Genomic DNA, 144,179 nt, shown 5'->3' on the forward strand with positions numbered 1-144,179 from the left:
CAAAACAAAATCCTTCTGTCTTACTGTATTGTTTACTAATAACTACACAGACAGTATGAACATAATGGCCTTGAACGTTAAATCAGCTATTTCCTTGTGTAGTAGAGAGAAAGCCACGCTCTCTATACGATAAATAATCATTGCAACAAAGCTAATTTGCATGTTGCAGAGCATCCTGTCTCCCCTATATCATCTCCTTGTCCTGTGCTAGTCTAAACTTCCTGTGTCCTTCGTCGTTCTCCACTCATTTTGTAGATCCTACATAATGAACATGTTTATTTGTTCAGCCTGAATATGCATCAAATATTTGCAATAAGCAAACAACAAATAAATCCTTTATAAAATTAGCATTTTTTACATGTTTAACTTTGATTGGTTACAAGAGAAAGAGCTAGATTATGAAGCAAACTTTCTTCTGTCCGTAAAAACCTTAATGTTAAGTTAAAAGAGAATGTGACATGCAAGTCAATATCTTTAAGAGTGTAATTATTGAATTTAGAGACATCCTTAATCTATATGAAACTTACATTATAATAGTGTTTTGCAAATGTGTTTTTTCTTCTTCTTGTCTTCAAGGTACAATGTTTAATTGTGTACTTTTGAGTAAAATATATTGTTGGGTTTTTTTTTCAACGAAGAGGTTCATGATATTATACTTTCTGGATTTGATGTAAAATATACTCTCTTTTGTATGATGTTATCCTTTTTGACCAGTGGGATATTCGGTACGGATTGTATTTATTCAAGATAAATTCACCTAATTTTGTAAACTTTTCAATATTGTTTTTTTAATTATCTTTTACTTCTAGTGAGCAATTTTAAAAAAAAAATCCTTTATTTTTCAAATATCATAACTGATTTTATTTAGACATTGTTAAATTGAACTTTTAAGAGTGGCTTATGGTGTTTTGGTGTAAATTTGTACCATATGCGTGCAGTAGTCCCCATGTCCTGAATATCACATCCCGTTATAAAAGTTTTTTTTATTAAATGATTTTGATACGTGTTGGATTTTTTTTATATTTTACATACTTACATATATAAGAAACATCAAATAAATTACCTTTTAAAAGTAATTAATTACCAAAAAGGACATTAGCATTGTCCTTTCAAGCAGACATATGCAGAGAATGCGTCATTGTGTGGCATTGATTGTCCTTTCCAGCAGACATATGCAGAGAATATGCATCATTTTGTGGCATTGCTAAATACCTCTCCTACCCATTTCTGATTTTGGATAACTAGGCGCATACATCTTGATAGTTTTTTTAAAATCAAACTTAAAAACTATAATAAGATAAAACAGAAACTTAAAACAAGACTTTAATGATGAAAAGAAGATAGTGCAAGTAGTCTGTGAGCAGATGGGCGATTATTCTGTATCTATTCTCATATAGATGATAGTAAGAATTTGATTGTTGGTTAAACTATAGCAAACAATTAGTCCATATCAAGTATACATTTGTGTAGTTTCATGTTAACAGTGAGGAATGTCACAGTAATCCCATCTAACGTTAGAATCGGTTGTATAACACCAAGGCCTATTCTCGCCAGCTCCTGGATTTCTACAGTAGTCTTCTTGGTCGCTAATAAAACTATATGAATGAGTGTGTGGTGCTTGATCAGCCCATTTCTGACACGGTACCCCATCTTCTGTTTGACGAACATTCCCATAGTATTCGATGCCATTATCTGATTGCAGACACTGTTTGGCAGGAGTTGCTGGAAAACAAATATCTTTATTTTTTTTTTTTTTTTAAATTGGCCTGCTGTAATAAGCCTTTTTCATGAAGGAGCAAATCTAATTCTTATTCTAATGAAATAACAGAGTTCTAATGTCCCCCGCGTTGCACATATTTCATCTATCCAAGGGCAATAACCAAAACAAAAATCTTTTTTTTTTTGTTCTATAAAACTTTTTACAAATATTTTAAAGAAACGAAGGACTGAGAGCAAATACAATGAAATTTCCAATATAATTATTTTTTCCAAATGGCATAACTCTTATAAAAACATTTGATCGGTACTGATTTTCGAACTTGTCCGAGACATTGTTTATACAAACCTTTGACATCAATTTGATACAAATCTGGCAAAAATTGTACACATGAGAGCGCTAATAATAAAATTTTCCATATAATTAGTATTTTTACCAATGGGCATAACTCTTTGAAAAAAATTGATCGGCACTGATTTTCAAACTTGTCCGAGACATTGATAAAATAAACCTATGATTTAAGTTTTATAAAAATCTGGTACGAATTGTTCACGGAAGAGCGCTAACAAGACCGGACTGACAGACGGACGGACGGACGGACGGGCGGGCGAACGGGCGGACGCCCGGTATTTCTTTGTCCCCCACAACGACAGGTTCTAAATCGCTCCAAGTCTAGGAGTGAACCCAGACTATCAAAGTCGTAAATAGTACAGAAGGAGACGATATTGAAAAATATAAAGAGTAAATCTGTTTAGAAAGAGAAACAATTAGTCCTGTTTCAGAATTTGAGTTGATGAATTGGTGTAAATCACCAAAACTAAATAAACGCAATGATTATGCGAAAAAGTATACTCATAACCTTTATAAATAAACCTTATACACCAAAACGAAATATTTTTTGACAAATTATTATAAACTTTTTTTCTTTCCTTATTAAATAATATTACAGTAAAAACTTAGTGTTACAATTCTGTGTATATTAAATTCTTACCGATAGAATCATACTTCCATTATAAATCTATTGATTTAATAAAAGTAAGTAAAAGTTGTAACCAAATTATGAATGCATAGAATGTTATTGATATTTTTTATACGACTTTGAGACGTAACTCACTTCCTAAATAGAAGGACCAAACTCATTATCCAAACACGATATCTATCTGTGCAAACAACTGAAAATGTAACTAGTAATCTTGTGATCACGTATACACCAGCCTTCAGGTAAGATTAACATTTGTACTAATAAGTTCGTTAGTCTGTTTTCTGTTTTGAATTTTGAGTATTTCCAAAAGTCAAATGAAATAAATTTGCTCACACAGATGAAATTTGAAATTTAGAAGCCCCTGACAGCAACTCATTTTGTACTAAATATTATAAATCATGATTTTATTTGTTGATGCTATTTAAAAAACGAAATCATATCTGTGTTGCAGTGATCTATTTGCGATCCGGTAACAACAAACTTTTCTCTTTCACCTTAGTTTTCCAGTCCCCTTTCAAATCTTTATACATTTGGTATTATAGTGATTCTCGTTTATAATTCGGAAACAACTTAATCTTGAAATTTTCCTAAAGTTAAGGAACATATGCATGACTCTAAATTGAATAAAAGGAAAGATTAAAATCGAATTTCTATTTATAATTGTGAAACCTAATTGTAAAAAACGAAAGAACACTCGAGACGGAAGTAAAGAAAATTAAATCTTTTAAATACTGGTTATATTAGTACTTACTACAGAATGGAATATCACAGAAGTCATATCGTATTTGGGGATCATTCGTGTAGCACCATGGTTTTTCATCTTTGTCCGGATTACGACAGAAATTTTCAGGTAAATCGTGTTTGCTATGAGAATGAGGGTTATCTGAAGCCCACATCTGACAAGTATATCCTCCAATAGTTGTATTTATTTGTCCTTGGTATTCATATCCAGCTATTGACCTCTTGCAATCGTTTAATGATGGAACTTAGATAAAAAAAACATTTCTTCATGTGTCGGTTTTTTAAATACATAATATTTCTAATATACCGAAAAGCTTTATTAAGACAGTAAAACATTTGGTTCCTTCTGCTACTTTACTATTACTTATTCATAACGACTGTAGTAATAATGCAAACACTGTTATCGAACTTATTGTGTTAGAAGTGCCTTTTTGTATTCACTTCCACCTTCGACGTTGACAGCAAACCGTTTGGAAAGTCAAAGAAAATAAAACATTAGAAATTTCGTAAACAGGACAAATACAGTGTCTTAATACAACATTGCGTAGGAGAGAAGAAATCGTTTTTATTATTAAAAAGTAGAAATAAACAAAAAAGATTTGTAAAATAAACCTACATTTTATCGATTACTAAAAAAGCTGATAGCAGCGCAACTAACAGTCCACCAGTGATAATAATTATGATGAATTAAAAAAAGAATTTCGTATCCGTGATTTCAATGATACATTTTCATTTGAAGAAATCGGTCACGTGTTTATATTATTGTCACAAACTTTTGGCTATGAACGTACCCAATGAATTTATTATAGAAAACAAACGTCATTTTTGTGTGTGTAAATCATAAAGATATTTTACATACATTAAATCTTTTGATCTTGAGCTTGTCTTATGAAGGGTATTGTAGTATGCACTGGAATCGGTACCAGACGTGTATATTATCGCTGTCGGTTTGTTTGTTTGTTTGTTATGGTCTAACTTATAAGACCACATGCTGCAAACCATAATGATAGCTAGATTGTATCATACGTTCTGTATGGAACAAAACAACTTTCATAGAACCATTTCCATAATGTGCTTAGAAAGACTTTTTATACTAAAAAGGCCATAGTTTATGTTAACCTCTTATGTTTAGTTTTAGTACATTCCTTACAGTGGCATGATAAAGATTGATAGTTCTTAATTAGAATTATTCATTTATCAGTTTTATGCAATGCATTAGAAATTCGTTTATTGTTTTTAGCATGAATTAGGCCGATGGTTTTCTCATTCGTCACATTGTGTAATGACAGGTCTTTTCATAGCTTACAATATACGGTATAGGTTTTGCTCATTGTTGAAGGCTGTACAATGACCACCTAAAGTTGTTTATATCCTCGTCATTGGGTCTCTGTTTGATAGTTGTCTCATTGACAATCATACCACATTTCCTTATGATTTCGATATGGTAAAAATCGTGAAAATATTTGACAAAAAAATCAGTAAAGCCCAATGAACATTTTGCTTTTGTAATTCATATTGACATAACATTGAATTAAAAGAAACCCGAGAATTAACAATATGAGATTATCCTCACTTTAAGGAATTGACGTTGTGTCTCGTCTATGTAATTTACTTTTACCTTTTAGTTCACAACGATCACCTTCATATCCATTTAGACACTGACATGAATATCCATCGTTTTCTGTAGTCTGACAGGTTCCCCCATGTGAACACGGGTTTGTTGTACATCCTTGATTATCTGAAAAGTAATAAAAGCATTACAGTGATCAACAAAAACAAAATAAAGCCAACATTCACTTACACTAACTGTACTGTATAATTAAGAGTACATATATGTAGAAATTTCAGTTTCCTATCAGTGTAGCATTTGTAGTAAATAAATATAATTTTACCACAAAAAGGAATGTCACAGTATTCTTTTCCACCAGTTGGATCTGTTGATAAGCACCAAGGACTTGTTGAGCCATCTGGGTTCCGGCAAAAGTTTTCCTGATCCTCAAGGTACCAGTAATCATGTTGATGCGGTTGTTGGCTGTCCCAACGTTGACATTCAGAACCAGTTTTTGTAACTGCTATACTTCCAAAGTAATCAGTGCCCTTACCAGTTTGCAAGCACTCTTTAGGCTTATCAGCTGTAAAATCATCAGTTAGAAATATCATTGTTCATCGATTAAATTCAATCAAGTACCTTAAATTCTGTTTTATGTATAGGGATCACACATATTTTTTCTTAAAGCAAGACATATAAATAATATTGTTTTTCTTCTCATTTTTCTGAATTGAAGTATATTTGAGTAAATCAACTCTTAGTAAAGGTGTTTATCTTTTCAATAACCTGATATTATTTTTAGGTTTTTTAAAAAGAATTCGTACTGTTTAGAGATTTAATTTAAACAGTTTGCACTTGGTATCTGTATAATTCTCTATGTCAGTTTACTATCTCGTTGTTTGTATTATTACATTGGTTGAATGAAGTACTGTAATTTACCATTAGAAAAACCCCAGATAATTTCACAGGGTAATAAAGCCGAAAATGCTCTCTGACGTCATACAAACAACGGTTGTTGTCAAGATGTTGTCGAGGACGATGCATCAAAACGAATTAAGAACGCGTAAAAACATATTATAGTTACTTGCATTTTCTACTTAATATCCATTAAATGTCAATGTAATGGATAAAAAATCCAAGAATTAACCCATGGAAAAATATTCAACTTGTGAGCACACAACATTGACAATAAACCAAGGCGTTAAACGCATCATTTGATCAATGTGTTGCTCGGTTGCTCGTTGAATATGTTTGTAATTTGAATTGTTGGATAAGCTATTCAATCTATAACTAGCTATGACTATGTTCATGTTGTTTATACCTTGTTCTCAATACATTGATTTTCTATTTTCCTCTTTATATAACTGGTTCGGTATCTTCATCCTGATTTGCATATTTCAAGAATACACTATTTGTATTGTAGACAAGCATTGTCATGGTTCTTGAATATATATGTATGAAAGGTAAAATGGCTTCTGTACATGTATTAGATACATTATCGAACGACACTGATATCATAAGAAACACGTTGTGTTATTATTTCAGGAGATAAAAAATGGCCATAAATATGTCGAAAGTCTAAGAAAAACACTTTACTTACTACAAGTCGCAATGTCACACGTATCCCATCTTATGATCTGATCGTCCACGTAACACCATGGGGAAGGATCGCTTCCACTACCTCTACAAACCGCATTATCTTCGCAAGCTTTATCCTGTGTTGTTGTAGCTTTACTTCCCAAGTAATCGTATCCATTTATAGACCGGACACATTCTTGTATATCTAATCAATGGACAAAAATCACACAATGTTATGCATGTTGACCATTAAGAAAACCATTTTAGAATCTTTTGAGAACTTTGTTTCTTGTGGTCAAGATGTGTTCATTTAGGGTTTATAAAAGTCGAAAATTAACTTTTACATAAGACTCAGCAGTATATTTAATTTACCAAGCCTACAACCATACTCTTCTCTTCAAATGTCTATAAACAATTACAATGCAAATATCACGTCAAAAATTTGGTGCGTCCGAAGAGCTTTCCTGGAATAACCGTTATAAAAGACGCTCAAAACCAACAATTTGAAAGCCAAGGATGTATAAACTATTGAATACTTAGTACTCGTGGAACTTTATGACCGAAATGGCCATAAAAGAACTGCCAAATTCAGTTTTTCAATTGAGAGTGTTTGAACCTTAGTTTCCTAATAATTTTAAGTTAACAATATAACCATGAAAACAAACACCAATATCAGAACCAATCTGATTTTCCAATATGTAATATGACTACATTGTACGTAAATATAATACTAATATGATGTTTTGAAACATTATATTAATATGAATATAAAAAAAGAAGTAAGAAGATTTGATATGATTGCCCATTAGACAACTGAATACGAAAAACCAAAGAATATGGATGTAACCAGTAGTCACTATAAACCCTTCAGCAATGAACAATGCCAATATCGTAGATTAAATATAACAGGCATGACACAATTTGAAATACATCCAAACAAGAAAACCAACGGCCTGATTTATGCTAAAACAATGAACAAAAACTAAATATGACAGATAGCAATCAACGACAACTACTAAATTACAGGCTCATGGACAGAACATGCAGAATATAGTAGGATCAAAAGTTAAAACCTGGCATAGGTGAAAAATTCTAATCTCATCAGAACGGAACCCGACACAAAAAACAAATTGCAAAATGTCGAAAGACACAAAGAGTACTTGTCATTTTTTAAGGCTAGTTCAAAGCCATCTAAAACTAATAAATAAATCAAGGTTTCCCATAATAAAATATCAATCAGAACACAACCAAAGTCTCAAGTGTAAAGATGCCTTACACAGTCTTGGAAAAACATGACTTTGTGTAATGTCAAAATACAGGTATCGACAGTATGATCGACATATGATTTCTAAATTGTATAGCACTACATTCTTAGTTAAGTTTTAATATTTAAAAAAACAAAATTAACGTATATAATTATAAGAACCGATAAAGACAATATTCAATATTCATTACAGTGTTACAGTAACTACTAATGATTTATAAATAGCACCACCTTACACTTTTGAATGCGAAAATAATTGAATGTTTTTTCAATATGTATGTCTCATTTAATCTATAAAACATTGAAAGGATGGAGATAGGGTTGATATGTATAAACATAATCGTATGATACAGTGGTTCTTGAATTACTATAGTCAGGTACGCTCGAGTTACCAAAGTCTGAAATCTTATTCATTTAAAAAAAGACAGTCTCAATTAGGTAGTTCATACACTAAACAGATTCCCGGAACACCTTTGTACAGTATGTATATGAAACAGAGACGCCAATAAATGTATGCTTACGACAGTATGGAATTTCGCAAAATTCCCATCGATCGTCGGGATCTGTGGTGTAACACCATGGCATAGGTTCATCACCGAGAGTATTTCGGCAATAATTGTCGTCATTGTCATATGCATGATAAGAATGTGAGTGAGGAGAATTAGAATCCCAACGTTGACATGTTTTCCCGTCTTTTGTTACACTTAGGGTTCCGATGTAATCTTTTCCCAGGGCAGATAAAAGACAGTCAGACTTCACAGGCATATCTGAAAATTTGTAGTAATCGCATAAGAATTATTTCAATCAAAATAGGTTAAACTTTATTAAATAATCGTTATCTCATCTACATTACGATTAAATGATATATGTATTGTGTATACTTTTGATGGTTTTTTGTAATGACTGTTTTTGCAACAAATCATTTATTATATGGTAAGTCGTTCATAAATATTAACACTAAAAAGTTATTATTTAAAACTACTTTCTTTAAACGAAAGTATTTCAAAGACTTCGACTTTGTGTGTCTTTTTTAAAAGCCATTAGTTTAGAAAGAAAATAAACAGTTTAACACAAAGTACGTTTATAAACGGTATAAGAGACTCAAAGAGCAAGGAGAGTCAGCAACTAAAAAAAAAGATTATTGTAGCAGTCCAGTCTAAAATTAACTTGTATTTACTAAAAATATAAAACGATATTGTGCATCTTACTTATGATAATGTGGTTATATGATATGTCATAAACAGTTCAACTAATGTATTTTTAACAGTTTCGAATGCATTTAAAATCTATGATATTGCCTTATAACTAAATTGAAAAAAATTAAATTAATAACCGAAGTAAGGAAGCACAGAATGCACTAATAAAATGGTTGAAAGTCTTGTAACAGTTTCTTTCTTGTTTTATGTCATGATTGTGTGCTTTTTCACAATTTTATCTTTTCTCAAAAAATACTTATGAAAAAGATATAGAACAGAGATATTCAAACGTATTGTTATGTTACATGAATTTGTTACGTTCACATTTTCTTCTTTAATTTTCCCATCTTTTGTATTTCGTTGTTCAGTAAAATAAACCAGCAACGTGATTTGTATATATTTATTTATTTTTTTTTTTTATTTGGATATGTTTAATATCGCCAATGTTTAGCTCATTGCAGTCCTGTCAAATTCCTGGTACCGAAACCCAGATCCGCGGCCATGACTTTAGAATTAAATGACCGGTAAAGCATGCACAGTAGGAGATGTTTATCCTGTATATGCAATGAGAAGTCTCGATCCGTGTGAAAATCATGAAATTGTCTTTGCAGAGTTCACTTCATATTGAAGAATAAGTCGATTTATTCTATTTATACTGTAATTAAAAATCAAAATATGTAGCTTGAATTATATAATTAAGATAGACTTACCACAAATCCCTGGAATTAATTTGATGTCATCGATAGCTATATCACCTTCCCAGTCACTTCCACGTGTTGCTTCAATTACAATCTTAAACGATAAGTATAGAAAAATAGAAAGAAATAGCCATAAGCCATAGTTTTTCCTGAAAACAAAAAGGTTTAGACAGTCAGGATAAAACACTGAAAATATAACGACACAATCAAAACTCAACAATCGGCTAAAATACGTCAAAGGACATTGGTGTCTTTAAGTAGATAGGTATGAACTTTTTATTTAAACACATTCATGTTTCATTATATATAAACTTGTGTCACTGTCAGAGATCGCTTTTAAATCACACAATGAGTTTTTCCTACTGAATTCAGTTGTATTTGTAAAATATATCACAGCTGTATATTTGGATCAAATGTTTAATTTTATATTTCTTAGAATAGGTTGAAAAAAAAGTGGAATTATCGACTACGATTTCAGATTATTTTAGAATTAATACATCACTCGAACGTTAATAAGCAAGTTTGAAAATCAAAACCTGTGGTTAATACTGATTTCAGGAATCAAGAATCCCTCGGGGTCTCATTGAAGTTATTGGTATAAACGAGTGGTCTTAATGAAAACGTTTCAATCGAATAAAGAGGAAACTAATAAAAAACGAAGGAGTTCCACTTTAAGTATTATAACTTTAACATTGCAACAACGCCTGCATTCCTAGTTAATACGATATTCCAGAGCTTGCATTTCCTATTATTATTTCCTTGATAGAGGGTTGCTGCTTTCAAGGAGGAAATTAAACCAAAATTTTCGATTGTTGAAGTTGAAATCATCCCTTCGAAAATTTTACGGACGCAAACTTCATTACGAGATGTTTGAAGGTTAAAGAATATCTGTTTCGCGGATGACGACAGAAAAGTTTCAATCATCGTAACCACAATCCCGTACTCTTTTCCTTGAAAGCGACATACCAAATTAGAATTATCATCGGGTTTTTCTATAAAGAGCACAACGGGTGCCACATGTGGACCTGGATATGCTTACCCTCCAGGGCACCTAAGATCAACCCAGGTTTGGGTTGGGGTCGTGTTGCTCAGTCTATAGTTTAATATGTTGTGTTTTTATAATGGTGTTTATCGTTTGATCGTTTTTCTTTGTTTTTTTTTTTTTGTTTTTTTTGCCATAGTATTTCATCTTCTAACTTCATCTTTAAAACCAAGAGGAAAGATAATTCTACTTATATCATTTCTTGTTAGAAATGTGTTTTCATTAGATGTAAATACCTGTAAATTGACTGTTGAAGGTATGTTTATAGCAGCAACAAGCCAACTAAATCCTTGGTTTCCACTTTTTGACCACAAGACATTTGAGGTTGATTTGACAGTTAAAGATCCGATTCCGGCACCAAACATATTGTAATAGAATTTTAAACAACGGTCTTCCGCTATGAGAAAAACATTTTGACATTAATTTATATAATTTATATTCACTTTCAGAGTAAGGTTGAAGATTACGTAAAAAATAAAATTAAGAATGAAAATAGGGAGTATGACAAAGAGACAACCATCCGACCAAAGAGCAGATAACAGCCGAAGGCCACCAATAGGTCTTCAACGAAGCAAGAAAATCCCCTAAATAAAATTGTGTACTGGTTCAGTGAAAATGAACGTCACGCCAAGCTCCAAAACATATAAAGAAACTTAAATTAAAAAACATACAAGACTAACAAAGGCCAGAGGCTCCTGACTTTGGACAGGCGCAAAATGCGGCGGGGTTAAACATTTTTTGTGAGATCTCAACCCTCCCCCTATACCTCTAGCCAATGTAGAATAAAGAAACACACAGCAATACGCACAGTAAAACTCAGTTTAAAAGAAGTCCGAGTCCGATGTCAGAGTAGGTAACAAAAGAAACTAAGCAAAATGACAATGATACATAAATTAACAAAGGACTACTAGCAGTTACTAACATGCCAGCTCCAGATCTCAATTAAACTGATTGAAAGATTATGTCTTCATCATATGAAAATCAGGTACAATTCCTCCCGTTAGGGGTTAAGTGTCATATCATCATAAAATATATGAGAAGAACATAACCCGTATCATGCCAACAACTGGTTTTAGAATAAATGTGTTTATTTCCGATGCAAAGACCCTATGAGTGAATCAATATTAATACCAAAATAGTGTATAAATTGTGTATGTTCTTTTTTTTAAGAAGGAGCGATATCCGATTATCTTGAGGAGACGAATATCATTCTTTCAATGTAACACCCTTTACATTATCATATGGTCAAAGAAGGCACTTTATACATCAGGTTCAATGATGGAAAAACATCGACACAAGAAGTAAGTCAACAACCTATGAAAATTTACTTTCTTTTGTAGACAGCACAAATCAAAAATAATAGACCAATTGCTACAGGAATAAGTACGACCTTTACGCTGATGATTTCAATTAAGCATTTTAGGCTGAATATAACACTATCTATCAGCATAAAAGACTCATGTCATTGTACTTTCACCTCCGTTGACCGAGGATAAATAGAGACGGGAACTACAGTCTTGCCAGCGAAAAGGCGAGATTGTTGAGCTGTAGATTGATTACTTTAAAATATTGACGAAGGATCATGTCTAAGGAAGATCTTGTTGTGTCAACCGATGAGTGGGATATTCTTTTTCTACTGCATGTGTGCTTCTCCATTCAGGATAGTTAAATTTTATATTTTCAAAATGAGAACTATGGCTTGAACTATCGAGAGGGGTGAAAATATTCTAACCAATCAGTATGTTTTTCTTTAGTATGTTTGTCCGTTTTCTTCTGGACTTCCATGTGCTATGTTAAAACAATAATGGCGATGTTGCCAAAGAGCTACAAATTACTGGACGTTCTCATATGTAGGATAATAATCATAGCACTTGAAAAACTGACCCCACATGTGCTTTCGATTATTTTTATCACCGGTCTGACTGTTTCATAAGAGCACTCTTTAATACAGAAAGGTAGACAACATATTTAAATGTTTAAACATTTTACCAGGTAAAGTTATATCAGACTGTAAAACAGCTTTATCATTGGGTAACCTTGGGGATGATGATTCAGCGTACATGTAATTATATCCCTCAACTGCACTTTCCGGTCCAGTCAGATCGGAAACTGTAGGGCCCTGCAATACATTAAAATACATGTAATGATATTTAATGTAAGAACAATTTCAAGGACTTGTACTCAAGGTACTGTCCGCCGGTAAAATTTGTGATATGATCATCAAGCTGTACATAATAAGAGACTATCAATGTAAGTTTCGTATGCATGCAAATCAAATGATAAAGTAGTATAACGGAATTCGCAAACTTGAACACCTGCTCCAACCCATATTGTAAATCGTCTTCGACATTACTATTGACAATTAATTACAATTTCATTATGTCAATTACTTTAAAAGAGCACACAATTACGATGATTTTAATTAACAAATTTGATTTACTAAAAATAAAACTTTTGGGAGCGTTTTTATTAAATAAACATGATTCCTGCTCATTCATGTGCCATGAATACCACTACGAGTTCAATTAGTAGAGCAGGGACTACCTACTCTCGGCTACTTAATAGTGTAAAGGGATTTGGGCTGCCTTAATCTAGTTTTCATTACTATATTATCAACATAGCCGGTATCACCAGAGGAGCAAAAACTGTTGACCATTCCGGAACACCTCAATTTCATTCTCGTTTTTCGGATAGGATTGTGTTGATCAATCTTAAGGTACTGTAAAGTGTTTTGTTGACTGCATGTTGTCGTCTTTTCGTTGGTTATTTTTTGTCATGTTGTTGTCTGTATTGTTCGACTTACTTTTGTTATTGCCTGCGTGGTTTATTCTCACTTTTTATGGGCGAATTATCGAGAATGGGGAAAACACATACAAAGTTATAAACAATGCTTGTACAAATATCATGTGTATAAAGAGCACATGTTGTTATGAGTTCAGCTTCACTCAGTACAGCGCCTTAATTGTCATTATTTATAAGAATAAGGCGTATTAAATTGACTTACGGCGTATTAAATTGACTTACGGCGTATTAAATTGACTTACGGCGTATTAAATTGACTTACGGCGTATTAAATTGACTTACGGCGTATTAAATTGACTTACGGCGTATTAAATTGACTTACGGCGTATTAAATTGACTTACGGCGTACATATTCCAGTCAAACTCGTCGTTGTCTACATTCTTCATAAAACATTTACTTCCCTTTTCAAATGTACATGCCAACGTTTCTGAAGCTATAGAAATAATAAATGTTTTAGTTGTGATCTTACAAGTTATGATCAAATATTTGAGAATGGATTGGGCTTCTCTGTTCAATTTATTCCCTCTTTTTTATTTAGATATTCTTTGATTTTTTTGTGAATTTAAGCTAACTGAAATTGTGTTTTATTGTTTGTATTATGTTATTTGTTTTCGAAAAGTCCCTTGAATAAAGGAGAGGATACCGCTTAGTATACTGTTAATAAGTACTTGCCCATAGTCATATTTAAGACGTTCTGATGTGTATTTCATTGTACATGCTTAGTACTGTCAAGTTGTTGTTACCCTATTATTGAATAGGTATGTGACTTTAATACAGTGATGTCATATCTAGATCTAAAAAAGTATTATGTGTATATATTCCCGTATCGTTATTTGGAATATTATCACTTATACCTCTGTCTTTCCTTTATTATAATTTTAGTAGATTACCAACGCTTCGAAAAGACATAAATCGATGCCTATTCAAAATAAATAATTTTATGTTATTTAAGGAATGACTGTAATATTTTTTCTGTCTATGAAGAAATAACATCACAAATGTGGTGCACACTGAATAACCCGCGTATCGGGTTATTTAAAAGTGTGCACCACATTTTTTTTAGGTTATTTCGAATAGACAGAAAATATATTACAGTCATTCCTTATAATTTAATTCTAAATTCCATTTTTAAGGAGTAAATTTTGAAAAAAAATCGTTGGTGACGTCACGGTCACATGACAAAATTATGTCTATGAGCTGATAGACAAAACACTTTCAACCAATCAGAAGACGTGTTACTTCCAAAATTAAATTTTAAAAAATTAAATAAATAAAAAATAAGCTTCAGTCATTTGATTGAAAGTAAATATTTTAATAACATTAATGGAAGGTCTTCTTCTTGCCATTCAGAGACCAACATACATTTAAAAAAGAAACGATCTATTATAATATGTTTGTTTTTAAAATACCTTTGGCTTGATCACAGTTCTGTCCTTCGAATCCTGGATCACATTCACAACGATATGCCTGATTTTCACAATCCTTACAAACTCCATATATGCATGGATCTGGAATGCATCCTGGAAAACATATGTATATTCCTTGCATAATATAAAGCAAAATTTTTAAAATAAATGACGGTAGATGATGTAAGACCGTATCCTTCACATAGATATAAGTAGTTTATCGATGTTCAGATCTCATAACTCGACGAAAAAAACAAATCGAGATAAGAACCATAATAGAGAATGTCCATCATGAATATAATTGACAATCCGCAACACGATGCGTTTGCTTATGAATATCAGTAGATCAAACACAAATCCATGTTGCTAAACATCCGGGTTTTATAGGATTGGATTTGCTTAGACTTTAGTATTTTATGTATCGTTTTTTTTAGTTTTGTTTGTCTCTTCGTCATTTTTCTTTTTTGCCATGGTTTGTCGGTTTATCTTATTTACTTTGATTGTCTCTTTTTGGTATTTTCCTCCTCATTTTAGAAAAGATGAAATACACAATGGAGTTATAAATAATCACAAGTTGGGAAATGACGGAAACACCACGGCTAAAAATAAAATGACTACAAAATAAACAAAGTTTAAGGAATGATTACACAGAAAAATATTTGTAAACATAGGTCCAAACAAATCACTAGGGGTGAACTTTTTTCTGCAGGAGTAAGCGATTCCTGTCCTTCTATTATCAGATGCTTTTTTTCTGATGCCAATAAAGAAAAATATGTAAAAAGTATAATATTGTATCGAATCAAGCTAGCGAGCACTTTAGAAAAAGAAACATAAGAACTACAATCATTTAATAGAAAAATGCATACAAATTTAATATTTTGAAATAAATTTGTGATGCCTTTAATTTCAAAGCACCCAACTAATGTTTAAAAGCTTCCACATCTCTGACTAGCTACGCTATTGTATAAGCAATGTAGTTGAAAACATAAACTAAAATTGAGCAAAACAACAAGAACATTTTTCAAGATGAGTTATTTTGTATTTGGCCATATTTTTCCTTCTTATTATCATTACACTTTACTATCAAACATTATGAATGAATACTTCGATTTATCTATAGTTGAAGGCCAGTATGAGTCACAAGAATAGTGTCTGTATACACAGCCTATCATACAGTAAACATAATACCATCGGTCCATTTAGTCGAAATTATTATCACAACATACACATTCACATATGATATGTAAATTTAAAGAAGACAATATGTGAATCTATAGATAATTTTGTTTGTGTTTGATAGTATTGTTGGGTTGCTTTTTAATTGTACCGCACATTCCGTTTATTTCGAAGTAATATTATACCATCATTAGTTGTTGTAGCTAGAAGAGAAAATCCTTTCTCTGGTGATTGTAGTTTTCCAAATTCACTGTCGAAAATTAGCAACATGAGATTCTTTTGACCCCAAGGAGAGGTAACCCACGAATCACCACTAGAATCACCGCAAACTCTGTCAAAATACAATATTATAGAAATCCTCATTTACCATTATTATTTAACATTAAATATTTTATCAACTTATATTGAAAATATTCATATATCTAATAATTCTGAACAACTACTGACAGTCATACGTATTAGTGCTTATATTAGTCTTTTGCACTTAGGAGCAGTAATAAAAACGGAAATCCAGATAACTACTTAATTGCCTATATATGTTTAACAAACAGCCCAATGCCTTATCTTCAATTCACTCAATCTTTCTGTGTAGTATTTAGTTGACTCATTTTGTTTTTTTCTCATGTTGTTTTTAAACTTATGTTTCTAATTTCCCCCTAGGTATCTGATCCCCCTTTTTTCTTATTCATTTAAATGTTATTCAAGTGGAAAATGATTTAATTAAATTATCAGCGGCTCGATTTTTTAAGAAAAAAAAACAGTTTTAACACCTCCCTTTGCAGATTGAGAACAAATGTCATAGATAGGTAAACCAAATCAATATTTTGCTTCTAGCTATAGGATTTTCTCGAGGAAATTTTGACCGTTTTTTTTTTGGCAAAATTCCTGCGTGAATGTAAAGCAAAATTATTTTGTTTTCTAACTATATGAACCTAAACCTTATTTTGAGTTACATACCTTATCCCTGTCTGCCCAACTAGATTGTATCTTACTTGTAACCAATGATAACATCTGTCATCTTCTGCGTCATATGGAAGATGGAATACGTCTGCCTCAAGTCGCACATGAAAACTAGATGGTGCCTATGTGATTTTACAATAAGATTGTAGTCAGAAAAAGTAATAGTTAATGTATAAAAGTCAAAGTTGCTTACCTAGATTTATTTAAAACTCTAGTGCAAAGTCGAGAAAATAAAAACAAAAAATGTACAATCGAAAGAAGAATGTGTCTGACAAAACAATTAAATTAAAAATATCGAGAAGCAAACATTTTATTTGGTTTTAATTGCAAGAAGCTCTTTTTTAAAACTATCTGCAAAATTGTTGTGCAATACCTCTGACATTTAATCGTAAAAGTAATAATTATTAAATAGTGTTATATAAATAATATGTTGAGAGATTCTATTTAGCAACTTATATAAAATATTCTTTCCTACTTCTATAACATACCCTTAAAAGCCACGCACACTCCATACCAACGTCATACGTATTTGGAAAATTTGGTGACCTTATAACTGCCTTTTCCCCTGGGATAAGATCGATGATTCCACCACAAACTGAAATTAAAATAAGGACATATCAGCGGGAAATTAGCTCTCGATTTCTACCTGGATTTCTGTGCAAATGGAATATTCATTTTCACATGTTATTAGTATGGCTTATTTATTTCGAGAACATTTATTTTCAATCTTGTACGAGCATCACTGATGAGTCTTGTGTACACAAAACAAGCGCCTGTCGCACAAAATTTTAATCCTGGTATTTATAATGAGTTTTTTGTACACAAGTATTTTATGCATTGTCCTACAGTGCATTGGGAAGAATATTATACATTTATTTCCCGTGCCTGAGGGAGATATGAAGATTTGTTTACCCAAGTAAATTCATATTTCCCGAGTGCATCGCCCGAAGGAAATATGATTTTTCGAGGGTTAAAAGTTTTCATATTTCCATAAGCCAAGAGAAATGAATGTCTTTTTCCACTGCCTATACTTTGTTTACTACTAAATACCTAAACATAAAACATTTATTTACATACACTTTTTCTTTAACGCTTGTTTTCATAACTAAACAAACTTTAACATTGATAAACAGTACCGATCAAAAGATAATTATTTTGTTTTGATTTTACGTCTGAAATTATTTTGAACACGATAGTTACTTTACTCTCGCAATTCAAAATGTAATTTACATTTACATTTACCGCGCGTAACGTCTCACGAGGAAGTCCCGATTTTCAGTGGGAATGTGAAGTTTTGTTCAATGTAACGTGGAATGGTATCAACCAATCAAATTTTGATTAAGCTATCAAATTTAACCTACAGTGGAATAATAATTTTCATTCTGTCTAGGGCAAAGTAATTTATTTCCAGTAATAACCAAGCCAGAATATTAATTTCCAAAATTGTGCTCACAGATATGAGCCATACTGGGTCAGTAGTAGATTTATGCAAATGCAAATACATGATAGTAATTCAGTGCGCAAAACACGTGTTTCTGGTATAGCTTTTACCAGTATAACAATAATTAGATGTGGAAGATTGTCAATGAGCAAACTATTCACCAGAGACCAAATAAGGTGAATGTAAGCAAATACGGGCCACAGTACGGCATTCAACTATAAGATAAACCCATAACTTATTGTAGGTTTGTTAAATGAACTAATCACGAATTTCAATTTGATTTTGTCTAACCAATTTAAAATGCATTACGATTTTTTAACATTATTATGTCCCCTTTGTGTATATTCTGATAGTTTAAATGATTTACATTATGTGTTAACGTTGAAATCCGTATGATGCCATTAAATGCATTTACTTTCTCGTGTACAATCATCTATGGTACACTAAAAATAGAATAGTCCTTTTTTTGTGTATTTGTAAACAAAGGGAAAAAGAATTTAGTTCTTTTTTAAAATATGTATTTGGTGAAATCTTCAATTTAATCTTCTATAATGAAAATATTTAGTTAAAGGTCGGATATTTATAAGTATTGCTAAATGATATTATCGAGTTAATTGTATTAGCAATACATGTACTTCATCCTAAAAAACATTTACCTCCGCTGTTGATAACAGAATCACAATTGTCGCCAGTCAAACCGTAAGGACAATGGCATTTACATTCAAAGTTTATAAAACCACCATTTTTGCATTCGGGCGGATTCAAGCAATTTTCTGAAAATAATAAAAATTAAAAAAAATAAACGATATAATATTTGTTTAGTTTTCGAAGTTATTTATTAATGATTCCCTATTTACATTGAACACACTGTTATTAATTGTGGAATGATAAAATTTAGATACTGTATAAACTCCTAAACAATACGAAACAAAATGTTTTCCTCGTTCTTGTTCAAGTCTTGAATATGCTTGTTACATTGGTTGCCGGGAATAAACAGAGAAGGATAAAAGTTAATGAACAAATCAATCGTTGTTTATCGCCCCTTCATTACCGATGCCATAAGTGATGCATGAACGGAAGGGATTGTGCTTGATTTTCATATGATAAAGACATAATTATTCAATCAGTTTAATTTAGGTCTGGAGCTGGCATGTCAGTAACTGCTAGTAATCCTTTGTTATTTTATGTATCATTGGCATTTTACTTAGTTTCTTGTGTTACCTTTTCTGATATCAGACTCGGACTTCTTTTAAACTGAGTTTTACTGCGCGTATTGCTATGTGTTTGTTTTTTCTACATTGGCTAGAGGTATAGAGGGGGGGTTGAGATCTCACAAAACATGTTTAACCCCGCCGCATTTTTGCGCCTGTCCCAAGTCAGGAGCCTCTGGCCTTTGTTAGTCTTGTTTATATTTTGATTTAAGTTGATTTATATGTTTTGGAGTTTAGTACGACGATCATTATCACTAAACTAGTACACATTGTTTATTAGGGGCCAGCTGAAGCACGCCTCCGGGTGCGGGATTTTCTCGCTGTGTTGAAGACCCATTGGTGGCCTTGGGCTGTTTTCTGCTCTTTGGTCGGGTTGCTGTCTCTTTGACACATTCACTATTTCCATTTTCAATTTTATTGATTATACTGTGAATATGTGTATCTGGTGCGAGAGAAGCAAAATCTAAACCTCGGATATTTTTTGTATATGTATATATATTTGAAACATCCAAATGTGTTTGCGGGTAGTGTAGCTCCTTTCGTGTAATCTACCTGGGCTTTGTATTTTAAGTTGTTGTTAAACGCCACTTTCAGCGATCTTCAACATGACTGTCAGTTTGAATTGTAGGAGGAAGTCTGAGTACCACCGAACTTCGGTTTTGAATTTAAGAATCATATTGAAATGTACATTTTAATATTTTGTGTTTAAGATTATTGAAATGTAGGTTGATCAAATACTTGATGGTAATAAATTAGGTTTCCCAGAAACAAAATAATTGTGAACATCAAATCAAGGTAATGGTATTTAAATGCAACATAATGCAAATCAAAAGGCATTTGTTTTTGCTTAAATAGCTTTAGAATTAGCGGATACGTGCTTTAGTTTTCGTTTGATGTTATGTATGGATTTTTAAAATCAAAGTGCAATGTAAGATTTTCTCATCACTTGGTGACGGTCTTCTGTCGTCTGTCGTCCGTCGTCGTCCGTTATGTTTTTCAAAATTTTTCCCCTCTGAAACTACTGTATCAAATTTAACCAAACTTGGCCACAATCATCATTGGGGTATCTAGTTTTAAAATTAGTTCGATGACCCATCCTGCTAAAAAACATGACCGACATGGTTATAATAGAACATAGGGGTTAAATGCAAGTTTTGTCTATTATCTTCAAAACTGCTATAGATGGAGAAAATCTGACTGAAGCAGAAATGTTTAAAATGTTGCGTTATGCCTACTGAGCATTACATCAAACTGTCAGATGATTTCTTATATGAGTTATTGCCCTTAAATGACGAATTCTACCATTTTTTTTTTCATTTTTGCTTTTTATTTTGACACCATAATGTATAGAGAGAAACTTTAAATAGCAAAGCTGACCAACAAGACAAGATTCCAAATAAATCAAATGTTGCTAAAATTATTAATAGACTCTTTATACGAGTGGTTGTCCTTTCGGGCAAAAAATAAAGAAGATAGAGAGACACTGTAAACAGAAAAAAAAATATAAGTAATACAAGATCAACAAACAGAGATTTGTTTGATGAATTCTATTCTAGACTACAATGTTGGAGTGTTTTGGAGAGTGTTCATTGTTGAAAATGCTCATATACCTAGGTCAGCGACTCTCTTTAGAGCCTATGTTAATTTATCATGGAATTTGGTATTTTCTTTTATACATTTTTCTTCAATTTCGTGTTTGATTTTCTTTCTATTATAAAGCAAACAATAAAATCGTATCGTAACAATAACAGATTACATGTTTAACAAAAGTGGAAATCGTGTTTTGGCTGATCATATAACTGTAAATAACAGTAAATATTATAATGTGTTATGAATGCTCTAGAAATGTAAGATCGATACTTACCTGTACATTTATATGCGTCTGTAATGTCAGCAATATCGTAAAAGGAAAATCCAGATCCATATGATGCTAGGAATCCTAAATCAGGTTGTAATGCCTCGAATCCTTTCTGCAATAATTAGACAGAGAGCTGACATAAAATACAAAATAAAATGTGTATTGTACTATATACATAATTCAGGAGTACACAAAGGAATTTTTCATGGAAGGTGCAAACTGAAGTGAATGTAAGGGTATACGAAATCCAATCTACCTTTGTTTCTGTTTCAAAAACTAAAATTTGTGAAATCTAAGGACATTGTTGTTCTTACTGTACAATTTGAACTCCTTGACTCGTCAATAAAGAGTATCAATTTACTTTAACGTTGAATTAAATATTTTGACTGTTTATAAACGGTCATTTATCAAAATTTATTGTTAAAATACTTTCGAGAATAACAATTAGACTTGGTCAGCGTCGGTTCTTTTGTAGAGTGAGATAACAACATCGAATTGTTCCCATCATATCAGGCAAGTCGTGTACACTATCTTATACAGACACTAATAGAAAATTATTATTATGTAAGGCTATTTATACACTTTTATTGTGGTGTAATACCACCATTGTTTTCTCCAATTAGTCTTTGTTAAATTGGCAATGTTCAAAAAAATAGTGCAGGATTTATCTTTGTTTCAATTAAAGAAACACTTGGCATGAGTAAAGTTTTATCCTATTCATTACTACAGTGAAAATTTCACATAACATTTCATTGCAGATAAGATAATAACCATCACTGGAAAGAAACCAATCATATTTTCACCCCTTTTTTCCTGTTAAAAAGCTTTAGTAACCATGTCATCCCAAGTTTCCAAAGTATTTCATAGAAACACCAAATAAAAAAAAAAATTATGCTTTGAAACATCCAAGTTATTTGTTTATGACTCAGAAATTATTTTTTGCAATGAAATGCAGGGTTAATTTCCTACAACTGTCAAATTCAAAAGAATATTTTTTCGACCCTTTTTCGTATGAAACCGGATGTGACGTACTGTGATTTGGTGGTATTACACCTTGTGCTTTTATACATCCAATAAGTAGTTATTTATTCCAAAGGTATTAATACATCCTAAATCCTATTTATACACCCTAAAATATATTTATTAAAATATTAACAGAAAAACGCATGAATTTTTTTTAAATTAAGCGTTGTTTTCATTTTTTTTATAAACTATTCGAAAAAAGACTCGAGATCTAATTATGTATACAGGAAGGGTAACATGCCTCCTGTTGACTGTCAAGCGTATTTGTTGACGGCTACTCTTGATACACGTGTCGTGTGTGCTATAATCTAGGTCCTTCAATTATCTTTACAAAAATGCTTTATTGTTTTATAACCAGTTTAAATAACTTACTTTTAATGAGTAGTGTTCTATTGATTCATAATCATATGGATTTAAATCTCTCGTGTTGAATTTTCCATAATTACCATCACCTGGTTCTACTCCAATTTGACTGTAATCTATAAAAACATGGTCATCTCTATCTGTTCTGCTCTGTTCGTGCCATTGTCCTAGAGCATGTAACATTTCATGCAAAGCAGTTCCAAGCTAAACGAATTATATACATATATGACAATTCAGGCCAATTTTAACACTGCATGTAGAAGATGAATGCTAGTCTTAGATGGTCATTTTAATTTTAGTCTCGTCTCAAAAGTATAAAATTAGAAAATAAAGGTCTTGTTTAAGTTTAAGATACATTATTATACATTTTTTTATTGTAAGTTCATTAATGTTTAGACATTTCGCTTGCAATCAATCAAGTATTGTTCGTCAACTTTAAAGACAATTCAGTTGATTTGTACGGGTAAATAACAACAACTGAACAATACAAAAATAGACTGAACAGATCTTTAGCATAAGATGCAAGAGATGTGTCGGAAAGGTACTGATGATAAATTAAAACCATTGACCGAAAACTGAGCATAACTTAGTTCGAATTACATTACACATTTTTGTTAAATATAGAAACCAATAGTTTATCGATGTTCAACTCTCGTTCATCGATTAAAAAAACAAAGAAACAAACAATAACTGAAAGTATCACATAAACTAAAAAAAAGAGCGAGTCAACGGTAGGGCCGACATGATAGACGACTTCTGCTAGGAATTCATCACTCCCATGCGAATCCACTAGTCATAATTTCACAATTGTGAATACGACACATTAGGTAGATTACAGATTCGACGACTATTCTAGAATTTATAAATCAAATACACAAAAACATGTCACAAGTGAGTTCAGAGACAGATATTTCGTATCGGTGAACCAATTCGTAATGGTGACCGCAAATCTTATATAATGTCTATTTCAGCCGTTCTCCTTCAAAACTTTGTTGGAGCAGTTATGTGAAAAGTAAAATTACAAAAATACTGAACTCCGAGGAAAATTCTAAAAAGAAAGTCCCTAATCAAATGGCAAAATCAAAAGCTCAAACACATCAAACGAATAGATAACAACTGTCATATTCCTGACTTGGTACAGACATTTTCTTATGTAGAAAATGGTGAAAGAGCACTACCCTGCTAATGAAATCTGTTAAGTGTGAACAATGTTATCGCCATACTATTGGAGAAAAGGATATGTCACAAAGAGGAAGAAGTTTTAAAGAAGGGATAAATCATATGCAAAAGAAAAACTGTGCTTCAAATAAAAATTGCCTGGAACAGACATCGTCGAGATTAGTTTTTCGTTTTATGAACAACATATTTATTACGTGTATTTCAACAGATAATCGAAATTCCTATGGAAATGAACATAGACCCTTTTCTCACCGACTTGTTCCATCGTTCATATAGAGCAAACTTCATGCAAGAGCTTCTCATGAACAATGAATAGAAGCTAGAAATATCCTTTAATCTCACCTTCCGCTATATAGATGATGTCCTCTCACTAAATAATCAAACGTTTAGTGACAATTTTCAACGTATCTATCCCACCAAACGTGAGAAAAAGTATGCTTCATATCTAAACTAACATCTAAAAATTGACAATGATCGATTGGGAAGGAAATTTTACAACGCAAGAGTTGATGATTTCAGATCTCCAATTGTGTACATTTCAGCTCCTGCATATGGACTATGTAAATCTTATTTGATACGATATTCCTGAGATTGAGTTTCCGGTCTTAATTCCTTGATAGAAGGTTACTGCTAAAAAGGAAGCTATTGGCCCAAGGGTCTTGGTGGAAAGTTGTAAAGGAAAAGTCGCAACTTCAACTGTTTTATGAACGCCATCATGAGTTTTTTTACCATTTTGGAGTATTTGTCGCAGATGATAATGTCCCGATAGATGTTGCCTAATAATTCCCCAGGTTTAGACAACATCTATTGAGACTTATCACTACGTATGTAAATACCATGAACAAAATGACGTTTGCGTCGTGTGGATCAAGATATTTCTACCCTTCTGGAACACATGCGATAACCCCGGATTTGGTCTGGTTAGTGTTGCTCAGTCTCAAAATTTCTATGTATTTTGTAGACAAGTGATTGTCTTTTTGTCGTTTTCGTCTTTTCACCATGTATTATGTATTTTTATTGTTTTATTTAGAATTTTCCGCCATTTTTTAAATTTATCTATTGTTCGGTCATTTTAGACCTGTTTAGATCGAAATGGTCTTTTCAGTTTAACATTGTTCTTCTAGCTACCTTTTTATGTTCATACATGCTCTTTATTTAGAACATCTTATTCCAGTCACTAAATGTTGTGCTTCCATGAATCTTAATATACGGCAACGCATTATAACATTTAAAATACTGTTAAGTCTAAAATGTCTCCTTTGCATTTGTGGTTCGTGATCAAAGTCATTACCTTTTGATTTTCACTGGTGCTACAAACATAGTCCCTGTATTTGATAGTGTATTTTTCTAATTTTTTTTTTAATTCATCTTCCTAGTCTTAATTTTATGTTTCTGATAAAGTTAGTCCAAACAAAGGTTCTGGACGCACCAACTTTATAAAGGAGGTTTATATTTTCTAGCACTGGGTCGTTTCATCATCACAGTTATTGGATTTTTAGGTCCTCAATGCTCATCAACTTCGTATTCTATTTAGTTTTTTTAATTTTTAGATTCGAGCTTAACTAATTAGTCTTCTGTAGGCGAGACGCGCGTCCTGCGTACACAATTTTAATTCTGGTATTTATGATGAGTTTTTTAGCAGTGCTTCGGTATTGATATGATTATAATGTACTAGTATCTTGCTTATTTCTTCGTTGATATATTTTGAAATTAGTAAGAAACTAATATAACAACTCTCTCCAGCAGAGTTGATATGAAATGGAGTTGGATACCCTTTTCGTCAATTAGATTCTCAAGTAATGAAGTACTTATACATCCTTGGCTTTCAACTGTTTGGGTTTTATCTTTCCTGATGAAGTTAAATCCAGAAAAGCCGACCGGACTCGCCAAATTTTTGAAGTTTTATTTTGATTGTCTTTGTCCTTTTTAATTTGATTTATTGATTAAACCTTGTGAATTTGAGTGACAATGTATAGCTGCGTCCATCGAAAAAATAAATTGGCCTGAATGATTTTGAAAACAGTAAAACAATAAATTACGAAAATTATAAGGGAGGGACTCGGAAAATATATGACAAACAAATGCATTACATACCCCTAGACAACCAGGAGCCTTGAGACTTAAATTTTGTTCCCCATTACTACTTCTACCAACATGCGACCAACATCCGCTACAAGTAGAAAAACTTATCATTGTGATCCTTGTTGCGTACTATGTATACAATGTTAAAGATGATCTAAAAAGTAAAATAACAAAAATACAGAACTCTTAGGAAAGTTCAAAACAGAAAGTTCCTTATCAAATGTCAAAATCAAAAGCTCAAACACATCAAACGAATGGAAAAAAAACTGTCATACTGACTTGGTACAGGCATTTCTTATGTCGAAAAGGATGGATTAAACCTGGTTTAAGTTTTGCTTAATCGATTAATGACTATTGAACAGCGGTATACTACTGCTGCCTTTTATCTATAGCTAGCTAAAGCATATAAAAAACCAGGAAACTGTATGGTGTTAATACATGAATAAAAAACTGTGCCATGTCTTTCAACATTGTTAAAGATGTTCAAAGTGCAGCGTTATATAGATATATAGATTGAGACTTGATTCTTTAAAAACTAAGTATATATTAACTGGAAAACAAAAATATGCATGTATCAACTTCGTACGGATTTCATGAAAAAAAATAACTAAATATTTGAATGACTTCGTTTATCATGGAATATATCTTTGTCTTAATGTGTCGTCCCCGAAAGTATCACAAGCCCGGTACTCAACACGTCTGTTCTAATGATGTATATTATTAATGCGGTCACTTGTTGTTGTAATTCGTTTTCCTCATAAAATGTTAAAATCATTCGACGCACTTAATTGATTTTTCCCATGCATAGATTGCTTTGACTAGATTCTTCACATATTTGAAAGTTATTGGTTTTCAGTGCTATTCTACTACGTATGTGATTTTTACTTCATATGTTATGATTCGAGTTCACCTAATTAGTTTGATAAAGACAAAATTACCGTTTTGCGTACTATATTATAAGACTGGTATCGCTGCAGAGCTTTTATTATGATTAAACAGCTAACATTATTTCAATTAACATACAAAACATTCATGCTCCTTTTGTTAAACCTGTTGTATAGGAATATTTAATGGTATGTGAATAACGCTACTAAAAAAAAGTTGTATATTATGGTATAAGCTATCCATTGAAACTTGATGCATCTGATGTTGAAAGAGAAAAGGCATCTACAATTAATATCAGGTTATTGTAAGAGATTTTAGTTCAATCTATGTTCAATCTATGTTCGTGTAGATAAGACATATATTTGTCGGTAAATAGAAATAGAGAGATTGTTTAACTTTTCAAGGTTAAGACCAACTTTTCCCTGAACATCCCACAATAAAAGATAAATGTACATCTACTATAGCCCAACTTTTAAAACTACAGTTGCAAATAGTTGTATCGATATATATAAATACCATTATGCTGTAGGTAATACCTGTCGTATATTCATGACAAAAAAAGCACAATCATGACATATTAAAACAAAATAATGTGTCCATTAAATACATGAACGTTCAAACATTTCGATCAAAACAACTTAAGTCTGTAAAAAGTTTGCAAATAATCCTTTTCATTTTTTTGAGTCTTTTATTGATGTAAACAAATCTGTGTATGAGAAAGTTATGAAGACCCTAGACCAACATGCTCAACGCAAGAATAACGAATACACAACGATAGAAATGATAGAAGACAAATAACAATAGTGCTCGATGAAACAGGCTGATTTTAGTATATGATAATCCTAATTTGTGTGCTCAAAACAGTTCCATTTGTCATGTGCCTTAAACAAAATTACCTGCCGCTAAAAAATCTAACGTATGATTGATGTCCAAGCTCTGTTTCTAAAGTAGTTGTGTGTGGTTTCCACTGAATACATGTCAATTTAGCGAAAACTTGTATAGCCTGGTTAATTACATTCCTTGCCTCTTGAGTATCTGGAATAAGACCATTTACAAGGATATTGTTAAACGTTGCTGTTTTTACCTTATAAACATTCAAAATCACTGTTAGACTTGTAGGATAAATCCAGTGTTTGTAAGTGACACCGGATATTGGTACTAGCTGAAGCGGAATAAGTAGTAAAATTCAAGCTGCCGTACACTTTAATATATAAGTACACTATCAAACCTCTTTCTTTGTTATTTACATTAAAAAGTATAACAAAAATACCGAACTCCATGGTAAATTCAAAATAGGGGAAATCCTTAAAACTGACAAAATCAAACGTTATCAAATAAAGGAATGAGTGAAAAACATTTTTCATATTCCTGACTTGGTACAGGCATTTTCTGGGGAAAGTTTTCAAGATAATTTCTGACAATTTATGAAAAGTATGGTCTTGTGTATTTAAAGTTGGTGATAATTAAATAATAGGAAGAACTATCCAATCTTTAGAAGCATTAAAACGGCTACTTTTCTTGGTCTGGAGAAATCCGTAACTCTTTCTTTGGAGAACAAGTCAGTTCCCAACAAATTATTTTACAAATCTTTAGGCACGTGAAATAATTCTTAACTGTGATTACAAAATTCAACACCTCTCTCAGCTTCAGCTAGTACCAATACCTGGTGTCGTTCTCATACGGTGATATCACAAACGTTAGGAATTATTTTAAGATTTATACTTATGTATGAAAAACTCCATAACTGAGTCAATAGGCTAAGTGAGTATACCCTTGGCTTCTATGCATGTGTGAACAATCATAAGAATGAACATTGGTTATGATTTTAGCTATATATTAACTCGTAATACCAATTTCGGTGCACAACACACGTGTTTTTGAAATAATCTTTGAAAATTTGTGAAGCTAAATGAATACGCCGTTTGAGCGCATTGCAAAAAAAATCAGCCATCTAATCCGAAAGACAACTTTGCCTTAGGTGTTAGTTACCTTAGTTTTAATCAAGTTACGTAATTTATAACCTTGAAATTCACTACTAAATACTAAGCACTACATTTATATCATTTACATGTTTTTCGTGTTTCTTATATGATGAATAATGATAGGCATTATACTAAGCAAGGGAATGTTCAGATTAACGCACCTAGACTTGAATCTATTTCATAGGGTACTGTTTTCTTAGTCCACAGACGACCTGTTGTAAAACCTCTTTTTGAAATACCACCACTATTTATGTCGTTTTCATTTGACTGAAATTAAAAAAAATGTGTTTCTTATAACTTTATTCTTTTTAAATAAATTTTAACAGTATATGTATATTTATTTATGCATTGTATATACATGGATCTAACTGTTTGATGCCTTTGATTATCAAATTAAAATACATTTTACAAATAATCTTAAGACAATAGTATGTATGCATTTCAACTAACATGTTACATTGACGTAATATATAAAAAGCCAGATATGGTATGACTGCCAATGAAATGACTTTCTAATGGAAACCATAAGCCAAGGGTGAAAACAACTATTGGTCATCGTATGGTCTTCAAAATTGAGCAAAACACAGACCGTATGGAAAGGTATCAATTGTGCCTTCGTGAAAATAGGGAATTTTCTAAACAATTAAAGGACAATAGCATGTATGCGATACCAATAACATTTTTCTTATTACTTTATAGAACAGCCCCGATTTTTCCTGATATTCAGCATTGAAACCATGTAATTGATTGTTTATACAAGCAATTAAATGATTAGGTTAAGTGCTTCTCTCACAGTTGGTGTCCACTGATGTTATCAAATAAACACAGATGGTTAGCTGGTCAAGATTATTTAATTTCAATATTACCTACACTAAATACATTATATATTCTTATCTACAAAATATTCTCTTAGACAAGGTGCTTTTATTTTTGTTTCTTCTCATTTTTGCAATGTTTTCATAATTTGGAAATGCTATGACAAAAATTTTAGATTTGCTCATTTAGCAAATTTTATATGTTTTAATAAAACGTGTCAATGTAATTATATTAAAATCAATCGGGTCCAGGACCAATCCAGTGTATCTTATTATAACCCTTTGTATTTAATTCCATTTTTTGATGTGCATATATTTAGAGCTGGCATTTTTGGTGTAGGATAAATATTTATTGTTATGGAATACATTTTTCAGTATTTATCTTAATTTTTTTTTAGAATTTCCGACTTGCATGCTTGTAGTTTAAATATTGTGTGTGTATTTTTAGACTAGAAATCCAAATCTGGTCTGTATTTCGGTCTAGTAGAATTGGAACTATCCTCATCAGGTATCCCCAGCCTATATGTTTCCTTTCTTGTTATATTTAGAATGGTTCGAATTTGATTTCACTTTTGGGGATACTCGAATAACTATATTAAAATCAATTGGGTCCAGGACCAATCCATATATAAACTGTATATATATTCAGCATTTTTTCAGTATATAAGGTTCAAACATTACCTACTTCTATTCATATGCAAATGAGTGTGGACCCTCCCCCTTATTTTCCACTGAATATAGGGGCAATATGTATATAAAACACTTTTTTGTTACTAGTATTTCGCATTGAAAAGAGTGAGATCAAATGCTTAGAATAAGAGAAAATAAGTTGAAATATGAAATGAAAATTAAAAACAAAAATAATAAACAGCTGCGCCATGAACGCATGATACGCCTATCGCGTTTTCAAAGAATAAAGTTTAATATAAACTTCTAAATGTCATATTAGAAATTTATGAAAAAGTAAAAGGAGGTTATCCTAAAAGATATAAACCAGTCATTAAAGTTTAATGAAAACTGCTCAAAGCACTTTAAAGATATTGTCCGAAAACTGGAAAATCACCCCCTTTTTTTTAATAAAATCCCATAACTGGGTAATGTAAAATGTAAAATCAATAAAAAATTGAAAGGGAGCTACGTCAACAGATATAACCAATTCACCAAAGCTTCATGAGAACTGCTAAAAGCATTTTTGAGTTATTGTCCGAAAACTTGAAAATCCCCTTATTTTAATGAATAAAACCCCATAACTCGGAAACGATAAGTCTGAAATTTATAAAAATCAAAAGTGAGCTCATGTCAACAGTTATAAACATTTCACCAAAGTTTCTTGCAAATTGGTGAAAGCATTTTTGAGTAACTGTCCGAAAATAGGCATATCACTTTTTTTATGAATAAAACCCCATAACTCGGAAATGTAAAATCTAAAATTTATTAAAAAGACAAAATGGAGCTCACGTCAATAGATATAAACAATTTACCAAAGTTTTCATGCAAATTGGTGAAAGCGTTTTTGAGTTCATATTCAACATGTTGACGACAGACGGACAGACAGACGGACGGCCAGACGGACGGACGGATGGACTAACGGTATACCATAATACCTCTCATAAACGGGCGTATAAAAAGGAGGGTTCTTTTTCCAAATTGTCTTTGCCTAATGAATATTCTATTAAGAATTTCTTTTAAATATTTAGGAAATTTCCTTTTATCATTAAATGACATTTTATCAAAATAAATGTGAAAATTACAAAGAATATTCATTTCTAATCTTCAAAATGACAACAGATTATGGATCTATTCTAAATTTTAAAAAAATGGAAAATTAATAAAAAAAAAATCATAACTTTATATTACATTCCTTTAACTGTATCTGAACATGATTAATAAAAAAAACACGGACTAGATTTTCAAAATCTTATGAAGAATATTTATATTTATATTTCAAGTAAAGACAGAAAATGCCAAAATGTTGACTTTCTTATCAGATAACCTATGTGTAACATCTGCGGTCAGTTTATTGGGAAGAGTGATATATAAATTACAAGGACTTCAAACTGTGAAGCTAATCAGTTGTGAAATTTGAGATTCCCTCAAATCTGAGGGCATTCTTCGGGCTGTACTATAAAGTATTATGGTCTGATTGCTAATAATCCAACAAAACACAGATGACCAATAGATGAGGATGGTAAAATCATAGGTCATCGTTAGGCTTTCAACATGAACAAAAAACATAGCGGAAAGTAGGCTATTGGAAAATGGCCATTGTTATATTATAGTTCGTTTCTGTGTGTATTACATTTTAATGTTGTGTTTTTGTTGTGTCGTTGTTCTCCTCTTATATTTGATGCGTTTCCCTCAGTTTTAGATTGTAACCCGGATTTGTTTTTATCTCTATCGATTTATGAGTTTCGAACAGCGGTATACTATTGTTGCCTTTCTTTATCTATGATTGGCCTTACCATGACAAAACTAGATACAATTTAAAAGAGAAAAAACAACGGCTTGATTTATGATAAAAACAAATAAAAAACAGAGCAACCAACAACAACTACTGATTTATAGGAACTTAGTTTTGGATAGGCACATTATTAAAAAGATGAAATAATTAAACATTATTGTGAGCACTCAATCCTCAAACGTGAGACACTGCAGTAGCAGCACTCCTTCAGAAGAAAATGTAAAACTTAAATGGTAATTGATCTATCAGATCAGCACTAAGAACACAAATACCCTATGAAAAATGTACACATATTCATAAAAAGTATCCATATAGCTTACATTTTCAGACTCCATGTTTAGCTGTACTTTCTGAGCATGGGTTAATATATGCCTGTCCAAAGCCTCTGCTTTGACATGTTTACTTTCCTCTGGATGGATATGATTTGGCTGCAAAAAAAGAATGAAACAATATTGTCATAAACTAAAACCTGGAAAGATTATTACTCGAAATGAAATTGTAGTGCAATATATCTTAAAACAATGTATTTTAAAGCTCTCTCTTGTCTATCAGTTAAATATCAGAATAGCAATACTTGGACTATATTGTATGTGTTGCTTGTAAAAAAAGACTACTCCAGTGAAGATAAATTATTAAATTTCATATTTTGCTGTAGCTTTTGTAAATGTGCTGTGACAACAAAATAACGAATCCCATGACACTTTTTTCTTAAATCTAAATTCTAACTGAATGAAGAGCAAAACATTTTTAAGTTCAGTTTTACTATGGAAGATGCTATCAGATAAAAAAAATTATTTAAAACATAGAATAATTTCACAAAACCTTTTGACCTTTTGATTTTCTCCTAATAAATAGATATACATGTCTGCACTCATTGGATACAACTTATACATCATTCAATTTAAGTATTACAGAGAAACTAATGGGACTTGAAAGTTGGATTTTTGTTCGCATACCTTGTGGGGGTATGACAGTTTTAAATGAAAATATTTGCGTTTTACTCATGGTTCTTATTCAAAGGTTAAAGACTAAAGATAACTGTTAGTCGTACCTTGAACTTCTTGTGATCCTTTAGAACCTGGAAGCTCTCGATGATTTCCATTTTTTTCGAGTCTGGATCAACATACTGAAACGCATATTAATGTCAATGATTTAACTGATACAGAATCAAACTATATAATATTATATTATATATATTATATTAGAACGAATTATGCAATATGAATTAGATATCTCCGAAACGTACAATTCCATGTAAGTTTCCATTTACTAATCAAGTAGATATTCAACAGATTTCAACATGCTGTTATTAGCTTTCTATAACTATTTATCATAACAACATGGTTTTTAATGTGTACCTGTTCTTCTATGGCTTTTAAATTTTCCTCTGAATCTTCTGGTTTGTCTTTCTTAAATGCTACTGGTATCTGCCAAAATAATCCATAGATAATGAGTAAAATCGTTATGACGCTTCAATATCTTTTTTTGTTTTTAGCAAACAATTAATGCATGACCTTGTAACGTTAAATTTAATACACTTTATTTGTTTTATTTGTTTGATTTACATCTAAGAGCAGGCTAAATGATTTTAGCTTATGAAAATAAAAGCGATCTTGACACTGTTTCCATAAAAACGAATTCACTCGACATGGTTATAAAAAGAGGCAAAAGAGTTAAACAAGAAGGTAACAAGGAAGCAATCAAAAACCATTAGCGGACGAAGAAAATCGGACATACCATTCCAAGGAAATAAGAGAAAAACACGTCCACAAAACACTTCATGTAATACTAAAGTTTGAGTAACACAAAAACCGCCAAAAACCAGTTATGAACTTATCAAACAAATCATATCAGGGCGTTCGTAAAACTTTCGATTGGCAGATTTTAGATTTACAACTTAGAACAAACTTGTTGTTAAAGTAACATTAAAAGCTAAGCCTATCAGTTTAGGCCACAGACATGAAAGGAAACCAAATAAACGAAGACAAAACTACTTCAATCAGAATGTTAATTACCTCTATCAATACCTTTGGGAACTAAATAATATCAAATCTGACTACTGTATAATGATAAAAGTGATTACACTATTTATATTCATGGTTGTTGCTTTTCAAATCAAACTTGTTTAAAAACAAAATGATTTCAAATGATGTAAAAAATCATCGATTCAAAGGAAAAGTTCAACTGCATATTTTGCCAATCGACTGGAATTTTATTTAGTTACGTATGCGTTCTTTGAAGAAATTTCACTAATTATATACTTCTTAAAATAATCAATAATTGCTTTTACTTCCACCATTTTTACGTTGCTACATGAAAACTATTTTGAAGCTGGTTGATATTAGAATCTTATACAGCACGGACTAATTTGAATAAAGGAAAAGTAACTATATAAGAATCAAAGATGTATCATATGTACAAACGATGTTATATTGATGGGACTAGCAAGTGCTCCTTACAACCTCTGTCGAAACTATTAACATCAATTTTATCAGCACTCAAAACCGGGCTTCAGAGTTACTGTTAAAATTATTTACTCAAGAAGCGATGTAAATCAGATGTGGATGTTTAAAAATTCGAATGATCTGTACATCACTCTTATCAGCGATCAAATCCAGACTTTATAGTTATTGTGAAACTACATACTCTAGGAGCGGTGTGAACCAGATTTGGATACCAAAAAAATCGAAAGATCTGTAAAAGTGCAATCTTAGTCTCTTTTCTCTTGCAAAATTATAAAACAATATTTGACGTCTCTACCTTTTTCACTAGTATTTCCCAATTTAAAAGGTTTGTGTTGCTCAGTCTTAAGTTTTCTAGTATTTATCTGTATATGTGTCATGAATACATATTAAAATCACACATTTCAAAAATTGCATTTTTCTTTGGAATCTTTGATTCGCAATTTCCTAAACGTTTTTGATGCTTAAACACAAATATTCCTAGAAACTCTTTTGGGATTGTATTTCTGACAACCAGCTTTCGTAGAAATAGTATTCCTCTCATTTTGATGTGTTAAATGTCATGCTCTTTGCTTGTTTAAACATAGGTAGGCAATATATTTTTTCGGCCTAAAGATATTGACACACATAATGCACAACCATGTTTAAATGAGCATAGATAATGATATGACATAAAAGAATTATTTCTTAAAAAAGGGGTCACCTGAAATTACTCACCGGTTTATTGCGCTTGTTTTTTGCCTCATTTTCCTTTAGTTGGCGTACTTTGCTGCGAAGTAGTTTCATCAATCGATCATACTTATCATCTTCATTTTTATATCCTAAGAATATATATTTAGTTATCAAAAGGGAGAAGCAGCTTCAAATTCAGTATAATACTGTTTTTGAAACGGGTGCCAGACCTGCATATGATGTTTAATAAAATATCAATGGCTAGGTGTCGGTTCATGAAAATATATCAATCGACCTACCTATACCGGCTCATGATATCTTTGGGGAGAACCCATACTAATTCGAAGGGTCTACTTCACAGAAATTAATCATTTGAATTTGTATACCACAGTGTAGATACTATTCTGTACGCTATCTGGAAGTCGCGATTTTCGAAGCGATGATTTCCAACTGGCTAACAGGACGGTTTTGCCTACGGTGACTTTTCTCATCATTTGTTTACTCCTATATCTATAAAGTGCTTTGAACATCTTCAGGGTATGTATAGCATCATAAATATGAGTAACTGTAACAAAAACATGCATAAGAATATAAAATATACGTGTGCACCACACCAACTTGATAGAAAAAAGTGAAATCGATGGACAATTTTGCTCTCGTAGTACAAACCAAATAATCTTTTAATGCAAATATTTGCATCAGTTTACAGTTAAATATATACTGTTTCAATATTCTTTTCGTATTTAATAGAATATTCGTATTTCCCATAAAAAATATGTTTTCCTTGAGGATCCCAAAATAAATTACTGTACGATCAGTCTAGAACTGACTGTATTCTAGAAGCGATTTCAGATTTTTTGACTGTATGACCAGTCGTGATTTTGAAAAAGAAACAACGGCAATTTGAAGATATATACGTGTCTATGTGATATTATGAACTGTCCAGGGAATTATAACGTGTAATTTCTTTCATCAGACAATACAAATATATTTCTGATGATTTTTGTAGACGGCATTTGTATCGGAACATATATTTGGAATCCCTTTTCTCCTGGATTGGACCCCCTCTCCATTTAAAAATGGCTGGAACCCACAATGTATATTAAGTAGTTTATGAGGAGATGCACTTACAAAACCGACGAAACATATTGTACCGGTCCAACGGAAAGACGGACTTCATTATCACTATAAACCCCCGCTTTACAAAGTGATGTACAATTGAGTGTCAAAGAGACAGCTCTACATCCAAAACAAAGTGAAGGAACTGTGATCAATTATAGGCTACAGTACGGCCTCGAATGTGTGTAAATACATGCATTTTTATATAACAATTAAATCTGTGTGTTTGTACAATTTTAAGTATAACGGAGGACATTTCTGAAACTTATATATACAACAAACCTTCCTCTTATTTTAGCAACATTTAAACATCCTTATACTTAATGTAGTAAGTCGAGTACACACCATCAAGCTAAAACATGTTTCATAAGTTTTCAGGATGTGAATTTATTGAAATATATTTGTGTTATTTAGAAAAATGCCACCTTCTAATGTATCGTAAATAACTTTGAAATCACCCCTAGAATACAGTGAAATAAAGACTGATCATACAGTTTCAAAATATACAAGCGAGACTGATCGTACAGTGAGAAATTCAAACAAGTGTAATTTTCTTATTTCTGGCTTCAAAGATCTGGTTGAAACTTTTACCACCACTTGAAATATACTTCATTTAGTTAATTACGTCTGGTGTTTACGTTAATTTGTACACTAAGAGGGTAAAAAGATTGTTTTTGGGTTCACCGACTGATTTTCTTTAGTGATGCACTTGAAAATCTCTTGATTAGGGCAAAGATACGAATAATGAATGTGCTGAATTTAATTCTAAACCATTTGAGAATATCGATGTCAGCTGAATTAATCATTAAGCAATGTACAGATGATCAACTTACCGTTTAATTCAGTATTTCTATCAAATTTAAAATGTGATTCAAAAAGTTCTCGCTTCGAAAATCGCGACTTCCGGATAGTGTACAGAATAGTATCTACACTGTGTATACTATATTTATAAAGACACACTCCGAAATAAACAACATAGTTTAAAAGTTTACTTAATAATAAGTTTAATACAGATATCAAACGGACTATACTTGATATGACTTAATAACGTTGAATAGAAATACACGGGAAACATGTATACTTTTATTGCTGTGAGCATACTGCCATGAAATAAGAAGAAAATAAATAACATTACACAGTATTAATCAAATGAAATATTATCATATAAAGAACAGATGGTATTTAGTACAGTTTGATGGTTTAAAATACATTTACTACTTTCCAAATGCAAAAGGGAATATAAAGTTTACAAATAACATAGATATTATGAACATAAAAGAATTGATTAAATTAACTAACATAAAATCCATTCTGCTGATTTTAACTATCATACTGAAACTGTTTCACTTAACCTATGTAAATAATATTCCTTATTCACGATGTTGATGGTGTAAGGTGAAAAGGATGATAGAACGCCTAGTTAGAGAGACATTTGTTTTCAAAAACATAACGAAATTTTAAACGCCTCTTTAGTTATGAATGAATATAACTCATAGCGTATAATAAGCAATCGAAGTTCCTGTGATGACAAATTGTGAAGCGATTTTAAAACGAAAAACCAACGTCCTGAAAAATGCTAAAACAATAATTGAAAAACAAATATTGTAGACAGCACCCAACGACAGTCACTATAATAACATGTTCCTGGCTTGAAACAGGTACATTAGTTATGTTGATGGGTTGAACATTTTTGTGAGCGCACAATTACTAACTACTGTTAAAATTTTTACTAAATAATTGTTAACAAAGATCATTCATGATTGAATAAGGTTAGGATATTATGTATCAAATGAAAATTCGATTTTATATGCAGGACATGTACTTTTTATAGCTTAAATTAAATAATTTCTTTTTTATTTAGTATTAAATTATACTTGTTTTGTCATTTGTATGTTTTATTCTGCGGTGTACCATTTATGAAGCCTCTCAGCTGACCGCATTTGTTTATATTGAATTCTGCTTTTGTAAAATCTAGTTTTCAGCGCTTTTCTTGTTTTGAATGACATGAAAATATTGCTTAAATCATGGATATTAATTAATAAACATCTCATTTATTTCCTCGTGTTTTCTAATGTTTTTTATCGTAAATTTATTGTAATATTTTGCTAAAACTTCAGTACAAGTTTCTCTTAGCAGCCGAACTTTTGATTTTCATGGGGTTTTGTTTGTAGACACGTTAGACGAAACGCGCGCCTGGCGTACAAACATTTCATATAAAAATAAGGAGACGTGGTATGATTCCCAATGAGACAACTATGCACCAATTTGGCAAAGTTTAGGGGCCAGCTGAAACCCGCCTCCGGGGCGGGATTTTCTCGCTGTGTTGAAGACCCATTGGTGGCCTTCGGCTGTTTTCTAAGCTTTGGTCGGGTTGTTGTCTCATTCACACATTCCCCATTTCCAATCTCAATTTTAGTTATAGGTAACCGTATGTCCTTCAACAATGAGAAAAACCCATACCGTATAGTCGGCTTTAAAAGGCCCCGACATAAAAAATATGAAACAATTCAATTAGGTAAACAAACGGCCTAATTTATAACAAATCAATTTACGAAAAACAAATATGACAGATATGAACCAACGACAACCACTAAACTACAGGCTCCTAGCTTGGGACAGACATATAAGAATATGGCTGGGTTAAACATGTTTGTATGCTCTCAACCCTCCCCTAACCTAGGACAGTTGTGTCACAGCACAACATAAGAACAAATTATAAAAATCAGTTGAAAAAGGTTTAACTAATCAGATCAATAAAAACGAAAAATATCAAACAAAAAAACAGAGCCGGACGTGGCAGGGTATTCATCCATCCCTCATCCCTAACATCAAAAAGACACTAAGTACAGATCTGAGAGTACTCGCAGTTATTGACGGCTAGTTCTAAGCCAAAAACAACTAATAAAAAAATCATGTATCTAAGACTGGTATCTATGGAAAGATTATATACATCTAGAAAAAAAGTATTGCACCACCCTGATGTATTCACAAACCAACGTATTATAACATATAATATCATTTATGGCCCAAAAAGTTTCTAGATTATTTAATTTTGTTATTGACAAGACCAGGCATACATAAAATAAAAAGATAGAGTAAAAATAACGGAATTTAATTAAGTTCATTTTTATTAAGCAAGATTTTTGGTAAGTCTTGGGTACTAAAAATGTTCAATGTTTAACTATGGTTGCATACAAGTACAAAGTTCATTAGCTCGATTCCCTTTTTTGGAAAATGTCTATCAATGGTTAAAATAAACACAACAATGTTCAATATCGAGTGAAGTTTTCTTATTGTAAGCATCCAAAGATAAGATTGTCAATTTTTAGTACCCACGACATCCTCTTGTTTTTCGAAAAATAAAGTTATTTAAATTCATTATTTTTCTTAAGCCTTTTTAAATCATTTATGCCTATGGTCTTGTCATTAACAAAAGGGCATGATTAATATACTTTCGGGGTCATGAATAATATCATATGTTATAATATTTTGGTTTGTGAGAAACATCAGGGTGTCGCAATATATTTATGCAACTGTATAGAAAACATTAGAATCGTTTTCATAACAGCGTAGACAACCGTAAAACTTTTGTTGGTAATACTACTGAATAATTTACCTTTAACTTGTTTGTCATTGGCTATCGATAACAATGATTTTACGCTCACTCAGTCTGTCAGAGGCCTTCCAGTGGGGATTTAAATAATGATACACATTTCGATACATAAAATGAAACTTTCTTTTCACAAAACTTTAAAAGATTTGTTTTAAATATTTTTTTATACCATCACATACAACAGTTTCATTTTAAAGAATGATAATGTTCAGAGCTGATATCATTAAATAATCCAAAAATACGTTTATTCATTGTAAAAAACGTTTAAGTTGATGGGGTTAATTCACAAAATATCTTATTGATTACGAGAATAAGTACTTCTACGTTGTAATCATTTTAAAAGAGTGGCCTACTATTTATTCAACGCATACATGTAGGTTTTCTTTGTGAAGAGTTCCGGATAATTAAAAAATAATTTTTATTTTTTTTGTTTAAACCTTGATTTTTTTTTACATAAATCGATTCATTCATTCAGATATTTATCAGTTTGGCTTAGTTATTCAAGTCCTACACAACGTCTCACGAATTTGGTCTTTTTTTACAAAACTTATATTCTTGTGATGTATTCTTTTGTTGAAGAATGAATGTTGCCCCTTTTTTTTATTTTTTGTCGTTTTTTTTTTTTTTTTTTTTGTCTCATTGACGTATAAGACAACCGGACTACCCCTTTCTTCATATTTAAAAACATACGAGTGACATCAATACCAATTCATAACACAAAATGACTTAGTTAAACTTACAACAGAAGAAAGATAATGAACATCGCATTTATAGTCTACTTAATATCGAAGTCAGAATGTGGTCTTTGCAAAGATGTTGTAAACTAAACAAAAACAACAAAAAAACTAAATAATTTGAATGTTTATATTGGAAAAAGTAACGTTGTGAAAATCATTACAATTATTTTATTTCAAATGAATATCAAGCTGTTGCATTTTTCCGCTGCGAGCAAATTTTGACTTTTGACCGCATTTTTAAAATTAATTTTCTTCTTGTAATTCTGTTGGAATGCGCTGTGTAGTTTATTTTTTCTTTTATTGTTTATTGCCAAATATAGTCAAGATAGACAAAAAAAGTTTGAAAGGTTACATGTTAGAATAGAGAATGGAAATGGGGAATGTTTCAAAGAGACAACAACCCGACCAAAGAGTAAACAAAACAGCCGAAGGCCACCAATGGGTCCTCAACACAGCGAGAAAATCCCGCACCCGAAGGCGCACTTCAGCTGGCCCTTTAACACAAATGTGTACTAGTTCTGTGAAAATAGACGTCACACTGAACTCCTAAACAAATAAATGAACTAAAATTAAAAACATACAAAATGAAGACTAACAAAGGCCAGAGGCTCCTGAATTGGGACAGGAGCAAAAAATGCCGCGGGGTTAAACATGTTTAGCGAGATCTCAACCCTCCCCCTATACATCTAGCCAAAGTAGATTAAACAAACACGCAGCAATACACCGCTACATATCGTGCCAAAGTCGAGCTGGGGAGGGTGCATGTTATACTGATTTAACTCCGACTGGATTGTGTGCCTGCACCAAGTCTAGCCAGGAAGGGATTGCATGTTAAACTGGATTAGCCCCACTACATTTTGAGCCAAACGTCCGGCTATCCGGGTTTTGTGTTGTTCATTGTTGATTAAACGTCTATTTTACTATTTGTGGTCTCTTAATTTTCCTACCTTTTATCTTTTTATTTATTATTGTCGTATAACAGATCTAAAGCCGTTTAATTACGAAACTATCTGCAATATATTTAATAGTCCTAAACATGCATGAAAAATTTGACACTAGACGTTACGCAAACAAATATCAATACACCAATGTTTCTAAAGTCACAATTGATACAACTTTATATAAAAATAAGGAGATGTGGTATGATTGCTAATACGACAACTATCCACCAAAGTTCAAATGAAATGGATGTAAGCAATTATAGGCAACCGTACGGCCTTTAACAATGAGAAAAACCCATATCGTAAAGTCGGTTTCAACACGAAAAATATGAAATAATTCAATTGAGAAAACCAATGGCCTAATCTACAACAAAACAATTAACGAAAAATAAATGTTCTGCTCTTTGGTCGGGTTGTTGTCTCTTTGATACATTCCCCGTTTCAATTCTCAATTTTATTATAGATATAACTGCATATAAAAATAAGAATATGTGGTGTGATAGACAATCAGACAAATCCCTTCCAGTGGTCAACAGACGTTAGAAATATAGGTCACCGTACGACCTTCAACAATAAGCAAAACACACACTGTATAGCATGAAAGCTTCAAATGGCCTCCTCATGACAAACACGAAAGTTGAGTGGATGCAGAACAGAGCGAATGAAAAAAACACGGATACCGCATGGAAACTGGCAAATGGTCCGCAATATTACTTTGGTCAACTCACTAACTTGAAATTAAAGACCTGGCGAATCTAAGTCGTTATCTATGGCTGAGATGTATGTTTAAAAAAAAGGGGAAAATCAAGGTTTGTTTGGACATTTTTATAATGCAAGTCTTGGTTTTAAATTATTTGTGAGTAAGCTTAAGGAGTCAATAACAAATAATAACTCCCAGAAAGACGGGAAAATCCATAACGAAAGAAAAAATGAATATACGAACTACAGTGCACAGTATATTAAAAACATATTTTATTTGCGATCAGAAAATGTACGAAGTCGTCCATTACTATGTAAATTGGGTCGATTAAAAAAAGCTGAATATTTTACTGTTGATAAGGTTTTTTCACAAGTATAGTAGTTAGCAGAAAAGTTCACCAAACCATACATTTTACCTATTCAAAAACGTAAATGCAAATTTCACAAGGCTTGATCCAAATAGATTTTTAACTGTCTAATAACTTGCAAGTACAAAAAAGACAGGACAGAAGTATATTTTGTCTATATGTTTTGTGTTTGCACACTTTTTAAAGTTGATCATGCATTCGTTCTAAAATAAAATTTTGACCAGATAAAAGTTAAAAGATGACATAATTAGACAACCGCAATTGTTAAATCGCTTTGACGTCTGAAAAAAAAGATAACAATCAACACATGCATTGTAACTTTTAAAGCCAGTTAAATCTTTTTTTTGCTGAAAGAACGTGCGATATCATAAAAATTGATTATCAAAACATAACAAACACACAAGTAAAGAACGTTTAAGTATTTAATATAAATCAAAAGACAAAGGTTATTCCTGATTAAAATTGAGAATGGAAATGGGGAATGTGTCAAAGAGACAACAACCCGACCATAGAGCAGACAACAGCTGAAGGCCACCAATGGGTCTTCAATGCAGCGAGAAACTCCCGCACCCGGAGGCGTCCTTCAGCTGGCCCCTTAACAAATAAGTATACTAGTTCAGTGATAATGGACGTCATACTAAACTCCAAATTATACACAGGAAACTAAAATTAAAAATGATACAAGACTGGCAAAGACCAGAGGCTCCTGACTTGGGACAGGCGCAAAAATGCGGCGGGGTTAAACATGTTTTTTGAGATCTCAACCCTCCCCCTATACCTCTAGCAAATGTAGAAAAAACAAACGCACAACAGTACGCACAGTAAAACTCAGTATAAGAGAAGTCCGAGTCGGATGTCAGAATAGGAAACAAAAGAAAATAAACAAAATGACAATAATACATAAATAACAACAGACTACTAGCAGTTACTGACAAGCCAGCTGCAGACCTCAATTAAACTGATTGAAAGATTATGTCTTCATCATATGAATATCAGGCACAATCCCTCCTGTTAGGGGTTTAGTATTATACCGTCATAAAATATATGAGAAGAACATAACCCGTGTCATGCCAACAACTTGTTTTAGAATAAATGTGTTAATTCCGATGCAAAGACCCTATAAGTGAATCAATATTAAAGCCAAAATATGCAATCTTTAATGACCTGACAACAGTATCGTAACTTTATCCCTTCTCAATAAGTCTGATTAATGGTTTTGTTAGCTTTTAAAGGGGAATACTGACATTTTTGTGCTTTGTAAAGAATATTACCATAAAAAAAGATTGGATGTGAAATAGTTTTTCGAATTATTTTATTTAGGCGTTGAGACCCTTTGGTGACCCCACAGTTTAAATGTCTATAATAAATACGTCGTGAGTAGTGGGCTTTACAGACGAACGTTCACCTAATCTGACCCAGTTAATGGGATATTTTAGCGCGCCAACCAATGGTCTCGTCTACACTGTTATGCACATGATTCTAATTTGAATCAAAATTGTCACAGCAGACACAAGAATAGTGAACGAGTTTGAAATAAAACACATCGCAGTTACCATATACAAATCCAAATGTCATAACTAACAGCCTAAGCAAGACATTACTAAGTAGTCAATGGATTTGTTTGTATTCACATACATTGTTTTTTTTATAAATACTCCTACTGAGTGAAGACCATTATGAATATCAGCTCATACATTGGAGAATTGAAAACGGAGAACTATACACTTGATATCATGAACTAGAAATGGATGGATTGGTGACTCTTTAACGTCTAATGGCAAATTAAATGCATTTCAGGACGAGACCATATTAACATGATATGGATATAAACCCTGCTCTGTACTAGAATGACACGCTGAGTCGAATTTTAACCGCGCTAGTTCACAAGGTAACGTTTCGAAGGAACACATGTCAGTCTATCCGGACACATTATTTTGACTCCGAGTCGAGAAGTCTTTGCGCTTATTTCTTAATGTCGCATGTTAAGCGGAGAAGCAGCAAATACAAATTTTGAAGCCTTTGGTTTGACCCGGCCGGGGTTCGAATCGACGACCTCTCGCACCCGTGACTAACACGCCACGATAAATCAGAAAAGTGTCTTCGATAATATATCTTTTAGTAATGAAAATCGTCTGCTTTTGTCAATATATTAATGCAAATTTAGCAGGAAATTGAGTAACAATTTTACGATTGCAATTCACAGTGAAAGAAATGAAATAACCAAAATACCGAACTTAAAGGTTTATTCAAAAATGAGTCCATAAAAACTGAAACACAAATAAACGCTCTAACATATCAACCAACAGAACTACTGGAAAACAACAGTTATATTCTTGAGTGACAGTCGTATAATAGTTCCGTTATATTAACAACATTGTGTGAGCAATCCAACCAGACATAATTAGTTAACGTTACAATAATTGGGATCCAGCAGCAAAATTGCACAAACAAACAATGCGCATCATAGATATACAACATAACTAAATTAAAAACTGTTATCCAAACAAACATACAATTAAATCAAACATAGACGCTAACAAAAACTTGTCTGTAGTTGATAGTAAATATAATCGAGTACAGCATTGAAAAACATAATTACAAATACACTAGTTCCCAATAAAGTACAAAATAAGTAAATTATAAATACGAGAGTTCACAAAATGAAAACAATACTTTAAAAATGCAATGTGTCCGAAGCGCTCAATTTGCTTTAATTGCATCAGGAACACCCAAAGCCATAAATTTGAAAGCCAGATGTTTAAATACAGATCCTGTTCAAAAGTGGCATACTAGTACAAGGACATGTTGACACTAATATTCCTACCAAACTATGAGCCAGGTATCATCCATTTTTTTTAGTGTCAAACACCGATGACGGTTTTCAAACTTAAGGCAGCTGCAAGCTCATCATTATCGGATGAGTTAAGGAACGTAATATTCCTTATGCTGATGATGCTAAAGAGAGGAAAATTTATAATTTGAAAATTGAAATCGTATCATGTGTCATAGGCTCCGGTACTGAGATGACCGCTGGAGTCAAATTCGATGTTTATGTCTAAAATCGAGACGGAGGAAGCTGTGTCTTTGGTTTCTTTTATCTCTAGGTCTAGAGGATATATTAATGGAAGCCAATCAGAAAAGTTTGAATTGTTAAAATTAAATAATCTTACCTCTTTGATCTTCTTTTCATGTATAAGTGCCTGAAAGAACGCCTACTCATCAAAAAGGGCCTGTTAGGAGAAGTGCACAGTTGGTTCCAATAGAAATTTCGAGAACCGGTTTAAAAAAATACCTCCAAATTCAACAATTATATTGTCAATGAGAAAAATCAGCATCCTAATCACTTGTTCTTCAGTGCAGTAAGGCAGAATTATTTGATACCGAAATTCATGATGAACAAAATATATAGTTTTAGAAAATTTGTGGTGATATCCCTTCCCAAAAAAATAAACGCGTTCAGCAAAATATAATTTAGTCAAAGAAACAAAAATGAATAAATCTCTATTAATAACTTTGAAATAAACTAAGCAGAGGAGAAAGAGGGTAGTACTTGCAACTCCCAAAAACAAACAAGACAGGTTTAACACCACACCCTCATTTTTACCAAATAGTTCATGGAAGTCTCTTCTTTTAATCTAAATAATCTTAAAAAGTCAATGTGGAATTAATTGAATCTGACAAATTATTATTCAGTACTATAATATGTAAAGTCTGTACATATTTGGCGGCAAAAGAAATTGAAAAACGTACGGTACCGATTTTCGTACGTATGTTACGTGGAATAACTTCACAGTTACGATAGAGTCCTAAAGTGTTCGGGAGCCAAATATATGACAGATTTGTGCAAAACACTAGATCATGCAGTTAGAGGAATATATTAATTGGGTAAATATGTGTTCGGAAATGATCTCAGTAGTTGGTATACAATTCATGACGTAAAAGACATGATCTGCAGTTTTTATTGTTTAAATGTCACGATCACTTAAACCACAATTAACAATTAAAATAGGTTTCAAATTATTTGTCAACGAAAAATTGAAATACATAATAGTGCTGATTTTGGAACTTTAAATTATCAAATATCAATTAATTTCCCAGCATTATGTTTCAGAGCATGGCCTATATGTGTTAATTCAGATCAACGTGTTATCTGACATTTCGTGTTATAAAATGAAATTTTATAATGTGCACCTCAGATTAATTTGTTTTACTTTTTACAAGCTTTTTATCTGTCACGAAATCACACAGCTGTTTTAATGTGTACTTAATTTGAGAAGAAAGGTTTATTGTTTGAGAAAACTTTAATTTTCAACAAACCATGTCACTATATATGTTTAAATTGTTTCTGAAGAAAGGAAAAGTTACCACTGACCTCACATTCGTCGACAGATTATGCAATGAATTGTTTTTTAACAATGTATGTAATAATGAAATAATTTTGGCAGTAGCTTGCTCGTATTTACACAGGTTGCAGTTCAATTTTATGCGTATGGGATGTGCAGTTTGTTTGGTTTATTGTTTTTTTTTTTAAAACTTTTTTTTTGCTTTTTTCGAAGTTAGGGGGCTATCTCCATTTTTACAAGGTAGACTGGTTTAGAATATATTTTCAGGACAAAAATAAGACAGGTGTTACCCGTGAATGAGTAATACGAGTCCGTATGAGTTACTTCTAGCCTTCAAAACGACATTACTCTTATTTCATGATTTTTAATCTTTTTTACGAAAATTACAGTATTCATTAATTTTATAAAGGCAAGAACAAATATACTACCTGAACTGACATTATTTTGAAATTCGAAAGGAACAAATATGACGGTTCAGGACACATAAAACAAAATTGGTTATATTTATGTATGAAAAAACTTAGTAATAATATTAGTATTTTTTCACAAATTTGTTTACTGTAACCAAATGCAGTTTGATTATAGGAATAACGAGTTTAAAAAAGACTGAATTGTCGGACAAACATCGGTGAAGTTTCAATAAAGGAGTGACGACCTTGTGGAATTAATGTAACTGTTTTGCTACCAAAAAAACAAAAATATCTGTTAAGTATGTATTTAATTTTGAAACATAAAACTACACTGAAATAGGTCTCATTATATATTTATTTGATTATTCAAATGCCGAAAAAGGCGTAAGCCAGTGCCAACCGTGCGAGACCCTCATGAGTAGTCAGGGTCGTTGAACACCCCCTAGTCATTTTATATCATAAAGACTGAACACTATTTTTATGCAAAGATATGTCTTTTATTTTCTGTCCAAAATAGTCAGCATCTATGTAATCTTATAAGCTGTGATTTTCAAGTAATATGCATTTGGTATTGTTATAGTACCAATATTACTCAATTAAATCAAATCTTAACCATTTGAATTTACCCTCCCCCTATTTAATCTCCAATATGAAGGAATATAGATTGTGATATTGAGCTTGTTTCTTGTAAGTGGATATGCATTTTGATAGTCGGCGATTTAAAAAGTCGTTTTAAAAAGATATATTTTTTAGAACGGGAATGATCTACGCTTAGTACATTTTGTACATGTATATGCGGTTAGTTAAACATTTTATAAAGGATTACACACAAATTGGTGTAAGAAATGTTAATTCAACCGATATACAGTGCTGAATATTTAGCAGTACCAAAGATCGTTCCTGAAATTTCATAGATCAAACGAGTAAAAATTGTACATGAAGATAACTCTTGATATATACGTATCCTATAACATTCTTTCCAGATGGGAAAATGTTATCAGCTAATACAGAAATGTTTGAACGAATACTGTTTTTATGCGATAATTGTTTTGAAGTATTGTCTTTAAGACAATGTTAAATGAAAATTTTTGATTTTTGATTTTGTTCATTTCAATACTTTACAACATTCTATTTTACTGTCATTCGGAGTCTAAATCATGTAAACGTTAAATATTTTTAACGACAACTATTAGATATTATATTTTTTTTCATTTACATAAATCATTAAAAATTGTATCCGTTTTTATGTCCATATATTCGCAGCAAAAAATATAATAAAATGATAATACGGTCACCGACTTCGTTTTAACAGTACACATCATTGACAGTGGTGTTTAAGTGGAAAAAATACATCAAAACGTCTAAATAAGCGTATGGTTATCGCGTTGTTGGTCGTAAACGTCGATTTTTGACGTTTTTAACTATCAACTAGGTAACAGAATAATTAATTGATAGACAAAATCGAAGTCGGAGTTCATATGATTATTTCATATCATTAAAAAGGAAATTAACAACATATAATGTTTTAAGAAAAATCTATGGATTTGAAATTGGAGATTTGATGTTTTAAGACAAATTTATGAACGTTTTTCGTTGATTTTTTGTGCTTTCACAAACGTTCACCTATTTTGAAAGAATTCAATCATTTATATTTCAAAACATATAAGAGATAAATGCATTATTTTTTTCGATTTTCAGTTGTAGTTCAACGAGTCAAAATTGTATGCAAAATTTTACCATAATCTGTGACATAGAACATTAACTGTTCCTTGGCCTTAAAGTTTTGGTAAAACATTGAATTATTTGACTTTAAAACATGATATATTTATTGTTCAGTTATGCTGTTTTAAAATCGTTGAAATATGTACGGACAGACATAAAGTATCTAAACTTTCCAGAGACTTAGATTCTTCATGACAAATCTAGTATATCTCTGAAATACGAATGGAGTGACAGAGGCAGCAAATCACCCGGATATACAAAAGAAATGTTTTTGGTATTTTGCACCTGTTATCCCATTCTATATTCAGAATGGTGATTTATTGATTATGTATGTAATTGTATGAGAACAATTTTGTTGAACAGCTATGTAAAAACTAGTGGAATAATATGAATAACTTATATCAAGTGTTTCAAGTGTTTGCTTCAGTTTTAATTTCTGACTTTGAAGGGCATAAACTGACAAATTCATTAACGCTGAATTGATTCAAACTCCTTGATTTGCTTCATTTTAAAATATTTACTCATAGGCACAGCTAAGCTTCCGTCTTTCTACAGATACATATATAATGCAAAGACTTTTTTACAAGTCCTGCTCCTAAGTTGCCTTGTTGCCCTCCTCTTTTAAAATCCTGGATCCGCAACTGGTTCTAGAATTACGTCGTGTGTATTTTAGGAATTAACTCTGATTAAACTGCAGATCTTCATGTGGCCTCTTAAATAGACGCTTGATTGTAAAAATCAGTAAAAACTAAAAGATCTCACTTTTTTCTCAAATATATATGAACAAACCTGATTTGTTTAAGGAATGGGTTATGAAAATATAAACAGTTTTATCGCAAATGTGCTACAATGAAATATGTTGTTGAAAGTAGAATGTGAAGTATTGTATACGAATGAAATGACTCACCGTTAAAATGGTCTGTATAGCTTAAACAAGCAACGAAGTTGACAATCAAAATACTGAAACATAAGAAGGACTTCATTGCTCCAGGAGTTGTGGTGTCTATATAATATGAACCTTTTTTATATCCAAAACAAGTCATCGGATGAGGGAATATGCCATGCTTGACTGCCGATTATTTTTGACATTGCGAGTCAGGGTTTGTTCATTTACATTTAATTTAAATCAAACTGAAATGACTGAATATACATTTAAGTATAAATAGTTTTACGTGTTATCATAGAATATTTTTGTGTGGGTTTTTCTGTGGATTCTGTCTTTCACATTAAATTCATTAAATCCACTCTTTGTACAACATCCGATGAACAAAAATGTAACAACAATGGTGTTACAGTGAAGAAACAATTGTGGGCCATAATGAGTTCATTTCAAATTCTGTAGAAGTTGAATGCAAAGTAATCAAAACAAGACTTCATGATAAATTAAAAGCTCATATAAAAATAGGGAGACTGCGGTATGATTGCCTATGAAACAACTATTCACCATATTCCAAATGACTTGGATGTACAATTGAGCAACATGTTTTATTTTAACAAAGAATATATGTATTCGATATATCAATATATGGATTTGGCAGTAATATAAACTGTTAACAAATAAGAAATTATCATGGAACACATCAGGAAAATTTAAACTGTTGGGGATTCGTTTCAATCTCTTAAATGCGGATAAAACTGTAGAAAATTATACAGAAAAAAGTAAAAGCATGAAAAGTCTACGTAATTCATGGGCATACATGAAACTTGACATATATTGGCAAAACCAAATTGCTATAAAAACTATGGCTCTCTCCCTTTTGGTGCAGGTTCTGGCTGTACTTCAAAATTCACCTGTTTAGGTTATGCAGGATATACAAGGAATTTTCAACAACTTTTTACGGGATGGAAAGCCAGACAAAATAAAAAGGAAAGTTATTATAAATACACATGTAATTATGATGATGGAGGTTTAATCCCCCAATTTAGAAAGTTTTAGTATGTCCCTTTAAAAAGTTAAATCAGAAAAATACTAAACTCCGAGCAAAATCCAAAACGGAAAGTCCCTAATCAAACGGCAAAATCAAAACCACAAACACATCAAACGAATGGACAACAATTGTCATATTCCTGACTTGGTACAGGCATAAATGTCATGGCTATATAAATTGCTAGATCCCTTGCATTTCCCCATGGAAGATTTTATTATTAAGATATATAGAAAAATATGGAGGGATCAAATCTTGCAACTGACGATAGAGGGTTTGGAAACTATTGCAAAAATGTTTAATCCTTATTGGAGAGATTTTTTCTTAATTTATCCAAATTGAGGCCAGAAAAGATGAAAAATGAAAATTATGCCAAAAACATTGAGTCAAACCAGTTGGCTGAATATTAGTATTTAAAAACTTGGAAAGCCATTTATTTATGAAAATTACTGTAATGAGGGTATATTTTTTTATAAAATGATCTAATTCAAGATGGAAAAAATATTGACATTTGAACAATTTCAATCTCAGCATACAGTTAGTACCAATTTTGTGGAATATCATTGTCTTGTTATTGCAATCCAAGGTAGCTGGAAAAAAATAATTTCAAAACAAGGTAGATTAGATATTAGAAAATGATATTGTAGAAAATCTCTTTTCCTTTCATTTGTGGTTTAAAAGAAACAGAAATGTGCACTTTTGTACTGAAACCAAAGAAAGCTTATTGCATATCTTTTGGGAATGTTTATATAGTAGAAATATTTGGATTGCACTTCAAAACTTATTATCAAATTGGGGATTTACCCTGAAACAGATACATGTAGATGCAAGGGATATTTTTTTTGGTATTAAGGAAATTGTTTACCCATATAGTACAGTTCAAGATATGATGTTGATTTTGAGATATTATATTTATAACTGTAAAACTTCAGGTGAAAAAACTTATGTGAAAGGTAATACGGAATATCTTAAATATTGTATAAGAATAGAACAACATATAGTTAATTATTTATTCCCTACACAAAAAAAATATAAGAATGAAAATTGGTTGCCACTAGAAACTGTCCTGGGAGATTTAAAAATTGCATAACTGATATAATAATTATAGTTATATCATACTTTGCATTCGTTCCTTAGAGTTGATGTAATAATTTCTGACTAATATTCTAAAGGCCATACTTGAAACTGTACACATGTAATCAAAATTGATCCTTGTATCTGTCGTTATGTCAAAATTAAATAAATTGCAAACAAAATATACAGTTTGGGTTTCAATTTCTGTCTGGAAATCAAAATCAATTCCTTCCTATATTGTATATAATTATGAAATGTAAAAAGAATGAGATAAATACCACATGGTCAAATGATATCAAATCTGTTGTAGATTAATGCGGATTGTCGTTTGTATTGAACCCGCATTAAACTTGTTTTTTGATTGCTCCCTTGATAATTCTGTTACACTATCACCAAGTTTGATCAATCATTCTCTATCTTAAGAAAATTATGAAAGGAGAAGCTATTTGTTGAGTGATAAAATCGATATAGTTTTTTGTAACCGTTCTTTTTGTAGATGTATGACTCTTAGTCAAAAATATTTTTTTTCTGAAACAATATTACCAAGCAGACACACGTATTGAACTCTCCTAATCTAATTAATTTTGGACGGTATTCCTCAACCTTCCTTCTATTGATATGTCGCAAATAGAACTTTAACATTTAAAGTTGTGTACAATGTATTTAAACTCGGTAGACAGTGTTTATACATTTTTCAACAGCAAGGATTGTAGGCGTGATATATACTGACTATTCAGTAAAAATTGTCATTTCGCCCGTTGATCTGGCGATTTGAAATACTTTTTCTTGTACATAGTCAAACTATCTGGAACATGTTTTGTTCCTGTACATAGTCAAACTATCTGGACCATGTATTTTCAGATTTGTTTGTCTTTGTTTGTACTTCTATTTATCGCAAGTGTCGGTGGATTGGTGGTTGGTGGTTGGTTTGATCTTTTAAACCGTTAAACTATTTTGGTTCTTCCTGTTATACGTTTTATGTAGTTCTTAATTTTTAGTTAGCTGTAGGCTTTGTCTCCTAAGACAGACATTATAATATAAGACTTTACCGAGAATGATATCCGCTCTTTATTATACAACATTCTTCAAATTTGAAGGGGATCACAAATTCCCCGCCAAGAGTATTGTAAAAAAATAGAAACCAATACAAACACCTGAAAGACCGAGAAACAATGCATGGTTTGTATGTGGTATTACTAAGACAAAAAGTTAAAGGTAACAAATGCAACACATATAGTTACACTCCGATTTGTCAGAAATCAATTCTATTAAAAGAGAAAAGTGTTTTTTCTTCGATATGATTATGTGGTAGTCCAATATAGAGTAGAGAAAGGATGACTGTTAACGGGACAACAGAAACGCATCTTCTACATGTATGTTCCTTTAAATAAAAGTTAAAACCGACAGATATACTTTGAATGTTTACCAATCGTTCTATGAAAGACCTCTAAGGATATGCATACAGAACATTTCCTGGAATTTTAGATCTTTCTGATGTGTACAAATTCAACTTTATTTACAATTAAAAAGTAAACTTATAATTTAGATGTCCAATCTCCACAAAAATTGAACCCCATTATAAATTTTATCGAAATATTTTTCCTTTGCATTTGGTCCAGTATGGTCACATTTGGATGAACATTTGTGAATTTTCACTTTGACTCTTACAAGACTATACATCGCATTTTTTCGATCTGAAAAAATTCGACGATAGCCCAAAGGGTTAAAGAAACATGTAGCCAAATGATTGAGGAATGCATTGACAGTAAAAAGGGATAAAAGGGAGCTTGAAAAATGATGTGTTGCATGTCTATAGACACTTGGTATAATGAACGTACAGACAAAGATAAACAATATCATGGTTCAGATTAGCTGCGAAACCATCTATGGTCCGCAAATTGTCAATATAATATATCAAGGACACGGTTCCGCAACTAGGTAGGTAAAAATTTAACCTATTCCCATATTGGTTGGGTTTCGTGTGGTGTGTTGGAAAAGTGGAATACCAAAGTGTCAAATGAGGGAAAAATTGTGGATAAAAACACAGCCGGGAACACCAAGAAAGATGACAGACGAAAAAGAATTAACAAATAATACAAAAAAAAAAAATACGTATACATGAAGCTACCCAACCAAAAACCATGCAAAGGTGAATTCAGGGAATCCGGGAAGCTTTTTGTTATGTAAAAAACTGACACTCCATAGCGGTCAATCAGATTGTGGTGACGACCATAGATTTTTTTAAGGGACGATCTCAATTCTGCAATTTGTGAGCAAAATTACCTTTTGCGGACGAAAATCACGTTCCGGCATATAAATCGAGAAAATGTAACCTTTGCTCGGTGCTCAGATCTGAGACTCAGATTCCTTATGTAATGTTTCCTTACGGCGAGACTTTCAGCTGAGAAAAAATTACTGGGCTTTTCATATACCAAGTAATGTGAACTTTATTGACCTTATCATATATTTCTGATACTTTTCCCTTCTTATTCAAATATTAAATGCTGGAAAATGTGACCTATTCCAGCGGCATGTCCTATCACCTTGTATATAGGAAGTGCAAACTATCTTCGACCTTCAGAAATTGGTTGTTCAAACTGTTTACGATCACATATATAATATGTATTAGTGATGTAGCGCAAACTTTTGATTAACTAGGCTATTAGGCAAACTATTGTGCATTCGACCAGTCTAAAATCAAAATAGTCCATCACGCCAAACATTAAAATATCTGCACCATATCAAATGCATATATGCGATATAATCTTGTAAATATATATAAGAAGATGTGGTATGAGTGCCAATGAGACAACTCTCCATCCAAGTCACAATTAGTAAAAGTAAACAATTATATATAGGTCAAAGTACGGCCTTCAACACGGAGCCTTGGCTCACACCGAACAGAAAGCTATAAAGGCCAGTTACTTTTTATCTGAATATTACGCTTTGCATACTATGTCTGGTAGAGGCATGAATCACGAATCTAGAAATAAAGTAAAAGACAAATTGAAAACATTACTATAAGCTTTCATCGTACAGATTTTATAATAACTTCATATTAAGTTAAAATTACATTTTCTGAAAAAAGAGCAAAAAAATCTGTTTAGTGTAGTACAATTAGTGTGTTCAAACAGGCTATTTGATATAACAGTGAAATTCGTTTGTATTGTATAAACTAATGTGTTCGTCACTCAAAATGTTGCCATCGAATGTTCATTATGCCGATATACACTGAAAAGACTAATTACACTGTTATTTCAACAAATCTGTCACAATAACTAGACAGGGTATTTTCTATCAGTATGGACTAGATAAATATGCACACAAAAAAAACATTTTAGACTAGGTACTCCCCAAATCTCGTGGGTGGCTAGTCACATAATTATGTGCGGCTATACCATATACCAGTTAAAAAGCTTATTATCTGCACAATCGGTTTGTCTGGGTTGCAAACATTCGAACGGAACAATATCTGTTAAATCTAGGTCATAGGTCAGGAATGAACATCCCTAATTTTTGCAAGAATTAAGCACAATGCCTCTATCTGGTTCTTATATGAAAGTCTTTCTTCTTAAAAAAAACCCACAAAAGCATGAACCTTACAGAACAGAATAGGCATTATAGAATAATTCCAAATAAAACGCAAATCAAGAGGTTAATTGTGCAATATTTACAGAAAGTTTGAAGAATGTTTATTAAAGAAATAAATACAGTAAACATTTTGTTTTCGAAGTCGAGCATATCTACCTTTTGAGATCATGTTGAAATGTCAACATTACCTTGCTTCTACAACGGTAGCAAACCAAAAATCAGTTAAATGCGTTTGGAAGCACTTAGTTTGCCTTTGCAGGATATCAACGAGTACAGCATTACGCATGTTAAGAAGTTTAAAATCGTTCGATATTAAAATAAATGCTCTTTGCTCCATGCGCTTTTAAATCACAAAACCGGGTATTTCATTTCTATAACTACATTATTATGCAGTTGTTTTGTTTTGCTTTTTTTTAAACGACTGATGATTGCTATTGATATTGTGATAGTGTTCGTTTTTACATTCCGTCTTGACCGATGTTTTTCTGTTCGACTTATGGTCACTTTGATCTATTGTTATCTGTGAGTGTCTTGTGGGTTGAAAGTGTGTGATCTACTGTTATCTGTGAGTGTCTTGTGGGTTGAGAGTGTGTGATCTACTGTTATCTGTGAGTGTCTTGTGGGTTGAGAGTGTGTGATCTATTGTTATCTGTGAGTGTCTTGTGGGTTGAGAGTGTGTGATCTACTGTTATCTGTGAGTTTCTTGTCGGTTAAGAGTGTGTGATCTACTGTTATCTGTGAGTGTCTTGTGGGTTGAAAGTGTGTGATCTACTGTTATCTGTGAGTGTCTTCTGGGTTGAGATTGTGTGGTCTATTGTTATCTGTTAGTGTCTTGTGGGTTGAGATTGTGTGGTCTATTGTTATCTGTGAGTGTCTTACTTTGTGGGTTGAGTGTGTGTGATCTACTGTTATATGTGAGTGTCTTGAGGGTTGAGATTGTGTGGTCTATTGTTATCTGTGAGTGTCTTGTGGTTTGAGATTGTGTGGTCTATTGTTATTTGTGAGTGTCTTGTGGGTTGAGATTGTGTGATCTATTGTTATCTGTGGATATCTTGTGGGTTCAGATTGCCCCGTTGATATATTTATCCTTTTAATCAACCAGTTTTTTCAAAGTTACATGTAAACGTTAATTATAAATTAAAGAGTGTTTAAAAGAAAGATGTTATATGTTAGCGTTTTGGAGAGTAGTGATCGTCAATACGCCGATCAGTACTGTCTGTATTCTGGTGATTCATATGTTTATTCATTTGTCAGTAAACTTTGTTACAGTGAATTCTCCTCCTGCATCGCTTGATATAATCTAAAATGAAATTTGCACTTTTAAACTGCACTTTTAAAAAGTAGATGAAAGGATTATATGCAAGATAAACACATTCTAATAAATATTAGAAGTAAGCAATTACAATTCAGTATTACAGTTCTGCAACTTTTTTGTGCTTGCCTTCATATTTTTACATACATTTTTTTTTTTATTTTATGGCTCAATTTATGTCAGACACTTTTTGAAGTAATGATTTATTCGCATCATTGGGACATTAAAAACATAATTTATTGCATTTTAATAGCAAAGATAGTTTAACTTGTTAGTTTAAATAGATAATAATATCAAAAATACTATATTTAATATAAAAATAAGTACGATTGCCAATAAAACAACTTTCCACCAGAGTGCAAAGGCGGAAAATGTGAACACCGTACAGCCTTCCACAATGAGCAAAACGCCTATAAAAGGCAAGCAAAATCCAAATGAGAAAATCCAATAACATATTTGTAAGCGATAACATTCCTGTTAACTTTGTACAGTGGCGTAGAACGCACCATAAAAACTATAAAAAAAACTGTTGGAAAAGACTTGACTCATTAGATCGGCGCTAAGGACATAAAAAAACGAGAAAAAAAACTCACGAAACATATTTAATCAGATTACTCGCAACTAGGTCAAAACTATTCCAACTACATTGTAATAACTGAACAATGTTTTCTCAGTCTTAAGACTAAAATCTGTTATATTTTGTCAGTGGAGGCCTACTGCTTCACAATGTTTAACCAGTCTTTAGACTAAAATGTATCTATATATTTTGCCAGGAGGATACCTACTGCTTCACAATGTTTTACCAGTGTTTAGACTAAAATGTATCTATATATTTTGTCAGAGGAGCCTATTGTTTCACAATGTTTTCTCAGTCTTTAGACTAAAATGTATCTATATATTTTGCCAGGAGGATACCTACTGCTTCACAATGTTTTACCAGTGTTTAGACTAAAATGTATCTATATATTTTGTCAGAGGAGGCATATTGTTTCACAATGTTTTGATGCTGGTTTGTTAAACCTACACGTCTAATATCTTAATTATTTAAAAAACCTATATGCTAGAATTTATTACTTTTAATTTAAAGAGAAATTAAGATAAATACTTCGAGGAAGCTACACATGTCTAGGATTCTGTTACCTATAGGCTATACTAGTCTCCGAACGAATTTCTAATAAATTTTAGGTAACGGTAATATTATATCTCGAAATGTCATAACTTGATATTTTCCACTTCTTTGTGAAATGCTTTATGACAACAGATATTTAAAGATTGTTTATGTCTGTTGTGGTTATACAGATAGTACAAGAAATGTTGTCATTAATTTCAAAGTTGGAGTCAATTACCGATCCCGATTACACTCGATTGTTATCTTAACGATCAATATAAACAGAATCCTAAAAATTTTCTAACACAAATATGAGAAGTCCATGTCTAGGAATAATATTAAAAAAAATGCTCAAGGGTCTTCGACGGTCGACTTATATCGCAAATGCATCTTATTTTTTATTCGTAAACTGTAGTTGGTATTTTAAAAATAGAAACGCCCTCAATATTCTTAATAGTAGGAAAGTATTGAAATTTAAAATTTTAAAAAACCTATTGTATATTATATTCCTGTAAATAAACCTGTAAAGGCCACATGATTGCATGTGTAACTTTAATGCTCACTACCTTTTATAGGTTAAAAGTATACTGGATAACATGTATTCGTTCTTCCTTACATCCTAATACGAAAACAGACTTTAAATAAAAAAAACAGACATTAAAAAAAAACGAAAACTACAGACAAGAAACAAGAACTAACAGGTGTCGCCACTACAACACGCTAGAGGTCGCGCCGATGGTACCAGGTTGCTACGGCACCGTAACCAACCTGGCCCCAAGACGATTCGGCCCAAGTTGATCCGGCCTTAGTCGTTTCGGCCCACAAAAAAAATAATGAATAATTACTATAAAAGTCGGAGAGTATTGTGAATTACATGATTCAGGGAAAAAGAAGTCTACAGTGTCATCCCTTGCAGATCCAGTCACAGGAATGTCAAATGTTTTTTTATGGAATACAGGAGGCTTTCATGTCGATCCTGCCCAAGTCGATCCGTCCCAAGTCGATTCGGCCCATGCACATTTAAAGCCGATCCGGCCTAGATTTATTTTTTTTTTACAAGGGATAAAGATTATAATTATGTTTTTGATAAACATTAATGCATTTTATGAATAACAGCAAAGAGGAACAATAAAAAAATTGTGCGTTTGATGGATATTCAAATAATTTTTATCAAAGGAGACATTTATTCGAATATTGTTTTTCTGAATATTTTAAATAAAATTGAGAATGGAAATGGGGAATGTGTCAAAGAGACAACAACCCGACCAAAGAGCAGAAAACAGTCGAAGGCCACCAATAGGTCTTCAACACAGCGAGAAAATCCCGCACCCGGAGACGGGCTTCAGCTGACCCCTAAACAAACATGTGTACTAGTTCAATGAAAATGGACGTCACACTAAACTCCAAAACATATAAATGAACTAAAATTAAAAAGCAAACAAGATTAACAAAGGCCAGAGGCTCCTGACTTGGGACAGGCGAAAAAATGCGACGGGTTAAACATGTTTACATCAAACTTTCATATCAAAATATATTATTTTTTAAATGTAAAATAATAATATTAAAATCATTTTATCACCTTTAATGAATAGGGATGATATGCAGTTTATAGCATTTATACTGATTACGATTTTATTTGTAGTTATATCAAGAATGGATATAACAAAAACATACATTACCGAAGATAGTACAATCATGAGTTAGCATTAATCAGCAAAAATGATGAGAATGATTTTTTAACTGGTGCAATAAAAATTGGTTACACAGAAGCTGATCCCGAAGCTAATGCTCTCACACTTTTTTCTTACAAGTAATAAAAACTACTAAAATTGAGAAATATTGTTTAATTTGCCGAATCTCTTCCATAAAAAAGTTAATAACCTGTTGTCATTGATCATCAATTCTGTTTCCTAATATATATTTCTCCGATCAGCAAAATTTATTAAACTTTTTTCATGCGCAAATTGTCACTTACCCTGAATCATTTAATCACAATACTCTCCAACTTTTATAGTAAATATTCATTATTGTGTTATGGGGCCGGATCGACTTGGGGCCGGAAAGACTTAGGCCAGATCGACTTGGGCCAAATTGACTTGGGGCCGGATTGGTTATGGTGCCGTAACAACTTGATACCATCGGCGCAACCTCTAGCGTGTTGCAGTGGCGAAACCTGTTAGTTCTTGTTTCTTGTCTGTAGTTTTCGTTTTTGATATCTGTTTTAATTTTTTAATTTCTGGGTTTTTTTTTTTTTTGTTATGTCTTTATTTTTTCGTATTAGACGTCTGTTTTTAATTTTGTAACGTCTGTTCTTTAATTTTATGTCTGTTTTCGTTTTTGATGTCTGTTTTTTGTTTCAACGTCTGTTTTTTTAATTTTTTTTTATTATTTATGTCTGTTTTTGTTTTTCACGTCTGTCTTCGTTTTAGCCTCTGTTTTTTTTTTTTCAACGTCTGTTTGTACATCTTTTATGTCTGTTTTCGTTTTTGAAGTCTGTTTTTTTTTTTTTTTTTTTTTTAACGTCTGTTTTCAATTTTTTTTTATCAATTTTGCTCGAATGGCTGCCCATATATATGGCGCTAATAAACAGTGGGTTTTAAGTCATTTTAACAATTTTTATTAGAACTTCTGGAAAAAGGCGCTGTTTATCAAGAGTACATCAATAATACTTTTAAGAGTGTTTGATAAGTAGCTGTTAATATCTGTTCTTAAATTATAATTCCTTGTATTCATACATTATACTATCATCCAGGAGACATACTATTCAATAATGCCGTAATCTGGAAAAATAAGATATTGCCCGTCTTTGACGTTTGTTCTTCATTTGACAGAAACTGCACCCTACGGATTTTTTACCACTGGGCATACATAACACAATACATATGATATGCCGTTTCGAGTGGTTTATGACTTAGTTGTATGTTAGGTGGGAGCACTTTGAAACTGAAATTTTAATGTCATTCTACTATATCTCATGTATTATAACTTTTAATTTTTATGACGATTTTATTGCTATAAAGCCCGTTTTAATCGTAACGTATTGCTATAATGATTTCTTTTGAAATAACGAATAAGTCATCAAACTTCTGATTCTGATTCAATACTGTGTCAATATAAATAAGTTTTATTTGTTGATATAATTTTATGTTCTCTTTTAAATACACTTAACTTAAGGTGTATGTAGCCTACATAACGTCATCTACAAGATTTGATATATTAATTACTCCAATACGAAAGCAAACAAAAAAGAAATGAAATTTAAAATGAAACATTTGTTCGTCGTTAATTTTAATTGTGTGTTTTTAATTCTCTCACACTTTTATTCAATTGAAATTCAAACATTGGTGCAACGTGTTGTTTAAAAGTCCTGGACATAATAATTTATAAAGCGCAAATAAATCACGATATTTTCAAAAAATTTGCTATGTTTTTAAATGTTGAATGAATTGTATTCAATTTAGTCACATATACTTGCCTCCATTACCTGTAATGTCTATGATCATGGAATAGACAGGAAAATGTATCAAAGGAGAATCAACATCCATCAGTCTATGATAATGGAAGGGACAGGAAAATATATCAAAGGAGAATCAACATCCATCATTCTATGATCATGGAAGGACAGGAAAATATATCAAAGGAGAATCAACATCCATCAGTCTATGATCATGGAAGGACAGGAAAATATATCAAAGGAGAATCAACATTCATCAGTCTATAATAATGGAAGGACAGGAGAATATATCAAAGGAGAATCAACATCCATCAGTCTATGATAATGGAAGGGAAAGGAAAATATATCAAAGGAGAATCAACATCCATCAGTCTATGATAATGGAAGGACAGGAAAATATATCAAAGGAGAATCAACATTCATCAGTCTATAATAATGGAAGGACAGGAGAATATATCAAAGGAGAATCAACATCCATCAGTCTATGATAATGGAAGGGACAGGAGAATATATCAAAGGAGAATCAACATCCATCAGTCTATGATAATGGAAGAGACAGGAAAATATATCAAAGGAGAATCAACATCCATCAGTCTATGATAATGGAAGGACAGGAAAATATATCAAAGGAGAATCAACATTCATCAGTCTATGATAATGGAAGGACAGGAAAATATATCAAAGGAGAATCAACATCCAACAGTCTATGATAATGGAAGGACAGGAAGATATATCAAAGGAGAATCAACATTCATCAGAGGAGAATCAACATCCATCAGTCTATGATAATGGAAGGACAGGAAAATATATCAATGGAGAATCAACATCCATCAGAGGAGAATCAACATCCATCAGTCTATGATAATGGAAGGACAGGAGAATATATCAAAGGAGAATCAACATCCATCAGTCTATGATAGTGGAAGGACAGGAAAATATATCAAAGGAGAATCAACATCCATCAGTCTATGATAATGGAAGGACAGGAAAATATATCAAAGGAGAATCAACATCCATCAGTCTATGATAATGGAAGAGACAGGAAAATATATCAAAGGAGAATCATCATCTAACAGAGGAGAATTAACATCCATCAGTCTATGATAATGGAAGGACAGGAGAATATATCAAAGGAGAATCAACATCCATCGGAGGAGAATCAACATCCATCAGTTGACGCACAACACAATGGTTAAAATACTAATACTGAAAACATTGGTCAATAAAACAATTCATAGAAAAACTGAACATAGAGCAAAACGAACTAATAGATGCAAAAAAAACATGGTAAACGTTGGTGTTCTGGACGGCTAAGCAGTTCCGATGTAGGAGTTTCCCCTTATTAAGGAGAATCAACATTCATCAGTCTATGATAATGGAAGGACAGGAAAATATATCAAAGGAGAATCAAAATCCATCAGTCTATGATCCTGGAAGGACAGGAAAATATATCAAAGGAGAATCAACATCCATCAGTCTATGATAATGGAAGGACAGGAAGATATATCAAAGGAGAATCAACATTCATCAGAGGAGAATCAACATCCATCAGTCTATGATAACGGAAGGACAGGAAAATATATCAAAGGAGAATCAACATCCATCAGAGGAGAATCAACATCCATCAGTCTATGATAATGGAAGGACAGGAGAATATATCAAAGGAGAATCAACATCCATCAGTGTATGATAGTGGAAGGACAGGAAAATATATCAAAGGAGAATCAACATCCATCAGTCTATGATAATGGAAGGATAGGAAGATATATCAAAGGAGAATCAACATCCATCAGTCTATGATAATGGAAGGACAGGAAAATATATCAAAGGAGAATCAATATCCATCATTCTATGATAGTGGAAGGACAGGAAATTATATCAAAGGAGAATCAACATCCATCAGTCTATAATAATGGAAGGGACAGGAAAATATATCAAAGGAGAATCAACATCTATCAGAGGAGAATCAACATCCATCAGACTATGATAATGGAAGGACAGGAAAATATATTAAAGGAGAATCAACATCCATCAGTCTATGATAATGGAAGGACAGGAAAATATATTAAAGGAGAATCAACATCCATCAGTCTATGATAATGGAAAGGACAGGAAAATATATCAAAGGAGAATCAACATCCATTAGAGGAGAATCAACATCCATCAGTCTATGATAATGGAAGGACAGGAAAATATATTAAAGGAGAATCAACATCCATCAGAGGAGAATCAACATCCATCAGTCTATGATAATAGATGGACAGGAAAATATATCAGAGGAGAATCAACATTCATCAGTCTATAATAATGGAAGGACAGGAGAATATATCAAAGGAGAATCAACATCCATCAGAGGAGAATCAACATCCAGCAGAGGAGAATCAACATCTAACAGAGGAGAATTAACATCCATCAGTCTATGATAATGGAAGGACAGGAAAATATATCAAAGGAGAATCAACATCCATCATTCTATGATAATTGAAGGACAGGAAAATATATCAAAGGAGAATCAACATCCATCAGTCTATGATAATGGAAGGACAGGAAAATATATCAAAGGAGAATCAACATCCATCAGAGGAGAATCAACATCCATCAGTCTATGATAATGGAAGGACAGGAAAATATATCGAAGGAGAATTAACATCCATCAGTCTATGATAATGGAAGGACAGGTAAATATATTAAAGGAGAATCAACATCCATCAGTCTATGATAATGGAAAGGACAAGAAAATATATCAAAGGAGAATCAACATCCATCAGAGGAGAATCAACATCCATCAGTCTATGATAATGGAAGGACAGGAAATTATATCAAAGGAGAATCAACATCCATCAGAGGAGAATCAACATCCATCAGTCTATGATAATGGATGGACAGGAAAATATATCAGAGAAGAATCAACATTCATCAGTCTATAATAATGGAAGGACAGGAGAATATATCAAAGGAGAATCAACATCCATCAGTCTATGATAATGGAAGAGACAGGAGAATATATCAAAGGAGAATCAACATTCATCAGTCTATAATAATGGAAGGACAGGAGAATATATCAAAGGAGAATCAACATCCATCAGTCTATGATAATGGAAGGGACAGGAAAATATATCAAAGGAGAATCAACATCCATCAGTGTATGATAATGGAAGGACAGGAAAATATATCAAAGGAGAATCAACATTCATCAGTCTATAATAATGGAAGGACAGGAGAATATATCAAGGGAGAATCAACATCCATCAGTCTATGATAATGGAAGGGACAGGAAAATATATCAAAGGAGAATCAACATCCATCAGTCTATGATAATGAAAACACAGGAAAATATATCAAAGGAGAATCAACATCCATCAGTCTATGATAATGGAAGGACAGGAAAATATATCAAAGGAGAATCAACATCCATCAGTCTATGATAATGGAAGGACAGGAAAATATATCAAAGGAGAATCAACATCCATCAGTCTATGATAATGGAAGGACAGGAAAATATATCAAAGGAGAATCAACATCCATCAGTCTATGATAATGGAAGGATAGGAGAATATATCAAAGGAGAATCAACATCCTTCAGTCTATGATAATGGAAGGGACAGGAAAATATATCAAAGGAGAATCAACATCCATCAGTCTACGATAATGGAAGGACAGGAGAATATATCAAAGGAGAATCAACATCCATCAGTCTATGATAATGGAAGGACAGGAAAATATATCAAAGGAGAATCAACATCCATCAGTCTATGATAATGGAAGAGACAGGAAAATATATCAAAGGAGAATCATCATCTAACAGAGGAGAATTAACATCCATCAGTCTATGATAATGGAAGGACAGGAGAATATATCAAAGGAGAATCAACATCCATCAGAGGAGAATCAACATTCATCAGTCTATGATAATGGAAGGGCAGGAAAATATATCAAAGGAGAATCAACATCCATCAGAGGAGAATTAACATCCATCAGTCTATGATAATGGAAGGACAGGAGAATATATCAAAGGAGAATCAACATCCATCGGAGGAGAATCAACATCCATCAGTTGACACACAACACAATGGTTAAAATACTAATACTGAAAACATCGGTCAATAAAACAATTCATAGAAAAACTGAACATAGAGCAAAACGAACTAATAGATGCAAAAAAACATGGTAAACGTTGGTGATCTGGACGGCTAAGCAGTTCCGATGTAGGAGTTTCCCCTTATTAAGGAGAATCAACATTCATCAGTCTATGATAATGGAAGGACAGGAAAATATATCAAAGGAGAATCAAAATCCATCAGTCTATGATCATGGAAGGAGAGGAAAATATATCAAAGGAGAATCAACATCCATCAGTCTATGATAATGGAAGGACAGGAAAATATATCAAAGGAGAATCAACATTCATCAGAGGAGAAACAACATCAATCAGTCTATGATAATTGAAGGACAGGAAAATATATCAAAGGAGATTCAACATCCATCAGAGGAGAATCAACATCCATCAGTCTATGATAATGGAAGGACAGGAGAATATATCAAAGGAGAATCAACATCCATCAGTGTATGATAGTGGAAGGACAGGAAAATATATCAAAGGAGAATCAACATCCATCAGTCTATGATAATGGAAGGATAGGAGAATATATCAAAGGAGAATCAACATCCTTCAGTCTATGATAATGGAAGGGACAGGAAAATATATCAAAGGAGAATCAACATCCATCAGTCTACGATAATGGAAGGACAGGAGAATATATCAAAGGAGAATCAACATCCATCAGTCTATGATAATGGAAGGACAGGAAAATATATCAAAGGAGAATCAACATCCATCAGTCTATGATAATGGAAGAGACAGGAAAATATATCAAAGGAGAATCATCATCTAACAGAGGAGAATTAACATCCATCAGTCTATGATAATGGAAGGACAGGAGAATATATCAAAGGAGAATCAACATCCATCAGAGGAGAATCAACATTCATCAGTCTATGATAATGGAAGGGCAGGAAAATATATCAAAGGAGAATCAACATCCATCAGAGGAGAATTAACATCCATCAGTCTATGATAATGGAAGGACAGGAGAATATATCAAAGAAGAATCAACATCCATCGGAGGAGAATCAACATCCATCAGTTGACACACAACACAATGGTTAAAATACTAATACTGAAAACATTGGTCAATAAAACAATTCATAGAAAAACTGAACATAGAGCAAAACGAACTAATAGATGCAAAAAAAACATGGTAAACGTTGGTGATCTGGACGGCTAAGCAGTTCCGATGTAGGAGTTTCCCCTTATTAAGGAGAATCAACATTCATCAGTCTATGATAATGGAAGGACAGGAAAATATATCAAAGGAGAATCAAAATCCATCAGTCTATGATCATGGAAGGAGAGGAAAATATATCAAAGGAGAATCAACATCCATCAGTCTATGATAATGGAAGGACAGGAAGATATATCAAAGGAGAATCAACATTCATCAGAGGAGAAACAACATCAATCAGTCTATGATAATTGAAGGACAGGAAAATATATCAAAGGAGAATCAACATCCATCAGAGGAGAATCAACATCCATCAGTCTATGATAATGGAAGGACAGGAGAATATATCAAAGGAGAATCAACATCCATCAGTGTATGATAGTGGAAGGACAGGAAAATATATCAAAGGAGAATTAACATCCATCAGTCTATGATAATGGAAGGATAGGAAGATATATCAAAGGAGAATCAATATCCATCATTCTATGATAGTGGAAGGACAGGAAATTATATCAAAGGAGAATCAACATCCATCAGTCTATAATAATGGAAGGGACAGGAAAATATATCAAAGGAGAATCAACATCCATCAGTCTATGATAATAGAAGGACAGGAAAATATATCAAAGGAGAATCAACATCCATCAGTCTATGATAATCGAAGGACAGGAAAATATATCAAAGGAGAATCAACATCCATCAGTCTATGATAATGGAAGAGACAGGAAAATATATCAAAGGAGAATCAACATCTAACAGAGGAGAATTAACATCCATCAGTCTATGATAATGGAAGGACAGGAGAATATATCAAAGGAGAATCAACATCCATCGGAGGAGAATCATTATCCATCAGTTGACACACAACACAATGGTTAAAATACTAATACTGAAAACATTGGTCAATAAAACAATTCATAGAAAAACTGAACATAGAGCAAAACGAACTAATAGATGCAAAAAAAGCATGGTAAACGTTGGTGTTCTGGACGGCTAAGCAGTTCCGATGTAGGAGTTTCCCCTTATTATAAAATCTTGACAATGTTATGAACCTAGATTTAAAACACTGCATAGTGTTATCAACCTAGATTCGACAATTTCTTTATTGTTCCGAACCTAGGTTCAAAACACTCCCAATTTGTTTCAAAGCACTCTCTTGATAATCAAATTCTAAATAAGTAGTATAAATATATAATTAAACATATAAATAAATATCAAACAATTGTTTAATAGTTAATATGATACCTAGCCCCCCCCCCCTTTCCATCAATGAAATAAAATAAAAACCCAATGCATGTTGAAACCTTAGGAATGCGTACACACAATCATAATAAATCTATCTCTTACAAAAACAACAAATGAAATAGCAAAAAGTTAGTAGAACAAGAAATAACTGAAGAAAAATGGAAAAATATAATATAATAAATGTGCGTCTTTTAATGCCTTAAATTTCACAATAACAATTGCATCATATGCATAAATCATGCGTGAATGTTTTGAAACTAGAGGGGAATGTTATGTGACGAAGGTTCAAAACACTCTAGAGTTATAATTTCGGTGAGTGTTTTGAAACTGCTAAATCGGCCCAACTCGTCGTGTTGGTTACAATCCGGTGATAAATCCCATCGAAAATGTTAAAAACGAAGAACAAGAACGAATTTTGGATACGACTGGTCGAAAATAACAAACCAGATATTCCTTACCGGTCAATCAAAGTATAATTGAGTTAAACATTTAAAGAGAAGATTTTAGTTTTACCATTATATGCAGAATAGTTTCATTGGCTTATTGTAAGGTGGAATTCCATTTAAGGATCTCACGATAGAAACTGCATTTCAGTATATATAGCATCAAATGTAAAGTTTTGTTATAAACCGACCATAACGATATTTTCGAGTAATTAGTAATTAAGAAAGATATTTTGTGGAACACTAGGCAGTCCAAGCAATCATGTTACATCGTATGTAATGTAATTTATGAAATTCTGATATCAAGAAGACAGAAAAAAATATCCATTTTATACTATTTGTTGTTGAAATTCCAGGAGTATACCCACTTATTGTTTTCAGACAATATGCAGACAATATGTAAGATTTCAAAGAAAACTGACAAAATCTAATTCAAATGTCCAGCAGTTTATATTGTGCAAATTATTCACAACACCAATATTACTTGTTTTTTTCGTGGAGCTAACACAGGTGTTCAGCAATTTTTTTTTATAGCTTTAGGATGAGCGTTAAACTGTTTCTCCTCGTCGCCTTAGAGTGTTAAACTGTTCTACTCATCGCCTTAGAGTGTTAATCTGTTCTCCTCGTCGCCTTAGAGTGTTAAACTGTTAAACTGTTCTCCTAGGCGCCTTAGAGCGTTAAACTGTTCTCCTAGGCGCATTAGAGTGTAAACATGTTCTCCTCATCTCCTTAGAGTGTTAACCTGTTCTCCTCATCGCCTTAGAGTGTTAACCTGTTCTCCTAATCACCTTAGAGTACTAAACTGTTATCCTCGTCGCCTTAGAGTGTTAAACTGTTCTCCTCATCGCCTTAGAGTGTTAACCTGTTCTCCTCGTCACCTTAGAGTGTTAAACTGTTCTCATCGTCGCCTTAGAGTATTAAACTGTTAAACTGTTCTCCTAGGCGCCTTAGAGTGTTAAAATGTTCTCCTCGTCGCCTTAGAGTGTTAAACTGTTCTCCTCGTCGTCTTAGATTGTTAAACTGTTCTCCTCGTCACCTTAGAGTGTTAACCTGTTCTCCTCGTCACCTTAGAGTGTAAATCTGTTCTCCTCGTCGCCTTAGAGTGTTAAACTGTTCTCCTATGCGCCTTAGAGTGTTAAACTGTTCTCCTCGTTGCCTAAGAGTGTTAAACTGTTCTACTCGTCGCCTTAGAGTGTTAAACTGTTCTCCTCGTCGCTTTATAGTGTTAAACTGTTCTCCTCGTCGCCTTAGAGTGTTAAACTATTCTCCTCGTCGCCTTAGAGTGTTAAACTGTTCTCATCGTCGCCTTAGAGTATTAAACTGTTAAACTGTTCTCCTAGGCGCCTTAGAGTGTTAAAATGTTCTCCTCGTCGCCTTAGAGTGTTAAACTGTTCTCCTCGTCGTCTTAGATTGTTAAACTGTTCTCCTCGTCACCTTAGAGTGTTAACCTGTTCTCCTCGTCACCTTAGAGTGTAAATCTGTTCTCCTCGTCGCCTTAGAGTGTTAAACTGTTCTCCTATGCGCCTTAGAGTGTTAAACTGTTCTCCTCGTTGCCTAAGAGTGTTAAACTGTTCTACTCGTCGCCTTAGAGTGTTAAACTGTTCTCCTCGTCGCTTTATAGTGTTAAACTGTTCTCCTCGTCGCCTTAGAGTGTTAAACTATTCTCCTCGTCGCCTTAGAGTGTTAAACTGTTATACTCATCGCCTTAGAGTGTTGGCCTGTTCTCCTCATCGCCTTAGAGTGTTGACCTGTTCTTCTCATCGCCTTAGAGTGTTAAACTGTTCTCCTTATCGCCTTAGAGTGTTGAACTGTTCTCCTCATCGCCTTAAAACATTTGAAGAAGTATCCGTGTTTCTTATCCATGTTTAAACTTTCTCATTGTGTGGCATAATCCTCGACAGAATATATTATTTTCACAATGCTGTGTTTACATTTTATGAATTAAGGCTTACGGTATTATAATTCTTCGGCCAACACATTTTACTATAGCTATTTTGAAAGTGTTTTTGACAATGTTAAGTCGACAGTAATAACGTTGTCAGTTTATATATGAATGGGTATTTTGCGCAATTGAAATCAGGAGGTTTAGAAGTCGTCAATATCTAAATCTTGCACTCCCTGTTAATAGATGAAGATATCTAAATAAGTGCGGTGTAGTTATACATTTGATCGAAGATGATAAAAAGATGACTTTCTAAATTAATTGCATCAATACTTATGTTTTAAAGAAATATTTGGAAAGGGACATGGATCTGTCTGCGCCATCTACTAAGTTTATAACACCTTAACGTTAACAAATTTATTGTCATTTTCCACTCTAAATTGAAAAGGTTAGGGTGTTATCGAATAAGTTATGTATTTAATAGCACAGCTTGTATCCAATTCAAATTTAATTATACAAACTAATGGAAGTTTTACTATTACATTAGCGATTAAAAATGCATATGTGATCACTTACCATATGTATCGGGTAAGTGATCCGTGCTTATATTAAATATATTTTCATTTTAAGTATCTCAGCAGTAGCTTTCCTTTCTAATTTTAATATTCTATAGTAAAAAAAGCACACTCTGACCTCCACCATTTGTTTTGAAATTGTTTTTTAATTTTTCTATAAACGTTAGTATCGTCGAAGGACAATTTCTATAGATATAAGTAGGCCAAGTAGTTGAATTAAATCCTCACCTTTAGTAACTACTATTGAATTAACTACAAACTGTGCTAGTAATTACAGAAATTGTATATACACTACTCACAAACTATCATATTTTTTTAAATGGATAAAAGTCCTGAAATGTAGGGTGAGAAAAGCAAAAAGACGCCGAAGCAACAATCAACGTTTGTGATTGAAAGAATGGCAGACAACACATTTTTACCCTTAGTTAGTCAATGTATGAAGCAGATAGATTGTGTGTAACTTCACAGTAACCACTACACTAAAAGTGTTAAGTAAATGTTCGTCTTGTTTAGAAACCTTGTCTTTCCCTCATTTTGTACTTTGAATGGCAGATCAACGTCAGTGAAGGAATCTAAGATTAAATTCGAATCGCTCTCAATATTTAAGTACTCAATTTCAATATTTTGCATTCATTCAGATAATGAGATAAAAATAAGTTAGACAGTAAGAAAATTGTTTATTATAGTGACATGTGTAAAGCAACATAAATATTTACTTCAATGTACAAAATATAATTCGAAAAAAAAAAAATACAGCCGGCCCAAAGGACCAATATATCACCTTTTACTTTCAATTCATTTAAATGTTTTCATAACGTCGAGTCCCATTTCAAACTAGACCCCATTCATTTACTTTTTTCTGAAAATATACGGTATTTACTTATTCCAATACTAGCTTTACATTTTTGTTGATGATTGTACTACTAGTAGAATTATTTCCAGTGGTTAAGGTAATCCTGACAAGTGTAAAGATACTCTTTTTTCCTGTGTCATATCCTCCATGTTTGCCCGAGTCGCTAACCGTAAACCAGGCAGAGCGATCCGTTGTGAACTCCACCCTTACCTTAAATTGAAGTCTTTTAAGCCTACCTGCACAACAATTTGAAATGTTTCGAGCCACTTTTGTTTAGAAAGCCTCATGAATAAGAATCTCCTAAATTTCTGTTTCTGCAGCACTGCAGCATTGTGACGAAGATTTAAGATTATTCGCCAAAGTTACATGTAGAAATTAAAGTCCGAAATATAAAATATTTTTATATTTAATCCATGAATTCAAGGACGCGGACTCCAGTTCCAGAGTCTCAAGGTATTAAAGAAGATCAACAAAACCTTTAGTTGGAGAAAGTTTTTGTTAAAGCTAATTTCATATAGTTACATATGTAAAATTAGCTTTGACAAAAACTTCTCTAACTTAGGGAGCTACCATTTGATTTTTAGGGGGGGCTAGGATGAAAAATTTTGTCCTGCATTTTTTTTAGTTGTAATCTCTTTCCTGCCTTTTTATTTTTCACTCTATTCGGTCCTGCCTTTTTTTATTTATTTAGTTTATTCTGACTTTTTTACATAAATTGTCATCCTGCCATTTTTTTTGCCAAGTTGCTCATCCTGCCTTCTATTTTTCCTCAAAACTCCTGTCCTGCCTTTTTCTTTTTTTCAAATTTCATCCTAGCAACCGCCCGCCCCATAAAAATCAAATGGTAGCTCCCTTAAGACTAAAATACATTCAAGGAGACCAGCAGCTGTTGTAATAATTTCAAACAATATTCCGAAGTTTTAGATACAGAAGTAAAAGTCGTGCATCTGTCGTGGATATATTTCTATAATTATGATTTCATAGTAACATTTGGTGATTTGGATTGTTCATTGACATCATGTGTATACCCGACCGTGCGAGACCCTCGTGGGAAGTCAATGTATTTAAACACACCCTAGTAGTATGTGTAAACAGCATTCGACCAGATTTACCATACTATTGGTGGCCTTCGGCTCTGTTTTTTACTCTTTGGTCGGGTTGTTGTCTCGTTGGCACATTCCCCATTTCCATTCTCTATTTTAACTTGCATAAATAATAATTGCTATTCCGAAATGCTTGAACTAACATATGTAAAAATATATAGTTGAACTGCACTGACATTGTATTGTAAATACATTTATATTATATCGCTTGAATTAACTAGCACTACGGGATTGAATTGATCCAGGAGATGAGATGAAAGAGTTGCCAGTCTACCGTGGATTGCAAGGTTTACCTGGATGGGTTGTACCGTTGGGAGGGATAGGTTGTACCGTGGGGAGGGATAGGTTGTACTGTGGGGAGTGTTGGTTTCAGTATTTTTATTTCACTGTAACGAAAACGCCGACAATAAAGGCAAAAACAGTAAAATTGGTGCCGTATATATTTTTTGTAATATATATAAATGAACTTTTTATATTAGTTGTATTAAGCTTTTCTATAAAAATGTAACAAGAGGTTTTTGGGTTGTTTTCATGATAAAGACATGTTGGTGTCAACTGTCCTACTTTTTGCTGGACTGACACATCGAGTAGGAACTAATGTGCTTACAGGGAGAAATGTCATCCTACTCGAACATTGTTCAGAGTCCGGACTGTTCATATTTTGCTCTTACTTCTAAATTCTGTGAGCTTGGTGGGAAAGCACATTATTTCAATTTTACACTCAGTTTGTTGAATCAATATACGATCCATGTAAGCTATTGGTTATTAGCATAAACGTATATTTATATATATTATGGCCTTCCAAATACCGTTTCGATTCCTGACACCCCTATAGAGACATTAATTGTCGAAATCCGGATATGGTGTACAAATTTTTGCACCTCATGTTTGCGGTATACCATCTTTTCCGTAAGTTTATTGTTTTCTGTTTGGTATAATATTAAAAATTAAGATTCATTTTGTTACATCTAGTGATCCGTTTATTTGTCAATCGCCATGGCAGTCAGCAGGGTTTAAGAACATCCGTTGTTAGACCTGTTAGTCAAATGCGTTTTGTTAATATATACTTTTTCACTTTTTTTGGTCTTTTGGAAAATGTTATTTGTGCTGTATTTAGACCCCTCTACCACGAAATTTGTTTTACATGCACACGTATAAAAATTGCGGTTTTTATCGAACGCAATCATAGGTTTGAACGTTGTTTTCAATTTAGACTTGTTTATATATATGAATTACTAGTAACATTGTTATATATGTAAAATCTTTGAATATTGGCTATATGGATACTTACATTGATTTCATTTTTAAAAGTTTAATATGTAACTAACATTTCTATCCATTATGAAAATAAAAGATGTGGTATGGTTGCTAATGAGACAACTCGCCACCAGAGACAAAATAAAGTAGACGTTTTAAATATTTCGGTCCTACATCCTGTAAATACTTATATTCTGCCATTGCACAAGGTCATGAATTTATAATTTAGATAACAGAAATCGTAATACACCAGACAATACCAAAAACACCGTGCAATACACCAGACAATACCAAAAATACCGTGCAATACACCAGACAATACCAAAAACACCGTGCAATACACCAGACAATACCAAAAACACAGTGCAATACACCAGACAATACCAAAATCCAACACCAGACTCCTAAAAAACCTAGACATACAAAACAAAAACACCCATGAACAACCTATGGTTCCAGATTAGATGGTGTTAGGCATAAACTAGCTTTCAATAAATGCGCGTACACTTACATTGAAACTTTGTATTATTTGTCTTTTTTGATTATTTTGTGCTTAGTACCGATCTGATGTGTTATGCTCTTTCAAACTGATTTCAACAGTTTATCTAATGTTATATTGTTCTCGTATTGTCCCATTTTGGGGACAGTTTATCTCCGCCGCATTCTATATATGCCTTTTCCCAGCCAGGAACCTGAAGTTCAGTGATTGTCTTTGTTGCCGTCTGTCATAATTGTAATCTAATTAAAATATAGTTTTCTGATTTCGTTATCCTCATATGAGATCTTACACCGATGCGTATACGGTTTCACTTCTAAAGGATTTCGCATGTGACTTTTTCGACCAATCAGAATTCGACTGATCGAATCTGCACAGTGCACGCGCAGCACAAACTTGAACATGGTTCATTGAAATGTCCCGAGAGTATCCAAAAATGAAAACAATGGGACGAATGACAAGTTTATCGCTTCGTTTGTTACATTGGTTACAAATATCTTTTAGGTCTCTTTCGTCCTAATGCCATCATACAATATCAATCAATACACAATATTCTGATAGTAGATAGTAACTATAACCATGAATATTTGAAATATGTGACGTTTGTTATAGTTTTTAGTTGTGCCCGATCGCTTTTTTGACTTGAGGTCGGATCGTAATCGTTGTAATTAGAGTGCAGTAAACACTGTACGCTGTAGCGGTGCTTCCCCTAACTAGATGTGGATCAAGGATTTTGAAAGGGGGAGGGGGCAAACTAGGCATCATTTGGAATTGGACATGTAAAAAGTCTATGCATTAACCATATATGTAGCTCCTTAAGGGGGACCAGGCCAATCCTAAATCCACATCTGTTTACCTAGTAGATAAATAACCGTCCTCCATTAGCTGCACTAGTGAAGAACTTCTTCAGCTCAGTTAGTTGAGCGATAGATTACTGTACTATTTTTGTGAACTGTCCGGGAGATGGGGGATTTTTTTACTTCGCATCTAGTACGCGGTAAAAAAAAGTTCTAAGACGAAGGCTGGGATATAGTGCATGTATATTGACTATACAAATCCTATTCTGTAGGGGACGCATGTACCAAAAACCCATTTTGGTCTATCATAGTCAAAATTATTGACGTTTTCTACTGCTCTTTTGCTGGATGCCTTTCTTCATAGGTAGACATCCAAGCAAAAAATCATAAATAGAACTAAATTTTATCATTTTTTCTTGTATGTACCTTTTGATAATTTAATCTAGAAAAAAAGTGGGTGCTAAGGTTAAGATTTTTATTTAAACAAGAGTGCACATGCTGAAATGTCTTGCCTGCGTATGATTAAATTTATATTGATATGAAGGTATTACTGCAAGTATCAAACAAACTTAACATTATCAAATGATCCATGAAAATGAGGTCAAGGTCAGATGAACCATGTGCATCCCTGTCAACCTCTGAAATGAAAATGCAGGTCATGACCTGCATTGTAGAAGAAAATCTCAGGTCATAACACGTATAACTTTTTTCAGCTGAATTTAAATATTTAGGGGACATTTTTTATAGTTTCCAAAATATGTTCACATGGTTAAGAGTCTGTGCAAATAATCATGGAGCTTCACACTACATATATGTAGAAAGTACAAAAAATGAAATATTGGATTATAACTTGTCGGAACATTGCATATCGAAAGTTGTTACAATATGACAACGGTCATTCATATATTTGTTTGCGTGTCCATGGTAACAATGGGTTATATACGGATAAGAGGGGGGATATGCAGAAATTTATATTTTAAAATGTATGCACACTCCGTCAAAATGTTATGCACATGAAATGCCATTTATTTACTGAAGAATGCGAAAAAGATCAATTTGTTTCTTCCTTTTTACTATTAAAAAAAAATATTAAAGCCCACAAATGTTCAAATTAAAGCCTTAGCTGACTGGTAGAGAATGTTCTATTTCTCAAAATCCAGGCCTTATAATAAAAAAAATTTATATATCAATAAAAGCATTGTATAGGTCCAAAAACGGAATCATTTTTAAAATAGGATAGACAATTCTGTATGTGACAGAAATTGGCTTCTACTTTTAATGTTTACTTGTAACAAGCATTCCAATTACCTCTCTTGTCGAAAACTCTCCTAAATTGGAAATAGCAAAGATGTAATAAACAGACAGGATTGCAGCAGATGACAAGAGACATGGACGTTTGGAGTGACAATGAAGTGAAAATGTATGGATACATTTTCACCAAAAGACCAACTCCGTTCTCGATAATATTTGTGGTTGTCCGTTTAGATTCCAATTATTCTTCTCATGAGGGGTATTCGTCTCCGTGCTTTGGAGTTGATACACATGCGTATTGCAACTGCTCAGTCCTTATCCCCGTCCCCCGACCCCCTTTCGGTTTACGGGTCCGGGTATTTTATCTTTACATTTCTGTAGTTGTGTGTCAATTGTCATTCTGTGCTGTCCTAGTCCCCGGTTTTGTTTTTGTCTCTTGATTAACCTTCTTTTTCCTAAATCTTCGGTTTCCACCTTTAGTATAAAGGGAGTAAGGTTTCACCACTATTGACTACATAGATAAATATATCAGAGATGGATAACCCTACCCGCCCTCTTTGGTCGTAATACTTTCAACCCCTTGTATCACTCAACTAAGCTTTATGTAATTTTGTCGCTGAAAATAGCGACAAATGAAGTGCATCATTCAAAAATAATGAGGAAAATCGCGAGACAAATGCAAACCCAGGGCCTAGAATAAAAGATGACAAATAGGACGAACTAGGTGCTCCGAAAAGATGACATATAGGACGAACTAGGTGCTCCGAAAAGATGACAAATAGGACGAACTAGGTGCTCCGAAAAGATGAGCAACTCCTGCTTCTACCAAAAAACCCACCATGCGTTTGATGAATGTCATGTTCGGGAACATGAATCCACAAAATACAGAGACAGTAAGCGGCACTTCCCATAACGGTCGATCAGACATAGAGATGACACTCAATATATATGTAATGGTACGCGATTTTATATCCCGAGCTTATTTTAAAATCTAGAAAAAAATGCCACTTTTATAATGTAGTTGGGGCGGGGGTGGTGCAGGACGGGGTAAAAATGATTCTAGTTCCATTTCAAACACAAATGTAAATGATTAAAACGAAACCTGAGAAGCTGGGGAGTTGTCGAAGGACAACAAGATACACGCGAACAATTGCATGTACAACAAGGATAGCAAATAATCCCTTGTGGGCGAGGGTCCTGATGAAGTGAATGTAAAATAACAAGATATTTAAGCCAAAGATGAGGCCGGAAAAGTACGTTACAAACACAAGTAAAACATAAAAGCGTTTGATGAGAATCTGTATAAAACATTACCTGTATAACTTAATTTGAATTCTGCATAATATATACGTAATTAAAATTCTGTATAGTCTGTATTTGCGTATGCAAAGAATTGTTACGTCAAAATTCCGTATATACGGAATTCAAAGTCTATCCATACGGAAAAAGTTCTGTATATCCGTTTTTTGAATTCTGTAAATACATAAACGATTTCTGTATATACGAAAATGCGCGAAAATACATAATTGAAAAATATACCTCTATTCACAAATTTTAACAAGAAATGATTGTAACAGGATGCTGTTACGAAGTCTCCCAAACGAAGCTCCCATAATTCGTAATTCCCAGGGTAGCCTGATATTGGGCAAAGTCCAGTGAACATTGGTTTGGTCCAGTAAAGTTATATGCATTAGTGATGCCTGGGGACTAACCCTGTATATCATTCAAATCATCTTGGCATGACAAACCAGAATATATATGGTTTAGGGGTGGGGATCTCGACCATTTACAAGATACTAGAACATTGGGGGTGGGGGAACCCCTGGGGACTGACCCTATACCTCATTCAAATGTTTGAGACATGACGAACAGGAATATATATGGTTTAGGGGTGGGGATCTCGACCATTTACAAGATATTAGAACATTGGGGGTGGGGGAAACCCCTGGGGACTGACCGTATACGTCATTCAAATGTTCGAGACATGACGAACAGGAATATATGTGGTTCAGGGGTGGGGATCTCGACCATTTACAAGATATTAGAACTTTCTTAAATGGCATGGGGTGGGGGTGACCCCTGGGGACTAACCCTGTATTTCATTTGATTTGCTTTATCATGACAAACCAGAATATATATGTTTAGGGGTGGGGATCTCGACCATTTACAAGATATTAGAATTTTCTCAAATGGCAGGGGGTCGGGATGACCCCTGGGGACTAACCCTGTATATCATTCATACCATCTTAGCATGACAAACCAGAATATATATGGTTTAGGGTGGGGATTTTGACCACTTACAAGATATTAGAACTTTCTTAAATGGCATGGGGTGGGGGTGACCCCTGGGGACTAACCCTGTATTTCATTTGATTTGCTTTATCATGACAAACCAGAATATATATGTTTAGGGGTGGGGATCTCGACCATTTACAAGATATTAGAACTTTCTCAAATGGCAGGGGGTAGGGATGACCCCCTGGGGACTAACCCTGTATATCATTCAAGCCATCTTAGTATGACAAACCAGAATATATATGGTTTAGGGGTGGGGATCTTGACCACCTACAAGGTATTAGAACTTTCTTAAATGGCAGGAGGTGGGGTGACCCCTGGGGACTAACCCTGTATATGATTCAAACCATCTTAGCATGACAAACCAGAATATATATGGTTTAGGGGTGGGGATCTTGACCACTTACAAGATATTAGAACTTTCTTAAATGGCAGGGGGTGGGGTGGCCCCTGGGGACTAATCCTGTATTTCATTTAATGGGCTTTATCATTTAGAACATTTTCAATTAAAAAGATTGTGTCTATCACAAATGGTTTTCAATTTATAATCATTTGAAAATTTAAAAAAATAAAATCCCATAGGGTTCTATAGTAAAACCCTCTTTTCTTTTTGCCCCTCAAAGTACCCTTTATAAACCCCATTGCACAAACAATACCCTGATTGCACCACTAGACATGTTAGTCAAATATTGTGAAACCCTAAGTTAATCTGACAAGCGGTTTTGGAGAACGGGTGCGGACAAGTTCAAATTTAAAAGTGGCGGAAGAGGAAGAGGAAGAAGAAGAAGAATAATAATAATAATAAGAAGAACTGAGCAAAAACAATAAGTCTTCCCAAACTTCGTTTGGGAGACTTAATTACGTATTTACAGATTTCGAATTAAGTATACACAAAGTATTCGAACTACCTATATAATATATACGGAATTATTTCTGTTCACATGTAATAAAATATACGTTATAATACAGACAGGCATATTTTTTTACCCTGATACCGCGCAATAATTATTTCTTAGTGTCGGACTAATGGGTTGTCGGATTATTGGGCTGTCCGACTAATGGAGTGTCGGAATATCGGTACACTGAACTTGAATTTAAAAATCAAAATCTTTAAACAAAAAATGAAAGTCAAAATATGCATCGTAAAATTGCATATGTAATATTAATATATATTGATAATATTTGGGTTTTTTTTCGTTGAATACTTTATCAAGGTTTTTAAAATCAATTAAAAAGGAGGGCATTTGCCGTCAAAATTGACTTACAGTAAATATATACTAACTATACATTTGCAACTGGAAGTTAAGAAAACCAAAAAATTAATGATCAACCGTGTAAGAATAGCTGGGATTGTACTCTGAAAGCAGTAATTTAGACTTTGTATTGTATATTCAATAAAAATCAAACTTTTAAAAAACAAAATAATATTTATTTGTGTTTTTTCCATCTAAACAAATAATTGATTAAAGGCCAGTATTTTAATCGGTTGAATAGCATAAGCAAATACGATTTGTAAAAAGAATTATGTTCGAAAATCTAAATAAATAAGACAAGATAGCCAGCAGAGAAACCCTAAACAGTTAGTCATGTATGTCTTCTATTCAGACATGGATAAAACATATTGTTTTACGCTAAATTCTTCTTGTTCTTTTTTATTTTTCAGAACTTTTTTATGTTTTGTTTCTTTTTCTGACCTCAAGGGTGACTGAGATATAGATATAAAATCATCTCTTGGTCTTCTTCCGACCGACAGTGTAACCCATACCAATTTAAGTGACGTCCGTTTTGCTGTACGGGATGTTTGAATTCGCAGCCACGTCCGGTCAGAATTAAGATCTAAAATCCGATACCTTGTGAACAGAGTGTCTCTTTGCACTTTAAGAACCATTACAACAACGTTTTGGAGAATGTGACATGTTGAGAGGCTAATTCTTTCCCTATCCAGTATACCCTCATTTTCCGGTAGCATTCCAAATTCCCTTGCCCTTCATTCTGGGCAATCCCTATTACATGACTCACCTATTTATGCATTGCTAATTTGTTCTCATCCTGGACATGCATGAAATATTTGCCACTGGACGTAAAAACGTGAAGCAAACAACAAGCAATCGATATAAGTTTTTTTCTTTCTTTAACTTCATACATTAAAGGAGTATTGACATGCATGTTCCTGTGACATATGCAGCTATTTAAGAATAATATAGTGGATGATTCGTTAGTATTTTTCATAGCAAAGAGACGTACTTATTTTATACAAAACTCGAATAACCTTATAATCTCATTGTATGTCATGTCGAGAAAAATTATTATATTATTTATTATATGATAACTCTATTGTATTATTATTTCCCCCTATAACTATTTACTAGAACATTTTTTGTAAGCTCATATAGTCAGTATATTCCTTACGGGAAACGCTCCAAACACTCCTACTTGTATTACTTGGGAGTAGACATCACATGGGAGGGAGATAACCATTGAACCAGTTTACCCACTGTTTGAAAAAGAGTGAAATTACGATAGAACACTTGAAGATAATGTTCTGTCATCATTTCATTTCTTTTGTTAAATATTGGTGCCCATTTAATAAAATAAATCGGTGTTCTTCTTCTTATAATGGCATTACTGTTACATTTAACTCACTTTAAAAAAATCAATTAAATTAGAAGTTATAAATTTAGTTAATCGTCATTGGTTTTCTTGACTTGAGTTATACTAGAAAAACGTGCCCGTCTTATTGACTACAGCCGTGCCCGTCTTATTGACTACAGCCGTGCCCGTCTTATTGACTCCAGCCATATTCACACATAGTATCGTGTAATCACTAAAAAGCTTGATTGGTTCTTTTATTTTCTTACTGCGTCTCCTTTAACCAGTATATGAGAGAAGGTATATTCGGAGATTTCTAATTAATGAGACAACACTTTTCAAAGTAGTTTGTACTTTTAATTACGCTAGTGATGAAGTTCTACTACTTAAGCACTAATATATCAACCTATCTTGATTACTCTCATCGACTGTTCCCACGAAGGACAAGGTCATCCTCACCTCTTATTATTGAACTATCCTTTTTATTTGGCTTTCTTGTGTAAAATAAATACTTTCAGAAGTATTCCATTGTCAGACTAATGAAGTGTCGGACTATTTTCGTGTCGGACTAATGGGATGTATGAATATCGGGGCTGCCTCGTCTGTGCACTTTTGTGATCTGTCAGACACCTGTTTTTTGTTTGCTTGTCACACCTTTCTAAAGAAAAATAGAATGACATTAAATTTAGTTGGCAGCTTGACATTGATGAGTGTGAAATTTTTTTAACTGAAAGAGTACTAACTCTTTAGCTTCTTCTTTTAAAAATAATTTCTAAAACATCAATGAGACAGTATTTTGTATGTAACGAGGAACAAACAGTTCAACATTTATTTTGATGATATATTTTTACAGCCACTTTTTCCAGTGTTAGTGGTGGATGATGAACCTATGCAGAGAAAAACATTTAAAAAGAGAAAGACAAAAACAATGAAGAAATTTGTGAATCTGTGGTAAGTTTTCATCACAATTTACATTTAAACAGATACCTGATTTAATTTCCTTGCTTAAGACAAGAGTTTCATGTACCTACCATTTCAAGAGTTATATCAAATTGAGGTAATACTATGTATCAATATTAAAATAAACACATTTTATTTTTTCATTACAACCTCATAATATCATGTGTTAAACAGTTAAAACAAATCTTGCACAGAGCTTCCAATTCCTAACTTGTAGACTGCTGGTCTTGTCAGAATTACCTCCCTTTTCAGTTGGTGTCTCAATATAGCTGTAATGGGGAAATTCTAGAATTTATTTGTTTATTATGTTTTCAGCCACCGATTTATTGAACAAGTTTTTTTTTATTTGTTGTATTAATACCCATCAGCTTATTTTTTTCTCTGCTTAAATATTATGGGTTTTGCGAAAAAAAAATTAAAAAATCAGGAATTGATATGTTACAGCTATGTTGAGTTACCTATTCTTAAGAGAGAAAACTCTTACAAAAAGATATAAATAAAAAATAAATCCTTTAAGCCGAAAAGTGGTATTTTCAATACAAGGATGTAGCATGTAGCAGTTTCAATTTATTTATAGGAGATAACTCTTGAAATTGGAAGTAACTAGCATGTTTCATGTAGTACATGCTCTAAAACAACAGAGGCATCTATCCCTACACTGCTAGTTCCTTTGACTTACACCATTGCCACATGTCTTTTTTTTATTTTAAATTACAAAGTAAAGCATAGCTGTTTGCAAACAATTTGTAAATTGATTGTGCTAAATTTGTGCTGATAATAAACATGTACTATGCCTTTATGATTCGTTAATTGCAAATGTAGTCTTCAGTTCCAGAACATTAAATACAAATATGACAAATAAAAATTTACACTTTATTGTTTTAGGTTTCACAAATTAGTGGTTTCTGAAAAGATGTGAGAAAAAATAATTGTCCATACATCTGGTATACCCATTCAAACCAAATAAAGACAGCAAATCTATTACTAACTATTCTGAACTGCATTGTATAGCACTGTCAACATGAACCTGATGAGCATCAATCTGTTTGTTCAAAAGCACAACAGACTGTTTCATTTGTGATCAAAAATGTGATGAATGGCATAATTTTGGAATTTTCAACTTCACTTTATAACTCCTAACCATTACTTTAAATAGTGAAGCTAATATCGCCTTCATCGCTGATGATCATCATGACATGTAGAACTGAACTTTATAACTTCTCCTGGAAACAAGATTGGTCAAATATGTCTTGGACTAGGTTCCACTGCTACCGATAATTTTCAGAATGATCTTTGCTTTTGCGCAGACATCATATACAGTGTTACCAAACAATTGGCATTTCCTGGAATATCTATTTATTTGGTAGCCATTCATTCCCAAATGTATATTGCACAATACACAAGAAACACATAACTAATCCTATCACATAGGCGAACTGTGATGAAAATCCATACAATTATTCAACATGTACAATAATGTAGTTATTTCTCAGTTTAATCACTGTAAAACCTAATTGGATTTTCATACTTTTTTTATGGCATTCATATTCTTTCATAACGTTAGACTTTTAGGATCGGTATTTGTACTTCAAACTTGTATAACATAACTAAACCAGTACGAAATGTATTTAAAAGTTCATTAATGAAAATGCTGTTGATTAAGATGCTAAAGCTGATCCTGTGCCTGGTCATTCCTTTATGTCCGGCATGTGTGTAGTTTACTCACAGTGTCATTTCCCTAATTGTTTCTTTCCGTGAAGCTGTATAGACAAGGGAAGAATTTCCACAGGTTCAGCTTCTGAACTGTCAATTTGAATATTTAAACAATGTCCAAAACAGAGGGGGTGGAAAGGGGGGTACCTTTTTTCTTTCTCTCGCCCCTCGTCTCCTTTCTCCCGCCCCTCTCTCCTTTCTCCCGCCCCTCTCTCCTTTCTCCCGCCCCTCTGCTTCCATCTCCCACCTTAACAACCGTCTTTTTTCAGATCAATCGATTTTAATACAAATTTGAATTAATATATGACCATATATAGGTGGCATAGGTCTTTATTAAAGCATATACTGATTTTACGAACAAGGCCTGCCTCTGACTCGTACGTAAATTAATACACAATGTTGGAATGTTGTCAATGGTGCACTGTGCATGCCCCAATGTCAAGAAACTCATGTACGAGGATCATGAAATTAGACATAGTTTTTTATTGTGTCATCTCTATTTTTCCCTGTCCTCGAGAACACCTTACTTTGTATGGTCAAGTGGATAACGTAAATATTTTAAGGTGACCTGGAAAACGCGTTAAGTACATGTAATATTGTTTAGAGGAGGGAGTGTATCTCTCTGACATTGTCAGCATCCCTTCTTTTTAAATTTGTAGAAGATCGCCAAATACTTAGAGGAAACAGATACCCACATGTGAAGGCATAAGACAAGAAAACTAATGAACCTGTGTACATATATCTGGCCTTAAATATTTGTCTAAGTTTTGCTATAAAATATAATATAATATGTACAGAATTAATAGAAATCCATCAAGTGTCTTGGTTTTTTAACAGTTCTCCCACGTCTCGTCCTTTCACAGCTCAGTACAGTCAGTACAATTTCCTCTTCCTCAAACGTCTCGCTAACTTTTTCATTGATCGTCATTGTATCAGTCTGAAGAGAGCTGGTCAGCCTATTGTAAATCTCCTCATCTAATGTATATACAACCTGACCAGGTAACAAAGGGGGTATTACACTTTCTAATATACAAGTAAGTGGTATATCTCTTTGCATGTCTTTATGAAATTCAAGGCCATCATTCTCTTTATATACAGAATCGCTTTGCACACTTTGTCAGTTTCAAAAACACGTTCAGTGAGACTTCCGAGAGACAACTGGTCATCCAACATGACCGCCACCAAATCATTTTCATCATAAATAGAGTCTAACACTGGTCCGGCGGGTTCATTTGAACTTTGCAATTGATCAATTGTGCGTGGTTCTGTAAGCGGGTCTTCAGCTGTTTCGTTGATTCTAATGTCGGTAACAGACAGATCTATCGATGCATATTTAGGTGGGATATTGTTTTGGTACATGTTGAGAGGCAGCGTACCTGCATTAAACTTCGTTGTATCGGCTCTTACGCTTCGCTGTCGTACTCCTTTTCCATATCTCTCCCTAAATTCAAACAATAGCTTCACGTCTTTTTTAGAGACACTGGACGGCTTGTCACGTTGAAACTTTGGAAACTGTTCAAGGGATAGATACTGTTTTGGACTCTCATACCCTGACGTTTTCTTTGATGTGAAATAATGATATCCACAAAGCGATACTCTCTTAACACCCTCAACGACACCTCTGAGAAAATCCCTTGCACAGTCAAGAACTGATGGTGTTTCTGTTTTTAACCGCAACATACTGTGCAATTGTTCATTAACTAACGTAAGAGCTGAATTAATATCAACTTTCTCCAAGTATTTTGATTCTATTCCAGTAATTTGCTCGGAAAGAGACTCCAACATTGTTCGAAGCATATGAACTGACTGTATTGTTTTAGAGGCTGGTACGCCATGAGGTCCTTGCAAGCAGTTAATTTTCAAATGTAAAAGTGTCTTGGCCTCAGATGTGCAGTTTTCAAAGAAACTTTCAACGTCTTTCAACTTAGAAATTGACATCCTGATATCATCGCTATGACCACTTCCCAATATTTCGGTATGCACAGAAAATGACTTGTAAATATCACGGAGTACAGACAGATAGTTGTGCATTGACGTTACAAGTCTGATATTTTTCGATCCAGAGTCTATAACAAACAGAGTGTTGCCTTCAGTACATATTCCTGATGGTTGCGAAAATTGGCAATCTTTACCAAGACCATCCTCATTTCCTTCCTCTCCTTTCCCAGCGAACAAAACAACATCAGGTTGGTTAAGTGATACATTTTCAATGTCTTTGATCTTGTATAATGCTCTTTTCCCAACGTCAGAGTATATTAATTCAGTTCCAACTATGGCAATTCCATGTGGTTGGTTGCAGATTTCGGTACCAGTTTTCAGAATCACAGAGACTGTGTTTGAATCCAATTCTAGGCGCAGAATACCAGCTGTATGATCGGCTAAGTACAGATAGTTTGAACAGTAGGCTAATCCAAAACATCCACTCATATCTGGTACACTAATCGAGTATAAACTTGTTCCAAAAAGGTCATAGCCATAGGCAGCAACTTTTCGTTTCACAGAAACCTGCAAGATTGACTTTGTTTTCTGATCTGCTACAAAGAACAAATCTTTGTCAACTTTAACTAGTTTAGTAGGTACAACAGCGTCAATGCCAATGTCAAGAACCCTGGCTGTGTCTTTTGTGCCTCTTGGAGGACCTGCCGCCTCTATTCTCCTGTTGATAATTTGTCTGAGGGTTTTCAGATTACTTTTTTCGGGTTCTGTTATCTCCAAAAACGTGGCATATTCACACAGATTTCTTTTGGTTGATTTAGATATGTCTAATTTCAGAGTATCTTTATGGTCTATGTAGACTTTTTTGTTTTTGCCACTTTCAAACACGAACAGGATCCCATCTAAATTCATAATCGAACTGGGTGTGCTCAGACCTTTTGCCAACTGTTTGACCTCTGCTGGATAGTGAAGTCTAACTGAATATATAACTCCTACCCGATCAGCAACGTACAATACGGACGGATCATCTGAAAGACATATGTCTACTGGTTCCTTTAAAATGCTTGGATGATTGTCATCGCATTTTCTGTACTTTTCCGGAACGACAGTACATACGACCACGTCATTATCTGAATTGTGTAGACAGTCAAGGACTTTTTCTGAACTTATTTCGGCAATTGCAGCAGTTGCCTGTCGATCCTTCCGTTGCACAGAATTCAACGAAATGTTTTCTCTAAACACATTACCCATTATTGTCTGTGTTTGTCTTAACATTCGAAGAATGATCAAATTTATTCGGTAATTGTCAACTAAGAGCCACCAGTTTGACAAACTACCTGCTAGACATTTTCCAATATGGACCGCATCCGGACCTACACCAGTTAGACTTAATTCTGGAATTTGTCGACCCTCAATTTTGTCATCAATTATTTTTTCCATTGCGGTTTTGTTTTTCTGTTCACAATCGTGAATAACAACCATCACGGCCATTCTATTACACTTGATATTGTTCTCGATACATCTCTCACATGCTCGTAATTGCGGTAGTATAGAAATCTGGCCATTTATTTCACACTAATTACAGACCTGTCCCAGCTCACTGCATGCTTCGCAACTTCGATTACAACAAATACTGACATCTCCAACAACTTTTCCCTTTTCTTTTTTCAGTTCGAGACACCCAGAACATATTTGTGCTTCTTGTACCCTCTTTTCTACCAGATTTTTAACATAGTCACTACTCTGTATATATGGTGAATAGTCAAGTCCGACTGGAAGACTTACTGAATTTGTCAAGTCAGTTAAAACCAGCATCTTTAATCATAGAATCTTTTAATGTTTTTATACCTGCTACATCTGGATGAGGATTGTTCTTGACATAATTAGCATCTATATCAAATTTTGCACCCACAAGAACTTTCCTAATTGGATCAAAGCTTAGTTCTGGTTTTAAACCTATGCAATCTCTACCCATAGACATACCGTTTTGAAAGGATGATTTCTAGAAATGATGATCAATGATCGGAAATGGCAAAAATGGTTTGGGAAATATAAATGTTGACTTTTTTCAAAGATTTGTCCATTTATAAGAACATTTAGTATCCAGTTTTTTCGTTTTTTTACCTCTTTATTTTTTTTTCAACATTAAAGTTCGTCTCCCTTTGATAGTTCTCCCTCCTTTCTCCCGCCCTTTCTCTCCTTTCTCCCGCCCCCTCTCTCCTTTCTCCCGCCCCCTTTCTCCTTTCTCCCGCCCCCTTTCTCCCTGTCTCCCAATACCCTTTCCACCTACTCTGATAGAGAAAAACCTGAAGAGATCTAAGTATACCCTTCAGCAAAATAAAAAAAAGTATCCAAAATACATCTATGTGACTCAATACTTTACAACGGAACTCACTTCAAAAAATACGGAATAGATTGACGTGATTCATTTAACATCATAATCATACTGATGAACGATATCCGAAATATTTCCTTTTTTTTAATGTTGGTGTTGTTTTGTACACTTTTTAGGCGTTTATATAATTTATTTATTGTGTACAGGTATCGTTACTCTTAACGATTCAGCGCCTTCGTAAGAAAGATCGTTGACTTATATATAGACGTTTTATATACATATATATGTAATTTGTCTCAAATTTAGCCCAACAATGTTAGATCTGAAAATTTGAGTTAGCAAATTTTTTTCTTTTTTTTTTCTTCCCTCAGCGGGATTCGAACCCTTGCGTCTGTGGTATCGTGGCAACATCGTCTGCACCGTGTCCAGCGCCCTAGCCCACTCGACCACCTAGGCTACATAAAATATAGCTTTCGGTGGTCGATGTGATTTCCTTGTCGGCTTTAGGGTTGTAACACAGTACATGATGTATAGTGGCAAGTAGATGGTGTACTTTTCAGATCAGCTATTTTTGTCAGTCGTAAAGGATGATAATATGAATTACCATGCCGCCACATCAAATTTTATGACAAACTTTCTCCATATATATACCTCATGTTTGCGGTATACCATCTTTTCCACAAGTTTATTGTTTTCTGTTTGGTATTAAATTAATAATAAAGATCCATTTTGTTACATCTTGTGATCCGTTCATCTGGAAATCGCCAATGGCAGTCAGCAGGGTTTAAGAACATCCGTTGTTCGACCTGTTAGTCAAATGCGTTTTTTGTGTTTAAATAGTCTTTTTCACTTTTTGGGTCTTTTGGAAAATGTTGTGTGTGCTGTATTTAGACCCCTCTACCAATAAATTTGTTTTGCATGCACACGTATAAAAATTTCGGTTTTTATCCAACGCAATCATAGGTTTGAACGTTGTTTTAAATTTAGACTTATATATATTGTATATTAGGGATGTCAACTCGGAGAAGATTAACTGATCGAGTACTCGTTGAATTTACCGAGCGATACTCGAGTACTCGCTCGGAAAAACATCTACAAAATGGAAATACAAAATTATACCCATTTTCCGTATTGTGAGTCGTTGTCTTATGGACGTAAAACCCTCAACATTATTACCTTGGACTCGATAATAGTCCCAGGAATTTCATACCATAATAAATAGCTTATTTACTACATGTACTAATTATGCAAACTGGCAATAATCTAATCAATTAATTAATAAACATTTACAGATAAATGATTACTCAAACAACAGTATTTGTGAATCTTAAAGAAACACATTTAATGATCAACAAAGGGGTGGTGATTAAACTAACTGATGCCTTTAACCATTCTCTGAGGGTCGACAACGAATTTGTTCTTATTTGTATTGGAAATATTATCTTGTCAACTTTTTCTGGGACGAGTCGATTTCTCAGCTTTGCTACGTAACTAACAGTCCTGCCGATGAAAATATTTGCTCTGACGGTACAGAGGTGGTGGAATAACGAAGACACGATTAGCTTAAAAAGTAAGCATTGGAAAGGTGCTTTTGATCATAGTCTACCTCTGTTCGAGGGAATTTTAAATGACAAATAAACGCAAACATTCGAAACGTATTTCAATTTTGATTAATTTTGATTAATATTTAATTTCCCGGGAGGCGCTCTTAATGAAAATATCTTTTCTTTAAGATGGCAACAGTTAACATTCTAACAGGAAACCGATTAGTCGAGTATCATTTTGGTATTCGATACTCGGTACTACCGAGCGATACTCGAGTACTCGAGTACTCGTTGACATCCCTACTATACTCACAAAGATAAACTCCGAAATAAAAACACAATTTAAAAGTTTAATAAAAATATATATGCCTACACGACGTTGAATAGAAATAAACGGAAAAACACGTACTTCTAATGCTGTGACAATACTGCCTTGAATACGAAAAAAAATGATAACAGAACAAAACATTAATCCACATAATTTGATATTTTGTTAAACAATCATTGAAAAATAAATATTGCAGCCAGCACCGCACAACATTCATTAGATTACAGGCTCCTGGCTTGGGACAGGTAAATTTACTTTTTAAATGGGTAAAACATTTTATGTGCGGCAAATCACTATCTACTGTTTGCATTTCCTGTAAATCATAATTAATGAAATTCATTCATGTTAATATACGGTTAGGAAATTTTGAATCAAATTACAATGGTCGCGATTTTATAGGCAGGACATGTACACTGTTTACAACTCAAACTATTTTAATATATTACATATATGATAAACAATTTTATTGTGTAACACGTTAACACGAGATAAAGGATACTACAGATACAGTTAAGTCTGTCTCATATCTTGACTTACATCTAGAAATTGACAATGAGGGTCGGTTGAAAACAAAACTTTACGACAAAAGAGATGATTTCAGCTTCCCAATTGTGAACTTTCAATTTCTATGTAGCAACATTCCAGCAGCGCCTGCATACGGAGTATATATCTCCTAATTGATACGATATTCCCGGGCTTGTGTTTCCTATCATGATTTCCTTGATAGAGGATTGCTGCTCACAAGGAAGCTATTAAACTAAGAGTTCCAAATGGGGAAGTTGAAATCATCCCTTCGTAAATTTTACGGACGCCATCACGAGTTTGTTGACCGTTATGGAATAACCGTTTCACAGATGATATCGGATATGTTCCTTATGTCGTAACTACAATAGCCTCCCTTTTCACGAATATGACTTACCGAATTAGACTATTTACCGGATTTGTAATAACATAAGCAACACGACGGGTGCCACATATGGAGCAGGATCTGCTGACCCTTCCGGAGCACCTGAGATCACCCCCAGTTTTTGGTGGGGTTCGTGTTGCTTAGTCTTTGGTTTTCCATGTTGTGCCATCTGTACTATTATTTGTCTGTTTGTCTTTTTATTTTTGGCCATGGCGTTGTCAGTTTGTTTTCGATCTATGAGTTTGACTGTCCCTCTGGTATCTTTCGTCCCTCTTTTATCGATAACATAGAATAAATCAGTTCGTTTCATTATAGGAAAGGAAGGACAAATAACCCTACGCATTTACACCTAACGGTGAATAAGCTTTTGAGCTTCTTGTATGCGACTTATCGCACATCAAAATGACGTCAAAGGGGTATGTAAACAAAATGCCAATGATTATGATAGGAGCCCATCGAATTCTAAGACACAAAAATAGTGTTCTAGCGTATGTGTTTTGACAATCTGTTACTAAAGTAAGGTGAGTGCTTCTTCGGTGGTTCCGAATATATATAAACCACTGTGCTGCAAATTTTTAAAACAATTCGTTTGTATTAACTATCTAATGATAGTAGTTTTTGCCATTTCTACGTTTTAGTTTGCAGTGTATCGCTTATGTGTTTGAGCTTTTGGTTTTGCCATTTGATAAGGGACTTTCCGTTTTTAATTTTCATTGGAGTTCGGTATTTTTGTAATTTTACTTTTTATTCAGTCTCTCAGCTGACCACATTTGTTTATAGTAAATTCTCCTCTTGTAACATCTAGCTGTCAGTACTTATCTTACGTTTTTAGTGACAATATTCCTTCAATGATTAATATATCTCATGTATTTCACCGTGTTTCTAAATATTTTAATCGTAATTTTATTGCCATATCTTGCTAAAACTTCAATCATATTCTCTTTTGAGCCAAATTCGTCCAAGTTATTGGTTAACCACGATTTCTTCATTTTCTTTTATTGTAGACACGTTTTGTAATTCAATAGAACTTATACATTTAAGCTTTCATTATGTCAGTCCATGGTTATATGAATATGAACATCTTTCCTAATATTTCTTTGACGAACCGTTAAAAATCCAATCGTCAAAAAAAAAATACCCGACTTAATAGTATTCCACTTATGCTCATCACCCCTATTTGGCCTTTTCAACTTTTTGATTCGAGAGTCACTGGTGAGTCTTTTGTAAATGAAACGCGCTTCTGGCGTACAGAATTTTAAGCATGTTATCTATGCTACGTTTATATATACATTATATTATTTGGAATATGAATTGTCACTGCAGAGCAAAATGAACGATTTAGAAATAATACACAGCACAGTTACCATTTACAAACCACATTGGAATAACTAACAGCCTAAGCAGGACATTACTAAGAAGTTAATAGTTTTGTGTGTTCTCACATACTTTGAAAATTTTAGACATACTCCTTCTGAGTGAGGACTATTATGAATATGCACGCATACATTTAAAAATTTAAGATGATATGGTAAACTATTAACCCGACCGGAGCTTATTGTAGCCCACAAAATATTTTTTAATTCGATCATGCATTAGAAAGGTATCTTCGATAACATTTATGTTAATGATGAAGATTTAGCAGGAAATCATTCAGCAGCAAATTAACGAATGCAATCACCAATCAGTAAAACCTATAATTACAAAAATATCGAACTTCAATGTAAATTCAAAAAGGGAAAGTCCATAAAAACTGACAAAACTAAACGCTCAATCATATCAACCAAGGGAACTACTAGAAACAACTGTTAAATTCCGGACTTGGTACAGGCATTTTCGGGAATAAAAGGAAAATGTTAGAAACTAGTGGACTAAATCTTGTTTTATATCTAGTTAAACCTTCCACTTGTGTGGTAGTTGTATATTAGTCCGTTATATTGACAAAGTTGTGTGAACAACCAAAACAGACATAATTGGCTAAAGTGACAATAATTGGGATTAAACATCAAAAGTGTGTACTAAACATACACCATAGATATACAACATAACAACAAACATGCAATTAAATCTAACATAAAAAAATGCGAGGGTACACAAAATGAAAAAAAAACACTAAAAAAAATGTAATATGTCCAAAGCGCCCCTCTGGACCTATCTGAATCAGGAACGCCCTTAGCAAAAAAAGTGAAATCCGAATGTTAAAATACCGCGCCAAGTCCAAAAAGGGCATACCAGTACGAAAACAAGTTGACAATGTATATTTATTTGTCAGGTCTTGGAACCTACTGTTCTTCTAGCCGTATTTGGGACAACTTTTTCGTAATGTTGGATTCAATGCTCTTCGAATTTGATTTGGCTTTTAAACTGTCTTGAATCGAACACCACTGATTAGTCTAATGAATATGAAAAGCGCGTCTGGCGTTCAAAGTTATGAGCGAAGTATCTTTAAAAATATTTGCTCAGGCACCGATGGCGTTTTACAAAGTCGGAGACGCAGTTGCAAGCTTATGAATATCGCATGAGTTGAGAAATCTAATGATCAATACGCGGGAGATACTAAAGTTGGAAAAATTTTAATTTTGAAAATTGAAATCGTCTCATTTGTCATAGACTCTGAATCTGAGATGACCAAATTTGATGTATATGTCTAAAAATGAGGTGGATAATTCTGTATCTGTGGTTTCGTTAATCTCTAGTTCTGGAGGATATATAAATGGGATATATTAAGAAAAGTTTGGATTGTTTATGGAAAGAATATCATCAATATATCTGTATGTGAAATTAAATGACCTAGCCTCTGTGATCTTCTTGTCTTGTATAAGTTTCTGAAAGAACGCCGACTCATATAAAACAATCAAGTAAAGACCAGCAAGGAGAGGTTCACAGTTGGTTTCCAAAGGACAAACTGCTTGAAAATTCTTCCCAAAATTCAGCAAATATGTTTTCAATAAGACACTCCAGCATACTAATCACCTGATCTTCGCAGATCGTTTTTACGTGTGCGGTTTATTGCTTTTTTTTTCTTTTCATACCTTTCTTTTACTTTTTTCGAAGTTTGGAGGGGGAAGGGTGTGGTTATGTCTACTTTTACAAGGTAGTATGAAGTAAAACAACAAAAATACCGAACTCCAAGGAAAATTCAAAACGGAAAGTCCTTTGTTTTATAATATATTTTCAGGAGAATAATATGAGACAAGTGTTACCCGTAAATGAAGACGAAGAATGTATGAGTAACTACTAGCATTCAAAACGCCATTATCCTTATTTCATGGTTTCTTATCTAATTTACGAAAGTTTCTACAGTATTTAGTTAATTTAATAAAGACAAAAACAACTCATACTACCTGTATTAATATACGGCATTATTTTAAAATTTGAAAGTAACAAACGTAACGTCTCAATACACGTTTAACAAAAAAGTTTATTTGTATCTATAAAGAAAACGCAAAGTATAATAAAAGTATTTTTTCCATACATTTGATTACTGTACCCAATGCAGTTTGACTATAGGAATCACGAGTTTAAACTAGACTAAATTATCGGACAAACATCGGTGAAATTCATATGAAGAAACAGCAATAATGGTTGGTGCTTTTTTCACACATTCTAACAATTATTCAATTAACCATTGCATTACGGATACAACTGGGTCGTACATTTATCCAATTCGTGTCCATAGAAGTTTCAATAAAGGAGTGACAACCTTGTGCTGAAAAAACCTCTAGAAATTAAAGTAACTGTTTTATTACCAAATAAACAACTGTTAATATAAATAAGAAGATGTAGTACGAGTGCCAATGAGGCAACTTTCCATCCAAGTCACAATGTATAAAAAGTAAACAATTATAGGTCAAAGTACGGCCTTCAACACGGAGCCTTAGCTGACACCGAACAGCAAGCTATAAAGGGCCCCAAAATGACTAGTGTAAAGCAATTTAAACAGGAAAACCAACGGTCTAATCTTTATAAAAAACGAGAAATGAGAAACACTTATGAACAACACCAACAAACGACAACCACTGAACAAACTTGTATTTTATTTTGAAACATAGAACTACACTGAAATAGGTCTCATTTTACATCTAAAACATTGAGTACCATTTTCATGCAAAGATATGTCGTCTATTTTCTTTCCAAAATAATCAGCATTTATGTAACCTTATAAGCTATTAAGTAATATGCAATTGTTACTGTTATAGTACCAATAGTACTCAATTAAAACAAATCTTTGAATTTACCCTCCCCCTATTTAATCTCCAATATGTAGGAAGATAGATTGTGATATTGAGCTTGTGTCTTGTAAGTGAATATGTATCTTGATAGTCGGCGATTTTAAATGTCGTTTCAAAAAGATGCTTTTTCCAAAACGGAAATGATCTACTCTTAGTATCTGCGGTCAGTTAAACATTTTGATAAACGGTTAAATAGATATAAGAAGATGTGGTATGAGTGCCAATGAGACAACTCTCCATCCAAGTCACAATTTGCAAAAGTAATACATTATAGGTTAAAGTATGGCCTTCAACACGGAGCCCTGGCTCACACCGAACAGCAAGCTATTAAGGGCCCCAAAAATGACTAGTGTAAAACTATTCAAACAGGAAAACCAACGGTCTTATCAGAAACTAGAAACACTTATGAACCACATCAACAAACGACAACCACTGAACATCATGTTCCTGACTTAGAACAGGTGGATACAAATGCAAATTGGTGTAAGAAATGTTAATACACAGTGCAGAATATTTAGCACTACCAAAGATCTTTCTTGAAACTTCAAAGATCAAACGAGTAAAAATTATACATGTAGATAACTCTTGATATATATGTAGCCTATATATTCCCTTCTCTCAGAAATGCTTGAAAGGATACTGATTTTATGCGATTATTTTTTTGTAAGCTTGTGTTCATGACAGTGTTAAATGAAAATTTCAGATTTTTTATTTTGTTCATTTTAATATTTTACCATATTTTCTATCATTCGGAGTCTTTATCGATCTAAATCATCCAAACGTTCAATGTGTTTTACGACAACTATTATACATAATTTTTTTTTTCATTTACATTCTCATCCGTAATGCTTTTGCGAAAAATGAGCATGTAGTGTCAGTCTTTTTCGACCATGAAAACGCCTATGACACTACTTGGAAGTATGTTATGTTAAAAGATCTTTTTGATATTGGGTTGAAAGGCAATATGCAAAATTTCATTTCGAATTTTCTCTCTTACAGGCAATTTAATGTAAGAGTGAACTCAACCATATCTGATCTTTATGATCAGGACATGGGTGTCCCTCAGGGGAGTATTTTAACAGTCTTGTTGAATTTTTAAAAAGCAACATGGAAGTATGATTTCTTAATCTGTTACAGGGCCAAAACATGTGTAAAATAGAACGTCAATTACAATTATGCCTTGGTAGAATTGAAAATTGGGCTTCTAAAAATGTTTAAAATTTTCTGCTTCTAAAACCATCGGGATGCATTTCTGCAACAAACGGACATAACATCTTGTTCCTGGGCTTGACATATACGAAAACCAAGATTAAAAGGATTGATGAAACACAATTTCTTGGTCTAATTTTTGATAGAAAGTTAACCTTCCTTCCCCATATCAAAATGTTAAAATCAAAGTGTCTAAAAGCTTTAGATATTTTTAAAGTTGTGAATAGCACTGACTGGGTTGCTGATCGTAACATTTTATTACATTTATATTGATGTTGTCAACCGGTTAACCGTCGGAAGGACCGAATATCGAATACCAAAAACCCTAACCCGTTAACCGAACCTTTTTTCAGTTTTAATAGATTTGATATAATTGTGCATTGTTTCCATAAAAAAATGTTGAATTTTAAAATGGATGTCGTGCTACTTAATTCAACAGATCAACGTTCCAGTATACTAATTACTATTGTTAACCTTGTAAACATTCAAATTTTACAAAATTAATTAGATCAAAGACAACTTTTCTATCAGCTCGGGGCAAGATCTTAGTATATGTACGAGAATGATAATCCCTTTCTTCATGATTAAGTACAAGCGTATCAAATTAACCGCGGATCAAATAATATAACAGTCGTTCTATATTTAATGTGACAGGTCTTGCTAGTAGTCTAATAGAAAGACTGCAAACATAACCACTGGACTGATAATTGACTATAATTTACTTTTGTTAGTTAATCTATTCTTTACAAGTTCGTTTAGTAACGCTTCGTGTACCACAAAATTACCTTGTTTGGTTTAATTATCCAATAAACAACTGATTGCCGTATAGACAAACAATACACCTGAACATCTTGCAGTAACTATATAAAATTAAGAAGATGGGGTATGACTGTCAATGAGTTCCAAATGAAGTGGATGTAAGCAATTATAGGCAACCGTACGGACTTCAACACTGAGAAAAACCTATACCGTATAATCTAACTAAAGTCTATGTATTACTTATCATAAAAGCCAAAAAGACCAGTGTAACAGATTTCATGAATTTATCAATTTATCAATTATAAACTGTAAGTGAGTGACTGTCACATAAAAGTTGGTGACCCAATCTTTGTATCGACTTCCTCATCAGAACTAGCAGGTATCATTTCCAAATATATAATTAAAGTCATCTGGAATTTTTAAACACTGTAGAGAAGCTATATTTGTGAATATATGTCGGATAAAATGGTCAGCAAATCATGCAAATTCAGGACCAATTTGATATAGAAATTCCATGACTGTCATATCATCCATTTTTATTGTCATACAGAACAAAGTTGTAAACAAGGAAAGCAAAACAGGTGAGTACGTCAAGATTTTTAAGTGAGTTTATTTCATGTTGACATTAATTAGAACTGTACAAATTTACCGTTACTGTACAGTATCAGGTAAAAGAAATTAAAATGACAGACAAGGAAAATAAGTATTGAAGAAAATACAAAGCAGGAATTACCACTTAAATTGAGTTGAAAGAAAAAGTTATGAGACTTTACAAAATAGGGAAGTTCTCTTATTCACAAATAGGACGACATTGTTAAATTTCGCACAATACTGTAGAAAAAGCTGTTCAGAAGTTCCGAATTGACGGAACGTTGCCGCCTGTAAAAAATCGTTCTGGACCTGAGAGAATAAAGAGTTACAACGAGATAGTACAAGCGGTACAATATTATAATTTTTTACGACGCCACACAAGGTTTGCTTCAGATGTCACAGAAATAGCTATATGTGATGGTCTAATTACTATAATCCCTTCTAAAACACTGTCAATGTTTCGTGGATGATGTGAAATTGTATTTGAAAATTAAAAATATTAGTAAAATAAGAGAGCTTTATTATTTTTTTCCGATGCTGTGAAATTTTCGGTGTGTGTGGCTGAATGCGAGACATATGCATTACTTTTTCAATTCATCCAGAGTCAATTCTTGATTGTGATTTTGTCAATTTTCTTTTCTGTCTGAAACTACAAGGCTAAATATTTTTAATCAGGTGAAAATAATGACTGTAAAACCCTGTACAGTTATGTATCATGATTTATTTAAAATGTAGTAGCAACAAGAGAGGTGAGCGAAGGTGTATCGTTAGGCGGGCCACTTTTTTCAGTCTCTCGTCATCACCACGCTAGGTTTATTGTTTGTCATTTTTCTATACGGCAATCAATTGTTGATTGGATAATTCAACCAAACAAGGTAATTTTGAGGTACATGAAGCGTTACTAAACGAACTTGTAAGCGTTAACAAAAGTAAATTATAGTCAATTATCAGTCCAGTGGTTATGTTTGTAGTCTTTCTATACGACTACTAGCAAGACTTGTCACACTAACTATAGAACGACTGTAAATTTTATAATTTGTAATAGAATTAGCTTTAAGATTTAGGTTATATTTAGTCCAAAAGTCTGTTTTCTTTCTTTTCTTTTGCATTGCTTTGACTATGCTTATTTTTTTTTGTAATTTTGAAGTTATTAATATTCAAATTATAACTTTAGCGTTTCAAATTTTTACTGCACCAGTAAACTTCAATTTATTTTGATTTTTTGTTTGTTTAACTATAATAATTTAATTTTTTCTAATCAATTCAAATCATAAAATTTAATCCATTCAAGCTGATAAATGGGTTCGGGCAGTTGTAACTCATTGATAACAATTCTTTGTTTTGAACTGTTAGTAGGCATAAATAATGGGATAATCCCTTACTAAGAATATTCATTCTTCACAATTCAGACAAATCAAATCCTACAATTTCATTATTCCATAGCACTTTGTTATATTCTAAAACTTATTTTGATTTTTTTTTTTTGTTTAACTGTTCAATTTGTAATCAATTTCAATTATAAATTCAATCCTTTCAAGCTGATAAATGTGCGTCGGGCAGTTGTTACTCATTTATTGAAGTTCTTTGTTTTGAACTGTTATATAAAGCCTAGACAATAGGAAAATTTCTTACTAAACATTTGCGGAGCGGAAACTAGGTCTATGCCTAGGATTACACTTAGACTTACGATTACAGTTGACGAAAAACAAGGTGTCCTCTCAAAATAAAAAAAATAAACCCAATTGAGATACATAGTAAAATGAAATGGATTTTTTCTTATCCTGTAGATAAGTCTTTTCGGACAACACACAGATGCAGGAACTTATGGTCACAACAGATGTGAATCGCTACAAAGTCCCCATAACTTTGTGGTTTTTTTTTAATTCTCCGATGGCGTGTTCAACCTCTACTCTATAGCGTATTATATGTCTATTTATTTTTCTACATTTCCTCTGCATATTCTTGGGTTTGTCTTATGTAAGGTGTTAATACTGTATATCAGTTCGGATATATTTGTCGCCTAGCAAAAACAGCTCAGTCGGGAAAGGTAATTCTTGTCCTATATTTCTCATCAACATAATTATATTGCTGATGCCAAAGAAATCCGCACTGAACATAACATATCCTGTTTTTGTTCAATATTACAACTTGAGTGTGAACGCAGTGACCATGTCTGTGTCCTGATAAATACTGTTTCTGTGGTTCCGTTATCGGCCACAAACTTTCCGTCGATAGCCCTATTGCAAACGGAAGTTTTGGCCACCCACCATAGAAATGGGTATAGATGTATTTTTCATCTTTGGTAGTCGAAGCACTAACGTCAACTATTTCAGAAATCATATGATAAGACGGGTACGATTGTAACCATAACATAAAAGAATAATTCTTTTTCCCGGTGAAAGTTTATGATCCCAATCGATTTTCTCTCTGAAGAGATCATAAGCATCGGCTACAATTTGAAGTAACGTTTCAGGAGTTTCACGTGTAAAAGGAATGCCGTTTGCTTGCAAAACAAGTGAGCGCATCTCTACCATTCCAAAAGTGTACATCATTGCCTATAATATTTCCCTGATTGTAAAAGATTGGTTTGTCGGTGGTCAAGCTATGACTACCAGGATTAGAATCGGATGACGAATGAAATGTGTACCATAACATCTGGTGGAGTCTGCATCAGGGCAGGTAATGTTGTCATGGTTAATCTGTGTTTTTCGTCCATATAGACGGAGGGAGATAAAATAAATGCACGAAATACACTTATCATTTATTCATTTTTTCGTATTAATAGTTACACTCGCTTTACAAAGGCGGGCGGTATATAGTAATTAGGAGTCGTACATCTTTTATACGATTACACTTTTGTATCCGCAACTGCCCCCTAACCGATTTGAATAGTGTGTGATTTTTTTTAACAATAACGTTTAAATCTTACCAAATAATGTAAACGGTATTTTTCTACTGTTTTTGACGATAAAGATACATTACATGTAGTAAATATCGCGTTTGCGATTTTTTTAAATATCAGTTATGATTTATTCCTAATGAAATATAAAAATATTTCGTTATAAAGGATGTGTCATGTGCTTGACTAAGATTCGGATCCAATTAATATTCGTGTGTATTCAAATATCTATACAAGCAAAGAACATTTAATGACAGTTTCCGCAAATGTCTACTAAGAACATGATAATCAATCATTCGTCCCAGCACATCAAATCCTACAATTTTATTTGGCGAGAGCACTTTGCTATATTCTAAAGTAAACATAACTAGCATACATATATTTTGGACTGTTGTAAGGTGATAAAAGTTTACGAATTACATCATTATTTCACTTTGATTTAATATTTTGTAGACCTACATGTCAATATTTCACATCCATCGTTCAAGGCTTTGTCATACAGTAAACGAAATGACGACTCAAAAATTGTGAAATGCAAATTAATTGAATGGAATTTTTGTACACTGGGTGGTACGAAAACACGCTTTATCATCTCACATTAAAACACTCTACAGAATGAATTGTTAATAGAAAATGAAACAATCATCCGTTTCAGACTTTGTCAATTCGCAGATTTCAAGAAGATTTTCATCATCTTCTCTATCTGAAGTTATTACAAACTCCATAGTTGATATTGTAGTAGTAAAACTTCACCAGGAATATTCAAAGATAAGCCTTATAATGCCCATTGATAGACTTCAATTCATCGTATCATAAACCGTGTATTTGAAAAGTACTGTAGATAAGGTCTTTAAGCATCAACTTAATAACCGGTTAACCGGTTTATCGGTCGAAAGATTATCCTAGTAGCCGGTTAGGGACAACTGTTTAAATTGATAACACTAATTTATATACTAGTAGAAAACTTGTTCGGTGTAAACTAGATTATACCTCCATAGTTTACGGCTCCGCAAGGAAGTCATACATAGATGCTCGATGCTGTGCGTAACCAAGGTCTTAGTCTGTGTCTTGCTACCTTTAAAACATCGCCAGTTGAGAGTTTAAATGTAGAGGCATTGTAACCCTGCCTACAACTGTGTTTCTAATGCCATTTAGGAAGATATTTTTGAAAAAACAATGAAAATAAAATTCCTCTATTAGGAATTCGTTTAAAATCACATTCAAATACCTTTGATTTGAAATATGTTTCTCAAGCTCAAACTTGTAAATGCCCCCAATGGGAACTTTCAAACCAAAAATGATATTTTATCTCCGTAAATACAATGAGGCTGAAACAAATCCTCTTTTAATTCAGCAACATTATGCTGAAATAAAATCCAACAAATCTGATTTTTCCACTGTTTATACTGATGGATCAAAGAACGGAGACAAAGTGTCGTCTGCTGCTGTCGTTGGTAACAGAGCTGTTACTCTCTGGTTACCTTCTGCTGCATCCATCTTTACTGCAGAAGCTTAAGCGATAACTCTGGCCTTGCAGTTTATTGCTACTTCTGACAAATCAAAGTTTATCACATCTTCTGAATCGCTATCATGTCTTGAAGCAACACACAATATCAAAATTAAAAACCCGTTAATTCTAAAAATCATCTACGTAATGAGAAATTTGAGAATTATCAAAGTTCTTATAATATAAATGGATAATTTTATGACATTTTACAGAACATGTATACAGAGATTTTCTTTTCTGTAAAGTTTAGTGAAGGGTTCATTATCCTTTAGTTCAACTGTTGGAGTAAAGCAATGGAACATTTTAAGCCCTACATTGTTCTTACTTGATATTAATTAACCCCTGTGATCCTACCATATTAAATGATAAATATTTATGGTGCTTGTTATATGCATATGATCTTGTGTTCATATCTGAAACAGAGTCTAGGTTACAACGATGTTTAGACAAACTCAACACTTACTGTGATAGATGGAATTTAACTGTTAATCTAAACAAAACTAATTTTTTCTTTTAAATGAGTCAGGTAAAGTTCTAAAAATTTACAAATTTAAATTCAATGAACAGACAGTTGATTTGACCAATGAATATAGATAAAGGCAACAGTAGTATACTGCTGTTTGAAACTCATAAATCGATAGAGATAAAAACAAATCCGGGTTACAAACTGAAACTGAGGGAAACGCATCAAATATAAGAGGAGAACAACGACACAACAAAAACACAACATTAAAAATGTAACACACACAGAAACGAACTATAATATAACAATGGCCATTTTCCTGACTTGGTACAGGACATTTTAAGAAAAAAATGGTGGGTTGAACCTGGTTTTGTGGCATGCCAAACCTATTTGGGAATTTTATTTAAGCCTTCAAGAATTTTCTCTTATGTGGTTAATCATCTGTGTAAAAAAAGCTTCAAAGGCAATGTTTTGCATCTATTTATCCACATTTAAAACTATTTGAAAGTTGTTTGAAACGTATACTACTTTATTACAGTGAAATATGAGCATTTGATATGATAGTAAAAGTCAATTCATGTCTTGAATGTAGATATTTATCATTTTTGCCATCAAAATTTCAAATACAATTTGGCTAAATATCTTGTTGGTGTAAATAAAGCTGCAGTTAACACAGGAGTTTTAGCAGAAATAGGTATGTTACCAATTGCTTTTCATGCTTTAAAAAGTAAAATCACAAAAATACTGAACTCCGAAGTAAATTCAAAAAGGAAAGTCCCCAATCAAATGGCAAAATCAAAAAAACAAACACATCAAACGAATGGATAACAACTGTCATATTCCTGACTTGGTACAGGCATTTTCTTATGTAGAAAATGGTGGATTGAACCTGGTTTTATAGCTAGCTAAACCGTCTCACTTGTATGATAGTCGCATCAAATTCCATTATATTGACAACGATGCGTGAACAAAACAAACAGACACAATAGGTAAAAATGTCAAAAATAGGGGTACAGCAGTCAACATTGTGTTGTCATCTTAATCACTATAAAAACAAACAAATGTAACGAAGAAGCACAAAAAAGCATACATCAAATTTAACATCCTCATTTTGCTTATATTATACGATTTTATTTATCTATGTAAAATCCACCCATAAAGGATGGAAGGTTTTAAGTACTGGCGTAAAATTCGCACAGGTAGACATAAAATAATTTTGTCGTTCAAAGTATGAGGGGATACATAAATACAGAGTCACGTAAAAGGCTTCTTTAGGGTTTTGGTGCCATTTGATAAATGGAAAAGAAGAAAGTTATGCTTCAAATGCATATAAATGTAGTTTAAATTTACATAATGGTTTTGCAGCCAAACGGGAATATGCTCTTTCAAAAATAGGGTTAAATCATGTATGGGAAAATCAAAATACTTTCCAAAAAATGCTTGATTAATGCTGTATTGAACAAATTAGATGAAAGATATATAGATTTCTGTCTTTTTAATGATCAATATAACCCTAATGGAAACAAACTAAGAACGTACAGGAAATTAAAAAAAGATTACAAATTATAATTCAATTTATTAATACATTTAGACAGATACATGATGTCTAATTTTATCAAGATAAGATTAAGTAATAGTTATCTTAATATTGAACAGGAAAGACACCGTAAATTACCCCTTGAAAAAGAGTATGTCCCCTCTGTAAAAAGGGGGTTGAAGATAAATATCATTTTGCTTTAAAATGTCAACTTTTAGAAAAACGCAGGCAAAATCTGTTTCAGGAAGTAGAGAGTATAGTACCATCTTTCAATAAAATGTCTCACGAGGAAAAATTTACATTTATGTTTACATTTAATGAGTATGACATAATTAAAATTATTGTAAAGGGAGTTAATGATTTATGTACTAAGAAATAGCCTAGCTGACAAGAAAAACTTATTATGCAATACAAATTTGTGATTATTTTCTATTTTGCGTTTTTATTACATATATATTTGTTTTTTTTATATTTTATAACAATATCATTAAGAATACTGCATTTGTACTTTCAAATTTGACTTTTCACTTCCTCCAAAATATCTAAATATATGATTCACTAATATAATATGAATGTTGATTAACTTGAATATTGTATGTTTGTAAATACTGTCATGTTTGTCTTTGTAACAACCCAATATTTGGATTGTATGTAAAAAAATGAAATTCAACCAGAATGTATAACTTGCGATTACAAGTATATAATTAACCATATTTTAATTGAACGTATTAACGTTTCCGACATCCGGGAAAAAAACATTTTAATGTAGAAAATATGTATGATTTATTTAATAATATTACTGGTAAAATAAATGTTTCATTTTTTAAAGAAATTGGAATATATTCCAAAATATGAATTTGTTGTATTAGCTTAAAATGATTTGTAAATAAGTAATTTTGCTTTAAACTTTAGTAAAGACTTTTTTTGTCTGATTTAAAACAAAAGTCATCTCTCTCGCAACGATATAGCATTTTTGTGCTGATGCGGCGTAAGGCAATCAATCAATTAATCAATCAATGGATTTACACGAATTATCAAACATTGTATCCATTTTTATGTCCATTAATTTCGCAGCAAAAAATATTATAAAATGATAAGAGGCTCACCGATTTCGTTTTTACGGTGTACATCATCGAAAGCGGTGTTTAGATGAAAAAATACCACAAAACGCCGAAATAAGCGTAACTTCATCGCGTTGTAAGACGTAAAACGTCATTTTTTGAAGTTTTTATCTGCCAACTAGGTAACAGATTGGTTAAGGTAGCTGGGGTGTCTAAATGTTCGACGATAGATTTTTCTTAAACTTCTGAAAAAAAGTCTTCTGGGTAATCTACTTCAATATGAAAACTGGGGTCACGGACCTTGTTCTTTCGTTTAAATACATTGAAACTAATGATATCACAGTTATTTTATATAGGTTATATTGGGAAAACTTGGTTCTTTCTTTTGAGCAATTATCATTAAATGATATACTGGTTTAAGTTCAACGAATGACTAGCATTTCATAAATATTTCCAAAATATCATATAAAAATAAAAAGGTCACGCACCTTGTTTTCTTGTAAAATTAAAAAAAAACACAAATTGTCCTATCAAACTCAAATAATTATCTGTCCTTGATTTAAAAATGTTTTTTTCTGAAAATTTTGAATACTCTTTTAACGTTTTTTGTTTGTTTAATCTTTAAATTTCAAGTTTCAGATGTTTCTGATGTAAATTGAATGTTACTAGGTAGAATATTTTTAAATTAAAAAAGGTTTTTTCTTTTTTGCAACATGCCCAGAAAAAATGCGCAGAAAAAGAGATTTTTAATAGACCAAAAACGAAGTCGGAGATCATACGATTATTTCATATCATTAAAAAGGAAATTTATGTATCAACAACATATAATTTTTTAAGAAAAAATCTATGGATTTGAAACTGGAGATTTGATATTTTCGCCGATTTTATTTGCTTTCTATACAAATGTTCACTATTTTTAAAAGAAAACAACAAACCAGTCATTTATTCTTGAGAAAGTATGCATTGTTTATTTTCGATTTTCAGTTTTCAATCAGTCACTGTTTACCAAAATCTGTGACGTAGCCCATTACCTGTTCCTTGACCTTAAGGTTTTGTCGAAACATTGAATTATTTGATTTTAGAACCTGGTATATTCATTGTTCAGTTAGGTTGTTAAACGTTGAAATATGTACGGACAAAAATAAAGTATGTAAACTTTCTTGCGACTTAAATTCTCCATGACAAATCAAGTAAATCCGCGAAATACGAATTAAGTGACTGATGCAGCAAATCAACCGGCTATACAAAATAACCCAATTTTGGAATTTTGCACCTTTTATCCTTTTTTATTTTTAAAAATGTGATTATGTTCGTAATTGTATGAGAAAATTTTTTGTTGAACAGCTATATAAAAACTAGCAGAACGATATGAATAACCAATATCAAGTGTTGGCTTCAGAGATGTAATTTCTGACTTCAGTTTAAACACCTTGATTTGCATTATTCTATAATATTTAATCATAGGCGGATCTAACCCTCCTTTTTTATACAAATACATATATGGTCAATTTATAGACTTTTTACAAGTTCAACTTCTAATCGGTTAATGTATACGAATAAAATTACTTACCGTTAAAATGATCTGTATAGCTTAAACACGCAATGAAATTGACAATCAAAATGCTGAAACATAAGAAGGCCTTCATTGCTCTAGGAGTTGTGGTGTCTTTACAATATGAACCTTTTTATATCCAAAAAGGTCATCGGATGAGGGAATGTGCCATGCTTGACATCCGATTAATCGAAATGTGCTAACATGTGTTAGAGAAATGAACAGCATTATGCAAACTTTTACGACGCCGAAATAGTCCGATCTTCAGAAATTGTTGTTCAAATTGTTTACTATCACATGTATAATCTTTATTCGTATTGTAGCACAGAATTTAATTAACTAGGCTACCTAGCAAACTATGTGTAGTTTACCAGTCAAAATTAAAAAAATAGTCCATCACGCCAAACACTTAAATAACTGCACCATATCACATGCGTATATGTAATATAATCTTGTAAATTACTTCTTATCTGAACATTACGCTTTGCATACTTTGTCTGGTAGAGACATGAACCACGAATCTAAATAAAACGTAAAAGACAAATTGATAAAAAAAATACTAAAAGTTTTTATAATCGATTGATGACTTTTGAACAGCGGTATACTACTGTTGCCTTTATTTATACTAACTTTATAACAAGTTGAAATTACATTTTGATAAAGATATATTTTTTAGTTGTGCTAATACATGTAGCTATATAAAGCAACTGCAGCAAAGTATAAAGAATTAATTTTGGAAAGATGCACTGGGTGCTTGGCAAATGGCTATTGAAGGAAAAGGAAAGAATATTTTCTTTCCAGTCCAATCTGGATGAATAATCTTTTTCAAATTGACAACAAACCAGTTTTTTGCAAAGACTGGCATAGTAAATGTATTCTACATGTAAATGATATTGACATCCGATTAATCGAAATGTGCTAACATGTGTTAGAGAAATGAACAGCATTATTCAAACTTTTACGACGCCGAAATAGTCCGATCTTCAGAAATTGTTGTTCAAATTGTTTACTATCACATGTATAATCTTTATTCGTATTGTAGCACAGAATTTTGATTAACTAGGCTACCTAGCAAACTATGTGTAGTTTACCAGTCAAAATTAAAAAAATAGTCCATCACGCCAAACACTTAAATAACTGCACCATATCACATGCGTATATGTAATATAATCTTGTAAATTACTTCTTATCTGAACATTACGCTTTGCATACTTTGTCTGGTGGACATGAATCACGAATCTAAATAAAACGTAAAAGACAAATTGATAAAAAAAATACTAAAAGTTTTTATAATCGATTGATGACTTTTGAACAGCGGTATACTACTGTTGCCTTTATTTATACTAACTTTATAACAAGTTGAAATTACATTTTGATAAAGATATATTTTTTAGTTGTGCTAATACATGTAGCTATATAAAGCAACTGCAGCAAAGTATAAAGAATTAATTTTGGAAAGATGTACTGGGTGCTTGGCAAATGGCTATTGAAGGAAAAGGAAAGAATATTTTCTTTCCAGTCCAATCTGGATGAATAATCTTTTTCAAATTGACAACAAACCAGTTTTTTGCAAAGACTGGCATAGTAAATGTATTCTACATGTAAATGATATTGTTAGGGAGAATGGTACTTTTCCTCTAAATTTTTATCATTTTTAGGAGTGTTTTCATATGAATATAGACATCAAGAAAGATAACAGTATAATTTCTATGCTAGCTAAAACTTCAAAAAAATTTAAAAAGAGAGATTATAAATAAGTATCTCTTTTCATTCCATCAGTTACAAAGACCATTTTCCAAAGCCAAAAGGGGTCTAAAGATATATATTTTGAGCTTAACAATAACAACACTGTTCCTACAGGAGTAAATAGATTGGAGAACACATTAGCTGTAGAAAATCAGACCTGGAAAAAGGTTTTTCAATTACCATTTGCCATTACAAAAAACACTAAGCTACAAAGGCTTCAGTATTAGGTTAATCATAGAATTCTAGCAACAAATAAGTTTTAAACAAAATAGGGTTAGTTCAAAATCCATATTGTACTTTTGTGAGACTGAATTGGAATAAATTGAATATATACTTTTTGAATGTTATTATGTACAACAATTCATTGCGCAAACTGAAATGTGGTTTTTCCGTAATGGTATTAGTATACCTTTTACACAAGATATTTTTTTGTTTTAAAATTTATCACATATGTACAATTGTGACCCTCAAAACAATATATTTCTATGGATTAAATAATATATGTATACATATTAATACAAGATATTTTAAAGGAGAATTAAGTTTAACAGCATTGATTGAAAAATAAAGCATTATTTTTATTTGGAGAAGAAAATAGCGTTTAAAAATGAATATTTTGACAAGTTTAACTAAGCTTGGCACATTTTCCAGGAGGCTTAACCAACCATGATGATTTGATGGATTAGCTATAAAAAATGAACTGACCAAAAACCGATTGGTTTCTTTCCAGACAAACCCAACTTTTTTCTTGCTTTTTGTTTAATGTTCTTTATTTTTTTCTATTTTTCATATTCATCTTTTATTTTTTTTATTTTTTTTTTATTGTTTAATTTTCTTTTCTTTTTACATCGCGATGACCGTGAGGGCATTCCGATGTATTGCTATTGCCTAGATTTCCATTACGTAACTTTCGTTTTGGGTTTGTAACCGATCTATAAACATGATAAATACGCGGATATTAATGAGTGCAAAATAACATTCCTTATCGTTTGTTATAGATACATCTTTTCAATGAATACTGATAACAATATTTTTGTTTAGAACATAAATTAATAATATAAAAATGTTTTGTCGTTAGATATATATATATATAAGTAAAAAATCATTGATATGGTAAAGCATGCGGAAGAATATCTCAAGAACATTTTGCGACAATCCCGGCAAGAACCGGTAACTCTGCATGGAAGATTGTTTTTGCGGGAAAATATGAATGCCTACTCATATCCAATCTTTTAGAAAAATCGAATGTTTACAGAAGAGTGTCCACCATGCACTTGCACTGCACTCTTATTAGAATAGTAGAATAGAATGATATACAAATGGATGAACATTATATATACATGTAACTGTTATATTAATATAATATATAACAACAAACCAGTGTATACTGATTTGTATCACTACAATATAATAGTGATTACGGCGAGGTTGAATTTCCTGTCATTTATTCATCATCCACGCTCGAACTTGTCTCAGAAAAAAAATATCTCTGTACATTAACCTCAGTTTCAGGTATAGAGATGTGATTTTTTTCTATGACAAGTGCTTTTGACAATCCACAAGAACTTCAGTACTTTGATTTTATAAGTTTCCTTTTAAATATATATATATATATTCGTCTCAAGAAAATTTAGCCCAATAATGTGAGATCTGTAAATTTGCGTTCGCATTGGAACCCATGCTTCTGTGACATCGTGGCAATTCCGCCTGCACTGTGTCCAGCGCCTTAGACCACTCGACCTACTAGGTTATATAAGAATATAACTTTCGTTAGTCGAGTAATGCCTTTCCTCATCGGTTTTATATTGGGCTGTTACACAGTACGTGATGTATAATGGCATTCCTTTTTTCACTCCGTGTTGACCGATGTTTGTCTGTTCGACTTATGGTCACTTTGATCTATTAATATTAAATACCAGGGAGAATAAACAATATTACGACAACCTCACCTCTGAAGAACGATATACGCTGAAAAACTTACGACCCAACAACAAGCAATATCGTCATTAATCCTGCAGACAAAGGCAATGCAATGGTTAACATGGATAAATCTGCCTATATCCAAGAAGCTGAAAGCCAACTTGACGATGCAAGGTTCTATCGAAAACTGGGCTCTGATCCTACAACATCTCTAATCAGAGAAATAACTGCTAGTTTGGTAAAAAAAATTGCTTCAACGATGACACAATTCTTGAATATTTGAAACCAGAAAATCCAAAACCTGGCCGATTTTATCTTTTACCAAAAATTAATATAGCCAATAACCCAGGTAGACCCATCGTTTCAGCGAACGCTCATCCGACTGAAAAAATTTCGGAATTCGTTGACTTTCATCTTCGTCAACATGTTGAAGACTTACCATCTCATATCAAAGACACCAACTGATTATCTTAGAAAAATGCAGTCCTAAAATCCTCTTCCTGCCGACACCACACTTGTCTATATGGATGTCACCTTTCTCTTCCCGAATATTCCACATGCAGATGGCATTGATGCATGTAGAGGCTTGGGTTTCCGACCAATAAAATCTCCACCTACTAAATACTTGGTCAAATGCTCACGCAGGTACTGCATGAAAAACAACATTTTCGCCTTTGATGGAGATCATTATCTACAAGTAATGGAACTGCTATGGGTACAAGAAATGGCTCCACCATATGCTATCATATTTATAGGCAAATTAGAAAAACAACTCCTTGAATCTTCCATCGAAAAACCGCTTTCCTGGTTTAGATTTATAGATGATGTGGATATGAAATGGAATAAAAGTGACGAGGATTTAGATACATTCATCACTCATGCCAACAACATACATCCTAGTATCAAATTTACTCATGAGAAATCTAAATCCAAAATCACCTTCCTCGATACCTCTAACTCGCTCACAGATGGCATCATATCCACTGATCTATATTCTAAGCCTACTGACACTCACCAATATCTGTCCCCTAAAAGTTGCCATCCTGCTCATTGTACTAAGAGCATCCCGTACAGTCAGGCACTCAGAGTCAAGCGAATATGTTCCAACACAGAAACAACTAAAATACAACTACGTCATCTCGAAACCCGCTTGAAGAGAAGGGGCTACAAACACAGAACTATCAAAAAAAGTTATTCAGAAAGCGGAAACTATTCCAAGGAGTAAACTGTTAGAATACAAATATAAAAAGAAAAATAAAAGGACTTCATGTGTTCTTACTTACCACCCATCTCTCAAAAACAGCTTCGGTGTCATTCGTGAGCATTGGAAAACAGTTGAAAAGAATTCCAAACTATCCAAGATTTTTCCCGAGCCTCCCATGATAGCTTTTAGGCAACCCAATAGTCTGCGGAACCTGCTGGTGCGGGCTGAAGTGTCTGATAATAGAAGTACTTCTGGAGAATGTCGTTCGTGTAATGAAAAACGCTGCAAATGCTGCCTACAGATGCATCACCCATCAACTTTTCACAGTAAGGCATCCAAAAATAACTATAGGATATTTTGCAATGTTAACTGCAAAAGTATGAATGTTATTTACATTCTAGAATGTTCGGTTTGTGGCCTCCAATATGTTGGTTTTAGTTTCATTGACAGGGGCAGGTAGAGGACAGAAATTTAAGCCTCTTGAGAGAAGAGATGTTTCAGCTTCCGTTAACTGGTGTTTGGAAAGATTTACCACAATGTTGGAGGGCGAATCAGTCTCTAGTGACCTACGTTTAAAGCGTCTTACTCGTTTCCTCTTTTTTTCAGATGGTAAAGAAGGATGGATATGTTCGATGCCATCCCTACGGAATTTTCTTTTCTGCCTTTCACTCAAATTTTGGGATTGTATGGTTGTTATGTCTTTAAGGCGAGCATTGATAGCATCAAAATGTAAGATCTTTTTTGCAGCTATTAAAAAGGGTGTTAAATTCGCCAGTAAGAGTTTTCAGATGTTCTTCGCAGTGTTGTTTGAGGAGGACCATTAACCGCTTGGAACAATGGTAGAGGGTTTGATCCCATTTGCGAAGTAATGTGTTATATAAGTCTAGAGATTTGCACAACGATACTAATATAAGATGGTATTATAGCAAGCGATAAGAAATGTTATTTTGCACTCGATGATGTCGGCGTATTTATCATGTTTATAGATCGATTAAAAACCCAAAACTAATTTACATAATGGAAATTTAAGCGATAGCAATACACCGGAATGACCTCACGGTCATCCGCTGTAATAAAAGTGACGAAGATTTAGATACATTCATAACTCATGCTAACAACATACATCAAAGTATCAAATTTAGTCATGAGAGATCTAAATCCAAAATAACCTTATCGACACTTTCAGCTCCATAATAGTTGGCGTGATATCCCCAGACCTATATTCTAAGCCTACTGATACTCACCAATACCTGTTCCCCAAAACGTTGCCACCCTGCTCACTGTTCTAAGAGCATCCCTTACAGTCAGGCACTCAAGAGTCAAGTGACTATGTCTCAACACAGAAACAACTAAAAAAACGACTGAGTCATATAAACACATATACGCTATAAACACAAGACTACTCAAACACGTTTCCAGAAAGCGGAAAATATCCGAAGGAGCAAACTGAGAGAATACAAAGATAAAAAGAAAAATAAAAGGATTCCATATGTTCTTTCTTACCACCCATCTCTAAAAAACTGCTTCGGTGTAGTTCGTAAGCATTGGAAAACAATTGAAAAGAATTCCAAACTATCCAAGATTTTTCCTGAGCCCCCCAATGATAGCTTTTAGGCAACCCAATAGTCTGCAAAACCTGGTGGTGCGGGATGGAGTGTCTGATCCGAAAAGTACTTCTGTAGAATGTCGTTCGTGTGATGAACATTGCTGCAAATGCTGCCTACAGATGCGACAGTCATCAACTTTTCACAGTAAGGCAACCGAAAATAACTATAGAATATTTCGCATTGTGACTTGCAAACGTATGAATGTTATTTACATTCTTGAATGTTCGGATTGTGGCCTCCAATATGTTGGTGAGTCAAAGCAGCCTTTTCAAAAACGCCTCAATACCCATAGATATGATATCTCTAATAAGCCATTATTCCCAGTTAGCCAGCATTTCAGATAGTCGGATCACAAGCTTGATGACTTTAACCGCATTGAAATCCTAGTGATTGAGCAGAACATTCACTGGAGTGATGCCAAGCAATATGTTCAGGAAAGCTTCTGGATAAAGGAACTAAATGTACTTCATCCAAACGGCATCAACAAGAAGACTACTAGTTTTATAGAGGGCTCTTCTTTTATTTTACATACATTTATACATACTACTGCATTTTGACAATTTGTGATGTATATATATACAGCCACGATTATAAAGTATTAAGTTTTCTACATTTGATGAGATTCTATATTTGGTATTAAATTAATAGTCCAGAATATACCTTTATTAATGAGCTATATCACACAAACAACTAGTATTGTTAAAATTATTGACACTGACTATTTGTTCAGCCGAAATATTTATCAACACGATTTTATTGATTGATCGTTGATTACTTAACGTCCAGTGGCAAATATTTCATGCATGTTCAGGACGAGAACAAATTAACAATAAATAAATATAATAGGCAGGTCCTGTAATAGAGGCCATTCGGAATGAAGGCCGAGAAAATTTAGACTGCCACTGTAAGATGAGAGTATTTTAGATAGGTGCAATTTTGGCTCGCAACAGGCCACCTCCGGACCCCTCAAAGAGAAGTTGCAAGGGTTCTGAGAGCGTGGCACTTTTTTTACACGAGGTATAGGATTTAACGTCCCCATTCTGACCGAACGTGGCTGCGTAATTGTACATCCCTCACAGCTAAACGGACGCCCCATTTCAGCAAGGGTTTTACTGCCGGTCGGAAGAAGACCTGTAGCGACCATATTTCTAATCCCCAGTCACACTTCTGGGCAACACGATTTTATAACATCAACTTTTGCGCAAAAGTCTAAAGATTTGCGCAACGGTACTGAAATGAGATGGTAATATACGAAGATGATGTGATTCAACACGTTTTTAAAACATCATTTTCTTATATTACCATCGTATATTAATTAGTACCGTTTTGACTTTTATACATATTATACCAGTTTAAATTGCAGGGTGCTATTCATTTGGGATGTATAAATACGTAGCCATGGTTAATTACTTAACCTTTGTGAAAATTTTGAAAAAAAGTTAACTTATCAAACTGCGATTTATTTGGGATGTGTAAATACGCAGCCTCTGTTGTAATTACTTTACCTTCGTCAAATTTGAAATTTGAGTATTGTACCAGCTCAAATCGGTCAGTGCTATTCATAGGGAATGTATTTCTACGAATTCTTTGATGTAATAACTCAACTTTCGTCACCTATGAAATTTTAGAAATGTATCGGTTCATATCGCACATTTCTAATTTTGTTAGAAGCATATATATGCAGTCTCTGTTGTAAATTCCTAACCTACGTCATTTTTGACATTTTAGAATTGTACAAGCGTTGTTCGGTTTTAATTGTATACATTTAAAGATTGTTATAGTTAAATCAGAATAGATTTTAAATGATTCATTTTTCATCATAATCATATTGATGAAGGATATCTGTTATCCAAAGTATTTATGGATACTTACATTTAAGGTTTCCCTTTTTTAATAGTGGTGTTGTTTTGTACACTTTTTAGGCGTTTATATATATATATATATATACATATATCGTCTAAATAACAGCCCAACAATGTTAGATCTGTTCCGCAAATTTTTTGTTCTTCCCTGGTCGGGATTCGAACTCATGCTACTGAGATATCGTGGCAACTAATCGCCTAACACTATGCCCGACCAGCTAGACCACACTGCCACGACAAAAATCAAGCTTTCGGTGGCCGGGTGTTACCTTTCCTCGTTAGTTTTTATCTAGCGTCGTAACACAGTACATGATATATATAAGGCATGAAGATGGAATATAACAGATCAGCTGAATTATCTATTGTAGAGGATCTTACAAATTAATGTAGGATGCAGTCACAGAAATAATTATATTATAAGTACTAGTATGTCTGAACCAGTGACAACTCTACGACATATTTTATTCATCGGATAACCAGTGATGGCGATACAAGGCTGAAAACACATTCTGTATACATAATTCGTCTAAATAACAGCCCAACAATGTTAGATCTATAAATTTGCGGAAGCAATTCCGCAAATTTATTGTTCTTCCCTGGCCGGGATTCGAACTCATGCTACTGAGATATCGTGGCACCAAATCACCTTGCACTATGCCCGATGCGCTAGACCACTCGACCACCTAGGCTCGACAAAAATCAAGCTTTCGGTGGTCGGTTGTTACCTTTCCTCGTCAGATTTTATCTAGCGTCGTAACACAGTACATGATATATAAGGCATGAAGATAGAATATATATATAAATAGATAATTCAGCTGATCTCAGTAGCATGAGTTCGAATCCCGGCCAGGGAAGAACAAAAAAATTGCTACCGCAAATTTACAGATTTTTTTTGTCATTTTGCTTTTCGTCATTTTTTGCTTATTTCTTTTCGTTTCTAGAAAATAAGTAAGACTTACGTAGAGTTGCGCTAATTTCCCCAAATTGTGTCTGCGTTAATGCCTTTATTTTTCGCTTGACACACAGAAGGTATATAATTCGGAACCGGTCACAAAGAACATACAAGAAAGTAGTACATATGTTAAACAAAATAATTTCTACGCATAGCTGTAACTTTTTCCAAAAGTAAAAAGAAAATGGATAACTAATTGGTATCAAATGAAAGGCTCCACGTCTTGGGATCACTGTAGAACCCTTGATGAAAGTTTCTCATGAATAATAAAATAAATATATGAAATAATGATAGGGGGCATATTTGCCCTGTTGCTCAGATCAGAAGTACCTGTTTTTAAACAACCCAACTTTCGGGAACCAGTGCACTCTTTTATGCAATTAAAGATATGTTGAGTTTTTCAGCACAGTCAAGTCAGGATAAGGTATAGTTTTGCTATGAAATGATTACCACTTCATTTGAAATTAAGACAAAATAGCTATAAATGCTTGACATTGCATAGTGGTTTTATTCCAGAAAACACATTTGAAGCAAGTGCGTGTCTGCGTTTCTGTAGAATTCTTTCTTTCTCCACTCACAAAATTACCAAAAAATGCAAATGTTTAAGTAGACTAGACAAATATGCAATATCTTTACGAATTGATTTCCTAACACAATGGCTCTAATACGCATGGAATATTTGCCACTGGACGTTCGGCAGAAAAAATCAAATCAATCCACTTTTTTTTTAGCCATCAGTGCACGCGAAATATTAAGTGCCGCATGAATAAAAGGAGATGTGAAGTATACGTCAGTGAGACAGCAACCCAACTACAGAAATAACCAAAAGACATCTAGAGGGAGACGTGTAATCTTCAACAATAGACAGGTGTCTAAAGACTCCTAACAATATGTCACATAAGTGCTATCAGATTCATATTTTTTTTCAGATAGCAGTATACACAGTCAATTAAGTGTTAAATAGAAGGAGAATCATATGTGGGTTATACGTCAATGGATCCGCAGCCCAACAACAGAAATAACAAAAAAAAACATATTGATGCAGACATATAGTCTTCGACAAATAGACAGGTGACCACACATTGTCAATATGTCTCGCTCTTATATGTCTCGATTCCACGAAAAATATATATAAATTCAACAGAGACATTGAAAGATCTGCTATTAACACTCAATTCTATAAATATAGGGGGGAATTACCATTTCGATATGACATACGACCGTTAACGACAACGTTCCCGACGTGGGACACACGCACACATTTAAGAAAATGTAACGGGGTTAATATACTAACGTTTTTCTGATATCTTTACCATCCCCCCTTTATCTTACAGTTATACTAGGAGAGATATAGGACTAGTAGCATCTAAGATTTAATCCCGTCGCCTCAACGTACGTACGGGTTGCACTCTGTCCCGTCGAGGTCTGAGTTCCCAACAAAACTAGACTGTAATCACTAGACTGCGGGTAGGTTTCAAAATCTTGCAAAGCAAACTTATCTGTAAAAATTGTTTCATGAAAAAGGTATAATAATACGGAAGTTTTGCAAAATTTGTGTTTGTTATCAGGAAAAAGCCATGATAAAGACTCATTGTATGATTGAGTCGTTGTTTAAAATGTTTTGGGACTTTTCAATTTTTAATCTGTGCAGATCACAACTTCAAAATAGACGAAAAAGGGCAAAAACCCTGCAAACGTATATAATACGTATATAACATTCCAGATTTTTGCCAATACCTTCTCTGACGAAATTTTGTAAATTGTGTACTAGACATGTCCTTGGATTAATTTGCACTTCTCATGACTGCAAATTGGAACCACACTTTTTTTAACGGTAGAATCGTCAAATTTGGCAATAATGTACCTCTGGGGATAGGTAAAACAATACAAAAAACTTTTTGGTGTGGCTTGCCTGGTTCGGCAACTGGAGTGAAAACAGTGACAAAATCCTGTAGGATATTATTTTCTCCCAGAGGATTTTTTTAAATCCTACAGGATTTTCAGAAATCCTATAGGATAAAGTCATAATCCCTTAGGATATTTGTAATATCCTACAGGATATTTAAATCCTATGGGATTATTTTATCCTATAGGAGAATTTATCTATGGGATAAAATTAATATCCTACGGGATTTAAAATCCTGTAGGATTTTCAAAAAAAGTGTTAAATCCGATGGGATTTTTTTTATCCTATAGGATTATCATGAAAGACTTTTTTCTGAGAAACAAATGTCCCTTAGGATTATTTTTTCTCCTTAGGGATTTATTTTGTCCTGTAGGATGTTTTCACTCCCATAGGATATTTTTTCTCCTACTGGATTTTTTTTCTCTCCCTTAGGATAAATTTTGTCCTGTAGGATTTTTTGTTCTACCTTAGGATAAAATTTGTCATATAGGATTTTTTTTTCTCCCATAGGATAAAATTTGGATAAGTTGTGTCCTCTAAGACGGTTTTGTCAGTTTTGTTGGTATTTTACAAAATATATTTATGGTTCGCTTGTCCCAGTGTGTCTGTATTTGATTGAACATAATACATTAAAAATTACATCATGCACTTCAAACGTTTACAATACTGTTATGATTGTCAATGCAAATAGTTTGTGTGGTCCAGAATATCGAGCATCACACATCAATAGGAAAGATATTAAGACAATACAAACTGTTTAGCTTATATTGTTGGTTTGCAGGCTCATATATATCATAACGATTCCGAAATGATTTACTTTTATCAAATCATTATTATTTCATTCTAATTGGTGAATCGTAGTAAAAAAAATGCATGATATTTCAATATCATATAAAGTTGTCGTTAATGCAATATATTCAATGGCTATTTTCGGTGATTTCCGTTTCATGCATGGAATTTGTTTTATTGATATTTCCTGAACGTTTAGTGGCAAATATTTCATACATGTTATTTACGATCTTGAAATCTTATAAAGACCAGACCATACGAAAACAGTAAGTAAATTTCCTCCAACAATTAAATAATTATTTAAACAAATTTTATCACAACTTGTAATCAAACAGACCTAGATGCATAGGATCTTTGAGAATATTCAGATAAATGTTCATTTTGGTTTTAATTATGTTCCTTGCCTTTACTACGTGACATGCAAATGCAAAATAATAAATGTTCTCTTGTCCAGTCCGATTGATTAATAAATATTGTTTTGTTTGTTAGTTTTAATTCAAAACTGTGCCTGTTAACTTCAATGAATAAAATTGTATTGGAAAGGCCTAAATGTAATATATTTAAAATCAAGTAATGTAGGTTTTAGTGGCTCACACAAAACTGGTAAAGATGAGATATTTTGGCAAGACTGACAATCGTTCTTAAATTGAAATACAATATATTACATGAAAATAAACACTTTTATTTTAGTCATCCGTCATTTCCTTTACACGTCTTAACTAAGCAATCACCCCTTAAAAATCTATTCTTACATGTCTTAGTTATAATAAATTGAAAAGAGATAACTGAAAAAAGGTTGTTTAAGTTTCCATAATTATCGAATGATATACATGGAAATATTACTTTATAGCATTGTACAATATCTTGTTTTCGTGTATACTGTTTACAAGGAATTATGTATGAAGTTGTTAGATTAATGTTTTAGTTTAACGTCCTGTGGCAAATATTTCATGTAAGTTCATAACGAGAACACATTAATTATAAATACAATAGGTAGGCCCTGCAATAGCAAAAATGGAAGGTCGACTGTGAGGTTTGGCATGAAATTTGGAATGCCACTGGAAAATGAGGGTATATTAGAAAAGGACAGAAATTTAGCCTTTCAACAGCTGGCCACATGCGGATCCCTCAAAGAATTGCTGCAAGAGTTCTTAATGTGCAGAAAGCGTTGGTCCATGAAATCTACTCTGAAGTCGACCATCGATACTTAAGTGAAGTTTTCAATGATATCAATAGGTTAAATACTTTTTGCTGGCCTAAGTAAAAGGGCGAGTTCTATGAGATTGAATTGTTTATTGCACTTTAGCTTTTTGGTATGATATTGTATTCTTCTGACCGCTTCGGATTTCTCGTGATAATGTTTTTGCTTCTAGTACGGAAGGTCGTGGGTTCGAACCCCGGCCGGGTCAAACCAAAGACGTCAACATTTGTACTTGCGGTTCCTCCACTTAGCAAGTGGCATTAAGGAGCAAAAAAAAAAAAGTTTTTATTACATGTACCTTTTATGATTTCCACTGATCGATATTAAAATAATGAAATGGTAAAACTTTTCAACCATACAAAACATTTCTGTGCCTGCTTGGAATATCTTTAACGATAGATAATATTAAATTACTTTATTTATACATGAAGCGATTTTGAGCTTGATATTATGAATAGGGATCTCTCTCTATTATAAAAGACTACATGTTGACTCTAAATGTCTTGATTGTCTGTGTCGTTGGGTTGTTGTCTCATCAATATTTACCCTTATCCCCTTTTTTGTTCAAACCCAAAGGGTTGACTTGAGTATAGAAATATTGTCATCTCTTGACTTCTCCCGCTCGACAGTAAACCTTGCTGAAAAGTGACGTCCGTTTGGAATAAAATTGATCTTTGGCTTGATAAAAGCTACTAGAATAAAGTTGAACCATGATTAAAACTTTACGTTAAGCTATTACCACCCCAACCTACCCTTTTTTTCAACGGTAGCAGTGGGGATAAGTCTCTCGCTTACAATACAGATATCAGTGCAATCAAAGTGGGCAACGGTTTTATTTGACAAATTCGGGACTGACTTGACAAGTTTATGAATGTTTACATTAATATAATTTTTTTCGGATAAAATCGTTTTTCAAAAATATTTTAACGAACTTTAACAACGTTTCCTGTAAAGTTTATCAAAAGGACTTTTTGTACCTTTTCGCATGGACTGGCTCATATCATTTTCAAAGTGAAAAAAAAAGAGCCAGATAAAAGGAAAATGTTTCAAAGTTATATATAACATGTATACTAATATACTATTTAATCGTGTGTATGATTAGAGTTCGTCAGGGTGAAAATCTTTTCCTTTTTTTTTGTTTTCCATATTGAATTTTCTTAAATGACTTAGAAGACTACTTCAGAGATCTTAATGTCTTGCCTCTAGAATTAATTAAAGAAAAATGTTATAATGAATTACATGTATTTTTTGAATTTTGTGTTTTGTTGTATACAGTTGACACTATAATTTTTGCTGATAATTATGATGAAATGCAAAATGCTCTCAAAGTTTTTGAAAATTATTGTACTATGTGAATATTGGTAAAACTAAAGTGATGATTTTTAGAAAAAGTAAAGCATAAATGGATTTTGATTTTAAAATTAATGGTACATCTCTTGAAATTTTAGATAGCTATACATATATACTTTTGCTAAATTATAATGGGTCATTTGTTTGTGTAAAGAAAAAACTTGTGGAACAATCGCAAAAAGCACTTTTTGCTGCATATACAAAGATTAGAAATTTACATTTACCCATTGATTTACAACTAAAATTGTTTGATAATCTTGTAGAACCTATTTTATTGTATGGATCAGAAAAATTGTATGGTATATGGAGAACTAGGAAGGTTCCCATTAGAAATAAAAGTAAAATTAAGAGTATGATCGTTTTGGAGTAGAATGGCTAAAAATGAAAAAAACAAACTTAGTAACTCTATGTATAAGCTTATTTTAAAATTACATAGCGATGATATTTGTAAATTTAAATGGGTGTCATTTGTGACATCTATATTTGACAACTCAGGATTAGGTTATATGTTTGTCAACCAATACATTGATTACCTAACTTTAAAACCTGTAATAAAACAGATTCTTCATGATCAGTTTAGTAATATTGATAATTCGTCTCGTGGCGAATATTATAAGTTATTTAAAGCTCAGCTTTGTCTTGAAAATTATTTACTTCGTCTTCCAGAGGATAAAAGAATCTGGATTTCGAAACTGAGAACATGCAATCTCAAAATTAATTTGGAAACTGGCAGATGGTACAACATCGCTAGAACCGATCGCATATGTCCCTTATGTAATGAATGTGTTGGTGATGCATATCATTATTTATATGCATGTAATAATACTTTTATCATTGAACTTCGGAAAAAAAATATACCGAATTATTATACAACATACCCGTTTGTACTGAAAATGCAAAAGATGCTGTCCTTATGTCATTGTCAGCTATTGCATAATTTATCTATATTTATCAAGAAACTTTCTACTCTCATATAGTAAGATACATGTAGTTCATTATCACTGAACTAGTATATATATTTGTTTAGGGGCCAGCTGAAGGACGCCTCCGGGTGCGGGAATTTCTCGCTGCATTGAAGACCTGTTGGTGACCTTCTGCTGTTGTCTTTTCTATGGTCGGGTTGTTGTCTCTTTGACACATTCCCCATTTCCATTCTCAATTTTATGTACATTATTTATAAGTTCTATGATATTTTAATAGTATAATTTTGTTACTATTTTCCTGTCTATTTGTCATTTATTGTATTGTCCTCATGTAACACATAGTTTGTGTCTGACTGAGTGTAAATAAAGTATTGAATTGAATTGACAAGTCACTGAGATATATATATCGAACTCAAAATACAGTATTTAAGGTGCATCTTCTAATTTTTTTTCTTTAATCTTTACAAATTCTATAGAAATATTAAATTATAACAACCCGATATTTCTCAACCAAATAATAATGCGAGTTTTAAATGCAAAAACGTGTAGCAGAGTAGAAATATTTCTTTTAAAATACTGTTCAGTATATTCAGAGAATTAACGGGAAAAAATGTGTCCATATATGATATACATGTATGATTCGGGAAAAGTCATACATATTTGATATTATTAGGATGAAAGTCACAAATATCTTAGAAAATATTATCCAATTGTACACGTAAGGAAAAAGCCCTTGGAAAATAATTTGAAATTTTATGATGATTAGTGTCATATAGGCTTTGAATTATTTGATGAGAAACAATTTGAAAGAAAGCATTTTATCATCACAGGGATTTTAAGTTTGCTTTGAATCCAGAGTATGAATCTTATTATTATTACTACAACAACGCAAGTACGTGTACTTGTATTCCCTAAGTGATATAAGGATGAAAGTGTGTGTCCCCTTTCATTTGTTACACGGCATCAACTAAGGATTTTTCAATAAAACCAAATATGACATTAAAGTTTTAATTTTGTCTTCTTTTTATCTAGCAAATATTTAGAACATTATAATTGAAAAAGGTGTAAATATGTATATACGGTTCATTCCTCCTATTCCCACTTTTTATAAATCTGGTAAGAAAGTTAAAATTTCATGTGGGAAAAGGGGGGAAACATGTGCAAACAAAGGATTAAACGGTATAAACATTGTTTAATCAACTTTTGATTGCCAAGTGTTTTTTTTATAGGTAACAGGTTATTTTTGTATGTGTATTAATTCTGTGTTTTTAATTAAAATAAATATGAAAGAAATGGAAACACATATAAGTAAATTATTTTATTTCTTTTATAACACAAATTCAACAGTAGATTCAAGCAAGCATTGTAATATGAAACAAACAATACAGTTAACAGCACTAAAACAAATCATACATTGTAGCACACACATTAGAAATTCACTGTATATAAGTCTATTAAAGTTTATTAATCTATTCAACGTGAAGGTGGGAGGCTGCATCACCAAACTGTACTGTTGTGACTTCCTGGTTGCGGTGTCTAACCTTAAGCTCTTCTAATCTGTTGTTGATTTCGACATACTTTCGGTTTTTGGGCAACTCTCTTCCCACCGGCTGCATACTGGATCATGGTCAGGGCGTTGAAAGCTTCCTCATGTTTCAGTAGTGTTATGAGTTTAAAGCCATGATGTTTGGATTTGCGTGCTGGACATGTTTTTTAGCTTGCTGTGCCATTCCTCAAGATGATGTGTAGTCCTCGGTCCCTGTGTTGTGTAATGGTCCCAAAGGTGACTGTTCTGTTTGACCCTGTATGTTGTTACATAGTCTGTAAAGGGCGTGTATTTGATGTTAGTATAATCTGATATATGTTGGTTAGGACCTCATAAATTTGTTATAATATTATCTATCATCAATTTATTTGTTGGGATGACATTTTTTTTAAGTTTACAAATTCAATGATTTTTTAATCTTACTTCTATTTATCTGACTTATTCTTTATTTTTAAGTATTTCTTTGAAGAAGAAAAAACATATTACAAATAAAATGTATTAAATTTTTTTAAAATAATATGTTATACTTAAACAGTGTCAGAAATATGTTTTCTTTAGAAAAAAAACAAGTTAATCTTTTTTTTTAATTAACCCTGATTGTTATAAAAACAAATTATTTATCAAAACTTCTATTGTTATTTGCATGTGGGAATAGAAGGAATAGTGATTTTTAAAAAGTGGGAATAGGAGGAAGACACCGTATATACCCAGAAACTGTTAGGTGTGAAAATGAAATAGATGTAAGAAATTTGTGTCAATTTTATGAGGGTCTAGATGGGGGGGTCCTCCAACACTGTATTCTATTATTTTTTTCAGTCATTTTCTTTATTCTTTATATATTAGCACTCTATCATTCTCTATTCGTTATTTTTTTCCCGATTTTTCTGTATTCATTAAATTTGTTTTCCCTTTATTCGGCACTTTTTACCCAATATTCTCATTCTGTAAACCCCCATCCAGACCCTCCTTTTTAAGGAACCGTTAGAAAAAACATCTTGGGTTTGGCATTAGCTTGAATTTACCTCTACACCAACCACAGGTGTTATTTATAATCTTTTGTTTTTAATTATAAGAGTGTCAGCTGAGATGTGAAAAGTGAAATGATTACAAGGGGCACAGGACGTTTGCGCATTTTTACCTGTAACACGATGCTCTCCAAACAATTTGACATTTGCGCTTTAAATTTTGATACACCTGTAGTAAATTGACCGGACATTTGCGCTTTTTATCTATAGCCGTCTACCTGTAATTTTAATGAGTTACGTAAATAAATTCAACTTATATTAAAAATTTTGTCGTTAGTTAGTTCACATTGACACAGTCTTAAATATAGAGTTTAAAGTTAAAGAGAAAGTAAAGAGGACAAAATGCATATGCCACGATGGATGTTTATCATTGAACAACAGTCGCTTAATTACATTAAAATTCGTTATATTGATGAACAGGCATCTCAGTCAAGAATTATAAGATATAGAGACTTAAATATGGGCTTCAGGTATCAAGCAAAAACTGACCTGTGATAACTAAACTTTATAATGTTTACTTTTAGGTATATATAACTTTATCATATACTTCATGCCTAATACAGTGCGTTTTTGCATATGTGTAACGACCGGAAGTAAACAAGTCGTATTTGCACACCCGGTTTGATAACCCCGTATCAGCCAAATGACGTCACAATCCGGGCTGATATGCCCGTATCGGCCCGGGCAGAAAATCAATATCAGCTTCCTGTGTTAATCTTCTTTATTTTCGGAAGTATATGATAAAGAGATTAATACATGGCCTTTTCCATATCGGCCCGGGTATCATCCCAAGACCCCCATATCAGCCCGAGACGTAGTCGAGGTGCTGATATGGGTCGAGGGATGATACCCGTGCCGATATGGAAAAGGCTATGTATTTATCTCTATATATCAATGTGCTATGACATGAGTTTAAACACAAATTTGCAATGGAATTACTGTTTAACTTTTATCCATACAGAAAATATTGTAAAAGCGCAAATGTCCTATACAAAAATCGCAAATATCCATATTTAAAAAGCGCAAATGTCTTATGAATTGAAACGCAAAAGTCAATTAAAAAAAGCGCAAATGTCCTATGAAAAAGCGCAAACGTCCCTCGCCGATTACAAGACCGTCATTTTGACACACGATTAAGTACAAATTTCAAATCATCATGTTCAATGAATCTCTAAAAACACCGCAAAGGACCTCCTTTGTGCACAAAGGAGCACAAAGGAGTTTGATAAGAGCACTAAGGACCTGAAATTCCTTTCAAAGCATAGAAATATTATAATTCCTGAAGAAAAATGTAAAAAAAAAAAAAAAAAACTAATTTAAATAAAAATTGCGATTTCAATATGTACGATTTTGTGTTTTCACCGGTATCGGTTCGGAACCGACTTTATATCCGGGTTAAGTGATGGCTCATGTATGTAAATTTTTAAAAAATAATATAAATGATAAAAATGTCAATTATTATTCTTAATATTTTATTGTTGTAATTTTTCAAGGGTAAAGCATTTACCAAAACTGCGAAAATTATAAAGGATAGCTGACCTTGGCCGGTGACGTTGCCCAGGCTTCTTCGCAAAACCATTTGCCGCTCTTAACATATTGTCACTGAACTTTTTGTCACTGGCAAGCTTTCTGTAAAGCACTTCTTTTTCAATTTGGGAAAGACTGTGTCATTTGGAATGTTGTATTTTGTGTTTCTTGAAATTTCCAAAAAGTTCGTAATTACCGTTGCCAACTATACTTCGTCAAGTACATCTGTGTGGTGAAGTTGGATTACATTGTAAATTTTCTCTAACAGTTCCGGTAATTGGTGATGTTTCCAATTCAGCGCTACCTTAAAGCGGTGGTTCATCGACTCACAGTTATTGTTGGTCCAGAGTCTGTTAGAGTCATATTTGCGATAGGGTTGATTAACATAATTGAACAAACGGTTTTTAAGTCTCATCTCATAATAATTGGCAAAACACGGAAAGCTGTTACAAAGTTCATTGGACTTGGTGTCGAAATCTATGGTGTCATCAGCTGTTGCTATGCCATTGTCGTTAAAAATGTCGGACATAATCTGCGATCTTTGACTAGATGTTAGAGGCAGCTTGTTTTTAGTATAATCTGTGACATTGTCTGTAATGTGCTTTGTGCAGAGTAATCTGACCGGCTTTGAAAAAACGCTGTCTAACGCAAAGTATTTACCGAAATTTTCTTACTTGACGAATCATAAATTGCTATGACGAAAACGTTTCTAAGACACAAAGGGAGCGGTATGGCAGTAATTCTAAACTTTAAGGTAGGAAATGGGGTTGAATTTTGCTATCCGTTTTTCAGAAATTTCAATATATACTTTGTTTTATCAAATTTTATTCTGCACAAAAACAAAGTATTTACCGAAATTTTCTTACTTGACGAATCATAATCAGAACAAAAAAGTATATACGGCACAATAAAAAAAAGTCTGTAGAGCTGTCTTTTGGTTATTTGTGTCGTTGGGTTGCTTGTTACTGACATATATCCATCTTCTCAATTCATTTATTTGTATTTTATTAGCCTGATTAATGGATAATCAAAATTTGAAATAAAAATTGGATATTGAAATGAAATTAATTTTTTTGACAAGTAGTTTCTGATATTTACTTTCTGCTATGTATGTCTTAACAAAATTCACACATAATTGGTTATATATATATTGACAAAATCATATATCATTTCGAAAATTTTAACATTCGCAATATCAAAATTTAGACTTTTCAAACAATTGAAAAGAAATACTGACAATAGCAAGTAGATTTTTGCAAATGGTTAACTATTAATAAAACGAAAAGAAATAAATACCGTATAATGAATCATCTACGACGCTAAGTAGCTTGTTAATTAGATTTATCATAACTATATTTAGATAATTGATAAAAAAAAAATAAGAATGAGTTCAATTTCCTTAGCAATGCTGATGAAAATAAAATATGTAATTTAAGGTTTAAAATTGCTTTGAAAGTAAACATAATTTTAAACAAACTTGAAAGAAAATATATCTGTTGAAGTCTAGATAGACTTGACACGTAGTTGTATTGAGAGTGAATCATTTTTTAATTTTTTTTTAGAAGGGATTGAGCTTATTTCGCCCCTTTAACACAGAGTATAACAAATGGGAATTTACAGGCCTTGGGGCTTATCTCGCCCTTTATTTTAAACTATTGTTTGCTATTGTCACTATTGCTTCCATTCTTTCTTGACTGAATAGAAAGTTCTTGTTGTTCCTAACATCCAGCCAAGTGTCAAAACTTCTTTTGATGTATTGGTACGTGTCTTTGTCTTGGTCTATGTAGATGAAGTCGTTGTCGACAATATCCATCATGTACATAGTCCGTTGAATGATCCAAGCATACTTTCGTCACCTTTAGTCCTTTGGTGTAGCTTCGAGCGTCTAGTTGTCTCTTTTTTTTTCTCTATTGAGAGTGAATCATGTTGAATTTATATAGCTTTGAAGGTTTCAGTGAAGAACTATCTCATTTTATATTCTTTTATTTCTTATAAGATTTTTAGTAAAATTGTTTATATTTCTCATTTTTTTAACTTCAATAGACGATGTCTTTGATCGCCGCTTGTGAGATCTATAATTAGAAAACTTGTATACTTTGCATACGTCTGAAGTTTTTTTTTTTGTTTTTTTTTTTTAATATATTAATACATATAATTGTTTTTTCAACAATGTTATTGCTTTTAACGGTCTATGAACGCTGATAATTAACTGTAAAGAATTTACAACGCTTTATTCATCCCAAGCGCAATCAAGTCCTCATACATGTAATACAAAACTTATTAACTGTGAAGTTGAAATCTTGACAAACAGTGTTAGCTTTATTTTTTTCCCGGTTTAATGTCCAGTCTTTATTTATATGTTCATGGTTTCTCAATATTTTTCAATATATAATTATATGTATAATAAAATCTTATCGAAAAGGGCCGTAATCTTATGCATATCCGTACCCATTACGGAACACGGTTTCGTAAATCTTCAACTTTAATACCAATTTAACTCAAGTATTTTAATAAAAATCAATATTTTTTTCGCAAGAAATCACTTTCCCCCCGTTTAATAAGCAATTTCAGGTCCTTTGCAATGTTTTTAGAGACCGCTGGGACTAATAGTATAATATTAACCAGATCTTATCCAATAAACAATTGTCTTTTGATCGTTACTAATTGGTTAGCTAATGGTAGCTAGATGAAAGAAATATTAAAAATTTTGATTAGCAGTGCTTATGTTTTATTTTGTATCAAGGGAAATTGTTAAATAAATCAAACGTCTATTGAGGCTTGTTTAGGGGGGATATCAATATCCCATATCCCATTAAGTTTTTGTCCCAATATCCCATATCCCTATAATGTTTACCCCTAATATCCCAATAAATTTTTTTACAAATATCCCGTATCCCTAAAACTATTTTGAAATATCCCAAAAAATCATTAATTCATTCCCAAACCCATTTTTGTATACAACATTCGTAAATACATGTTGTATGCGTTGAAGTAAGGATGTGGGCTTTTTCACAGAGAAAAGTTAATTATTTATTTGACATAAACAAGAGGCACAACTCTGTCTTTATGGCTTACCTGATGAAAAAAAATCGCCAGTTTGCTAATGAGGACTTTGATATGCACATAATTTAGTTACTCTTTCTGTTGCTGATCATTTTTGCAATTTACATGTTTAGCCTAGCTCCTATAGGTTTTTAGAAACCAAAAGCCAAAACTTCAAAAACAGTTAAAATCAACATTTTAGGGGGAATACTTCTAAAACTTGTTGCCAAAAATATCATAGAAAATAGGTCTTGTAATGCTGATTATTATTTTTTTTATTTACACTTTTAATCTACCTCATATAGTTTTCATGATATGGCCAACAACTGCTCAAAATTATAAAAATAGACATTTCAGGGGCAATAACTCAAAAACAAATGGTTAGATTTTTCGAAAATTTTCAGGGTGGATACATGTCATCATGTTGATCATTTTCTCAAATTAAACTTTTAATCTAGTTCCTATATTTGAAAAATAAAATGGTATATGTCAAACAAGGGCAATAACTCCTTTGAGAGCTCGATTGGCAATTTCGGTCATGATAACTTATTTGTAGGTCTTATTTTACTAAAGATCTTTGCCATTTAATGTTTATCAATGTCCAACATAGTTTCTCCAAAAGATTTAAATTTTTTAGGGTAAATTATCTTTCAAGGGCAATAACTCCTATAAAGGATCGGATGACCAGTTTGGTCATGTTAACTTATTCGTAGAGCTAATTTTGTTGAACCTTTTTGTCACGTAAAGTTTCTTTTCATCTATTATAGTTTCTTAAAAAAAAACTTGAAAATTTAATTTAAAAAAAATGCTTTTCAAGCCAATAACTCCTAAGGGATAAATTTACAATTTCGGTCAGTTAACTTAGATGTAGATCTCAACTTGCTGGTCATTTTTGATGTTAAGAATATTTAAGATAATAATGTCACCGTCGTATTTATGTGTATAATTAAATGTTGGTTTGACATTCATCAGTTCATTTATTTCATTCATTCAATTTTCTGTTTCATCATACTCATTATGACGTTTGACTGAGACTGACGACATTTCTAATACACGTCACTGCACAATTTCATATACACGTCACTTCACACCTGAACGATTTAAATAGAATAAAATATAATTGCACGCACGCGGGAAAATAAATGTACGCCTTATATATATAGATATTTAGTATTTCATTAACTGAATAACTGCCTTTCTGTGTGGATGCTTAAATGCTAAAGCAATATTTGCAGGTTAGTTAATTTTGTTATTTGAAAAGTTTTATTTACAGTTTCTCGATAGAATTTCATTCATTAAAAGTCATATTGAAATATTATGATAGTTTTATCATAAAAATCTACAATAAGATACTATACGGCTTTTTCGTACTTTTTACATAGTTTTATAGTAAGACAAGTTCAAAATTACTGAATTGCAGCTATAAATTGTCTTATTTGCAGTATTAATTCATGGCGTAATTTTGAAGTGTTTTGTTGAATTCATTAGTCCGTCAGTTCTTGTCTCTATTAAGTTTTTGGTTTTATATTTAGGATATGAATGAATGTAGTTGTTTTCCGAATTTGTTAAAAGATTTGTATATGTTGAAATAAATAAGTATTTGCAGTTAATAAAAGTGGTATCAAAGTCACTGTCTGATATTAGCCATCACGATAATTTGGTGTATGTCCGGTTCACTGTGACAATAATAAAAAAAAAAAAAAAAAAGAACAGAGCTATTTCGTAAAATTTATAATTTCAGATGCAATAACTGCAAATAGGGTTGTCCAAATGGTTTGAAAAATTATACGTGGCAGATAAATCTTAACATGCTTATCATTTTTATCTTTATAAAAATAAGGAGATGAGGTATGATTGCCAATGAGACAACTATCCATCAAAGTTCAAATAAAGTGGATGTAAGCAATTATAGGCAACCGTACGGCCTTCAACAGTGAGAAAAACCCATACCGTATAGTCGGCTTTAAAAGGCCCCGACAAGAAAAATATGAAACAATTCAATTGCTGAGAAAACTAACGGCCTATTTTTGGCAATTTTATCAAGCGAGATTTAACTATTTCTGAACTTAACTTTTAAATTCCACATTTTTTTTTCATGTTCAAAATTCAATATCCCTAAAAATGCATCAATATCCCATATCCCATTTATTTTTAGGACAAATATCCCACTGATATCCCTAAAATGAAAATGGCAAATATCCCGTATTCCAATATACCCAATACAAGACTCTCTATTGTTTTAATTTTCGTTAAGTTGATTTTGAGTTTTAATTTGAGAAAAAAAAAGTAAGGACGGATTTGCTAACGTTGGTTTGCTCGAAAATAAGTAAGCAATTAGTTTAAAATAGTAGCTTTTGAACATGTATCAATAAATAAAACACCACTATAATTGGTATAGTCAATGTTGCACACGACCCATTGCACCTATTAGTCAACTATTTGACAAATTTGGTAAGTTTATACAATATCACGGACCAAATATCAATATAATATATCTCATTCGATTAAAAATTAAAATAAATGTTCAAATATTTAGATTGAATATGGAAATAATTTAAATGTTATGGGTCATACAGATACTGACTTCTTATATGATATGCACCAAGGACGTATAACTAACATACGTCCTTGGCTGTCCTTGGCTTCACTCAAACTATGAACAAAGTGTAGTAGTCAGCCGAGAACCAGGGGCGTGTTTTTTTGTTCTTCGGTAGTGATCCAGAAGAGGTCCACTTCTGTTTTTTTGAATAGGGAAGATCTTCTGGCTCTCTTCCACCTCTTCTTTTTTGATAGGTAGTTTAGACGGCAGAAGCACATAACAAACATGGCATCGTTTAGTCTAAATGACATATTAGAATGTGAGCTGTGTTATAAACGTTTTCATGGTATGACAGTCTTAGTAGGACATCCCTGTTTGCCGATAAGCTGGATAAATATAAGAACTACACGGACAATAACAGTTCAGGGTCGACTATTTGATATTCTAGGGAAGGGATTTTGATTGATTGGTGTTAAACGCTACTTTCAACACTAAGTTTGGCTATTCCGTGGTGGTCAGTTTAAATTTATAGATGAAGGAGGGGAAGGGAAGAGGGCATTATTAACTTTTTTAATCTGTCGCTAATTATGCCTATTTTTCAGCTCTTACCAGGCAACCATATTCATATATGAAATCCTCCTGTCCCCCACCCCAATAAATGAATAAATATCAAATGGTTTTTCTTCTTATTTAACGTGACACAAGTTTAAATTGATTGATTGTTTGTTGCTAATTTTTAACGCCCAGTGACAAATATGTCATGCCTGTTCAGGACTCGGTTCAGGAAAACACGAGTTTAAAAGTCGGGTATGTAATATAAAAACGAAGAGATGTATGATTGCTAATGAGGCAAATATCCACCGGAGTTCAAATATGAAGTGGATGTAAGAAATTATAGGCAACCGTAATTAAGGCCTTCAACAATGACAAAACCCGATACTGTATTAAAAGTCGTCTATAAAAGGCCCGACGTGAAAAGTGTGAGGATCAATTCAAACGAAAAAACTAACGGCCTAATTATACATAACAAAATAATTTACAAAATATCAAATACGAGTCGAGGCATGAACCAACGACAACCACTAAACTATAGGCTCCTGACTTGGGATAGGCACACAAAGAATATGGCAGGGATATGAAAACGAAAATTGCCAATGAGACAAAGAGACCAAATGACAGAGCAATTAACAGCTATAGGTCACCGCACGGCCTTCAACAATAAGCAAAGCCCATACCGCATAGTCAGATATAAAAGGCCCCGCAATCACAAATGTAAAACAATTCAAACGAGAAAACTAACGGTCTGATTAATGTACAAAAAAATGAACGAAAAACAAATATGTAACACAGCAACAAACGACAACCATTAAATTACAGGCTCCTGACTTGGGACAGGCACATACATACAGAATGTGGCGGATCTAGAAATTTTCATAAGTGGAGGCCAACTGACTGCCTAAGAGGGGGCCAGCTTCAGTCATGCTTCAGGGATTCCCTATATAATCAACCAAATTTTTCCCAAAAAAGGGGGGGCCGGGCCCCCTGCCCCCCCCCCCCCCCCCCTTAATCCGCCTCTGGTCACTTCAACTTAAACATGTTAGCGAGATCCGGCCCAACCCGCCCCCTAACCTGGGACAGTGGTGTAACAGTACAAGAACATGTTTGTGAGCGCTCAACCCTTCCCGAAGCTGGGACAGTGGTGTAACAGTACAATATAAGAACAACCTGCACAAATCAATTGCAATTAGATTAACTCAAAAGATCGGTACGAGACACAAAAAAAAAAAAAAAAAAAAACTTACATTAAGACAATAGACACAAAGCACCGAAATAAGAGTATTTGCAATTACTGGAAGTTTGTTCAAAGCTAATTACAACTTATATTGAAATTAATCTTGTTCTCCCAGACTGAAGTATCAATCAGTACACAACCAACGGATTTATTAAAAATAAAAAAAATAAATAAAAAACAGTCTGAGAAATGTCTGGTATACATTGCATACTTGCATATTGATACATATACAATGAAAATTTTCGAAAAGTGGTGGTCCGAAGGTTTTGACCATCGAAATTTTGCAATAGAAATAATAGTTAGGACCAGAAGATTTTCTTCAAGGACCACCAGAGAAAAATGATTTCGAGAACTTTCCGATATCTTTTATTTTATTCAAAAATAATCCAGTTTGGTTACTTTAAAAAAATTGGATAGACAAGATGTCCTTTTTATACGCCCGTCAAATTTTTGACGGGACGTATTATGTTATACAAATGTCCGGCGTCCGTCCGTCTGTCTGTCTGTCCGTCTGTCTGTCCGGCGTAAACATGTCGCACCGTAACTTGAGAATGACTTATCCAAATTTCATGAAACTTAACATAGTTGTTTCTTATGATGGTCAAACGATCTGTATACTTTTTGGTGAAAATAAGATTAAAACTTTTTGAGTAACGGGACTTAGTAACTTAAACAGGTGTGTGTTTTTTTTTTCATATGTCGCGCCGTATCTCAAAACCAATTTATGATTATTGCTTAAAACTTTACACACTTCTTATTTATATTAATCTTAAGATCTGTATACTTTTTGGTGATGATTCAAAATTTTATTTTAGAGATATTGAGTAATTTGTTAAAAAAGGGGGAGGGGTTTTTCACATGTCGCGCCGTATCTCAAAAACAGTTTATGATTATTGCTTAAAACTTTACACACTTCTTAGTTATATTAATCTAAAGATCTGTATACTTTTTGGTGATGATTTAAAATTTTATTTTTGAGTTATTGAGTATTTTGTAAAAAAAAGGGGGAGGGGTTTTTCACATGTCGCGCCGTATCTCAAAAACGATTTATGATTATTGCTTAAAATTTTACACACTTCTTAGTTATATAATTCTAAAGATCTGTATACTTTTTGGTTTTGATTCAAAATTTTATTTTTGAGATATTGATATTTTTTTTTTAAAAGGGGGGTTTTCACATGTCGCGCCGTATCTCAAAAACGATTTATGATTATTGCTTAAAATTTTACACACTTCTTAGTTATATTAATCTAAAGATCTGTATACTTTTTGGTTTTGATTCAAAATTTTATTTTAGAGATATTGAGTTTTTTGTAAAAAAAAAAAGGGGGTTTTTCGCATGTCACGCCGTATGTCAGAAACTATTTATGCTTATTGCATAAAAATTCACACACAAGACGACGGGCGTATCATGCTCTCATGGCGCAGCTGTTTATTGATCATATTCGAGACAAACATTGACGAATTTTTGTGCAGTTTAAGACTATTCTTAAAAATCAAATAGTGGGGGTTTAAGCCAGATTTGTCTAGCAAAATTTAGTGAGAGGAAAGAACAAAGAAAAATGTCACGAACAGAGCACACTTTTACAGTCATGTCTACAAGGCGTATTTTAATTTTCTATAAAATCATCGTAAACTTCATTTATGTCATCCAACATAACAAAAATCTGCTATATTCGACGGCAAATTGAATTTTTGTTTTATTGATCTTCCGTAGAATATCTCCAGAAGAGGTCCAGATTCATTTTTTTGGACTTTTCACCAGAAGACATTCTGGAGATGTGCAGAAGAGACCAATAAAACACGCCCCAGCTTAATTACTATTCTTTTCGAGTAGACCCACTACTGATCACGTGACACACTATTTTTTTTCATTTTACGTCCCTGGCAGAGGTTTGTACATAGAAATTTGTTATCGTTGCAGTTTACTCTTGCAGTCAGTAACTTCGTTGACACATTATTTAATTTCAGCACTTTGGTACATAGTTAGCTTTTTTATAAATATAATTCTTATGAACACTTTTGGGAACAACCCCACAAATGAGGTGTAACCCCTCAATGTAATGACTATCCCTTTTATGAGGGGTACATTTCAAGTGATAAAAAAATATTTTTTTGTAAAAACCACTTAGTACAAAAGGGAACATATTTATATTAGTTGAAGAAACTCTTCCCAAAGAACTATACATCTATCTGGTATTATATGGTCAAAACATGTCCAAGAATTTTGTAATATTCAATTCAATTCAATATTTTATTGGAAAGAGCACAATAGAGGCGTGATCCAAGTCCAGACAATAATATATTCAACAATAACATCTACTATAAATGAAATAAAGATCAATGTAACAACAAGTCATAGGTCAATTTTAAATATGGTCTATGGATACCATAACATTCAGAATTCTTCATGATACCATAAACATGTACATCATGATTATTCTAAGTTTTCATAACTTTACTTAAAAACACAGTCACCTATATATAAGATATATGTGCATATGCACAAGCAGCTATAAACGATTATAATCCGATGAAACAGTATGGTGGTCTCTCAAATCAAGAGCTTCTTCAATATATACAGAAAAATTGAATTTAGTTCTTTTTCAGAATTGGGATTTAAAATTTTGATAAAATTTTCATTCGAATTATTTGAATTTATTTCATTGATTTTATATTTAGATATAATTTTGTTATATTGAGAACATTCAATCAAGAAATGTATCTCATTTTCAATTTGTCATGTGTAAAATTTACAAAATCTCTCATTAGAGGGTATTATTGGTCTTGCATATCTACCAGTTTCTATTGCTAATGAGTGTGCACTTATTCTTAATTTGGTGAGTTTTTTTCTGAGATATTTAGGAACATTAAAGTTCAAATATTCTTGTTGTTTAAATTTAGTATAAATTTTACTAAAAAATAAAAGTTTACCACAGTTTCCATCTTTTATTTTAGATAGTTCAAATATAATTTTGTTTTTGTAGAAATCTTCTAGTTTCTGTTTGAGATTAATATATTTTGATAATTCAGATAAATTATTAGACCATGAATTTTCTCTACTTGTTAGAGTTTTGTCCACTTCAAAAGCCGCCTTGAGAATTTCATGTGGACCACCAGACTGTTCACCAATATCACTGAGACGCACATAGTATTTATACATAAGTTGATAACATTTAATGCTAATAGGTAATGCACCCAATTCTCACTGCACTGCTAGATCGGAAGACTTTCCATGAACAAGTATGTTTTTAAATATGGAGTTTTGTGTTTTTTCAAATCTACTTTTGTCTAATGCTTCAAAATTTGGTTTGATTTCTGATATCCATACTTCTGATCCATAAGTTAGAATAGGAACTATCATTGAGTTAAGTTTTCACTGTATGGGAGTTTAGACCAACGCAAAATATGCTTTTTTAGCTTTATCTGAGAGGCTTGACACTGCCTGTATAAATTTTCCAGAGCTATGAAAATCAACTGCTAAGTATTTATAATAATCAACGATTTCGATTGCATTAGAACTGTAATAAAAGTAGAAATTTTCTTTATTTACTTTTTTTAGAGAAAATTATAATTTTTGTTTTTTTGAAAGTTCACATCCAGTTTTCATTCAGCACTATATTTTTGCAAAAAATCAAGACAGTTCTGGAGACCAGTTGCAGATTCAGATATCAATAAAAAAATCATCAGCATACAATTAATGGTTCAATTTTTGATCATGTAAATTAACTGCACTAGTTGATTTGGTATCAAAGTATTTTCCTATGTTATACTTTTTGGAACTTTTGGTCCTCAATGCTCTTCAACTTTGTACTTGTTTTGGCTTTCGTACTTTTTTTATCTGAGCGTCACTGGTTAGTCTTGTGTGGACGAAACGTGCGTCTTGCGTATTAAATTTTAAACCTGGTACCTTTTGTTATTATTTGTATGTTTCTCTGTCCTATATGTTCTCCCATTTATTTGACGTATTGTAGTCTGGGTTGTTCCGTCTACGTTTAGATCTTTAATGCAATCAAGTCATATTCCAGTTTTAGACAACATGTGTTTTTTAATACGAAAGTTAGAATATTTTAGTATGTTATGGCGATAATAAAGAGTCAAGCGCACACGTGAATCTGCTGGTATGTTACACATCAAACGATGCACCGTCGGTCATTGTCGAAATGTCCCCAGTGATTGGGTTGTCATGTAATGTTGTCATTTTAATGTTATATTTAACATTGCCATAAAAGCGGGAGGTTTGGCTAGCCACAAAACCAGGTTCAACCCACCATTTTTTTCTTAAAATGTCCTGTACCAATTCAGGAAAATGGCCATTGTTATATTATAGTTCGTTTCTGTGTGTGTTACATTTTAATGTTGTGTTTCTGTTGTCTCGTAGTTCTCCTCTTATATTTGATGTGTTTCCCTCAGTTTTAGTTTGTAACCTGGATTTGTTTTTTTCTCAATTGATTTATGAATTTCGAACAGCGGTATACTACTGTTGCCTTTATTCATCGAGAAATATATTAAATAAAGTAGGACTTAGACTGTCTCCTTGTTTGACTCCTTGATTAGCAAGAAAAGGCTTATAAGTAAACATATTCTGTTATTTAGATGAATATAACACATTAGAATACATGTCATGCAGTATGTTATAAAATCTTGTAATTTTAAGAATAGAGCTGATCATCCCGTGACACTGTCAAAAGCCTTTTTAAAATCTACAAAACACATGTATAGTTTCTTTTTGCATTTAAACAAATATTTGTTTATTTTTGTTTTTAAAATAAAGACATGATCTACAGTTCCTTAATTTTTTCTAAAACCACCTTGATTTGAACATCATAAATTATTTGTTTCAAGAAAATCACTAAGTCTTTTTTGTAATATGGAGGTAAATACTTTATCAAGACAGCTTGTTATGCTATACCTCTATAATTCCCACAATCAGATGGGTCACCAGATTTATAAATGATGTCAATAGAGAAATGTTCCAAATTTAGGGACATTTTTCTGAATTAAGTACGGTATCTTATTAAAAAGTTTTGTCAGAAGTAAAACTAGTGTGTTTGACCCTACCTTTAGAAACTCATTAATTATCAGATCAGGACCTCCAGATTTTCCATTTTTTAACTACTTAATGCAGTCTTTGATTTCTTTACATGTAATATGGACATTAAGGGATGTATTAATAAATTAAGTTATGGTCTTTGTTCTCTATATTTTGATTAGTATCAGTTTTATCATTTTCACTTGAAGCAAGTAAATTTCTATAATGTCAGTCTCCCATTCTTTGGCAGAAATAGCAGGCTCACAGTTATTGTTATTTTTTTTGTAATTATTAATGCTACCCAAAATTCTTTGGTGTTCTTTGAATTTATATCATTTATTTGTTTTATCAAGGATTGAAAAAAAACCTTTTCTAGTTTATTTTTAAGTTTATTGTATTCTCTTTTACAGTTGCAATAAATCAATCTTAATGCATTATTATTGGGTGCTTTAGCTAATCTATTTCCAAGGGAGCGAACTTCTCTTCTAAGGAGTAAGCAATCATTTGACATCCATACTTTTTTAGGTTTTGCCTTTTTTTGTTTGTCTTTCCATGATGGATTTTTTAAAATTTGCTTTGAAAGAAACTGATTTTTTTGCAGCTTCTAAATAGATTTCATTAGTTTTGGTAACTAACAAATCAATATCATTATAACTATTATCGTCAATTAGTTTGTTTAAAGATAGAACGTCTTCTACACTGTATTCTTCTAAAAAAGCGTCAATATAAATGTCCTTGCTCTGATCGGTCCATTTAAAAGTACCAGGAAGGGACCATAGTTCTTCCTTCTTTATTTCTTTAGGGTGTTTAAAATTAAAAAATATTCATTGCTATTAAACAATGATCTGATAGATCAGTAGGTGGTTTTACCATAAAGTTATTGATGGTATAAAATAAATTCTGTGATGTCAGCATATAATCTACTGTGCTCTTACCATTACTATTACAAAATGTAAATTAGCCAAGTGAGTCACCAAGAAATCTTCCGTTCGCAATTCTCACGAGAGGACTTACAGATATCAACCAGTAGATTCCCATGTAAATTGGTTTTTTGATCTTATTGATGTCTGTCTAAGGGTAAATCAGGTGTATGATCTTCAGGTACTGGACAGTCTGTAAAATTGTCATTAACACCATCATTTTGAATAAAGTCATTTAACCCTCCTGTGCGTGCATTAAAATCACCCTTTAAATCACCTCACCTTTAGATAGAAAAAAAGAAATATCATTTTCCATTTTTGTGAATGTCAATTCAGAAACATCCTTATTCATGTATGGTTTGATATACATTGTAATTAAGTAAAACATAAAAAAATGTCTTTCTCCAAATTGAGGAAAGTTCCATCTATTTTTATCCATATATTGAGAAGTTGTTCTGTTTTATTTCAGAAATGACATTTTTAAATTTGGCTTTTATAAATACAAGCTTGCCACCTGATGGTCTCACCCTTTTTTTTTTTGGCCTTAGTAGGCTTAACTATATAGGGAGATGTAAAACCTGGAAAATTTCCTGGAGACTCTCTCAACATAGTTTCAGCAAAACAAACTATATATTTACAATCATTTTCAATAAACAAATCATCCTGAAATTTATCTTCATTTAAACCATGGATATTCCAATAGGCAATTTTCATATAGTAAGTCAAAAATCTATCTATTTACAAAGGACATGGGGAAAGGGAAATAACTCCATTATTATTACTTTACAGCTCTTTTTGTTAATATATGCAGGGGGGGTGGGGGGGGGGGTGGAGTTTGAGAAGCATTTTTGAACATTATAGAAGTTTTCTTAATTGTTAACCAAACCTTATGTTTTCAATAATTGGCACACTTTTTGTTCATCCGTCATATGGTTACTCAAAATTGAATTTTTACATTAATAATTATTTAATTCCAGATAAAAATACTTCAATAAATGAAAATTGGAAAACATTGAATGTACAAAGTTATCCTAAAGAGTCTATTGTTGATAATTTCATCCTGATGTTATAGGCTCTAGCTAGCATACTGATCGATCACTGCACTTTTGACAATTTCCGTGCTGATATGAATATGCATTAAAGCAAGGCCATTGAGTCTCTCGCTTGTCATGGTTGATCGCAAATAGGTCTAAGAGTTTGAAAGAGCTGAAAGTCTTGTAATTCTCTTAATAAGGCTGTTTGGTGGTATTCTGTGTTTCCGTGAAATTTACATTCACCATTTACCTTTACCAAATTCTGTGTCCGAGGTTGTGGTCAGTAGCGAACAAAACGCAAAATTTGCAGTAAAGTCTGTCGGTGAAGTTAAATAGACAATCCATGGGTAATAGTGCAGCCACACATATTTGAAGCATCTTTTAAACCCGTACATTTCTCATTTAGCAAAAGGAAAAAAAACTATGATAAATGGTTGCCAGTTTTCAATTAGAATGCTATACATATCAGCACTAGGTACAGATGTGGAAATAAAGTTTGCAATATCCTTAGATTCAGTAGGTGTCGCAGCAGTTGCAGAATTTAAAAAAAATAATAAAAAAAAATCTTGTGGATATTATAGAGTGAGAAAGTATTTTTCTTCAAATCAAGCTATCAGAAAACGTCGTTTTAATTATTAAACCAACAAAGTAATAAAATATAGGATAGCAGCCTTGGATGGTCTAAATTAAATCCTTTGATCCTCTAATTATTTTCCCCCAGGCCAATGTAATTATGACATGTGTGTATTTAACAGAGTGTAGCGACAATGTGTCACCCAATTAAGTGCTCACTGAATATTCAATTTTTAATAAAGATAACATTAAAAAAAAAATGATTAAGTGATTGTATGCCTTTTGCTCACAAAAAATATATCGAATTTTTCAAGGGGGGGGGGTTCCCGAACCCCCCTAAATCCGCTACTGCTTTTACTTTAACTTAAAACACAATAATGAGTTTCAAATATGGGACAAGGGAAGTAAATCTAAATTTTTCTGTTTCATGACGTGTTCTAATTTTATGTATCATAATACATTGATAGCAATATGTATGTAATAGTGCCTAGACTACAGTATACTTTTAAAGAGTGTATATTACAATATAGATGTAATTAATGACATTTGCAAGCAAAGTAAATAAAAAATGAAAACATACTATTGTGAATTTTGTACAAAAATAAAAATAACAACTATAATAAATGCTTATTATTCTAATTGGCCTTAATTAAAGTATATGGCTAAATGTACTGTACTATAATATAGCTTTTCAGTTAAATCTATAGCTGAATTATCGTGCAAGTTCAATAAGTCTACTGAGAAGTAGGTTCATCTCACTTTTGTTGGATCTCCCATTGTTAGCGTTGTGATATTGTTGACTACCGGTATAATAGTTATAGGGGTTTTTGTTTTCATTGTACATGTAGTTTTGCCTGTTAGACTGATTGTCATTGTTTTGTCGACCATAGGAGTGGTTATGTCTAAAGTTTCCGTTTTGTGTTTTACTTGTAGAAATAAAAGTTTTGTACTCATTATAAGGTTTAAGTCCAAATACTGGGTTCAAATGTGTTTTTATACGACCGCAAACGTATATTGGTATCACGTCGTCGTCGTTGTCCGAAGACACATTGGTTTCCAGACATTAACTTTTGTTTAAGTGTATGGATTTCTATGAAATTTCACCATAAGGTTTATGACCACTAAAGGAAGGTTGGGATTGATTTTGGGGGTTATGGTCCTAATAGTTCAGGAATTAGGGGCCAAAATGGGGCCCAAATAATCATTTTTCTAGTTTCCAGACAATAACTTGTGAAATGGTGTATGGATCTCTCTGAAATTATACCACAAGTTACCATATCACAAAGGGATGGTAAGAATTTGCTTTAAGGGGTTATGGCTCAAACTGTTTAGGAATTAGCGGCAAAAAAGGGGGAAAAACAAGGGTTTCCAGGTTAATGGACAATAACTTAAGTACAAAACATAATTTTAAAGCAGTGTAAGGGAGGTAATTCAAACACATATTGTCAAATTATCTCCCTTACACTGCTTGTAAATTATTTATAAAGAAATGTATTGTCTTTAGGTGATTAGCTGTCAATTTATTTTTAGAAGTTATTTTAAAAATGTTTAATAAAGGTAATTTAATTATAGCCATGATTATGTATGTGAAGGAATTTTATTTTTAGATATTACTATTTAATGTTGCTGATGGAGGCTTTTTAATTTTAGGCATGATTATGATTGCCTGATTGATTAAAATGAATGCCATCCTCTTGAAAAATGGACGTGTTAATACCACTTATGTCATTGTTCAAAATGAATTTAACATCTGATTGATTTTCGCAATATTTCTTTATTTTTTCATTGAATTCTTTTGCTTTTTGTCGAGCCTGCAACTTTTTGTTGTTTTGTTGTCGTCGTCTGCGGCGTCCACAAATATTTACTCTGTGGTTAAAGTTTTTGAAACTTTAACAACTTTCTTAAACTATACAGAACAGAAGCTTGTTTATGATCATAAGATAGTATCCAGAAGGAAATTTTGTAAAAATTTATTTCCTGTTTTTCCGTACATTACTTATGTTTTTCTTCCAGTTAACATTACATACAGTCTGCAGTTAAAGTTTTTAAAACATTTATTAGATTCATAAACCATCCTGGATTTTTACCAAACTTTGACAGAAGCTTCTTACAATCAATGATAGTATCTAG

At 32.8% G+C, this 144,179-nt stretch overlaps 1 protein-coding gene across 1 annotated transcript; it reads right to left on the minus strand.

The window, feature by feature from the left end:
- Positions 1 to 1,309: 1,309 nt before the first annotated feature.
- Positions 1,310 to 50,615, minus strand: LOC127733926 (uncharacterized). Its single transcript, XM_052243402.1, has 25 exons — positions 50,406 to 50,615; positions 35,592 to 35,695; positions 33,771 to 33,839; positions 33,464 to 33,538; positions 32,733 to 32,840; positions 29,298 to 29,403; positions 28,051 to 28,189; positions 26,282 to 26,357; positions 23,018 to 23,212; positions 21,629 to 21,734; positions 19,210 to 19,326; positions 17,601 to 17,707; positions 17,110 to 17,234; positions 16,338 to 16,483; positions 14,980 to 15,090; positions 13,912 to 14,003; positions 12,757 to 12,886; positions 11,004 to 11,164; positions 9,738 to 9,819; positions 8,353 to 8,598; positions 6,590 to 6,772; positions 5,333 to 5,572; positions 5,059 to 5,178; positions 3,451 to 3,684; positions 1,310 to 1,722 (listed from the first exon to the last, which is right to left on the minus strand). The coding sequence occupies exons 1-25, from the start codon at positions 50,539 to 50,541 to the stop codon at positions 1,478 to 1,480; spliced, it is 3,453 nt and encodes a 1,150-aa protein (XP_052099362.1). The 5' UTR covers positions 50,542 to 50,615; the 3' UTR covers positions 1,310 to 1,477.
- Positions 50,616 to 144,179: the final 93,564 nt, after the last annotated feature.

This window comes from Mytilus californianus, unplaced genomic scaffold (assembly GCF_021869535.1).
Source record: "Mytilus californianus isolate M0D057914Y unplaced genomic scaffold, xbMytCali1.0.p SCAF_3, whole genome shotgun sequence".
Lineage (NCBI taxonomy): Eukaryota > Metazoa > Mollusca > Bivalvia > Mytilida > Mytilidae > Mytilus > Mytilus californianus.

Bases quoted from the DNA above. Each gene is read 5' to 3' on its own strand.
- LOC127733926 (XM_052243402.1), bottom strand. From the start codon at position 50,541: ATGACTTGTTTTGGATATAAAAAAGGTTCATATTATATAGACACCACA. The intron at 35,696-50,405 runs GTGAGTCATTTC...ATATATTCTTAG, and splicing joins CTATACAGACCATTTTAACG to GATATAAAAATGAAGATGAT. The intron at 1,723-3,450 runs GTAAGTACTAAT...TTTGTTTTCCAG, and splicing joins CTGTGATATTCCATTCTGTA to CAACTCCTGCCAAACAGTGT.